At 39.4% G+C, this 144,179-nt stretch overlaps 2 protein-coding genes across 2 annotated transcripts in view; one reads left to right on the forward strand and one right to left on the reverse strand.

Moving 5' to 3' along the window:
• Positions 1 to 6,246: 6,246 nt before the first annotated feature.
• Nulp1 (Nuclear localized protein 1) lies at positions 6,247 to 99,005 on the forward strand (the record flags this gene model as incomplete). The annotated part of the gene is given in 8 exon segments (XM_070095227.1): positions 6,247 to 6,440; positions 18,863 to 19,082; positions 29,893 to 30,000; positions 44,409 to 44,578; positions 53,868 to 53,959; positions 61,512 to 61,669; positions 91,104 to 91,276; positions 96,795 to 99,005. Coding segments are annotated over 8 exon segments (1,305 nt in total), but the record flags the coding sequence as incomplete, so codon positions are not given.
• Positions 99,006 to 139,721: 40,716 nt separating this feature from the next.
• The window catches only part of LOC138854111 (uncharacterized), a 423,710-nt gene continuing 419,252 nt past the window's right edge, over positions 139,722 to 144,179 (reverse strand). The window contains exons 4-5 of the transcript XR_011393317.1: positions 142,992 to 143,175; positions 139,722 to 141,460 (exon numbers count right to left, since the gene is read on the reverse strand). The gene's annotated coding sequence lies outside the window, so the exon portion shown is untranslated. The remainder of the gene's footprint in view (positions 141,461 to 142,991; positions 143,176 to 144,179) is intronic.

Below are 144,179 nucleotides of genomic sequence, written 5' to 3' on the forward strand. Positions count from 1 at the left end.
TGGCCTGGTATGGTAGCCCGGCTGACTACCATACGTACCACACTTGATTTCTTAAAATTAATACTACTTGTCTCACCCTAGATTAAGACTTTAAATATTTTAAGGTAAGTAATGAGTGCACTGTGTGTGTATTGTACTTTTTTATTGTTTTTTGATGCCTAGTTCTATTGCTAACTTAATACAGTGGACCCCCGCATAACGATGGCATCGCATAGCGATTTTTCCGCATAACGATTACTTTTATCGCAAAATTTTTGCCCCGCATACCGATTAAAAACCCGCATACCGATTTTCGTCCGAGACGCGTCCAATGTGCCCTCAGCCAGCCTCACATGTGCCGCTCCGTCCCATTGTTTACCAGCCAGCCTCCGCGGTAACATCCAAGCATACACTCGGAATATTTCGTATTATTACAGTATTTTCGGTGCTGTTTCTGGAAAATAAGTGACCATGGGCCCCAAGAAAGCTTCTAGTGCCAACCCTGTGGTAAAAAGGGTGAGAATTAGTATGGAAATTAAGAAAGATTTTGAAGGGTTTGGGGCTAACCCTGAGAAGCCTATGCCAGTTGTGGAATCCATTGTGCCTACTTCAAAGATTAAGGAAATGTGTGCACAGTGGGTTGAACTGCAAACCTTTATAGATGAAAATCACCCTGACACAGCTGTTGCAAGCCGTGCTGGTGACTATTTCAATGACAATGTTGTGGCCCATTTTAGACAAATCGTAAAGGAACGGGAGGTACAGAGCTCTATGGACAGATTTGTTGTGCGACAGAGGTCCAGTGACTCTGAAGCTGGTCCTAGTGGCATTAAAAGAAGAAGGGAAGTAACCCCGGAAAAGGACTTGCTACCTCAAGTCGTAATGGAAGGGGATTCCCCTTCTTAACAGTAAGAAGATAATGCTCTCCCCTCCTCCCATCCCATCAATCATCACCAGATCTTCAATAAAAGTAAGTGTCATTTAATTGTGCATGCCTTTTTCAGTTTGTGTGTATTAAAATTAACATTTCATGTGGTAAAAAAAATTTTTTTTCATACTTTTGGGCGTCTTGCACGGATTAATTTGATTTCCATTATTTCTTATGGGGAAAATTCATTCGCATAACGATTATTTCGCATAACGATGAGCCCTCTTGCACGGATTAAAATCGTTAACCGGGGGTCCACTGTATATGTTAGTGTAAGCTTGTTATATAGTATTTGTATGCATTTATAAGGGGAAAAAAGGGTGTTCCACTTTACGGCGATTTCCGCTTTACGGCGGTAGCCTGGAACCTAACCTGCCATATAAGTGGGGCCCTACTATACTGTGTTTGACGTATATATACTCATAAATTCTAGAGGCTTCAAATAAAGCAGGAGAAAGCTGGTAGGCCCGGTGTGAGAGAATGGGTCTGGAGAAAAAAAAAAACTCCAACTGTTTTTTTTTTTTAATTAAAATGCCGAGTTTGTGGTGTATTTTCGTATAGTATTTTTTTTTTTTTTTCAACTAGTCGGCCGTCTCCCACCGAGGCAGGGTGACCCAAAAAAGAAAGAAAATCCCCAAAAAGAAAATACTTTCATCATCATTCAACACTTTCACCACACTCACACATTATCACTGTTTTTGCAGAGGTGCTCAGAATACAACAGTTTAGAAGCATATACATATAAAGATACACAACATACCCCTCCAAACTGCCAATATCTCAGACCCCTCCTTTAAAGTGCAGGCATTGTACTTCCCATTTCCAGGACTCAAGTCCGATTACATGAAAATAACCGGTTTCCCTGAATCCCTTCACTAAATATTACCCTGCTCACACTCCAACAGATTGTCAGGTCCCAAGTACCATTCATCTCCATTCACTCCTATCTAACACGCTCACGCACGCTTCCTGGAAGTCCAAGCCCCTTGCCCACAGAACCTCCTTTACCCCCTCTCTCCAACCCTTTTGAGGACGACCCCTACCCCGCCTTCCTTCCCCTATAGATTTATATGCTTTCCATGTCATTCTACTTTGATCCATTCTCTCTAAATGACCAAACCACCTCAACAACCCCTCTTCTGCCCTCTGACTAATACTTTTATTAACTCCACACCTTTTCCTAATTTCCACACTCCGAATTTTCTGCATAATATTTACACCACACACTGCCCTTAAACAGGACATCTCCACTGCCTCCAACCGTCTCCTCGCTGCTGCATTTACCACCCAAGCTTCACACCCATATAAGAGTGTTGGTACTACTATACTTTCATACATTCCCTTCTCTGCCTCCATAGATAACGTTTTTTGACTCCACATATACCTCAACGCACCACTCATCTTTTTTCCCTCATCAATTCTATGATTAACCTCATCCTTCATAAATCCATCCGCCGACACGTCAACTCCCAAGTATCTGAAAACATTCACTTCTTCCATACTACTCCTCCCTAATTTGATATCCAATTTTTCTTTATCTAAATCATTTGATACCTTCATCACCTTACTCTTTTCTATGTTCACTTTCAACTTTCTACCTTTACACACATTCCCAAACTCATCCACTAACCTTTGCAGTTTTTCTTTAGAATCTCCCATAAGCACAGTATCATCAGCAAAAAGTAACTGTGTCAATTCCCATTTTGAATTTGATTCCCCAAAATGTAATCCCACCCCTCTCCCGAACATCCTAGCATTTACTTCCTTTACAACTCCATCTATGAATATATTAAACAACCGTGGTGACATTACACATCCCTGTCTAAGACCTACTTTTACCGGGAAGTAGTCTCCCTCTCTTCTTCACACCCTAACCTGAGCCTCACTATCCTTATAAAAACTCTTTACAGCATTTAATAACTTACCACCAATTCTATATACTTGCAACATCTGCCACATTGCTCCTCTATCCACTCTATCATATGCCTTTTCTAAATCCATAAATGCAATAAAAACTTCCCTACCTTTATCTAAACACTGTTCACATATATGCTTCAATGTAAACACTTGATCTACACATCCCCTACCCACTCTGAAGCCTCCTTGCTCATCCGCAATCCTACATTCTGTCTTACCTCTAATTCTTTCAATTATAACCCTACCGTACACTTTTCCTGGTATACTCAGTAAACTTATTCCTCTATAATTTTTGCAATCTCTTTTGTCCCCTCTCCCTTTATATAAAGGGACTATACATGCTCTCCGCCAATCCCTAGGTACCTTCCCCTCTTTTATACATTTATTAAACAAAAAAATACCAACCACTCCAACACTATATCACCCCCTGCTTTTAACATTTCTGTCATGATCCCATCAGTTCCAGCTGCTTTACCCCCTTTCATTCTTCATAATGCCTCACATACCTCCCCCACACTTAAATTCTGCTCTTCTTCACTCCTAAAAGATGGTATACCTCCCTGACCAGTGCATGAAATTACCGCCTCTCTTTCTTCCTTAACATTTAAAAGTTCCTCAAAATATTCTCGCCATCTCCCCAAAACCTCCATCTCCCCATCTACTAACTCCCCTACTCTGTTTTTAACTGATAAATCCATACTTTCCCTAGGTTTTCTTAACTTGTTTAACTCACTCTAAAAATTTTTCTTGTTTTCATTAAAATTTCTTGACAGTGCCTCTCCCACTCTATCATCTGCTCTCCTTTTGCACTCTCTCACCACTCTCTTCACCTTTCTTTTACTCTCCATATACTCTGCTCTTCTTATAACACTTCTGCTTTGTAAAAACCTCTCATAAGCTACCTTTTTCTCTTTTATCACACCCTTCATCATTCCACCAATCACTCCTCTTTCCTCCTGCCCCCACCCTCCTATAACCACAAACTTCTGCCCCACATTCTAATCCTGCATTTTTAAAACTATTCCAACCCTCTTCAACCCCCCCACTACTCATCTTTGCTCTAACCCATCTTTCTGCCAATAGTCGCTTATATCTCACCCGAAACTTCCTCCTCCCTTAGTTTATACACTTTCACCTCCCTCTTACTTGTTGTTGCCACCTTCCTCTTTTCCCATCTACCTCTTACTCTAACTGTAGCTACAACTAAATAATGATCCGATATATCAGTTGCCCCTCTATAAACATGTACATCCTGGAGCCTACCCATCAACCTTTTATCCACCAATATATAATCTAATAAACTACTTTCATTACGTGCTACATCATACCTTGTATATTTATTTATATGTATTTATGGTTGTATTTCCGTTTTCTTGGTCTCATTTCATAGAATGGAAAACATCTATAGAAATAGAGGTGATTTTGATTGGTTTTACTATAAAAAGAACCTGGAAATGGAGCTCAAATTAGGGGAAATGTTTGATTTTTGCCAATGTTCAACAGTAAACAAATGATGTCATTGTCCAATAAATGTCCAACTAGCCATTCTAATATGCAGTCATGAATGAGTTGACATTATTTGTACAATTATTATAGTATTGCAGTAGTCTCCATAACAGTAAATCCTCTATTTTTTGTTTGAATAAAAATTCAAAATAGAAAGCAAGAGTAATATCAGAGGGGCCTGGAGACGTGACTGATGAACAAAGAAAATGTTATTTTAGAGCCAGGAATGTCTGCATTGTTCATTCTGAACCTTATTTTGAAATTGTCATATTTTTTAATTTTCGTGAAATTGGCCAAATTGCAAATTTCTGACCATGTTATTGGGTAGTTGAAATCGGTAAATGGGCAGTTTCTTGTACTCAATCGATAGAAAAAACGGAGTTGTAAAGAAATAGCTACGAGTTTGGTCGACTGGAACAATGGAATTAGCTGAAAATAGGGCTCAAAGTGGACAAAATCGCCAATTTGTAAATATGGCCGAGGTCGCTAACTTTGCGAGAGCGTAATTCCGTCAGTTTTTCATCAAATTTCGTTTTTTTGGTGTCATTACAATCGGGAAAAGACTCTCTATCATTTCATAAGAAAAAATTATTATTTTTTTTTTTAAATTTTACGACTCCAGGAGTGTACACCTCAGGATTGGGGGTTGCGACAGTCAAGGGGTTAAGAGTGTGGCATTAAGAGTACCATTAAGAGTGTAGCAATTAAGCCTTTAACCCATAAACGGTCCAAACATATATATACGTTTTTTCAACATTTGAAAGTAGTATGTAAAAAAAGTAGATCTTTTTGTGTTTTTACATTTGAAAACATGTAAAAAAAACTTTCATCTACTTTTTTTTTTTGTTATATTTAAAAATATGTAAAAAAAAGTAGATCTACTTTTGTAGCACTACACATGTGAACGTAGATCTGCTTGGACCGTTTACGGGTTAAGCGATAGAAAAAGGACGAAACGAAACGAATTCCTGACAGCATACACAGCTGTGCCCAGCATCTCCTCTCCCTCATCAACCTTCACCAGCATCTCTTCTCCACCATCAACCACCAACATGTCTTCTCCAAGGTAGATTATTATTATTATTATTATTCTTGTTTTCCTTATGAAACTACATAATCTAATGCAGTTTTCCTTACAAACACTCCGTTTTCTGTTATAAAAGCATGGGACAGTATGTAGTCAGCAAGAATGGCCACTGTGGTGGCCCTATACACCCCAACAACAGTGGCTGCCGCATCTGCCTCCACTACCACTACTCACATATGTAATAATGTATTTTATTCATTCTAGTGTATATATCACATTTCTATGTTATTAATATTGTTTATTATGTAATATTAGATGAATTTTGATAGACAAATATGCCATAGAGTTGATACTAGGGAAATACTGAAGTATTTTGTCGTGCCTTGAATTCCACTGGAATGAATTAATTCCATTTCATTTAATTTAAATGAGGAAAATTGACTCTACAAACGAGCAAATCCAGATGTGAGCAAGGTCATGGACCGGATTAAACTTGTAAGTAGAGGTTCCATTGCATTCGGAGCGCTGCGCAAGTGAACATAGATCTACGTTTGGACAGTTTATGGGGTTAATAAATGTCTTGATGAGTACATGTGTCTTTTACCTACAACTTGTCAGTGTCACCTTACCACTTTCATCACCTGTCTATAATATTTAATGCTGTTTGTAAGTGAAAAGGAATACAAAATATTGCTTAAATATTCATAGTTGAAAAAATAAATATGATAAATACTGTGTCTCAGGAGGACGTCTCCAATTATAACACCAGTTCTGAACAATCAACTCATGAAGAGTTTTTAGGAAAATGGAAGTGTTTATTGGATGCCTGTATAAATACTGTAGAATGCCAATTTAATTTTATTCTTTTATTTGTTTTGCATGTCTTCAGACTCTTCTTAACCATGAACCCTTCCATGTGGATACTCTTCTTCAAGTCTCTGAAATATTTCGGCTTGGTGATGATTCTGCCATGGCTGCTCAGCTAATAGAGAGAGCACTCTATGTATTGGAGTCTGCAAGTCACCCATTGTTTAATATTGCTACTGGGGTCTGTAGGCTGCAGTACCGTCAACAGGAAAATAGGTAAAGTATGAAGGATTTAGTTTATTCTTCTCTCTCTCCTTTTAGTACAGTAGATTGAAATGTCTATCGTTATTTATTTAATTCTATATTATTACTATTATAATCATAAGAAGGGCTAAATCCCTTGGGGTAATATAGAACCTGGGGAATGAATGGTAGTCAGGTTTGATGCCAGTAAAGGGACTGTAGTTCCAGGACTTTGAATTGAGAGGCCTTCACTGGCATCAAGGCATCACCTTGAACAGTTTAGTTTTTAAATACAGGAGGACGGCACTACTTATACAGGGGGTTAGGTTCCATGCTACTGCTGAAAAGCAAAAATTAACATAAAGCAAATCATTCTTTTTTTTTTTTTCACTTTTAAATGCATGCAAGTGCCTGATAACATATTTACACTATCATATAATAAGTTAGCAATAGAACTAGACATATTAAATAAAAAATGTGAAATGCACATTAAGTACACTCATTACTTTAAAATATTTGTAGTGTTAATGTAGGAAGTGAGGTGTGGCAGCCCGCCCAGCTATCACACCTCAGTTATATTTGTTTTCCTATGATTGTATAGATTTTCTTTGTGATATGTAGTGTAATTCTTATATAATTTTGAAAAAAAAAAATGAGTGCCCCAGATCAATTATTATTATTTTCTTTCAACACACTGGCCGCATCCCACCGAGACAGGGTGGCCCAAAAAGAAAAACGAAAGTTTCTCTTTTTAACTTAAGTAATGTATACAGGAGAAGGGGTTACTAGCCCCTTGTTCCCAGCATGTTAGTCACCTGTTACGACATGCATGGCTTACGGAGGAAGAATTCTGTTCCATTTCCCCATGGAGAATAATTAATGATAATAATAAATAGTAATCGCTCCGGAGCACTTTAAATGTCATACGTATTTCGTATAGCTTTGGTAGCTAACATTTAACCCCATGACTGTCGCAACGCCCAATCCTGAGGTGTCTCCTGGTATCACAAAATTTAAAAAAAAAAAAAAATTTCTTATGAAATGATAGAGAATCTTTTCCCGATTGTAATGACACCAAAAAAAACGAAAATTGATGGAAAACCGATGGAATTATGCTCTCGCGAAGTTAGCAACCTCGGCGATGTTTACAAATCGGCGATTTTGCCCACTTTGAGCCCTATTTTCGGCTAATTCCGTTGTTCCAGTCGACCAAACTCATAGCTATTTCTTTAGAATTCCATTTTTTCTATCGATTGAGTACAAGAAACTGCCCATTTACCGATTTCAACTACCCAATAATGTGGTCAGAAATTTGCAATTTGGCCAATTTCACGAAAATTAAAAAATATAACAATTTCAAAATAAGGTCCAGAATGAACAATGCAGACATTCCTGGCTCTAAAATAACATTTTCTTTGTTCATCAGTCATGTCTCCAGGCCCCTCTGATATTACTCTTGCTCTCTATTTTGAATTTTTATTCAAACAAAAAATAGAAGATTTACTAGTGTGCAGACTACTGCAATACTGTAATAATTGTATAAATAACATCAACCCATTCATGACTGCATATTAGAATGGCTAGTTGGACATTTATTGGATAATGACATCATTTGTTTACTTTTGAACATTGGCAAAAATCAAACATTTCCCGCACTTTGAGCTCCATTTTCAGGTTCTTTTTATAGTAAAATCAATCAAAATCACCTCTATTTCTATAATATGTTTTCCATTCTATCAAATGAGACCAAGAAAACGAGAATACAACCATAAATACTATACGAAAATAGACCACAAATTTGGCATTTTAATTAAAAAAAACGGTCGTTTTTTTTCTCATTATGCACTGCGTGCTCCAGGATTTTTTTATATGGTGCACACTGACCACACAGACCTATTCTCTCACATGTGGGCCTACCAGCTTTCTCCTGCTTGATTTGAAGCCGCTAGAATTTATGAGTATATATACATCAGACACGGTACCTTGTAAGATGTATATATACGGCCGCGACAGTCAAAGGGTTAAAGCACTCCAGAGTGATTATTATTATTTATTATTATTATTCTTACAGTAGTCCCCATAAATTCGCAGGGGTTACGTACCAAGACCACCTGCGAATTTGGAGGAAAACCCGAATTCTGGACGTGGTTAAAAAAATGCCTATACGTAAATGCCTATTTTTATAGTTTAACCCGTAAACAGTCCAAATGTATATACGTTTTTTCAACATTTGAAAGTATGTAAAAAAAGTAGATATTCTTTTTTCTTTTTTACATTTGAAAACGTGTAAAAAAAACTTTGATCTACCTTTTTTTTTTTTTTTTTTTTTTTGAAAATATGTAAAAAAACGTAGATCTACTTTTGGAGCACTAAGCATGTGAACTTAGATCTGCTTGGACCGTTTACGGGTTAAACCCAAAATATGCCCCCAAACACTTTAATTTAGTTTCAAACTCAGCTTCATATATCACACTTAAAAAAAAAAAAAAAGAATGTAAAGATAAACCCATATATACAGTACTGTACTGCTATGTATCCTGCAGTGCTAGAATGTTAAGTACTGATGTTACCCCCCATCTGTACTGTAATTCATGCAAGATCGTTTTCTTTGGTATTCTGTAATTCATGCAACCCCATTTTCTTTGGTATACATACAGTAAATACAGTGTACCCCTGAGTTTCATGATTAATCCGTTCCAGAGAGTCTATCAAAATTCGGAATTCATGAATATCAAAACCATTTTCCCCGTAAAAAAATAATGTAAATCCAATTAATCCCAATATTGGAGACGCCCAAAAGTATTAACAAAAATGATTTTTTAATAGATTAAATATAGATTTACATACAGAAAAGAATGAGAAATCAAGTATGAAACAATAATACCACACTTACCTTCATTGAAGACTTGTTGGTTTATGGAAGACCAGAGGAGAGGAGAGGATGGAGAAGTTACACTATTGTTTGGAAGGGAAATCCCCTTCCGTAAGGACTTTAGGTACCAAGTCCTCATCTGGGGTTACTTCCCTTCTTTGTTTTTTAATACCACTAGGACCAGCTCGAGAGTCACTGGACCTCTGTCACTTAAAAAATTGTTCAAGAGAGCTCTGTTTCTAGCATCTCTTTAAAATTTGCCTAAAATGGGACAAAGCATTGTCATTGTACATGTTGCCGACATGGCTTGCAACAGCTTTGTTAGGGTAATGTTTCTGTAAACATGTTTGCACCCTACTCCACATTGCACAAATCTCCTTAATCTCTGAAGGCACCTTCTTCCATCTCTCTTCCTCCTCCTCTGAAGCAATTTCCTCAGCTGTGGTCTGTTGCTGTTGCAGATGAAACTCTTGCAGCTCTTCAGTGGTTAGCTCTTCATTGTGGTCCTCCACCAACTCTTCCACATCCTGGCCACTCACATCCAACCCCATGGAATTCCCCAATGCCACAGTAGGTTGGACAACAATTGTAGGGTTGACAAGGTCAGCCTCAAACCCTTCAAAATCTTGTTGAGGACACATTCTGGCCACAATTTTCTCCAAGCAGAGCTCAAAGTCCTGGAAGTCACTCCCTGCCAAGCCTTATCTATAAAGATTATGCAGTTGAGGATATTAAAGTGATCCATCCAGAACTCTTTTAGGATCAATTGAGTGTCTGAGGTCACATCAAAGCACCTTTGAAACATTGATTTGGTGTAGTTTTCTGAAGTTTGAAACGATCTGCTGGTCCATGTACTGGATGAAAGGAGTGGTATTAGGGGACAAAAACTTTACTGTGATGAGACTAAGGTCCTCCACCATTTGGTCATCCAAGTCTGGAGGATGAGCAGGAGCATTGTCCATTACCAGGAGGCACTTGAGTGGCAATTTTTTACCAGGAAATATTCCTACACACTCAGGCCAAACACTTCATTGAATCAATCAAGGAAAATTTCCCTTGTGACCCATGCCTTACTGTTTGCCTTCCACATCACACAATTTACTCTTGGTGACACTGTTTTTGTTGAACACCCTGGGATTTTCAGAGTGATACACCTGTAAAGGCTTCACTTTGAAATTCCCACTAGCATTACCGCAGAGCAAGAGAGTTAGCCTGTCTTTCATAGGCTTGTGTCCTGGCAGTGCTTTTTCCTCCTGCATGATGTAGGTCCTCTTTGGCATTTTCTTCCAAAAGAGGCCTGTTTCATCACAGTTGAACACTTGTTGGAGAGTAATCCTTCATCCTCTATATACACCTTGAATTCCTGCACAAATTTTTCAGCCGCACATTTGTCAGAACTGGCAGCCTCGCCATGCCTTACCACACTGTGTATGCCACTATGCTTCTTAAATCTCTCAAACCAGCCTTTGCTGGCCTTAAATTCACTAACATCAGCACTCGTTCCAGGCATTTTCTTTACGAGATCGGTATGCAACTGCTTTGCCTTGTCACAAATTATTGACTGCATAACTCTATCTCCTGCTAATTGTTTTTCATTGATCCACACTAACAACAAATTCTCAACATCGACTATTTGCGATCTGTTTTTGGTGAGCATATCTACCCCTTTCGCAACAACAATTATTAATTAGGTTCTAAGGAAAAATCCGTGAATTACTGAAGCCACGAATTCATGGTTCTGAATTCACGGGGGCCCGCTGCATTATTATTATTATTATTATTATTATTATTTATTATTATTATTATTATTATTATTATTATTATTAATTATTATTATTACCATCATCATACCTTGTTCACTGAGTTTAATCATTTCTTAAGCTGCCACAAGAGATACTGAAAATGTAAACATACAGACAAATGAACCAGCTAACCCCTTTGCTGTGAACTTTTTGTACTTCTTCCATTTTTCTCTTCCAACTGCTGCTGCACTTCTATATCTTGTACTCTAGGGTGCACAATAAAGTAGAAATTTGTACAAATATGTAGTCTTGGGGACTTTAAATGCTAGTGTACTGAGTGGCTGTGGGAAGGAGATTGAGATGCTTGCCACTGAGTTGCTCTGCTGCCCATTTCCATGACTCGTGTTCTCGTAAAGCATACAATACCGACTCGGCAGGGAGAGCCGGTCGTAACTCTGTAAACGAGTACGTTGGTAAGTGAGGAGAGGTTGTATAATATTTGGGAGAGTTTCTTATAGCTGATTAGAAGTCATTTTGATTGCTTTGGTTATTGTTGAGAAATTAGATGATTTTTAAGCATAGTCCTAAATTTTTATTTAATCAGGGAATCCTTTACTGGTTCAGGTAGTGAATTCCAGATCTTCAGGCCCTTTATGTCCATTGCATTTTTGCAGTGTGAGACTGACACGAGGAATGTCTAAGAGTGCCTTGTGCCTTGTGTTGTGATTGTGTTCTGTTGTAGCTATCAAGGGAAAGTTTAAGTGGAAGGTTTATATTGGAATTTAATGTTTTGTATGTGTAGTAGGCACAATAATGTGTGTATGTCTCGTATATTTAGTACGTTCAGGCTTTTGAAAAGTGGTGGGGTGTGCTGTCTGGCACAGGAGTTAGTAATCATCTGCACAGCAGCATTTTGTTGGGTAATTAAAGGTTTAAGGTAGTTGGCTGTGGTTGATCCCCATGCACAAATACCATGGGTGAGGTAGGGATATATTTAACCCTTTGAGGGTCAGTTACGTACATGTACATCTCAACAGCCAGTGTCGGTCACATAATTATATGCCAAAATTTTAGCGACTTTAAATCTGATGGAAGAAAGCTGGTAGGCCTACATATGAAAGAATGGGTCTGTGTGGTCAGTGTATGCAGTATAAAAAAATATCCTGGAGTACGCAGTGCATGATGAGAAAAAAACTCTGACTGCTGTTTTTGGTTTAAAACAGTGACTTTGCAGTGTATTTTCATAGGGTATTTATGGTTGTATTCTCGTTTTCTTGACCTCATTTGATAGAATGGAAGATACGTTATAGAAATAGAGATGATTTTGATTGGTTTCATGATGAAAAGTACCCTGAAATTGAGCTCAAATTAGCGGAAATGTTCGATTTTTGCCGATGTTCAGTAGTAAACACATCATGCCACGCGTCTAATACACGTCAACTGGTGAGTCTAATATTCTTTCACAAGTGTGTTGATATTTTTTATATCATTTTTACAATAATGCAGTAGTCTTCAAAACAGTATATCTTCTAATTTTTGTGAGAATAAAAATTCAAAATAGAAAGCAAGAGTAATATAAGAGGGGCCTGGAGACATCATTAATGAACAGAGAAAATGTTATTTTAGTGCCAGGAATGTCTGTTGTTTATTCTGGACCCTGTTTTGAAACTGGCTTCTTTTGAAATTTGTGTGAAATTGGCCAAATTGCCAATTTCTGACCACTTTATTGGGTAGTTGAAATCGGTCAATTGGCAGTTTCTTGTACTCAGTCGATGGAACAGATGGAGTTCTAGTGAAATAGCTATGATTTTAGTAGACCGGAACATTGGAATTGGCTGAAAATAGGGTTCAAAGTGGGCGAAATTGCCAATGCGTAATTGTCGTTGAGACCTCTAACTTTGCGAGAGCATAATTCCATAAGTTTCCTATCAAATTTCATTCTTTTGGCATCATTACCATAGGGAGAAAAGATTCTCATATATTTTGTGCCCCAGGACACACCTAAGATCACATTCTGACTACATGACAAGTCATCTGTTAATAACTATTTCAGCATTTAGTGAGAATCACTGGCAAAACAAGCTAGCAGACAACTTCAGTTTTGATGAATGTGTTAATATTGTTTTACAAAAAAAAAAAAAAAAACACTATAACATGCATTGCCCAATATAAACTAAGCAGATTACAGCAGAGAGACTAAACAGCCCCTGGTTTCCAAACAGCATTCTCAAATCTGTTGATAGAGTCTGTATGAAAAACAGTACTGAATAGGTTTTATAACAAACGATCTCACAAAACATTGCTCATCAATATTAACCAGTCTAAGGAGGTCAAAAAAAAACTGTGTTATGAAAACAGATTTCATGACATAAAAGGTGACATGAAAAAGACTGGAAAACCTTATCTGAAATTCTAGGATCAAAAAAGCTGTCACAAAACAGGATGCTTAACTTAACTAAACGAGATGAACCTCTCCAACAACCAACCGATACTGCCAACAAACTTAACGTCTTTTTCTCTACCATAGGAACAAAACTAGCAAGTAAAATCCCAAGCTCAAACATTCAGCCAAAAGACTACCTCACTGGCAACTACCCTAATACTCTACTTTTAGCCCCAACAAACCCTACTGAAATCTTGCTCGTCTTCAAAACACTAAAGAACAAGTCAGGGAACCTAAATAACTTACCACTAATCATGTATAAAAAAGCTTCCATTTTTTTTTTTTTTTTTTACAAGTCGGCCATCTCCCACTGAGGCATGGTGACCCAAAAAGAAATAAAATCCCCAAAAAGAAAATACTTTCATCATTCAACACTTTCACCTCACTCACACATAATCACTATTTTTGCAGAGGTGGTCAGAAATACAACAGTTTAGAAGCACATATGTATGAAGATACACAACATATCCCTCCAAACTGCCAATATCCCAAACCTCTCCTTCAAAGTGCAGGCATTGTACTTCCCGTTTCCAGAACTCAAGTCCGACTATATAAAAATAACCGGTTTCCCTGAATCCCTTCACTAAATATTACCCTGCTCACACTCCAACAGCTCGTCAGGTCCCAAAAACCATTAGTCTCCATTCACTCCTATCTAACATGCTCACACATGTTAGATAGGAGTGACGACCCCTACCTGGCCTTCCTTCCCCTATAGATTTATACGCTTTCCATGTCATTCTACTTTGATCCATTCTCTCTAAATGACCAAACCACCTCAGCAACCCCTCTTCAGCCCTCTGACTAATACTTTTATTAACTCCACACCTTCTAATTTCCACACCCCAAATTTTCTGTATAATATTTACACCACACATTTCCCTTAGACAGGACATCTCTACTGCCTCCAACCGTCCCCTTGCTGCTGCATTTACAACCCAAGCTGCACACCCATATAAGAGTGTTGGTACCACTATACTTTCATACATTCCCTTCTTTGCCTCCATGCATAACGTTATTTGTCTCCACATATACCTCAACACACCACTCGCCTTTTTCCTTCATTAATTCTGTGATTAACCTCATCCTTCATAAATCCATCCGCTGACACGTCAACTCCCAAATATCTGAAAACATTTACTTCTTCCATATTCATCCTCTCCAATATGATATCTAATTTTTTTTTTATCTAAATCATTTAATACCCTCATCATCATACTCTTTTCTATGTTCACTTTCAACTTTCTACCTTTGCACACACTCCCAAACTCGTCCACTAATCTTAGCAATTTTTCTTTAGATTCTCCCATAAGCACAGTATCATCAGCAAAAAGTAACTGTGTCAATTCCCATTTTGTATTTGATTCCCCATAATTTAATCCCACCCCTCTCCCGAACACCCTAGCATTTACTTCTTTTACAACCCCACGTGTTGTCACCAATTATTGCAACTCTCTCTAACAAATCCATTGAATCTTCGACCTTTCCATCCATATTCAAGACAGCAAGAGTCACTCTGATCCTCAAAGGAGGTGATCAAACTGAATTGAACAATTGTAGGCCAATATCAAACCTGCCCCTTTCTCTCCAAAATCTTCAAAAAACTAATACAGTGGACCCCCGGTTCGCGATACTAATCCGTTCCTGAGAGCTCATCGTAAACCAGAAATATCGGAAAGCGAATCAATTTTTCCCATAAGAAATAATGGAATTCAAATTAATCCGTGCAAGACACCCAAAAGTATGAAAAAAAAACTTTTACCACATGAAATATTAAGTTTAATGCAATAGAATAGTAATTACAATAACAATAAATAACGAAAGAATAATTGACACTTACCTTTAATGAAGATCTGGTGACGATTGATGGGATGGGAGGAGGGGAGAGTGTGGATGGTGTTAGCATTTAGAATGGGAATCCCCCTCCATTAGGACTTGAGGTAGCAAGTCCTTTTCCGGGGTTACTTCCCTTCTTCTTTTAATGCCACTAGGACCAGCTTGAGAGTCACTGGACTTCTGTCGCACAACATAACTGGCAGCCTAACCATGCCTAATCATACTATGTATACCACTACGATTCTTAAATCTTTCAAACCAACCTTTGCTGGCCTTAACTTCACTCACATCACCACTAGTTGCAGGCAATTTCTTTACCAAATCATCATGCACTCCGACACACACACTCCACTTTCGTACTTTGCAATTATCTCTTTCTTCATCGCAATAGTCATTAGCACCCTTGGTCTCAATGGGTTGGCACTGGGAGCTTTCTTGGGGCCCATGGTGACTTATTTTGCAAAAACAGGCACCAAAAACAGTGATAATATGGAATGTACCGAATGTATCCTTAGATGCACGCACACTTGCTGGCTTGTAAACACTGGCACACACGGGGCAGTTCAGGCCACACATGGATACGTCTCGTACGAACCACATCGCATACTGGGTTTTGTATCGGGAAGCGAGGCAAATTTTCTGCGATATAATGCATCGGTTAACGGATTTATCGGATACCGATAGCATCGCGAACTGGGGGTCCACTGTACAAGTGAGAGGTAGTAAGGTGGAGTAGGGTTCGGTAAAATCTACCTTACAAGTAATGGTGCAGGTGGTAATATTTTATGGAATGGCAGAATTAAAAGCCAGGCCACATAATAAAACTAATTAGCAGATGTTTTGGCCGAGTTGGTTAATATTGAGAAATAAGATGATTTTATGGATTGGCAGAATTTAGAACCTAGAGGTCTCATAATAAAACTAGTTAGCAGATGTTTTGGTTGATTTGGTTAATATTGTGAGATAAGATGATTTTTTAGCAAAGTCCTAAATTTATAAGCTATCAGGGGATCCTTGCCTGTTCCGGTAACGAGTTCCAGATCTTCGGGCCTTTTATGTGCATAGCGTTCTTGCATAGTGAGAGACTGACTCGAGGGATGTTGAAAAGTGCCTTATGCCTTGTATTGTGGCTGTGCATTCTGTTGTAACTGTCAAGGAATAGTTTTAGGGGAGGGTTTACAGTGGAGTTTAATGTTCTGTATATGTAGTAGGCACAATAAAATGACTGTATGTCTTGTATATTTAGCAAGTTGAGTCTTTTGAAAAGTGGTGGGGTGTGCTGTCTAGCCCAGGAGCTGGTTATCATCTGCACAGCAGCTTTTTGTTGGATTATTGAGGGTCTAAGGTGAATGGCTGTGGTTGAACCCCAGGCACAAATACCATAGGTGAGGTAAGGGTATATTAGAGAGTGGTACAGGGTAAGGAGAGTTGTTTGTGGTATATAGTATCATATCTTGGAAAGGATTCCTACTGATTTGGAAATTTTCTTGGCTATGTGATGGGTATGGGACTGAAATTTAAGATTACAGTCAAGGAGAAGACCTAGAAATTTGCCCTCTGTGTGTCTTGATATAGAGGAACCATTTAACAATATGTTAAGTTGGATATTTGAGGTTCTGTTGCCAAACAGCATGAAGTATGTTTTGTCCGTGTTAAGAGTGAGTTTATTGGTCATCATCCAAGTATATATCTTTAGCATTTCATTGTTTACAGTGTTTCTAAGTACAGCTGGGTCTGAATGGGGGTAGACATATGTAGTGTCATCTGCAAATAGAACTGGTTTAAGGATTTGGGATGCATTGGGGAGATCATTGATGTAGATGAGAAAGAGGAGTGGGGCTAGGACACTACCTTGGGGTAGTGTCCTACAGCTACAGGTTGGATAGCGGAGTTGACTCCATTTGCATGTATATACTGGTTTCTGTTGTTATGATAGGATTTTAGGTAGTCAAGAGAATGTTCTCTGATGCCGTATTGATTCAGTTTGAGGTGCAAGAGATTGTGGTTGACTGTATCAAACGCTTTTCATAGGTCGATAAAGAGCCCCAGAGGATATTCATTTTTATTGAGTGCTGTGTATATTAGTTCAAGCATTTGTATATTAGCATCATTCGTACTTTTTGTTGGTCTAAACCCAAACTGGCATGGGTTAAGTATGTTGTTGGATGTTAGGTAGGAATCAAGTTGCTAGTGTATTATTTTTTCAAATATCTTGGAAAGTAAGGGCAAGTTTGATATGGGTCTATAATTGTTCAAATCAGTTGGATCACTTCCTTTGTGGATCGGGGTGACCCTTGCTGTCTTGAGTATAAATGGGAAGGTTGAGGATGCTACAGATTTGTTAAACATGGTTGCAATAATGGGTGACAGTTCATGTGCAGCTTTTTTATATATGAATGGTGGCAAGTTATCTAGATCACCTGCTTTGTACTTTAATGATTTAATGACAAGTGAGACTTCAGTGGAATTAGTTGGAGCTTGAAATAGAGTATTTGGGTGGTTGCCAGTGAGGTACTCATTCGACTGGGTATTTAAGCTAGGAATTTGACTTGCTAGCTTTGATCCTACAGTAGAGAAGAAGACATTAAATTTGTTGGCTGTGTCTATAGGTTGTATGTGAGGTTCATCTGGTTTAGTTAAGTTTATCTCTCTATTTCCAGATGGTTTCCTAGAGCCCAAAATTTTGGAGGGTGTTAGATAGGAGTGGAGACAAGCGGTTTTTATGATTTAATGTGTTGTTGGAGTATGAGCAAGGTAATATTTATGAAGGGAGTCAGGAAAAGTGGTTAGTTGGACTTGAGTCCTAGGGGGTGGGAGGTACAATGCCTGCACTTTGAAGGAGGGGTGGGCATGTTGCAGTTCGGAGAGTCTTGAACTGTGATGTCGGCTCTTCATGCAAGACAGGAATTAAATGAGTGACAGTTAAAGTGTTTTCTTTGTCGGGTCATGCTACCTTGGTGGAAAATGGCTGGTGGGTTAATAATAATAATAACTCCATGGGGGAAGTGGAGAAGAATCCTTCCTCCGGAAGCCATGCGTGTCATAAGAGGTGACTAAAATGCCAGAATCTAGGGGCTAGTAACACTTTCTCCTGTATAAATTACTAAATGTAAAAAGAAGGGAAAGTTTCTGAAAGCATTTCTTGTTTTTGGGTCACCGTGCCTCAATGGGAGATGGCCAGTATGTTAAAAGAACATTAGGAATGGAAAGATGCCAAAATTTTTACCACTGCTGATTCTCAGATTTAAGCCAATACTGATACAGTAGCATCTGCCAATACCTACTGATAATGATACTTTAACCCTTAAACGGTCCAAACAGATCAACGTTCAAATCCGTAGTGCTCCAAACGTAGATCTACGTTTTTTTTTTACATATTTTCGAACATAACCAAAAAACAAATGTAGATAAAAGTTTTTTTTACACATTTTCAAATGAAAAAAAAAAAAAGATGATCTACATTTTTTTTACATACTTTCAAATGTTGAAAAAACGTATATATACGTTTGGACCATTTAAGGGTTAACACACCCCTGATAATAAAATATATTTTTTTTTGCAGGAGCTTATTTATTGCGCTGTTCCGGCACATCCTGAATGTAGGACAAAAAGGATGTTATCGCACAGCTCTGGAATTGTGTAAACTGCTGCTGAACCTCTCTCCTGATGATGATCCTCTGGCTGTCTCTCTTATGATAGACTTTTATGCCCTCCGTGCCCAGGAATATGAATGGCTTGTTGCACTCTTCGACTTGTATGAACCTTCTAAAAATCTTTCAATGGTATGTAGAAGTCATTGGCATGCATACCTAGTTTAGAATGTATATACAGTGGAACCCTGGTTTTCATCTGGTCCGGATATCATACAATTCGAATTTCAACCACTTTTTTTGGTAAATTTTTACCCCGGGTTTCGTACATCCGCTCAGAAATTGTCCGTATCAGACGCGTCCACCCATCCGGGATCCTGCTGCTCACACGTACCTGACTCAGTCTGCCTCTGTCACTCGTTCAGTGAACAATACTTCGCTCTTTCATCTGTTGTTTTTGGTGCTTGTTTATTGTGTGCAACTGTGAAATAAGCCACCATGGGGCCAAAGAATGTTCGTAATGACAGCCGTTTGGTAAAGAAGGTGAGAAACATGATAGAATTCAAGAAAGAGCATGTATCAAAATACGAAAGTGGCGTACATGTGGCCAAGCTTGCCAGGATGTATGGGAAGTCCAAATCAACAATCAGTTTCATCATGGCGAAGAAAGTAAAAATCAAGGATGCTGATGTTGTGAAAGGGGTAAATATGGTAACGAAGCAGAGATCACAAACAATCGAAGATGTGGAGAAGTTGTTAATGTGGATCAACGAAAATCAGTTAGCGGGACATAGTGTTGTAGAGGGCATAATTTACAAAAAGACAGGGCAGTTACATGCGGATCTTGTAAAGAAAATGCTTGGAACGAGTACTGCTGTTAGTGAATTTAAAGCCAGCAAAGGCTGGTTCAACAGATTCAAGAAGTGAAATGGCATACACAGTGTGGTAAGGCATGGTGAAGCTGCAGGTTTGGGCAAACGTGCGGCCGAAGAATTCATTGATGAAATCAAGGAGTACGTAGAGGCTGAAGGATTCCTCTCTGAACAAGTGTTCAGTTGTGATGAAACAGGCCTCTTTTGGAAGAAAATACCAAAGAGGACCTACATCACGTGGAAGAAAAAGGCAATGCCAGGGCACAAGCCTATGAAGGATAGGCTAACTCTTTTGTTATCTGGCAATGTTAGTGGAGATTTCGAAGTGATGCCTTTACAGGTGTATCACTCTGAAGATCCCTGAGTGTTCAAGAAAAACAGTGTCATGAAGAGTAAATTGTGTATGATGTGGAAGGTTAACAATAAGGCATGGGTCACGAGGCTAATTTTCATTGAGTGGGTCAATGAAGTGTTTAGCCCTAGTGTGAAGAAATACCTCCTGGAAAATAAATTGTCACTTAAGTGCCTCCTGGTAGTGGACAATGCTCCTGCTCATCTTCCAGACTTGGAAGACCAATTGTTGGAGGAGTTTAGTTTCATCACAGTGAAGTTCTTGTCCCCTAATACCACTCCTCTCATCCAGCCCATGGACCAGCAGGTCATTTCAAACTTAAAAAAACTCTGCACCACTGAATTGACCCCAAGAGAGTTCTGGAGGAATCACTTTAGTTTCCTCAGTTGCATAAGCCTTCTAGATAAGGCTGGGCAGGAAGTGACTTCCAGGATGTTGAAGTCTGCTTGGAGAAAATTGTGGCCAAAATGTGACCTCAAGAAGGATTTTGAAGGCTTTGAGGCTGACACTGACGACCCTATGCCTATTATGGAATGTATTGTGTCTTTGGGGAAGTCCATGGGGTTGGATGTGAGTGGCCAGGATGTGAAAGAGTTGGTGGAGGACCACAGGGAAGAGCTAACCATTGAAGAGCTGCAAGACCTACTGGAACAGCAACAGATTGCAGCTGAGAAAATTGCTTCAGAGGAGGAGGAAGAGAGGGGGAGGTGCCTTCTTCAGTGATTAAGGATATTTGTGCAAAGTGCAGTGAATTGCAAAGTTTTGTGGAGAATTATCACCTTAACAAAACTGTTGCAAGCCGTGTCTGCAACATGTTCAGTGACAATGCCTTGTCCCATTTTAGGCAAATCTTAGAGATGCCAGAAACAGAGCTCTCTGGACAGATTTTTTTTTGTGGCAGGGGTACAGTGACTCTGAAGCTGGTCCTAGTGCCAGTAAAAGAGAAAGAAGGCAAGTAACCCCAGAGAGGGCTTTGATACCTGAAGTCCTTATGGAGGGGGGATTCTCCTTCCAAACACTAAACTTTCCTCTCTCTCCCCTCCTCGCCTTCTTTCATATGCCAACAAGAGTCATCAATAAAGGTATGTAATAGTGATTTAAGTGTTCATTTATCTATTAAAATTAGTGCTTTATATTTATTTCTCATTGTTTTCTGTATATAAAACTATAGTTATTCTCTTTATAATGTATTTTTGTATATATTTTTGGGTGTCTGGAACGGATTAATTGGATTTACATTATTTCTTGTGGGAAATATTACTTCGATTTTCATCCATATTGGATTTCGACCGACCTTCTGGAACGGATTAAGGATGAAAACCGGGGTTCCACTGTAATTCTTTTCTTGTCACCTTTGTCTTTCATATTTTTTGCCACTCAGTATTTTTACAATATCACATACGGTGGACCCTCATTTTTCGTAATTAATCCATTCCAAGGTGTGTGACTATTATCGAAATTGGCGATTTGTGAATCCATTTTCCCCATAAGAAATAATATATAAATCCAATTATTCGTTCCAGACACCCAAAAGTATCAACAAAAAAAAAATTTTTTACCTTAAAGACAGATTTACATGCACAAAAGAATGAACATTCAACATGACAGTTACCTTTATTGAAGACTGTTATTGATGAATGGAAGACAGGGAGGAGGAGAGCAGGAAGAGAGGGTATTGTTTGGAAGGGGAATCCCCCTCCATGAGGACTCTAGGTCACTTCAGGGGTCACTTCCCTAGCTTAAATATAGATTTACATGCAGAAAAGAATGCCAAATAAATGTAAAGCACTAATAATATATAAATGAACATTTAACATCACACTTACATTTATTGAAGAATCATGTTGGTGTATGGCAAACAGGGCAGAGGAAGGGGAGACGAGTTTATTGTTGGAGAATATGACACTAATATCAACTGTATGGCTTATTTATCTATCACAATTTAACTAATATGACATAATAAACAATATTAATAACATAGAAACATGGAATATACTCTAGAATTATGCTTGTAACGACAGGTGTTGTGTTGTTGTTGGGTGTATAAGGGCCACTGAGAGAATAAGCCGTACATAATGTTGGTGAAGCTGCAGCTGAGGCGGCGGTGTTTTCTGTAGCCCTGTATAACTCCAGCAGTATTGGAGGAGTTAGTAGAATCACTGAAGAAGGCACCCTCTACCACCATCACAACCACTACCACCTTCTACCACTATCACTACCACCATTACAACCACTACCACCCTCTACCACCATCACTACCACCCTCTATCACTGTCACAACTGCTACCACCCTCTACCACCATCACTACCACCCTCTACCACTATCACAACTGCTACAACTCTACCAACCTCTACCACCACCACTTTTGTATTTTTCTTAAATTATGTGTGTTTCTCACATTCTTTACCAAAGGGCTGGCACTAGAAGCTTTCTTTGCAGCCATGGTGGCTTATTTAGCAGTTGCAAGCACTAAAATGAAATATGAAATGTATCATATGAACTCGTGGGATCATCCTCACTCGCTGATAAAAATGGCACATTGGCTGGGAATGGAGTGTGATGCAGCTGGGAGCCGTGCGTGCACGTCCGAGACGAACAACTATTTGCGAGTCAAACGACGATTCGCGAGTCAATGTTTTCACGAAAAAATGTTACGATTTTCGAAAATTACGGCTTTCGATCCTTAGGAAAAACGAGGGACCACTGTAGTCATATGATAATGTTAATTTAAAAATTGCAGCCTTTAATATTACCCTTACTATTTTAATGCATTTTCCCCTTATAATTAAGGAGGTGTGGTGTTACTAAAAGTATTAGTCGAAGGGCTGAAGAGGGGTTGTTGAGGTGCTTTGGTCATTTAGAGAGAATGGAACAAAGTAGAATGACTTGGAGAACGTATAAATCTGTAGGGCAAGGAAGGCGGGGGGTAGGGGTTGTCCTCGAAAAGGTTGGAGGGAAGGGGTAAAGGAGGTTTTGTGGGCGAGGGGCTTGGGCTTCCAGCAAGCATGCATGAGTGTGTGGAGTGGAGAAGAATCCTCCATAGGCCATGCATGTTGTAAATGGGACTGTAAGAGAAATGAATGCTCGGGTGTTGGCAAAAGGTGTAGGATTAAGAGATAAAGAATCTAACATGAAGTAGGAGTTGTCACAGTTGTTTTTAGTTGATATCACTGCATTTGGGAGATTCTGAAGGGAAATTTCAGGGGTTGGTGAATGAGTTTAGTAGGGTATGTAATAGAGGGAAATTAAAATGAACATAGGAAAGAGCAAGGTGATGAGAATAGCAAAAAATTTAGGCAATGAAAGATTGGATATCATATTGAAGGGAGTATGGAAGAAGTGAATGTATTCAGATGAGTTGAATCATAGAATTGATGGGAGGAAAGAAGTGAGTGGTGTACTGAGAAGTCTGTGGAGACAAAGAACTTTGTCCATGGAAACAAAGGGGAGAATGTATGAGAGTATAGTTATACCAATACTCTTATATGGGTGGTGAATGTTGCAAAAAGGAGAAGGCTGGAGGCAGTGTAAATGTTGTGTCTGAGGTCAATGTGTGGTGTGAATATAATGCAGAGAATATGTTCCTTGGAGATTAGAAGGTGTGAGATTTCTAAAAGTATTATCCAGAGGGCTGAGGAAGGGTTGTTGAGGTGGTGTGGGCATTTAGAGAGGATGGAACAAAATAGAATAATTTGGAGGGAATATAAATTTGTAGTGGAAGGAAGGCAGGGTAGGTGTCATCCCAGGAAATGTGGGAGGGAGGGGGTAAAGGAGGTTTTGTATGCGAGGGGCTTGGACTTCCGGCAAGAGTGCGTGAGCATGTTAGATAGGAGCGAGTGGAGACGAGTGGTTTTTATGACTTAGGCATGCTGTTGGAATGTGATCAGAGTAACATTTTTGAAGGGTTTCAAGGAAACCGGTTAGCTGGATTTGAGTCCTAGCGGTGGGAAGTATAGTCCATGCACTGAAGGAGGGGTGTTGATATCTTGCAGTTTTTTAAGTGTAGTGTAGGTACACTACAGTGATGGAGTGAATGATAATGATGAAAGTTTTTTTTTTTCTTTTTTGGATCACCACTCCTCGGTGGGAAATGGCCGATGTGATAATAAATAAAAAATAAAAACTTTCGTTTCTTCTTTTTTGGATCATCCTTCTTTGGCGAGAAATGGCTGTTTTGTTAACCCGTAAACGGTCCAAACGTGTATATACGTTCACTACCCCAGTGCCCCGAATATTTTGAAAAATAAAAAAAAAAATTTTTTTATTGAAAAAAAGAGCACATTTTTCTAAGTGTTATAGGATAAGAAAAAAAATTTAATCAGTACTTACCGAGATATGAGGCTGCAAAGTTGGCTCTTGGGAATCACCTGATGGCAACATGGAGTGCTGCTGCTTGCAAAAGTGTTGCCGATATACCTTTTTTTCTACTTTTCATATTTTATATAATTTTCATGTTCTGATAATTACAATTTATAGTAGTTCTTGTCATTTCATAACCAATCTTTGTTCTGACACTAGTATTAGGTACTGAAACTGTACTCACGTTGTCACAAACACGCTGACAGGTGGACATTTACACCTGCCTTAGCCATTTACTATTGTCATGGAATATATATACAAAGTGTTTATATGTCCCAGCAATGTTTTCGATATGTGGAAGTATATAATAAGGAGGAGGAGGAGAAGAAGACGAAGAAGGCAGAGGAGGAGGAGCAGCAGAAGAAAAGAAGAAAAAAAAGAAGAAAAAAAAAAGAAAAAAGAAGAAGAAAACAAGAAGAAGAAGAAGAAAGTAATAAGTTCCCTTGAAGCATGAAAAACAAAGTCCACCCCTGACAGTGCCATGATAAGATGAGATAACATCTGAAAAGAGCTGTTGTTTGATGAGCATACACGAGGGTGGGGGAGGGTGCAGCAGATAAGAAACGATTAGAGGTGACGTTTGATGAGCATCGCCCTCCTTTGTTTTCACTGGTACACAAACATGTCTGTCTATTTGTCTGTCTGTCAAGCTCCCTGTCTATCTGTCTATCCGTCTAGCTCTCTGTCTCAGAGAGAGCCGCAAAACTGCGTCATCACCTTTACTCGCATCTTCAAGCAGAGTATAGCACTTTGTCTGGATTTTTTGGGTTATCCTAGGTAATTTACACTATGCATACATGTATTTATGTGTACCTGTGAGACAGAGATAGACAGATAGAGACAGACAAAGACAGATAGAGATAGACAGAGACAAAGATACACAAAGACAGACAGAGATAGACATAGATACAGACAGACAAACAGAGATAGAGCCAGGCCTCCAGCAGCTGGCCAGCCACATAGATGGCCACCATGCAGCTAGCCAGCCAGCTAGCCAGCCAATCAATCAGCCAGGCAGCCAGCCAGCCAGAATTGTTTCTCTTGACTTAGGGCATAGATTATAAGATATTCTGAAAAGGTGTTGCACAAATATTGCACATGGGTTATTATCGAGGTTTTTTGATATTTCCTCTACCACTTGTGGCAACATCCACCTCAGAGCCACTAAACTCAGGGTCAGAATCACTTTCCTCTTAAAATGGGATTGTTAATACTACATGACATCAGTGAATCCCAGGTGTTTGCTGCGCTGTTTGCTCTATCTGGCGCTCATTTGAACTGGTGCTCCCACAAGGTACTAAGTGGTCCCAGATTTTTTTAATACTGCGCACACTGAGTGTTAGGACCCATTCTATGCTGGCAAGGCATCTCAGGCCAATCGTGCCAAATTTGAAGGCAGGAAAAATAAAACGTATATATACGTTTGGGGCACTAGCGGTAAAAACGTATACAGTGGACCCCCGCATAACGATTACCTCCGAATGCGACCAATTATGTAAGTGTATTTATGTAAGTGCGTTTGTACGTGTATGTTTGGGGGTCTGAAATGGACTAATCTACTTCACAATATTTCTTATGGGAACAAATTCGGTCAGTACTGGCACCTGAACATACTTCTGGAGTGAAAAAATATCGTTAACCGGGGGTCCACTGTATATACGTTTGGACCATTTAGGGGTTAAAAAAAAGAATCCCTCTTCACATTTAAGAAATTAAGGCAGTTGAATTTGTAGACCTAGATAATGTTCAGAGAACTTCTGCTGCCTGTTTAAATTATGTTAAACACCTAAATTTTGAAGAATGCCTAAAGTCACTTAAATCATATTCACTGAATACAAGTGAGAAAGAAATCATAATTTACACTTGGAAAATACTGGATAGACTTAAAAATCTACTTACCAGAATTAGTTTATATGAGAGCTGAATGCATGGTAAATAGTGCAGTATACATGTACTCCCATTGAAAAGAGAAGGTAATAACTACACTTAACCCTTTCACTGACCATGCTGTAGTACTGTGATGAGCTCAGCTCACACAGATAATAAGCTGTGAGTGGTAAATTTGGGCCTAGATATGAGAGAATGGGCCAGTGGAGTAAGTGTGCACTACATAAAAATAATCCTGCAGCACACAATGCATAATGAGAAGAAACTCCGACCGTGTTTTTGGTTTAAAACAGTAACTTTGTAGAGTATCTTTGTATGGTCTTTGTGGTTGTATTCTCGATTTCTTGGTCTCATCTGATAGAATGAAAGATATATTATAAAAATTGAGATAATTTTGATTAGTTTTAGGACTGAAAATAGCTACTTTGAGTAGTAAACAAATCATGTCTTGCATCTAATACACATCAACTGGTGGGTCTAACATGCTTTCACAAATATGCTGACATTATTTATATATTATTTATATATTTATTTTTTTTTATATATTTATTTATATATTTATTATTTATATATATTATTTATATCAAAGGTAGCTTACGAGAGGTTTTTACAAAGCAGAAGTGTTATAAGAAGAGTAGAGTATATGGAGAGTAAAAGAAAGGTGAAGAGAGTGGTGAGAGAGTGCAAAAGGAGAGCAGATGAAAGAGTGGGAGAGGCACTGTCAAGAAATTTTAATGAAAATAAGAAAAAATTTTGGAGTGAGTTAAACAAGTTAAGAAAGCCTAGGGAAAGTATGGATTTGTCAGTTAAAAACAGAGTAGGGGAGATAGTAGATGGGGAGAGGGAGGTATTAGGTAGATGGCAAGAATATTTTGAGGAACTTTTAAATGTTGAGGAAGAAAGGGAGGCGGTAATTTCATGCACTGGCCAGGGAGGTATACCATCTTTTAGGAGTGAAGAAGAGCAGAATGTAAGTGTGGTGGAGGTACGTGAGGCATTACGTAGAATGAAAGGGGGTAAAGCAGCTGGAACTGATGGGATCATGACAGAAATGTTAAAAGCAGGGGGGGATATAGTGTTGGAGTGGTTGGTACTTTTGTTTAATAAATGTATGAAAGAGGGGAAGGTACCTAGGGATTGGCGGAGAGCATGTATAGTCCCTTTATATAAAGGGAAAGGGGACAAAAGATATTGTAAAAATTATAGAGGAATAAGTTTACTGAGTATACCAGGAAAAGTATACGGTAGGGTTATAATTCAAAGAATTAGAGGTAAGACAGAATGTAGAATTGCGGATGAGCAAGGAGGCTTCAGAGTGGGTAGGGGATGTGTAGATCAAGTGTTTACATTGAAACATATATGTGAACAGTATTTAGATAAAGGTAGGGAAGTTTTTATTGCATTTATGGATTTAGAAAAGGCATATGATAGAGTGGATAGAGGAGCAATGTGGCAGATGTTGCAAGTTTATGGAATAGGTGGTAAGTTACTAAATGCTGTAAAGAGCTTTTATGAGGATAGTGAGGCTCAGGTTAGGGTGTGTAGAAGAGAGGGAGAATACTTCCCGGTAAAAGTAGGTCTTAGACAGGGATGTGTAATGTCACCATGGTTGTTTAATATATTTATAGATGGGGTTGTAAAAGAAGTAAATGCTAGGGTGTTCGGGAGAGGGGTGGGATTAAATTATGGGGAATCAAATTCAAAATGGGAATTGACACAGTTACTTTTTGCTGATGATACTGTGCTTATGGGAGATTCTAAAGAAAAATTGCAAAGGTTAGTGGATGAGTTTGAGAATGTGTGTAAAGGTAGAAAGTTGAAAGTGAACACAGAAAAGAGTAAGGTGATGAGGGTATCAAATGATTTAGATAAAGAAAAATTGGATATCAAATTGGGGAGGAGGAGTATGGAAGAAGTGAATGTTTTCAGATACTTGGGAGTTGACGTGTCGGCGGATGGATTTATGAAGGATGAGGTTAATCATAGAATTGATGAGGGAAAAAAGGTGAGTGGTGCATTGAGGTATATGTGGAGTCAAAAAACGTTATCTATGGAGGCAAAGAAGGGAATGTATGAAAGTATAGTAGTACCAACACTCTTATATGGATGTGAAGCTTGGGTGGTAAATGCAGCAGCGAGGAGACGGTTGGAGGCAGTGGAGATGTCCTGTCTAAGGGCAATGTGTGGTGTAAATATTATGCAGAAAATTCGGAGTGTGGAAATTAGGAGAAGGTGTGGAGTTAATAAAAGCATTAGTCAGAGGGCAGAAGAGGGGTTGTTGAGGTGGTTTGGTCATTTAGAGAGAATGGATCAAAGTAGAATGACATGGAAAGCATATAAATCTATAGGGGAAGGAAAGAGGGGTAGGGGTCATCCTCGAAAGGGTTGGAAAGAGGGGGTAAAGGAGGTTTTGTGGGCGAGGGGCTTGGACTTCCAGCAAGCGTGCATGAGCGTGTTAGATAGGAGTGAATGGAGACGAATGATACTTGGGACCTGACGATCTGTTGGAGTGTGAGCAGGGTAATATTTAGTGAAGGGATTCAGGGAAACCGGTTATTTTCATATAGTCGGACTTGAGTCCTGGAAATGGGAAGTACAATGCCTGCACTTTAAAGGAGTGGTTTGGGATATTGGCAGTTTGGAGGGATATGTTGTGTATCTTTATACGTATATGCTTCTAAACTGTTGTATTCTGAGCACCTCTGCAAAAGCAGTGATAATGTGTGAGTTTGGTGAAAGTGTTGAATGATGATGAAAGTATTTTCTTTTTGGGGATTTTCTTTCTTTTTTGGGTCACCCTGCCTCGGTGGGAGACGACCGACTTGTTGAAAAAGAAAAAAAAAATTATATCATTATTACAATATTGCATAACAGTAAATCTGTTTTTTTATGTGAATAAAAAATCAAAATGGAATTCATATGTAAAGCCTGAACAGAGGAAATGTTATTTTAGTGCCAGGAATGCCTGCATTGTTTGTTTTGAAATTGGAATGTTTTAAAATTTGTGTGAAATTTGCCAAATTACCAATTTCTGATCACTTAATTAGGTAGTTGAAATAGTTGACTGGGCCATTTCTTGTGCCCAGTGATAAAATGGAAGACATACTAGTGAAATAGCTAAGAATTTGGTCAACTGAAACAATGTAATTGACCTAAAATAGGACTCAAGTGCGCAAAATCACCAATACGTAAATGTTGCTGCCACAGCAAAATTCGTGAAAGCATAATTTCATCATTTTTTTTTTTTTTAATTTCATACTTTTTGTTTTATTACCTTCAGAAAAAGATTCTCTACCATTTCATAAGAAAAAATAGCAAAAAAATTTTTTGAAAATTCTTGGACACTGTGGGCAAGTTTCAGATCAGGGGTCTGAACAGTGAAAGGGTTAATTGGCCTCTGTCTTCCAGAAGAAGCTTGACCCATTCCTCTAGACAGGTGTTGATCTGGGCTGTGGTATTTACATGGGACTGCATGCACTAGCTATTGCAGGATCATTAACAAATATAACATGAAAGTGGTGTATTTTTCAGCTGCCAAGTTTTGCCTTCTCTGTTCCTCTGGCACTGTTCCATCTAAGTGTTGGTGTGGATCAGTCATCAGCACGGGACAAACGAGAATTAGTGAAGGCAGCAGCATTGGTAAGCTCAGAATCTAATCTAATTGCAAAAGTTTTTACATTGGGAATTACTATATATGAATGAACTAATCAAATATTGCAACAAATGAATTTGCTTTGTATTTGTCAGAAAGTTTAAAATGTATTATAACTGGGAAATAATCATGTAACATTATTTAGATAAAGTAAAACTTTTGATTGTTGGTAGTTAAGGTTATTCAAAGATGATTACTTTTACTACTGACTGTATCAGCTCTTTTTTCTCCATAATCTAGTTTCAGTACTTAAGTTTACAAGCTTTCAGGCAGTATACACATACCACTCCTAGTTAAAAAATTATTTTATGAAATAAAGGTAGATTATTTGGTCTTCATCATAGTGTGGAAGAAATTTCTTCTCATAGTTACTCCTTAAGGTGCTATTATTACTCTCCTCTAACTTTTACACATTCTCACTGTAAATATTTTTAACTAAATAATATTTAGTATTAACATGTTCATAGGGTTAATTCTACAGCAGTTTCATTTTCACCTAAAACCAATGTTATATATGGGTAATGTGTGTCAATACAGATTCAATGTATGTTTATATAGGTGTGACACCAAATTCACCACACCTACAGTGCTCGTCACGGCATTATGCTGGGTGAGTGCCCCGGCATAATGCTGTGATGAAAATCAAAGACCTAACATACAGGGGGGTCTCTCTTCGTCAGTGCATTCTGCTGGGTAGCAGCCGTTAGTGTGATGTCACAGCCTGCTGCCACACTTCACAGTGACTTATCATTGCTCACTTGGCTGCCGTGGCGAGAGGAAGTGTTGTACTGTTTTCTCTCATCCGCCCCATGTTTTGTCCAGTGTTCCCTTTGGTTTTGGGGCTATACATTTATTTTATTTATTTATTTATTTATTTATTTGAACATGATACAGTGATTACAAAGGAATACAGTTATTACAGTGCAACATGCCAAAGCCCCTTGTATGCAGAGCATTATGGGCAGGCTTAAAATTAACTTAAGATTAACTAAGCAATGATATATTCAGTGGTTAAAACATTATTGTAAACAGATAACAATTTAGCACAAATGAGTATTACAAAGACAGGTCATATGGTCATTTACTGTGTTGCTGTGCATTCAGTAGAATGGAGTTTTCTGTTACGTAATGTATTTAAAAAAAAAAAGTTTGATTGGGTCACAGGTTAGACATTTATGAGATACAATAATGAGAAACATGAGATAAAATTTATGAGATACAATTATTCAGTATTTATTTAGTTGTGGGTGAGTAAGTGATTTTTAAGAAGAGACTTGAATTTATAAACAGACAGTGTTTCTTTTATATTCACAGGTAGTGAATTCCAGATTTTAGGGCCTTTTATGTGCATTGAGTTTTTGCATAGCGTGAGATGGACACGAGGAACATCAAAGAGTGATCTGTGCCTTGTGTTATGGTCATGTGTTCTGTTGAGGTTGGTAAGAAGTTTGAGGGGAGGGTTTACATCCGAGTTAATTGTTCTATGTAAGTAGTAGGTGCAGTAATAAGTATGGAAGTTTTGTATGGTGAGTAGGTTTAGAGTTTTGAATATTGGTGGAGTGTGCTGCCTGTAGTGGGAATTTGTTATCATTCTGACTGCAGCCTTTTGTTGGGTAATTAATGATCTGAGATGGTTTATTGTTGTTGAGCCCCATGCACAAATTCCATAGGTGAGATAGGGGTAAATAAGTAAGTGATATAGGGCCAGGAGAGCTGACTGTGGAACATAGTACCATATCTTCGATAGTATGCCTACGGTCTTGGAAATTTTTTTGGAAATTTGTTGTATATGTGTTTGAAATTTGAGTCTATTATCAAGGTGCATTCCTAAGAATTTTCCCTCTGTGAGTTTTGTGATAGGTGATCCGTTTATCATTATGTTAAGAGGGACGTCTGTAGCTCTGTTACCAAACTGAATGAAGTAGGTTTTATCAATGTTTAGAGTAAGTTTGTTAGTACTCATCCAGGTAGATCTTTTCTGTAATTCGGTATTTACAGTATTGGCTAGCGTGACTGGGCTCGGATGAGAGAAGACATATGTAGTGTCATCTGCAAATAGTGTGGGTTTGAGTAGTTGAGATGCATTTGGTAGGTCATTTATGTATATGAGAAAGAGAAGAGGGCCTAGGACACTTCCCTGTAGGATACCAACTGTAATTGGTTGTGTGGAAGAGTTTGCCCCGTTTGTGTGCTCATTGGCTTCTGTTGCTGAGGTAAGACTTTAGGTAGTTGAGGGAGTGCCCTGTTATACCATAGTGTGACAATTTTATATGGAGCAAGTCATGGTCAACTGTATCAAAAGCTTTACGCAAGTCAATGAAGATCCCCAGTGGGACTTCTTTTTTCTCTATTGCAGTGTATATGTGTTCTAGCATGTGTATAATAGCATCATTAGTATTTTTATTAGGCCTGAACCCAAATTGACAGGGGCTGAGTATGTTGTGGGAGATGAGGTAGGAATAGATTCGCTTATGAATTAATTTTTCAAAGATTTTAGAGAGAGGGTGTAAGTTGGATATTGGCCTATAGTTATTCAAGTCTGTTTGGTCTCCTCCCTTATGGATCGGGGTGACCCTTGCTATTTTGAGAACTGTAGGGAAGGTAGAGGATTCTATGGATTTGTTAAAGAGTGTTGCAATGATTGGTGATAGTACTTGTGATGCTTTTTTGTATATAAAGAGTGGTAAGGTATTTAAATCTCCTGTCTTGTTTTTTAGTGTGTTGATAATAAGGGAGACTTTAGTAGGGTTAGTCGGAGCTAGGAACAGTGTGTTCGGGTAGTTGCCAGTGAGGTAGTCATTGGGTGGGGTATCTGAGCTTGAGATTTTATTGGCAATGTTTTTTCCTATAGTGGAGAAGAAATTATTGAGTCTGTTTGCTGTTTCAGTTGGCGGGAGTTGGGGTTCATCTGGTTTTGTTAATTCAATTTCGCTATTTCGTGATATCTTTTTTGTTCCTAGAATTCTGATGGGGTTTTCCAGGTCTTTTTTATATCACTTCGTAAGTTGGATAATCTGTTCTCATAATACAGTTTTTTAGCCCTTCTTATCAGGCTGGTTAGGATTGACGAGTAACGTTTTGTTTGGTCTCTGGTTATGTGACCCATTCTGTACTGTTTTTTGTATAGGTGCTTTGTATTTATGGATTTGAGGATGCTGGGTGATAGCCAGGGACTGTTCAGTCTCTTAGCTGTCATCTGTTTAGTTTTTTGGGGGCAGTGCTTGTTATAGAGGTATTGGGTCTTTTTTAGAAAATTATTAATACATTCGTCAATATAGATATATGTATAGATTTCTAGCTCAGTGTGCCAGTCAATGTTTGTCACTGCTGCTGTGAAGTTATTAATGGCTGCCTCATTGTGAATTCTGAAAGTGACTTTAGTAGTGTCTTGGGGTAATTTGCCAAGATTTGTGATGAAGGTAGGGTAGTGATCTATGGTATTATCTGTGATTATGCCTGATTTTAAAAGGGATGTGGTGTTGGTCCAGATGTGGTCTAGTAGGGAAACACTAGTCTCTGTAACTCTTGTAAGTTTTGTTACTGCTGGTAGCAACATGCAGTTACTCATAATGTTTGTGAATTCAGTAACGTGTGGGTCCTGGTCTTGTAGGAGATTTATATTGAAGTCATCTAAGAGTAGTAAGTGATCTTTGTTAATGCGTGCATCAGTTATCATACTTCCTAGGTTTTCACTAAAATGGCTAATGTTTGACTGTGGTACTCTGTAGATGTTTATCACTGTGAGAGGTTTTTGTAGGTATTTGGATTTGAATTTAGCTATTATATATTCTCTATGTTCATCACTTGTGCAAGTATTAGTGATACATTCTAGTTGGTTTGAGTAGTATATAGCTGTGTAACCAGGAATGGCATAGACATCTGTAGTATCAGGCTTTAGCCAGGTTTCGGTGAGAGTAATGATGGATATACTGGCATGCAGGGAATTTAGTAATGCTATGAGGTCATCGTAATGTTTACTTAAAGATCTGATATTGTAGTTAAAGACGGTTATGTTTTTGTTGGCTCTGAGAAGTGCCTTTGATTGTTCTGCTGTGTAGTAATTACAGTTACTGTTTGATTCATTTAAGTCATTCAATAAGAGGTTGGTATCAGGATCAATGCTTGTTATCATAAGATTTATAGTGATTCTATCGTTAGAATTAAGTATAAGACAAAGTAAATATTCTAAAGCTATAAAATAGCACCTGAGTTATTTTAATAAATGTAAAAATTTGAGCTAAGGTAGTTCTTTAAAGCTAAAATAAAGGAGACAATATAAAAGGGACTAAAAAAAAACTTTGTGGTGAACAAATAAAGTGGTAATCAAATAAATGAGCTAGGGAATATAATGGCAAAATAGTGAACTTATTACACTTTAGCACCTGAGAATAGCACCTTGATTATTTTAACAATTGTGAAATATATGAACTAAGGTTGTTATGTAAAGATAATATAAAGGAGAAAATATATAGGGACTAAATTAAATAATGGTAAACAAAGTTAAATTGGCAGATAGTCACTAAGATATGATATTGATTTGTGAGTAAGATCTGGTTTGTTATATATAAGAAGTTGAGCAATTTATTGTACTATAAAAAGTAAAATATAATATGAGGTAGTTGGTAGTAGCAGCAAAAGATAGTTTTGGGCCTTGAACAATAATGTAATTGAAATATACACTAATTGCACACACAATATAGTCACTAAGATATGAAAATAATCTGAGAGTAGGAATTGCCTTATAGCATAAAGTTTGAGCAATTAATATCACTATAGGAATATTATTTGAGGTAGTTGATACTAGCTAGTGAGGGATGGTTCAAGGTATTGCACAGTAGTGTAGTAGGAACATACACTAGTTTGTTATTTGTAGTTTGGGAGAAAAGGGAAAATTAGGTATGATTATAAGAGAATTTTAACAGTGTTTAAGTAGGAAAGAAAAAGGTAATACAGATATTATTAAAGAGTAAGTATCCTATTAACAAAAAATAAATTGTGAAGCGGGAATCTGGGAAGATAACACAAATTGGGTCACACAAAGAACTGTGGGACACCTGGGATAATGAGGTAGTAAATACTATCTAGGAGGTGATAGTACAGGGATTAGTTCTATAATGACATAGTAACATACACTAACGTTGTAAGGATTTGGTCACTAATATCAGTCAGACTAATGTTTGCATCATGAAGGAAGTTTGCTAGTTCATTTTCATTTGTAATGTAGTACACACGGCCTACATTAGTTTTTCCACTAGAATTTGTCCATCACGTACAAAGCACTGGTGAATTTTATCATTATTCTCACATTTTAGTTTTCTCACTCTGTACAGGAGGTTCTGTCGTTTTCTTGTGAGACTCATTTATGTATATATCTTTTTTTGCTTTAATAGATGAAATTACTAGATCTTTTTTCCTGTCTTGTGTGTGAAATCTGAGCATAACACTTTTTCTACTTTGGTTCCCTAGTAACCGCGATCCTTTTATTTCCGACACTGGTACATTAACATGTAGGTGGTCACGTATGATCTGGAGAGTTGTATCTTTGCAGTTGGAATGGTTTAATTCGCTGGGAAAGAGGGGAGTGTTAATTACTACTGCATCAGATAACTTGTCTTGCTCTGCCTTATCATCTTGGTTAGCAAAATAATTGTTCAATTGGGTATCCATGTTTGTTTTCCAGTCCTTGACGGCATTATCAATCTTCGTGTTTAGGGAAGTTATTTGATCTGTGTGGCTGGCTATGACTGATTGGAAGGTCTTGCCAAAATCAGTCATGCCAGATGATGTTAGCTGTTGTTCAAGGTTGTTGATCTTGTTCTCAAGGCGAAGTAACTTAGATTCATGGTTTGTTATTGTTGCATGAAGAGACATATTTTCAGCATGAAGATTCAAGTTATCCGCCGTTAGGGTGGTGATGTAGTGCTTTAGTGTGTCAGGATCATTAGTCGTACCTGGGAGCATATCAACTGGGTTAAATCCTTTGAAGGCAGTAGAGATAGAGAGGGAGTCAGTCACGGTTGGTGGTGGTGTTGTCGAGTCGCCTGGGTTGGTGGGTGAGGGTGAGTCGTCCATGTTTGTTGTTGGTGATGCGTCGCTCTGGGCAAGAGGAAGTTTTTAACACCTGAAATTATAGCTTGAATCATAGAGCTTCACAAAGCTGGTCACCAGTCAAAAGAAATAGTGGAGAACGTTAGTGTGCGTGAGCATTCAGTGAGGAACTGGGTGGAGCGTTTCAAGGCTGATGGAGGTGTCAAGTTACCATCTACCAAACCTCGGCCTGGCCCTTCGAAGAAGACATCTGTTCATACCTTAACTGTGTTAAAGAAGCAGTTACTCTCTAACTGCTTCTTTAACACAGTTAAGGTACGAACAGATGTTTTCTTTGAGGGGTCAGGCCGAGGTTTGGCAGACGGTAACTCGACACTGCCACCAGCCTTGAAATGCTGCACCCAGTTCCTCACTGAATGTTCACACACACTAACATTCTCTACTATTTCTTTCATCTGGTGACCAGCTTTTTGAAGCTCTATGATTTGAGCTATAGTTTCAGGTGTTAAAGACTTTCTTTTACCCATAATCAAAGATGTATACCCCCAAAACCAAAAGGAACACTGGATAAATGATGGGGCAGATGAGAGACAACAGTGCAACACTTCCTCTCACCCTGGCAGCCACGTGAGCAATGAGAAGTCACTGTGAAGTATGGCAGCAGGCCATGACATCATGCTAACAGCTGATACCCAGCAGAATGCACTGACGAAAAAAGACCTCTCTGTATGGTAGGCCTCTGATTTTCATCACAGCATTATGCCGGGGCGCTCACCGGGCATAATGCCGTGACGAGCTCTACTCTCACTGAACCTACATCCACGCCAGTCCCTACTGAACCATCTAACCCTACCTCTTCCACTATTGTTGTGCTTCCCTCAGTGTGGGCTTGCAACAACCTATCTCAGTCTCTTCTACATGCTATTCCACTAGAAGTAAAGACAACAGCCCTAAGAACACATATGCATTAACACAAGACAAGAGCGGGAAAGCATTGATAAATCAATTAAACCCCAGAAAACTGCTCGTTCCTCTTCTTCAGACACACAAAACAGATGCAGAGATTTATGCACAAAACAAATTACTGCAGATGGTAAACTTCACATGGGCCCAAAACAGGATTTGGCATGCCACCTTCACTCTGCTCCCACCAGCAACACAGAACATGGCTCTTAAGGTCACACTATTTAATATATGCAGCTACAGCATAAACACGTCTTGGCTGAATTCATTGAGGCCGAACGTCCAGATGTGCTGCTATTAAACAGCAAATGTGTGCAAGGCACTCGACAAATCAGACACTGGGGCTACACTACTCGCCAATCTAGTGCTGAACCCAATAATGGCATTGCCATTATAGTGAACAGCTCTATACGGCATAAATTTCTAAACATTCCTTTCACCTACTTTACAGCATGGCTAAAAAACTTTTCGCCCTTCACAGACCTATAGTTATTTACTCTACCTATTCATGGCCAAATTCCAGCATAAACATTCCTGATGTAACTCCTCTCTTTAAGCACACCAGCATACCTATTTATCTTCTTGCTGATCTAAATGCAAAACAGCATTCCATGATACACTAACCTACACAGACACAGACAGACAGTTACACCAACTAGTCACATAAAAATGCCTAATACGCCTTGGCCGACACGTCAGTACCAACTTTAGCTCCATAGGCCAGGGTAAACCTGACATAATCATCACAAACTGAGCCATCCTCTACCTTCATCATCACATTACACCAGGATCACATACACTCTCACCACATACCCATCACCCTTCACATCTCGTCAGACCCCATTCTTATCCCCACCAGACCACTTCCTTCATACTCATGGGCAAACTGGGGCACATTTAAAGACCTTGATAACACCGACCTCTCACACAACTAGGATAAATACATCTCAGACATAAACACACAGATACCACACATACAGCAGTCTATCACACAAGCTGCTGAAAAGGCAGGCCCTAAAAACAATACTCTGTCAAATATTCTGTCTAAAAGGACGAAGTGCCTCCTCCTCCTCTGCTACTGTCACGACTTTGCCTCCAACTTGCACAGACATACACACATCATGTGAGATCTCACCTTTTTGAGAAATAACATCATCCACGGCTTGGATGAGGACCATGCCAGACACTGGCAATCCATCACACACACTGCTGAGACACACTGCATACGAGACCCCAGGAAATTTTGGAATTTTATTCAAAAGATCACTGGTATCCCAAAACCAACATTCTTACAGTATATAATACATAACATAAACATTGCTGACCCAGCACAGGCTGCACGTGCTTTCAAAATCACCTGGGAAAATACTTTTCACCCACACCCTCCAGACTCAGCCACATTCCAACACACACAAAATATTGAACACTGGGTTGCTACACACAGACACAACACCAATCCTGACCCTATCACCCATCTTGCCTCTCTCACCGCACCCACTTCCTCAACACACCTTTCTCTCAACTACTTGTAAAATCCTTAATTTCATGTCTTCCCCCAAAAGCACCTGGTGTTGCTGGCCTTTCACACCATATTCTCCGTCACCTTCCTGACTGTTATTTTTGCCAGTACTGACGTCTGTAATGCTTGCTTTGCTTCTAGCTACTTCCCTCCCTTATTCTAATCTGCAACTGCCACTCTTATCCCCAAACCTCACATAGATCCAACTGACCCGAGGAACTATAGACCTATCAGTCTCCTGGAAATCACTCAGAAAGACATTTGAAAGATTAAACACAAGACTTTGGACTCACCTTGAAACATACCACCTTACTGACTTTACAGTTTGACTTCTGTCAACACCACTCGATGCAAGCAACCCTCAACATCATTCTGAACTGCATTCATATCAATAAGGCTCAGGTATGTCCAACAGTCCTGAGTGCTGAAGATGTGAACATAAGAACATAAGAATGTAGGAACACTGCAGAAGACCTACTGGCCCATACGAGGCAGGTCCTTATCAAAACGACATCTACCTAAAGCTACTCAAGAAACAACTCCCGCACCCCCCAACACCAATCAAACCCAGCCCCTCCCGCTCATATATTTGTCCAGTCTCTTCTTAAAGCTACCCAAGGTCCTAGCCTCTATCACCCCACTGGGAAGACTGTTCCACGCAGAAAGCTTTTGATATGGTCTGGCATGCGGAACTCAGGTACAAGCTATGTAACCTTTTGAACCTTCCTCCGAACATCAAAAAATTTCTCCGCAACTTCCTCAATGACTATATGATGAGAATTAAGTTCAAAAATTGTTTCTCCTACTCCTTCACCCTCCATGTGGTGTACCACAAGGATCTGTGCTCTCTCCTACTCTGTACACACTACACACAAACAACATACCAAGCCCTGAATACCCAAACTCACCCACACTAACTTATGCAGATGACAATTATGCAACTCACCACATACAAAACCAACAGATACTTATCATTCAAAACACAACATGAGGTCAACAGAATTAGTACTTCGGAAATCCTATGACATATTAAAACTAATGCCAACAACTCAAAACTAACCTATTTCTTCTCAAAAGGACACCCACCTCTTCCTGTCAAACTCAGAAACACCACTACAAGAACACCCATTCCACGAACAAAATATACTACTGTACTTGGAGTTAACCTTAACTCCAATCTCAGGAACCCCTCCCCCCCACACACACACGTACGGAATGAGCTTATTAGCGACAGCCAGCACGGTTTCAGGGCTGGGAAATCCTGTGTCACAAACCTACTGAAGTTTTATGACAGGGTGACAGCAGTAAGACATGAGAGAGAGGTGGGTTGATTGCATTTTCTTGGATTGCAAGAAGACTTTTGACACAGTTCCTCTCAAGAGATTAGTGCAGAAGCTAGAGGATCAGGCATGTGTAACAGGAAGGGCACTGCAATGGATCAGAGAATACCTGACAGGGAGGCAACAACGAGTCATGGTACGTGATGAGGTATCACAGTGGGTGACTGTGACGAAAGGGGTCCCACAGGGGTCAGTCCTCGGACCAGTGCTATTTTTGATATGTGTGAATGACATAATGGAAGGGATAGGCTCAGAAATGTCCCTGTTTGCAGATGATGTGAATCTAATGAGGAGAATTAAATCAGATGAGGATCAGGCAGGACTACAGAGAGACCTGGACAGGCTGGACGCATGGTACAGCAACTGGCTCATCAAATTTAACCCCGCCAAATGCAAAGTCATGAAGATCAGGGAAGGGCAAAGAAGACTGCAGACAGAGAATAGGCTAGGCGGCCAAAGACTGCAAACCTTGCTCAAGGAGAAAGATCTTGGGGCGAGTGTAATACTGAGGACGTCTCCGGAAGCACACATCAACCAGATACTTGCTGCAGCATATGGGTGCCTGGCAAACCTGAGAATAGCACTCAGATACCTCAGTAAGGAATTGTTCAAGACTCTGTACAACATGTACGCCAGGCCCATACTGGAATATGCAGCACCAGTTTGGAACCCACACCTGGTCAAGCACGTCAAGAAATTAGAGAAAGTGCAACAGTTTGCAACAAGACCAATCCCAGAGCTAAGGGGATTGTCCAATGAACAAAGGTTAAGGGAAATCGGCCTAATGACACTGGAGGGCAGGAGGGCTAGGGGAGATGTGATAACGACATACAAAATACTGCTAGGAATAGATGAAGTGGACAGAGACAGGATATTCCAGAGATGGGACACAGAAACAATGGTTCACAATTGGAAGTTGAAGACTCAGATGAGTCAAAGGGATGTAAGGAAGTATTTCTTCAGTCATAGAGTTGTCAGGAATTGGAATAGTCTGGCAAGTGATGTAGTCGAGGCAGGAACCATACATAGTTTTAAGAAGAGGTATGATAAAGCTCATGGAGCAGGGAGAGAGGACCTAGTAGCAACCAGTGAAGAGGCAGGGCCAGGAGCTGAGTATCAACCCCTGCAACCACAATTAAGTGAGTACATACATCCATATACATATACTATATTAATGCCAAGAGTCCTATGGCTAGTATAGCCCTTGGATTGGTATATAGAATCAAAGGCTCACATCCACAGACTAAATTACACCTATACAAGGCCCTTATATGGCTGCTCATCACATTCTCACCTCTTGTTCTTTTACTAGCTGCTAAGACTAATGTCCTGAGACTAGTGAATTCAGAACCATGCACTGCGCTTGTTGATGGGCATAGTGTGGCATAACTGCAACAAGTAAGTCTCTGTACACCAGGACAGGCACCCTGGCCCTGAATGTCTTCTGGAAAGAGCTTAGTGACAGACAGACTGACTGGAAACCCACCAAGACCTCATGGACAACATATTTTGGCGAAATCATAAGACGGCCACATAGCACTCAAAATTTTTTTCAGTCTCTTATATTCCTGCTGCTGCTCCTCTCTATGCCTAATCTCTGACTAATCTTTCTGCCCTGCTCTCTGCAGGGATGGACCATGAAAGATGTCCTTTCTTCTAGCCAGCAATTCCATATTCCTCTCCATCTGTCGATAGTTTTCGAGAAACAGCAAACAGTAACCTCACATATGATACACTGGTGCTGCCTGTTGCTGGTCCTTTGTCACCCGAATCTGGATCACGCTTTGCAGTAGTAAGCTCACACTCAGCACAACAAGCCGCTTTTTTTCCTTTCTACTGTGGCCAACCAACACCATGCAGCTGGGTCTAGCCCCCAGCTCTTTTCCTCAATCTCTCAACCATTCCTCTCCCTCACTTCTCTTCCACTACTCAAATCTTCCTTTCATCCTCATGGGTCTTACCTGGGAGTATCCTGTCCTGTCCTAGAAATAAAACAACAGAGTATAAAATCTGACACCATTTTGATATACATGTATATTAAAAGCTTTCACTGAAAATTTGGAAACTTAATTATTTATATAACATTGTTTATGTATATTTCATAATGAAATACAGGGGAAAATATCAATAGTAAAAATACAGAAAGCATTTAAACCTTTCTCTGCCAAACTTTGGGATTTTATTTCCAAATTCCAATGTAGCTGGCTATGACATTTATATATATATTTTTTTTTTTCAACAAGTCGGCCGTCTCCCACCGAGGCAGGGTGACCCAAAAAAGAAAGAAAATTCCCAAAAAGAAAATACTTTCATCATCATTCAACACTTTCACCACACTCACACATTATCACTGCTTTTGCAGAGGTGCTCAGAATACAACAGTTTAGAAGCATATATGTATAAAGATACACAACATATCCCTCCAAACTGCCAATATCCCAAACCCCTCCTTTAAAGTGCAGGCATTGTACTTCCCATTTCCAGGACTCAAGTCCGACTATATGAAAATAACCAGTTTCCCTGAATCCCTTCACTAAATATTACCCTGCTCACACTCCAACAGATCGTCATGTCCCAAGTACCATTCGTCTCCATTCACTCCTATCTAACACGCTCACGCACGCTTGCTGGAAGTCCAAGCCCCTTGCCCACAAAACCTCCTTTACCCCCTCTCTCCAACCCTTTCGAGGACGACCCCTACCCCGCCTTCCTTCCCCTATAGATTTATATGCTTTCCATGTCATTCTACTTTGATCCATTCTCTCTAAATGACCAAACCACCTCAACAACCCCTCTTCTGCCCTCTGACTAATACTTTTATTAACTCCACACCTCTTCCTAATTTCCACACTCCGAATTTTCTGCATAATATTTTCACCACACATTGCCCTTAAACAGGACATCTCCACTGCCTCCAACCGTCTCCTCGCTGCTGCATTTACCACCCAAGCTTCACACCCATATAAGAGTGTTGGTACTACTATACTTTCATACATTCCCTTCTTTGCCTCCATAGATAACATTTTTTGACTCCACATATACCTCAACGCACCACTCACCTTTTTTCCCTCATCAATTCTATGATTAACCTCATCCTTCATAAATCCATCCGCCGGCACGTCAACTCCCAAGTATCTGAAAACATTCACTTCTTCCATACTCCTCCTCCCCAATTTGATATCCAATTTTTCTTTATCTAAATCATTTGACACCCTCATCACCTTACTCTTTTCTATGTTCACTTTCAACTTTCTACCTTTACACACATTCCTAAACTCATCCACTAACCTTTGCAATTTTTCTTTAGAACTTCCCATAAGCACAGTATCATCAGCAAAAAGTAACTGTGTCAATTCCCATTTTGAATTTGATTCCCCAAAATTTAATCCCACCCCTCTCCCGAACACCCTAGCATTTACTTCCTTTACAACCCCATCTATGAATATATTAAACAACCATGGTGACATTACACATCCCTGTCTAAGACCTACTTTTACCGGGAAGTAGTCTCCCTCTCTTCTACACACCCTAACCTGAGCCTCACTATCCTCATAAAAACTCTTTACAGCATTTAATAACTTTCCACCTATTCCATATACAGTGGACCCCCGGTTAACGAACTTTTTTCATTCCAGTAGTATGTTCAGGTGCCAGTACTGACCGAATTTGTTCCCATAAGAAATATTGTGAAGTAGATTAGTCCATTTCAGACCCCCAAACATACACGTACAAACGCACTTACATAAATACACTTACATAATTGGTCGCATTTGGAGGTGATCGTTATGCGGGGGTCCACTGTACTTGCAACATCTGCCACATTGCTCCTCTATCCACTCTATCATATGCCTTTTCTAAATCCATAAATGCAATAAAAACTTCCCTACCTTTATCTAAATACTGTTCACATATATGCTTCAATGTAAACACCTGATCTACACATCCCCTACCCACTCTGAAACCTCCTTGCTCATCCGCAATCCTACATTCTGTCTTACCTCTAATTCTTTCAATTATAACCCTACCGTACACTTTTCCTGGTATACTCAGTAAACTTATTCCTCTATAATTTTTACAGTCTCTTTTGTCCCCTTTCCCTTTATATAAAGGGACTATACATGCTCTCCACCAATCCCTAGGTACCTTCCCCTCTTTCATACATTTATTAAACAAAAGTACCAACCACTCCAACACTATATCCCCCCCTGCTTTTAACATTTCTGTCATGATGCCATCAGTTCCAGCTGCTTTATGTTTATATATTTAGCATTATTTTCATTATTTAATATGATTTTTAGTCTTAAAATATTAATATTATATTGCAGGCTGAAGAATTGGGTACCCCAGAAGAGATGCGGAAACGGGCTGACACGATGATACAGAAGGCTCTGATTATGTTTCCTGGTGTACTGGTTCCTCTACTTGATAAATGTAACATTCAGCCAGATCCTGTCGTTGCTAGTCTTGAAGTATTTTCATTATTTAATATGATTTTTAGTCTTAAAATATTAATATTATATTGCAGGCTGAAGAATTGGGTACCCCAGAAGAGATGCGGAAACGGGCTGACACGATGATACAGAAGGCTCTGATTATGTTTCCTGGTGTACTGGTTCCTCTACTTGATAAATGTAACATTCAGCCAGATCCTGTCGTTGCTAGTCACGCATTCTTTGGTCCAAGAGCACAAATAGAGTATGTTCTTTTTCATTTACTATGCATACATGTTAATACTTATTGCATTGTTAATACTTATTGCATTCTTCTTTAACCTTAGCAACTCTTGTTTAGCACATCACTTGTTTCCCCAGCAAGATGGTGATGCTGTTATCCCAGAACACCTTCATAAGATGAAAACTACAGTATGCCCTCAATTTCACTGACTTTAGAATTATAGGACCAAAAAATTGCCGAGTCATTTGAACTGGAAACAAATGATAGTCCATTGTTTATAGAATTATCTGATAGTTGTTTTTTTCACAACTGCCATCTTGGCTAAGAGAGGGTGATGATGACAGCAAAACAGTGTCATCTCTCTCCACCACAGTCACCATTACTGGCCACCTGTAATGCTGGGTTTACCGTATTTATACTTTGTAGACTTCGTGCAAATTATGGCTATTTTTCAGAACTAAGATGACCCAACTCTATATGATTGCTTCAACCTATAGTTACTGTAGCATCTACATTACATTTATTCATAAATCTCAATAATTCATGAATTATCACTATTTTTCACCCTCCAAGGAAGGGGTTACTTGATACTAGTAAAGGGCTCTTGACTCAAGGAATTAGAGCTTCCTTCCTTTTCCTTGGATCATACCTGATTACTTTCCATTTCCCAGTACTGTATAAGCCGAAAGGCTTTAGCACTTACTCTCTAATATAATTACTATTATATTTATTTTGTTATTTCTTATTAACACATCAGCCTTTCCCACCAAGGCAAGGTGACCCAAAAAAAGAAGAAACACTTTCATCATCATTCAGTCCATCACTGTCTTGTCAGAAGCTCTTCTACACTACCATTAAAACGCCCCTTTCTTTCAGAACACAGGCACTGTACTTCACACCGCCAGGACTCAAGTCCAGCTTGCTGGTTTCCCTGAATCCCTTCATAAATATTACTTTGCTCATACTCCAACAGCACGTCAAGTCATGAAAACCATTTGTCTCCACTCGCTCCTATTTAACACATTCACTCATGGTTGCTGGATGTCCAAGCCTTGTGCACACAAAACCTCCTTTACGTTCCCCTCCTTCCATTCTTAACTAGGACTATAGATTTATACACTATAGATTTTTACTATAGATTTATGCACTCTCCAAGTCATTCTATTTCGTTTCATCCTCTCTAAATGTTCGAACCACCTCATCAACCCCTCTTTAGCCCTCTGGCTAATACTTTTAGTAACCCCACACCTAATTTCCAAACTGCAGATTCTCTGCATTATATTTACACCACACATTGCCCTCAGACATGACATCTCCACTGCCTCCAGCCTTCTCCTTGTTGCAACATTCACCACACATGCTTCACACCCATGTAAGACCATTGGAATGACTGTACTTTAATACATTCCCCTCTTTGCTTCCATGAGTAACATTGTCTCTACAGACTCTTCAGTGCACCACTCACATTTTTCCCCTCATCATTTCTATGATTCACCTCGTCTTTCGTATGTAGTCTCATCTGCTAACAAGTTCACTCCCAAATATCTGAATACATTCACTTCCTCCATACTCCCTTCAATCAAATATCCTATCTTTCATTACCTAAATTTTTTGCTATCCTCATCATCATACTCTTTCCTGTGGCTCGTACGTTGGTTTGCGTGCAGCCAGCAGTAACAGCGTGGTTGATCAGGCTCTGATCCACCAGGAGGCCTGGTCACAGACTGGGCCGCGGGGGCTTTGACCCCCGGAACTCTCTCCAGGTAAACCTACCAAACTCGTCCACCAGCCTCTGCACCTTCTCTTCAGAATCTCCCAAAAGCACGGTGTCATCAGCGAAAAGAAACTATGACAACTCCCACTTCGTGTTAGATTTTTTATCTTTTAATCCCATGCCTCTTGCCAACACCCGAGCATTCACTTTTACAACCCCATCTATAAATATATTGACCAACCATGGTGACATCACACATCCCTGTCTAAGGCCTACTTTTACTAGGAAATGATCTCCCTGTCTCCTACATACTCTCACCTGAACCTCACTGTCCTTGTAACAACTCTTCACTGCTTTCAGTAACCTACTTCCTAATCCATACATTTGCAACATCTACTACATTGCCCCTCTATTTGCCCTATCATATGCCTTTTCCAAATCCATCAATGCAATAAAAACCTCTTTACCCTTATCTAAATACTGTTCACCTATATGTTTCACTGTAAACACTTGGTCTCCACCCCCCATCCCCCACCCTTCCTAAAGCTTCCTTGTTTATCTGCGATCCTGCTCTCGATCTTACTCATAATTCTTTCAATAATAAGTCTACCATGCACTTTACCAGGTATATCCCGGCATGTTAGTCACCTCTTACGACACGCATGATTTATGGAGGAAGAATTCTCTTCCACTTTCTCATTGAGATAAGAGAAAATAAACAAGAACAACAACTAGTAAGAAAGAAGAAAACCCATAGGGGTTGTATATATATGCTTGTACATGTATGTGTAGTGTGGGCTTAATGTAAGTAGAAGTAGCAAGATGTACCTGAAATCATGCATGTTTGAGACAGAAAAAAAGACACCAGCAATCCTACAATAAAACAATTACAGGCTTTTGTTTTACACACACTTGGCAGGATGGTAGTACAGTGGACCCCCGGTATTCGATGGCATCGGTATCCGATAAATCCTGTATTTGATACATTTTAACGCAAAAATTTTGCCTCTCCACTCGTTAAAAAACCTGCCACACGCGATTCGCCCGAGACGTGTCCACGTGTGGCCTGAACTGCCCCGTGTGTGCCAGTGTTTACAAGCCAGCCAGTGTGCTCGCATCTAAGCATACATTCTGTACATTCCATATTATCACAGTGATTTTGGTGCTTGTTTCTGCAAAATAAGTCACCATGGGCCCCAAGAAAACTTCTAGTGCCAACCCTGTGGTAAAAAGGGTGAGAATTAGTATGGAAATTAAGAAAGATTTTGAAGGGTTTGGGGCTAACCCTGAGAAGCCTATGCCAGTTGTGGAATCCATTGTGCCTATTTAAAAAATTAAGGAAATGTGTGCAAAGTGGGTTGAACTGCAAACCTTTATGGATGAAAATCACCCTAACACGGCTGTTGCAAGCTGTGCTGGTGACTATTACAATGACAATGTTATGGTCCATTTTAGACAAATCTTAAAGGAACGGAAGGTACAGAGCTCTATGGACAGATTTGTTGTGCGACAGAGGTCCAGTGACTCTCAAGCTGGTCCTAGTGGCATTAAAAGAAGAAAGGAAGTAACCCCGGGAAAGGACTTGCTACCTCAAGTCCTAATGGAAGGGGATTTCCCTTCTAAACATTAACAACTTCAACACACTCCACTTCTCCCATCCCATCAATCATCACCAGATCTTCATTAAAGGTAAGTGTCATGTATTCTATTGTTAGTAGAGTACTACAAACTGTGCATGTCTTCTTCAGTTTGTGTGCATTAAACTTAATATTTCATGTGGTAAAAATTTTTTTTTTTCATACTTTTGGGTGTCTTGCATGGATTAATTTGATTTCCATTATTTCTTATGGGGAAAATTAATTCGCCTTTCGATAATTTTGGCATATGATGAGCTCTCAGGAACAGATTAATATCGAATACCGGGGGTCCACTGTACCTCCCTGGGTGGTTGCTGTCTATCAACCTGCTTCCCAGGAAGTTTGTGGCTATAGGAGGGTTTGTGGCAGAAGTTTGTGGCTATAGGAGGGAGGGTGCAGGAGGAAAGAGGAGGGATTCGTGGAATGATAAAGTAAAGGGTGTGATAAAAGAGGTTTTTACAAAGCAGAAGTGTTATAAGAAGAGCAGAGTATATGGAAACCAAAAGAAAGGTGAAGAGAGTGCAAAAGGAGAGCAGATGATAGAGTGGGAAAAGCACTGTCAAGAAATTTTGATGAAAATAAGAAAAAAATTGGAGTGAGATGAACAAGAAAGCCTAGGGAATAAATGGATTTGTCAGTTAAAAACAGAGTAGGGGAGTTAGTAGATGGGGAGCTGGAGGTATTGGGTAGATGGCGGGAATATTTTGAGGAACTTTTAAATGTTGATGAAGAAAGGGAGGCGGTAATTTCATGCATTGGCCAGGGAGGTATACCATCTTTTAGGAGTGAAGAAGAGCAGGATGTGAGTGTGGGGGAGGTGCGTGAGGTATTACATAGAATGAAAGGGGGTAAAGCAGCTGGAACTGACGGGATCATGACAGAATGGTTGGTATTTTTGTTTATATAAAGGGAAGGGGACAAAAGAGATTGTAAAAATTATAGAGGAATTAGTTTACTGAGTATACCAGGAAAAGTGTATGGTACGGTTATTATTGAAAGAATTAGAGGTAAGACAGAATGTAGGATTGCATTGAAGCATATATGTGAACAGTATTTAGATAAAAGTAGGGAAGTTTTCATTGCATTTATGGATTTAGAAAAGGCATATGATAGAGTGGATAGGGAAGCAATGTGGCAGATGTTACAAGTATATTGAATAGGTGGTAAGTTACTAAATGCTGTAAAGAGTTTTTATGAGGATAGTGAGGCTCAGGTTAGGGTGTGTAGAAGAGAGGGAGACTACTTCCCAGTAAAAGTAGGTCTTAGACAGGGATGTGTAATGCCACCATGGTTGTTTAACCCTTTCAGGGTCCAAGGCCCAAATCTGGAGTCATGCACCAGTGTCCAAGAATTTTCCAAAAAAAAATTTGTTATTTTTTCTTATGAAATCATAGAGAATCTTTTTGTGAAGGTAATAAAACAAAAAGTACGAAATTTGGTGGAAAATTGACGAAATTATGCTCTCACGAATTTTGATGTGTCAGCGATATTTACGAATCGGCGATTTTGCCGACTTTGACTCCCATTTTAGGCCAATTACATTATTCCAATCAACCAAATTCTTAGCTATTTCACTAGTATTACTTCTATTCTATCGATTGAGCACAAGAAATCGCCAAGTCAACTGTTTCAACTACAAAATAAAGTGATCGGAAATTGTTAATTTGGCCAATTTAACACAAAGATCAAAATATTCCAATTTCAAAATAGGGTCCAGAATAAACAATGTAGGCATTCCTGGCACTAAACTAACATTTCCTCTGTTCATTAGTTATGTTTTGAGGCTTTACAAATAAATTCCATTTTGATTTTTTATTCACATAATGAATTTTTATTCACACCAAAAAATAGGAGATTTACTGTTATGCAATACTGTAATAATTGTATAAATATCATCACCATATTTGTGAATGTATATTAGACCCACCAGCTGACGTGTATTAGATGTGTGAGGTCGTTTGTTTACTCTTGAATATCGGCAAAAATTTAACATTTCCGCTACTTTGAGCTCAGTTTCAAGCCATTTCCAGTGCTAAAACCAATCAAAATCATCTCTATTTCTGTAATATGTCTTCCATTCTATCAAATGAGACCAAGAAATCGCAAATACAACTATAAAAAACATACGAAAAAACACTGCAAAGTTGCTGTTTTAATCGAAAAATCATGATTTCAGTTTTTTTCTCTCATTATACACAGTGTGCTGCAGGATCTGTTTTATGTGGTGCACACATACCACATAGATGTATTCTCTCATATCTAGGCCCAAATGTACCACTCACAGTTTATCAGAGTGAGCTGAGCTAATGGCGTAGATCTACGGTTTGGACACTCACCGTAAAGCCGTAGATCTACAGGACGGACCCTGAAAGGGTTAATATATTTATAGATGGGGTTGTAAAAGAAGTAAATGCTAGGGTGTTTGGGAGAGGGGTGGGATTAAATTATGGGGAATCAAATACAAAATGGGAATTGACACAGTTACTTTTTGCTGATGATACTGTGCTTATGGGAGATTCTAAAGAAAAATTGCAAAGTTTAGTGGGCAAGTTTGGGAGTGTGTGTAAAGGTAGAAAGTTGAAAGTGAACATAGAAAAGAGTAAGGTGATGAGGGTATCAAATTATTTAGATAAAAATTGAATATCAAATTGGAGAGGAGAAGTATGGAAGAAGTGAATGTTTTCAGATATTTGGGAGTTGACGTGTCAGCGGATGGGTTTATGAAGGATGAGGTTAATCATAGCATTGATGAAGGAAAAAAGTTGAGTGGTGCGTTGAGGTATATGTGGAGACAAAAAACGTTATCTATGGAGGCAAAGAAGGGAATGTACAAGAGTATAGTGGTACCAATACTCTTATATGGGTGTGAAGCTTGGGTTGTAAATGGTTCAGTGAGGAGACGGTTGGAGGCAGTGGAGATGTCCTGTCTAAGGGCAATGTGTGGTGTAAATAATATGCAGAAAATTCAGAGTGTGGAAATTAGGAGAAGGTGTGGAGTTAATAAAAGTATTAGTCAGAGGGCTGAAGAGGGGTTGTTGAGGTGGTTTGGTCATTTAGAGAGAATGGATCAAAGTAGAATGACATGGAGAGCTTATAAATCTGTAGGAGAAGGAAGGCGGGGTAGGGGTCGTCCTCGAGAAGGTTGGAGGGAGGGGGTAAAGGAGGTTTTGTGGGCGAGGGGCTTGGACTTCCAGCAAGTGTGTATGAGCGTGTTAGATAGGAGTGAATGGAGACAAATGGTATTTGGGACCTGATGAGCTGTTGGAGTGTGAGCAGGGTAATATTTAGTAAAGGGATTCAGGGAGACTGGTTATTTTTATATATAGCTGGGCTTGTGTCCTGGAAATCAGAAGTACAGTGCCTGCACTTTAACCCTTAAACTGTCCAAACATAGATCTACGTTCACATGTGTAGTGCTCCAAAAGTAGATCTACTTTTTTTACATATTTTCAAATATAAAAAAAAACGTAGCTCAAAGTTTTTTTTTACACGCTTTAAAATTGCATACTTTGAAATGTTGAAAAAATGTAGATCTACGTTTGGACAGTTTAACCCGTAAACAGTCCAAATGTATACTATATACGTTTTGACCGCTAGTGCCCCAAACGTATATATGTGTTTTATTTTTCCTGCCTTCAAATTTGGCACGATTGGCCTGAGATGCCTTGTCAGCATAGAATGGGTCCTAACACTGTGTGCACGGTATGAAAAAAATCTGGGACCACTTAGTACCTTGTGGGAGCACCAGTTCAAATGAACGCCAGCTAGAGCAAAAAGCTCAGCAAACACCTGGGATTCACTGATGTCATATAGTATTAACACTCCCATTTTAAGAGGAAGTGATTTTGACCCTGAGTTTGGTGGGTCTGAGGTGGATGTTGCCACAAGTGGTCGAGGAAATATAAAAAAACCTCAATAATAACCCATGTGCAATATTTGTGCAACACCCTTTCAGAATGTCTTATAATCTATGCCTTAAGTCAACAGAAACAATTCTGGCTGGCTGGCAGGCTGGCTGGCTACCTGCCTGGATGACTGGCTGACTGATTGGCTGGTTAGCTGGCTGGCCAGCTATGTGGCTGGTCGGCTGCTGGCAGCCTGGCTCTATCTCCGTTTGTCTATCTGTATCTTTGTTTATCTCTGTCTCTATCTCTGTCTGTCTTTGTCTATCATTGTTTCTATCTATCTGTCTCTGTCTATCCCTGTCTATCTCTGTCTATCTCTTTCTATCTGTTTATCTCTGTCTCACAGGTACACATAAATACACGTATACATAGTGTAAATTACCTAGGATAACCCAAAAAATCCAGACAAAGTGCTGTACTCTGCTTGAAGATGTGAGTAAACATGATGATGCAGTCTTGTGGCTCTCTCTGAGACAGAGAGCTAGACAGATAGACAGACAGATAGATAGGGAGCTTGACAGACAGACAAATACAGACATGTTTGTGTACCAGTGAAAACAAAGGAGGGCGATGCTCATCAAACGTCACCTCTAATCTTTTCTTATCTGCTGCACCCTCCCCCACCCTCGTGTATGCTCATCAAACATCAGCTCTTTTCAGATGTTATCTCATCTCATCACGTCACTGTCAGGGGTGGACTTTGTTTTTCATGCTTCAAGGCAACTTATTATTTTATTATTATTATGTATTTTTTTTCCTCCTCCCTCCCTCCTGCCCTCCCTCCCTCTCTCTCTCTCTCTCTCTCCTTGTTTTTATATACTTCCACATATCCAAAACATTGCTGGGACATATAAATACTTTGTATATATTCCAAGACAATAGTAAATGGCCAAGGCAGGTGTAAATGTCCACCTGTCAGTGTTTTTGTGACAATTTGAGTACAATTTCAGTACCTAATACTAGTGTCAGAACAAAGATTGGTTATGAAGTGACAAGAACTACTATAAATTGTAATTATCAGAACATGAAAATTATATAAAATAATATGAAAAATAGAAAAAAAGGTATATCGGCAACACTTTTGCATGCGGCAGCACTCCATGTTGCTGCCAGGTGATCCCCAAGTGCCAACTTTGCAGCCTCATATGTCGATAAATACTGACTCTAAATTTTTTTTTTCATATAACACTTAGAAAAATGTGCTCTTTTTTTCAATAAAAAAAAACTATTTTTTTATTTTTCAAAATATTCAGGGCACTGGGGTAGTGAATGTATATATACGTTTGGATCATTTACAGGTTAAGGGTTAAAGGACGGGTTTGGGATATTGGCTGTTTGGAGGGATATGTTGTGTATCTTTATACGTATATGCTTCTAAACTGTTATATTCTGAGCACCTCTGCAAAAACAGTAATTATGTGTGAGTGAGGTGAAAGTGTTGAATGATGAAAGTATTTTCTTTTTGGAGATTTTCTTTCTTTTTTGGGTCACCCTGCCTCGGAGAAAATTCAGATTAGTGTGTATACATGTATCTTTCTTTCAACAAATTGGCCTTTTCCCACCGAAGCAGGGTGGCCCAAAAAGAAAAACAAAAGTTTCTCTTTTTAATTTTAGTAACGTATACAGGAGAAGGGGTTACCAGCCTCTTGCTCCCGGCATTTTAGTCGCCTTTTACAACATGCATGGCTTACGGAGGAAGAATTCTGTTCCACTTCCCCATGGAGATAAGAGGAAATAAACAAGAACTAGTAAGAAAATAGAAGAAAACCCAGAGGGGTGTGTGTATATATATTCTTGTACATGCATGTGTAGTGTGACCTATGTGTAAGTAAAGTAGCAAGATGTACCTGTCTTCTTGCATGCTTATGAGACGGAAGGAAAAAGACAGGTTAAAATCGTGCTAATCATTTTACTGTATACTTTTATTCAGCTGCAATACAAAATTTAAGTACTTTTTATAACATTTCTCTAAAAAAAAAAAATATTTAGAGGTCTATGTAGTCATATTTCTGTTAGTTAATATCAAGAATATAACTGTTATATTTCTCTTTTAGACAGAGTAAAGGCCTGAGTCAGATTGTCAGCCTTTATGTGGGCCGCTGTTTTCATGTTTGGAAAGAGGCTGGCGTCATGACCTGGCTAGAAGGTGAGAGGTTACATTTTAAATTGATCTTGTCACATTAATTGTGATATTGTTGCACTTCACAACCAAGTGCTTTTTTTTTTTTTTTTTTTTTTTTTTTTTTTTTTTGCTGTCTTGTATATGAATGTGAGTACAGTATTGCCTTTTATATACCCAGATTTGTAAATTAGGTGGCTAATGGCTGAGAAGTGAGCTCCCTTATTTATCGTCCATCTTTTTTATTTTTGGTGTATGTTAAGAAGCATCTTTCCATCATACATTGCCCAAGTTTCAATGAGATAGCCCAACAAACAACTGAGAAAAAAAATATTTACCAAAAATCATGTATGGCAAGCACAAGCCAGGTACTGGAAATAAGTCACTTTCACTTTTTTGGGTTATCCTAGGTTCTCTATACATACACTGCTATGTATGATAATCTGTGTAACTGTATTTGTGTATACCTGAATAAACTTATTTATTTACTTCTAGTCTGTCAACTGAGTACAAGAAACTGCCCATTCACCTATTTCAACTACCCAATAAAGTGGTCAGAAATTGGCAATTTGGCCAATTTCACACAAGTTTCAACATATGCTAATTTCAAAATAGGGTCCAGAATAAACAATGCAGATATTCCTGGCACTAAAATAGCATTTTCTCTGTTCATTAGTCATGGCTCCAGGCCCCTCTTATATTACTCTTGCTTACCATTTGGAATTTTTATTCACACAAAAAGTAGAAGATTTACTGTTATGCAGACCACTGCATAACGGTATATGAAGAGGACATGGGATACAAGTACCATTCTCGTATCCCTGTCTTGGGGCTTATATTAGAGAAAACGGAGTGTAGCACATGGCTAACTGTGATATACACTCGTACTGCACCGTAAAACTGAAACAAAAAAGCTATTTCCTCTTCATACATTATCACACATAGCAGCATGTGCGTAGAGAATCTAGGATAACCCAAAAAATTCAGACAAAGTGGCTTATTTCTAGTACCTGACTTGGGTTAGCCATATATGATTTTTGGTAAATACAGTGGTCCCTCGTTTTTCATAGTTAATCCGTTCCTGGAGTTGCTACTATTAACGAAATCTACGATTTGCGAATCAATTTTCCCCATAAGAAATAATGTAAATACAATTAATCCATTCCTGACACCCAGAAGTATTAAAACAAAAAAATTTTTTACATGAAATATCCATGTAGTACATAAACAATACAGTGGGAAATGATGAATGAAACATTAACAGCATAACACTTACCTTTATTGGAGATTCTTCTTAGTGTATGGGAGACTGGAGGAGGAGAGAGATTGGAATGTTTATAGTTTGGAAGGGGAATCCTCTTCCAGCAACACCTCAGGTACCAATTGCTTTTCTGGGGTTGCTTCTCTTCTCTGTTTCTTAATGCCACTAGGACCACCTTGAGAGTCACTGGAGTCCTGTCTCGCAAAATAACTGTGGAGAGAGCTCTGTTTCTGGCATCTCTTTAACACTTCCCTAAAATGGCCCAAGACTTTGTCACTGTACATGATGCCAACATGGCTTGCAACAACCTTGTCAGGGTGATGTTTCCCCATAAAGCTTTCCATCTTACCCCACATAGCAAAAATCTCTTAAATTTCTGAAGAAGGCACCCTCTTCCATCTCTCTTCCTCCTCTGCAGCAAGATTCTGAGCTGCGATCTGTTGCTGTTCCTGCTGAAGCTCTTGCAGCTCCTCAGTGGTGAGCTCTTCGTTGTGGTCTTCCACCAATTCTTCCACATCCTCCAAACTCACATCCAACCCCATGGAACTCCCCAGTGCCACAATTGATTTAACAACAGACAAAGGCTCATCAGGGTCAGTCCCAAACCCTTCAAAATCCCTCTTGTCGACACAATCTGGCCACAATTTTCTCCAGGTAGAGTTCAAAGTCCTGGTAGTCACTCTCTCCCAAGCCATACCTATAAGGGTTATGCAATGGAGGATGCTGAAGTGTTCTCTCCAAAATTCCCTTAGGGTCAAGTGAGTGTCTGTGGTCACAGTCAAGCACCTGTGAAACATTGCTTTTGTGTAGAGTTTTTTAAAGTTTGCACTGACCTGCTGGTCCATGGGCTGGAGGAGAGAAGTGGTATTCAGGGGCAAGAACTTTACTGTGATGAACCCAAACTCCTCGAAAATTAGGTCATCCAAGTTTGGAGGATGAGCAGGTGCATTGTCCATTACTAGCAGGCACTTGAGATCCAATTTTTTTTCCAGGAGGTAATTCTTCACACTAGGGCCAAACACTTCATTGAACCACTCGACGAAAATTTCCCTAGTGACCCATGCCTTACTATTAGATTTCCAAAACACACACAATTTACTCTTCATAACATTGTTTTTCCTGAACACACTGGGATTTTCAGAATGGTACACTAGTAATGGCTTCACTTTGAAATCCCCACTAGCATTAACACAGAACATTAGCGTCAGCCTGTCTTTCATAGGCTTGTGTCTTGGCATTGCCTTTACCTCCTGTGTAATGAAGGTCCTCTTTGGCATTTTCTTCCAGAAGAGGCCTGTTTCGTCACAATTGAACACTTGTTCAGGTTTCAGTCCTTCAGCCTCTATGTACTCCTGGAATTCATGCACATATCAATGATGTTTTTCTTAAATTCAATTGTATTTCTCACCTTCTTTACCACAGGCTTGGCACTAGGAGCTTTCGTTGGAGCCATGGTAGCTTATTTAGTACTTGCAAGCACTAAAATAAATGGAATATAATGAAATATTTCGCTGGAGCACGTGAGGGGACCTTCGCTCACTGGTAAACAATGCCAGACTGGCTGCCGCCCCGGCTCACGCCGTGGGTACGCGTCCCGGATGAACTACTACTCACGAGTCAACCTATGAAAAGCGAGCCCATGTTTATACAAAAATATCCCTATGATTTCCGAAATCTATGATTGCCGAGAACTACGAAAAGCGAGGGACCACTGTATTCGATTCCCAGCCAGGGTAGAAACATTGGGTGTGTTTCTTCACACCTGTTGTCTATGTTCACCCATCAGTAAATAATAAATAAATAATGTCAACCCATCAATGTCAGCCCATTCTTGACTGCGTATTGGAATTTGGACTGGCAGGCGGACAGGTATTGGACGGTGACGTCATATGTTTACTCTTGAGTATTGCTAAAAAATAGAACATTTCCGCTACTGTGAGTGCAATTTCAAGGTACTTTTCGTCATGAAAGCAATCAAAATCATATCTGTTGATGTAATATATCTTCCATTCTATCAATGAGACCGAAAAAACGAGAATATAACCATAAAAAACATACAAAAATATACCGCTAAGCAGCCGCTAATGGCTGAGAAGTGAACTCCGCTATTTATGGTCTGATTTCTTTCATTTTTGGTGTACGTTAAGAAGTATCTTTCCATCATACATTGCCCAAGTTTCAATAAGATAACCCAACAAACAACTGAGAAAATAATAATAGTAGTAATAATAATAATATCTTTATTTACTACAAGTACATGTAATGAAAGTAGTTTGTTAGATTATGTATTGGTGGATAAAAGGTTGATGGGTAGGCTCCAGGATGTACATGTTTATAGAGGGGCAACTGATATATCGGATCATTATTTAGTTGTAGCTACAGTTAGAGTAAGTGGTAGATGGGAAAAGAGGAAGGTGGCAACAACAAGTAAGAGGGAGGTGAAAGTGTATAAACTAAGGGAGGAGGAAGTTCGGGCGAGATATAAGCGACTATTGGCAGAAAGGTGGGCTAGTGCAAAGATGAGTAGTGGGGGGGTTGAAGAGGGTTGGAATAGTTTTAAAAATGCAGTATTAGAATGTGGGGCAGAAATTTTTTTTTATAGGAGGGTGGGGGCAGGAGGAAAGAGGAGTGATTGGTGGAATGATGAAGTAAAGGGTGTGATAAAAGAGAAAAAGGTAGCTTACGAGAGGTTTTTACAAAGCAGAAGTGTTATAAGAAGAGCAGAGTATATGGAGAGTAAAAGAAAGGTGAAGAGAGGGGTGAGAGAGTGCAAAAGGAGAGCAGATGAAAGAGTGGGAGAGGCACTGTCAAGAAATTTTAGTGAAAATAAGAAAAAATTTTGGAGTGAGTTAAACAAGTTAAGAAAGCCTAGGGAAAGTATGGATTTGTCAGTTAAAAACAGAGTAGGGGAGTTAGTAGATGGGGAGAGGGAGGTATTAGGTAGATGGCGAGAATATTTTGAGGAACTTTTAAATGTTAAGGAAGAAAGGGAGGCGGTAATTTCATGCACTGGCCAGGGAGGTATACCATCTTTTAGGAGTGAAGAAGAGCAGAATGTAAGTGTGGTGGAGGTACGTGAGGCATTACGTAGAATGAAAGGGGGTAAAGCAGCTGGAACTGATGGGATCATGACAGAAATGTTAAAAGCAGGGGGGAATATAGTGTTGGAGTGGTTGGTACTTTTGTTTAATAAATGTATGAAAGAGGGGAAGGTACCTAGGGATTGACGGAGAGCATGTATAGTCCCTTTATATAAAGGGAAAGGGGACAAAAGAGATTGTAAAAATTATAGAGGAATAAGTTTACTGAGTATACCAGGAAAAGTATACGGTAGGGTTATAATTGAAAGAATTAGAGGTAAGACAGAATGTAGAATTGCGGACGAGCAAGGAGGCTTCAGAGTGGGTAGGGGATGTGTAGATCAAGTGTTTACATTGAAGCATATATGTGAACAGTATTTAGATAAAGGTAGGGAAGTTTTTATTGCATTTATGGATTTAGAAAAGGCATATGATAGAGTGGATAGAGGAGCAATGTGGCAGATGTTGCAAGTATATGGAATAGGTGGTAAGTTACTAAATGCTGTAAAGAGCTTTTATGAGGATAGTGAGGCTCAGGTTAGGGTGTGTAGAAGAGAGGGAGAATACTTCCTGGTAAAAGTAGGTCTTAGACAGGGATGTGTAATGTCACCATGGTTGTTCAATATATTTATAGATGGGGTTGTAAAAGAAGTAAATGCTAGGGTGTTCGGGAGAGGGGTGGGATTAAATTATGGGGAATCAAATTCAAAATGGGAATTGACACAGTTACTTTTTGCTGATGATACTGTGCTTATGGGAGATTCTAAAGAAAAATTGCAAAGGTTAGTGGATGAGTTTGAGAATGTGTGTAAAGGTAGAAAGTTGAAAGTGAACATAGAAAAGAGTAAGGTGATGAGGGTATCAAATGATTTAGATAAAGAAAAATTGGATATCAAATTGGGGAGGAGGAGTATGGAAGAAGTGAATGTTTTCAGATACTTGGGAGTTGACGTGTCGGCGGATGGATTTATGAAGGATGAGGTTAATCATAGAATTGATGAGGGAAAAAAGGTGAGTGGTGCGTTGAGGTATATGTGGAGTCAAAAAACTTTATCTATGGAGGCAAAGTAGGGAATGTATGAAAGTATAGTAGTACCAACACTCTTATGTGGATGTGAAGCTTGGGTGGTAAATGCAGCAGCGAGGAGATGGTTGGAGGCAGTGGAGATGTCCTGTCTAAGGGCAATGTGTGGTGTAAATATTATGCAGAAAATTCGGAGTGTGGAAATTAGGAGAAGGTGTGGAGTTAATAAAAGCATTAGTCAGAGGGCAAAAGAGGGGTTGTTGAGGTGGTTTGGTCATTTAGAGAGAATGGATCAAAGTAGAATGACATGGAAAGCATATAAATCTATAGGGGAAGGAAAGAGGGGTAGGGGTCGTCCTCGAAAGGGTTGGAAAGAGGGGGTAAAGGAGGTTTTGTGGGCTAGGGGCTTGGATTTCCAGCAAGCGTGCATGAGCGTGTTAGATAGGAGTGAATGGAGACGAATGATACTTGGGACGTGACGATCTGTTGGAGTGTGAGCAGGGTAATATTTAGTGAAGGGATTCAGGGAAACCGGTTATTTTCATATAGTCGGACTTGAGTCCTGGAAATGGGAAGTACAATGCCTGCACTTTAAAGGAGGGGTTTGGGATATTGGCAGTTTGGAGGGATATGTTGTGTATCTCTCTACATATATGCTTCTAAACTGTTATATTCTGAGCACCTCTGCAAAAGCAGTGATAATGTGTGAGTGTGGTGAAAGTGTTGAATGATGATGAAAGTATTTTCTTTTTGGGGATTTTCTTTCTTTTTTTTTTTGGGTCACCCTGCCTCGGTGGGAGACGACCGACTTGTTAAAAAAAAAAAAAAAAAAAAAACATGTACAAGGTATACAGGCCTAGCTGACATCAGTGATGTATTACTGTATAGAAAGGCACTTGTTATGCTGAGTATTTCAAGAAAATTAGGTCAGTGTCCCAGGATAACACCCACACCAGTCAACTAACACCCAGGTACCCATTTACTGATGGGTGAACATAGACAACAGGTGTGAAGAAGCAAACCCAATGTTTCTACCCTGGCTGGGAATCGAATATTTACCAAAAACCATATATGGCTAACCCAAGCCAGGTACTAGAAATAAGCCACTTCATCTGACTTTTTTGGGTTATCCTAGGTTCTCTACACACATGCTGCTATGTGTGATAATCTATGAAGAGGAAATAGCTTTTTTGTTTCAGGTTTATGGTGCAGTACGAGTGTATATCACAGTTAGCCATGTGCTACTCTCTGTTTTCTCTAATATAAGCCCCAAGACAGGGATGGGAGAATGGTACTTGTATACTATGTCCTCTTCATACCTCCATCGAACTGCTCGGTATTATGCCAAATATTATTCATTCTGGAGTATTTAACATGTTTATGTTATTTATATTGTTTATTATGTCATATTAGATCAATTGTGATAGACAATAAGCTGTAGTGTTGATATTAGCATAATGATAAAGCATATTCCCCTGCACCACGAGACTGAGCTCATGGCAACTGGCTTCAAAGCCACCTTATCTTTAATGGACAATGTACTGTGAAAGTGCTTTACACAACGAAAAGCATTTTTTATTCATTGGAACCGTGGCTAGGGCTAAAAGTAAGCAGGTTATAACAATAAATGGAGAAAAAGAAATTAGAATGACTTATGCAGTAAGTAGCGCCACCAAACAGTACCAGCAGGTTGGTGTGGCAACCCAGGAAATTTGAAATTATGCTAGCCGAAATTAGTGCCGAATAACTGAAGGAACCGAATAACTGATTGCCAGATTTGTGATGGCGGACCTGTATAAGTTTGCTAGCAAGAGGTATGGTATTAAAAGTTAGTGAATCTCATATAAAATAAACCTTTTACTGTTACAGTTTTTAGATGACAGTGCTGATTGAGCAATTCAGAAGAAAAACTTCAGGAATTTATGGGAAAGATTGGAAATGTGTGTATAAGAAGTTGAAAGTGAATTCATAAAAGAACAAGGTGATGAAAGTAAGAAATATATTGGTGATAAAGTATCTGAAATTGGATTGTAAGGAATCATTATGGAGGGAAGTGAAATAGTGTATTAAAGAAATGATAAATCACAAATGTCTTGAATCTTCTTCACCTGACTAGTTTTGCTTAAATTTTCTTATTTTACCAGTGCAGTAAATTAATTATAAATTGAAAATTTATTCCTCTGTACTAATACCTTTTCTTTAATTTTGTTACAGAGAATGTGCAGATTGTCCTAGCTCGTATAGACAGTGGTGACCCGATGGTGAAGGAAGGAGAAGAGATACGTAAAACAAGATACCAGGGCACACCTATGGCAATTTACCGCCACATCCTTATGGCAGAAATCAAACATGCTACTGCAACTCTACCTGCAGTTCGTTCTGATCCTTAGTTTTTCTATTTGCCCTTCAAAAAAACATTAATTTTTAACCCTTTCAGGGTCCGTGCTGTAGATCTACGGCTTTACGTTGAGGGTCCAAAGCGTAGATCTACGCCATGAGCTCAGCTCACTCTGATAAGCTGTGAGCGGTAAATTTGGGCCTTGATATGAGAGAATACATCTATGTGGTATGTGTGCACCACATAAAACAAATCCTGCAGCACACAGTGCATAATGAGAGAAAAAACTGAGATTAAAACAGTGAATTTGCAGTGTTTTTTCGTATGTTTTTTATAGTTGTATTTGCGATTTCTTGGTCTCATTTGATAGAATGGAAGATATATTACAGAAATAGAGATGATTTTAATTAGTTTTAGTACTGAAAATGGCTGAAACTGAGCTCAAAGTAGCGGAAATGTTAAATTTTTGCCGATGTTCAAGAGTAAACAAATGACCTCACGTCTAATACACACCAGCTGGTGGGTCTAATATACGTTCACAAATGTGGTGATATTATTTATACAATTATTACAATACTGCATGACAGTAAATCTTCTATTTTTTGGTTTTAATAAAAATTCATTATGTGAATTAAAAATCAAAATGGAGTTCATTTGTAAAGCTTGAAAACATAACTAATGAAGAGAGGAAATATTAGTTTAGTGCCAGGAATGCCTGCATTGTTTATTCTGGGCCTTATTTTGAAATTGGATTATTTTGAACTTTGCATTAAATTGACCAATTTACTAATTTCCGATCACTTTATTTTGTAGCTGAAACAGTTGACTTGGCGATTTCTTGTGCTCGGTCGATGGAATAGAAGTAATACTAGTGAAATAGCTAAGAATTTGGTCGACTAGAATAACGTAATTGGCCTAAAATGGGAGTCAAAATCGGCAAAATCGCCGATGTGTAAATATCGCTGACACATCAAAATTTGCGAGAGCATAATTTCATCAATTTTCCATCAAATTTCGTACTTTTTGTTTTATTACCTTCAGAAAAAGATTCTCTGCCATTTCATAAGAAAAATAACAAAATTATTTTTTGAAAATTCTTGGACCCTGGTGCACACTTCAAAATTTGGCCTCTGGACCCTGAAATGGTTAACCCTTTGACTGTTTTGGTCGTATATATACATCTTACGACCCACCGTTTTTTGACATATATGTATATATGTAGTAGGTTGGTAGACAGCAACCACCCAGGGAGGTACTACCGTCCTGCCAAGTGAGTGTAAAACAAAAGCCTGTAATTGTTTTACATGATGGTAGGATTGCTGGTGTCTTTTGTCTGTCTCATAAATATGCAAGATTACAGGTACGTCTTGCTACTTCTACTTACACTTAGGTCACACTACACATACATGTACACGTTTATTTATACACACTCATCTGAGTTTTCTTTGATTTTATCTTAATAGTTCTTGGTCTTATTACTTTTCCTTTTATATCCATGGGGAAGTGGAATAAGAATCTTTCCTCCGTAAGCCATGCGTGTTGTAAAAGTCAACTAAAATGCCGGGAACAATGGGCTAGTAACCCCTTTTCCTGTAAAGATTACTAAAAAGAATAAGAAGAAGAAAATTGTCAAAGTGGGAAGTCTGAATGTGCGTGGATGTTGTGCAAATGATAAGAAAGAGAAGATTGTGGATGTTATGAATGAGAAGAAACTGGATGTCCTGGCTTTAAGTGAAACAAAGCTGAAGGGGGTGGGAGAGTTTCAATGGAGAGGAATAAATGGGATTAGGTCAGGGGTTTCAAATAGAGTTAGAGCTAAAGAAGGAGTAGCAATAATGTTGAAGGATAAGCTATGGCAGGAAAAGAGGGACTACAAATACATAAATTCAAGGATTATGTGGAGTAAAATAAAGATTGGATGTGAAAAGTGGGCTATAGTAAGCGTGTATGCACCTGGAGAAGAAAGAAGTGTAGAGGAGAGAGAGAGATTCTGGGAAATGTTGAGTGAATGCGTGGGGAGTTTTGAATCAAGTGTGAGAGTAATGGTGGTTGGGGATTTCAATGCTAAAGTGGGTAAAAATGTTATGGAGGGAGTAGTAGGTAAATTTGGGGTGCCAGGGGTAAATGTAAATGGGGAGCCTTTAATTGAGCTATGTGTAGAAAGAAATTTGGTAATAAGTAATACATATTTTATGAAAAAGAGGATAAATAAATATACAAGGTATGATGTAGCACGTAATGAAAGTAGTTTGTTAGATTATGTATTGGTGGATAAAAGGTTGATGGGTAGGCTCCAGGATGTACATGTTTATAGAGGGGCAACTGATATGTCAGATCATTATTTAGTTGTAGCTACAGTTAGAGTAAGAGGTAGATGGGAAAAGAGGAAGGTGGCAACAACAAGTAAGAGGGAGGTGAAAGTGTATAAACTAAGGGAGGAGGAAGTTCAGACGAGATATAAGCGACTAGTGGCAGAAAGGTGGACTAGTGCAAAGATGAGTAGTGGGGGGGTTGAAGAGGGTTGGAATAGTTTTAAAAATGCAGTATTAGAATGTGGGGCAGAAGTTTGTGGTTATAGGAGGGTGGGGGCAGGAGGAAAGAGAAGTGATTGGTGGAATAATGAAGTAAAGGGTGTGATAAAAGAGAAAAAGGTAGCTTATGAGAGGTTTTTACAAAGCAGAAGTGTTATAAGAAGAGCAGAGTATATGGAGAGTAAAAGAAAGGTGAAGAGAGTGCAAAAGGAGAGCAGATGAAAGAGTGGGAGAGGCACTGTCAAGAAATTTTAATGAAAATAAGAAAAAATTTTCGAGTGAGTTAAACAAGTTAAGAAAGCCTAGGGAAAGTATGGATTTGTCAGTTAAAAACAGAGGAGGGGAGTTAGTAGATGGGGAGAGGGAGGTATTAGGTAGATGGCGAGAATATTTTGAGGAACTTTTAAATGTTGAGGAAGAAAGGGAGGCGGTAATTTCATGCACTGGCCAGGGAGGTATACCATCTTTTAGGAGTGAAGAAGAGCGAAATGTAAGTGTGGTGGAGGTACGTGAGGCATTACGTAGAATGAAAGGGGGTAAAGCAGCTGGAACTGATGGGATCATGACAGAAATGTTAAAAGCAGGGGGGGATATAGTGTTGGAGTGGTTGGTACTTTTGTTTAATAAATGTATGAAAGAGGGGAAGGTACCTAGGGATTGGCAGAGAGCATGTATAGTCCCTTTATATAAAGGGAAAGGGGACAAAAGAGATTGTAAAAATTATAGAGGAATAAGTTTACTGAGTATACCAGGAAAAGTATATGGTAGAGTTATAATTGAAAGAATTAGAGGTAAGACAGAATGTAGAATTGCGGATGAGCAAGGAGGCTTCAGAGTGGGTAGGGGATGTGTAGATCAAGTGTTTACATTGAAGCATATATGTGAACAGTATTTAGATAAAGGTAGGGAAGTTTTTATTTCATTTATGGATTTAGAAAAGGCATATGATAGAGTGGATAGAGGAGCAATGTGGCAGATGTTGCAAGTTTATGGAATAGGTGGTAAGTTACTAAATGCTGTAAAGAGCTTTTATGAGGATAGTGAGGCTCAGGTTAGGGTGTGTAGAAGAGAGGGAGAATACTTCCTGGTAAAAGTAGGTCTTAGACAGGGATGTGTAATGTCACCATGGTTGTTTAATATATTTATAGATGGGGTTGTAAAAGAAGTAAATGCTAGGGTGTTCGGGAGAGAGGTGGGATTAAATTATGGGGAATCAAATTCAAAATGGGAATTGACACAGTTACTTTTTGCAGATGATACTGTGCTTATGGGAGATTCTAAAGAAAAATTGCAAAGGTTAGTGGATGAGTTTGAGAATGTTTGTAAAGGTAGAAAGTTGAAAGTGAACATAGAAAAGAGTAAGGTGATGAGGGTATCAAATGATTTAGATAAAGAAAAATTGGATATCAAATTGGGGAGGAGGAGTATGGAAGAAGTGAATGTTTTCAGATACTTGGGAGTTGACGTGTCGGCGGATGGATTTATGAAGGATGAGGTTAATCATAGAATTGATGAGGGAAAAAAGGTGAGTGGTGCGTTGAGGTATATGTGGAGTCAAAAAAGGTTATCTATGGAGGCAAAGAAGGGAATGTATGAAAGTATAGTAGTACCAACACTCTTATATGGATGTGAAGCTTGGGTGGTAAATGCAGCAGCGAGGAGACGGTTGGAGGCAGTGGAGATGTCCTGTTTAAGGGCAATGTGTGGTGTAAATATTATGCAGAAAATTCGGAGTGTGGAAATTAGGAGAAGGTGTGGAGTTAATAAAAGCATTAGTCAGAGAGCAGAAGAGGGGTTGTTGAGGTGGTTTGGTCAATTAGAGAGAATGGATCAAAGTAGAATGACATGGAAAGCATATAAATCTATAGGGGAAGGAAAGAGGGGTAGGGGTCGTCCTCGAAAGGGTTGGAAAGAGGGGGTAAAGGAGGTTTTGTGGGCGAGGGGCTTGGACTTCCAGCAAGCGTGCATGAGCGTGTTAGATAGGAGTGAATGGAGACGAATGATACTTGGGACCTGACGATCTTATTGGAGTGTGAGCAGGGTAATATTTAGTGAAGGGATTCAGGGAAACCGGTTATTTTCATATAGTCGGACTTGAGTCCTGGAAATGGGAAGTACAATGCCTGCACTTTAAAGGAGGGGTTTGGGATATTGGCAGTTTGAAGGGATATGTTGTGTATCTTTATTCGTATATGCTTCTAAACTGTTGTATTCTGGGCACCTCTGCAAAAGCAGTGATAATGTGTGAGTGTGGTGAAAGTGTTGAATGATGATGAAAGTATTTTCTTTTTGGGGATTTTCTTTCTTTTTTTGGGTCACCCTGCCTCGGTGGGAGACGGCCGACTTGTTGAAAAAAAAAAAAAATGTATATACTGATAAATTCTAGTGGCTTCAAATCAAGCAGGAGAAAGCTGGTAGGCCCACATGTGGGAGAATAGGTCTGTGTGGTCAGTGTGCATCATATAAAAAATCCTGCAGCACACAGTGCATAATGAGAAAAAAACTGACCATTTTTTTAATTAAAATGCCGAATTTGTGGTCTATTTTCATATAGTATTTATGGTTGTATACTCGTTTTCTTGGTCTCATTTCATAGAATGGAAAACGTATTATAGAAATATAGGTGATTTTGATTGGTTTTACTATGAAAAGAACCTTGAAATGAAGCTCAAATTAGAGGAAATGTTTGATTTTTGCCGATGTTCAAAAATAACCAAATGATGTCATTTTCCAATATATGTCCAATTAGCCATTCTAATATGCAGTCATGAATGGGTTGACATTATTTATACAATTATTACAATATTGCAGTAGTCTGCATAACAGTAAATCTTCTATTTTTTGAATAAAAATTCAAAATAGATAGCAAGAGTAATATCAGAGGGGCCTGGAGACATGGCTTATGAACAAAGAAAATGTTATTTTAGAACCAGGAATGTCTGCATTGTTCATTCTGGACCCTATTTTGAAATTCATATTTTTTTCATTTTTGTGAAATTGGCCAAATTGTAAATTTCTAACCACGTTATTGGGTAGTTGAAATTGGTAAATGGGAAGTTTCTTGTACTCAGTCGATAGAAAAAAATGGAGTTGTAAAGAAATAGCTATGAGTTTGGTCGACTGGAACAATGGAATTAGCCGAAAATAGGGCTCAAAGTGGGCGAAGTCGCTGATTCGTAAATGTCACCAAGGCCGCTAACTTCGCGAGAGTGTAATTCCGTCAGTTTTCCATCAAATTTCGTTCTTTTGGTGTCATCACAATCGGGAAAAGATTCTCTATCATTTCATAAGATTTTTTTTTTTTTTTTTTTTTTTTATTTGCGACATCAGGAGACACCTCAGGATTTGGGGTTGCAACAATCAAGGGGTTAATATGCAGAGCATTTTGGGCAAACTTAAGACTAACGTAAGGTTAATAAGGCAGTGACAAAATGAGCGTTTTTTTTATACAGTATCTTGGTTGATTGTAAATATAAATTTGAGAGTTACAATGAATACAAAAGAATTGAATATCCTATTACTACATGCTATATGGCTTCTGTTAAGTTTAATTGTTTAAAAACTTGCAGGTTTGGTTATGATTATAGGTTTACATGGAGATGGTTTCGGGGGTCAACACCCTCGTGGCCCGGTCTGAGACCAGGCCTCATGGTGGATCAGGGTCTGATCATCAAGGCTGTTACTGCTGGCCGCACGCAAGCGGACGTACGAACCACAGCCCGATTGGTCAGGTATTGACTTTAGGTGCCTGTTCAGTGCCTTCTTGAAGACAGCCAGGGGTCTATCGGTAATCCCCCTCATGTATGCTGGGAGGCAATTGAACAGTCTTGGGCCCTGGACACTTGTTGTGTTTTCTCTCAGTGTACTCGTGGCACCCCTGCTTTTCATTGGGGGAATGTTGCATCTCCTGCTGAGTCTTTTTTCTTTCATAGGGAGTGATTTTCATGTGCAGGTTTGGTACCAATCCCTCCAGGACCTTCCAAGTGTATATCATCATGTATCTCTCTCACCTGCGTTCGAGGGAATACAGATCAAGGTCCTTCAACTGTTCCCATTAGTTTAGGTGCCTTATCGCACTTATTTAGTGAAGGGATTCAGGGAAACCGGTTATTTTCATATAGTCGGACTTGAGTCCTGGAAATGGGAAGTACAATGCCTGCACTTTAAAGGAGGGGTTTGGGATATTGGCAGTTTGGAGGGATATGTTGTGTATCTTTATACGTATATGCTTCTAAACTGTTGTATTCTGAGCACCTCTGCGAAAACAGTGATAATGTGTGAGTGTGGTGAAAGTGTTGAATGATGATGAAAGTATTTTCTTTTTGGGGATTTTCTTTCTTTTTTGGGTCACCCTGCCTCGGTGGGAGACGGCCGACTTGTTGAAAAAAAAAAAATCGCACATGTGTGCAGTGAAAGTTCTTTGTACACTCTCCAGGTCTGCAATGTCGCCAGCCTTGAAGGGGGCTGTTAGTGTACAGCAGTATTCCAGCCTAGAGAGCACAAGTGATTTGAAGAGAATCATGGGCCTAAAGTCCCTAGTTTTGAAGGTTCTCATCCATTCTATCATTTTCCTAGCGGATGAGGTAGATACATTGTTGTGGTCTTTGAAGGCGAGATCCTCTGACATTATCACTCTCAGGTCCTTCACATTACTTTTCCGCTCTGTTGTATGGTTACAGTATCACAGTATCTGAGTAGCTGAAATTTCTCTTCATTGAACTTCATATTATTTTGAGTGGCCCATTCGAAGATTTGGTTGATGTCCGCATGGAGTCTTGCAGTGTCTTCGATGGAGGTCACTGTTGTGATAATTCTAGCATATTAACATAATATGGACACCATCAGTTTTGTGATGGTTGTGTGGATTACAGATATTAAGAATAAGATTACATGTATATTGTTTTCCATATGTTTGTGACATTGAGAATACAGATACAGTGGATCCTCAACCAACGGCATTAATCTGTTTCAGAGTCCTTGCCGTTGATCGAGTTAATTTTCCTCATAAGAAATAATGGAAAAGAATTAATCTATTCCTGACACCCCAAAGTCTGAAAAAAAAAAAAAATTTTTTTTACATGAAATATACATTTTCTTATATGGAAAGGAATGGGACATGCAAAATAAACAATAATTAAATGCCACTTACCTTTATTGTGGAGTTGTTGATGAGTGATGTGCCAGCAATTCTCGGTAATTCTCACCCTTTTTGGCACAGGCTTGGCACTAGAAGCTCTCAGGACCCATGGTGGCTTATTTAGCAGTTACAAGGACTAGAAATAGTGGAATAATCCAAAATATGTGGGAGGCACACGTGGAAACCGACTGCAAAATCTTGTAAACAATGGCACACCTACTCTTGGAGTGGCTGGCCCCACTCAGGCCGTGCTCCGGGCGTATCGTCACGTTCCAGACAAATGTCGTTGGTTAAGTTTTTCACCATTGGTCAAGGTATTTTTCCTACGGCAAAATGTGCCGTTAGACGAAATTGCTGTTACTTAATGCCGCCGTTAGTTGAGGGTCGACTGTATAGTTTTCACATATTTAGCTGATGTTGGGATATGCTAAGGAGAGAAGACTTTTTTTACAATAGTTTTGAAGATGCTGGCTGAGACAGTGGCTCTTGAGATTTCCGAAAGAGAGTCTAGATTTTAAGCCTTTTTATGTACATTGAAAATGAAAATGTTTATTTCCTTGCAAAGCTTACAATGTGTGGTTTACACATTATAAAATATTAATTACAAAGAGGGCCACTAGCATGCCTAGGTATTTTAGGCAGACTAATCCTAATTCTTACTATATTGACACAGGTTAAGGAGCAGTACATTTTAATATACGTACATTATTGCATATTGATATAAAAGTTAGGTAACTGGAGTGGTTAACATTAATTAGATTGATAATAATGAGGTAGTACAAAACATAACAATATTACAATTACATAGTTAATTTAGTAATGGGAATGGTTTTAACTAGGCATGAACTTTTACAGAGATTTAACCGGATACGGAGTATGTCAAAAAGATTTTTGTGCCTAGTATTATGTCTATGGGTCCTGTTGCAACTATCAAGAATGTTTTTCAGGCAGGATTAATATTAGAATATACTGTTCTGTACAATAGTAAAAGTAAATGTTTTGTATAGGGAGTAGGTCTTTGAAGAGTGGGGGGTGTTGTCAAGATGCACACCCAGAAATTTTCCCTCATTATGTCTAGCAATGAGCGTATTGTTAATCATGATGTTTAGTTGGACATTACTTGCGCTGCTCCCAAACATAATGTAGGTTTTGTCAGTGTTAAGTGTAAGTTTATCGGTACTCATCCAGGTTGATATTTTTAAGAGCTCTTCATTAACCCCTTCGGTGTCGGTCCCTTAAAATTACGGTTTTGAAGCCAGTATCGGTCCAGTAATCCAACGCCAAAATTCTAGCGACTTCAGATCTTATGGTAGAAAGCCGGTAGGCCTACATATGACGGAATGGGTCTGCATGGTCAGTGTGTGCAGTATAAAAAAATCCTGCAGCAAACAATGCATGAGAAAAAAAACTGTGGCCATGTTTTTTTCATTTAAAACAGTGACTTTGCAGTGTAGTGCCATATGGTATTTACGGCTGTATTCTCATTTCCTTGGTCTCATTTGATAGAATGGAAGATTTGTGATTTTGAATGGTTTATTAACTATAAGTAGCTTGAAATTGAGCTCAGAGTAGCGGAAATGTTAGATTTTTTACGATGTTCAAGAGTAAATGAATCACGTCACGTGTCCAATACACATCAACTGGTGGATCTAATATGCATTCACAAATGTGCTGATATTATTTATACAACTATTACAATTACGCAGTGGCCTGAATAACAGTAAATTATCTATTTTTTTGTATAAATAAAAATTCAAAATGGAAAACAAGCGTAATATAAGAGGGGCTTAGAGACACGACTAATGAACAGAGAAAATGTTATATTAGTGCCGGGAATGTCTGCATTGTTTATTCTGGCCCCTATTTTGAAATTGGCCTTTCTTGAATTTTGTTTGAAATTGACCAAATTAGTAATTTCTTATCACTTCTTTGTGTACTTGAAATAGTAAAGTAAAAGGACACAAGTGCAACTAATGTGACATTTTATTGTGGCAACGTTTGACTCACCAGAAGCTTTGTCAGGCTGTTACAAACAATACATGGACAGAGAGAGTATTTATAGGCTTAGAGTGAAGTGTAATACTTAGGGTAGTAGTAGTAGTAGTGATATAAGTTGTAGTAGTAATACAACTACCCAAGTACTAATAGCTTTTATATCCTTTTATTCGTGTGCAAATTAATTGTATTACTACTACTAGTACTACTAGTACTAGTACTACTAGTACTAGTACTACTAGTACTAGTACTAGTACTACTACTACCACCACCACTACCACTACCATTACACCTCACTCTAAGCCTATATATACCCTCTGTGTCCATGTATTGTTTGTAACGGCTTGACAAAGCTCCTGGTGAGTGAAACGTTGCCACAATAAAATGTCACATTAGTTGCATTTGTGTCCTTTTACTTTGCATATCGTCAGTGATCCTACCAAAATACAGTGGAACCTCTACTTGCGAGTGCATCCACATGTGAGTTTTTCCAAATACGAGCAGTCGATGGGTTGAATTTTTGCTTCCATACACGAGCAAAATTTCCATAAGCGAGCAGACCTCAAGGCAGGTTCCTTGACGCTGGTGAGGGGCTCTTGCTCTTGATCTAGGGAATTGTATCTCATTTGTTTATTGGACTATCTTATTGAAGCTTGGGCAACGTATGATGGAAAGATGCTTCTTAATGTACACCAAAAATGAAAGAAATCGGAGCATAAATAATGGAGTTCACTTCTCGGCAATTAGCCACCCCTTAGCGATATTTTTGTATGGTTTTTATGGTTGTATTCTCATTTTTTTGGTCTCATTTGATAGAATGGAAGATATATTACAGAAATAGATATGATTTTGATTGCTTTCATGATGAAAAGTACCTTGAATTTGAGCTGAACGAGGGAGAAATGCTCGTTTGCTTGACTATGTTCAAGAGTAAACAAATGATGTCACTGTCCATTCCAGTATGCAGTCGTGAATGGGTTGACATTATTTATACAATTATTGCAGTAAATCTTATAAGTAAATCTTATATTTTTTGTGTGATAAAAATTACTAATTATTTATATTGTAACAATAATAATAATATGTATAATAATAATAATATGTATCTGAGAGAGTTAGAGCAAAGGAAGGGGTAGCAGTAATGTTAAATGATCAGTTATGGAAGGAGAAAAGAGAATATGAATGTGTAAATTCAAGAATTATGTGGATTAAAGTAAAGGTTGGATGCGAGAAGTGGGTCATAATAAGCATGTATGCACCTGGAGAAGAGAGGAATGCAGAGGAGAGAGAGAGATTTTGGGAGATGTTAAGTGAATGTATAGGAGCCTTTGAACCAAGTGAGAGAGTAATTGTGGTAGGGGACCTGAATGCTAAAGTAGGAGAAACTTTTAGAGAGGGTGTGGTAGGTAAGTTTGGGGTGCCAGGTGTAAATGATAATGGGAGCCCTTTGATTGAACTTTGTATAGAAAGGGGTTTAGTTATAGGTAATACATATTTTAAGAAAAAGAGGATAAATAAGTATACAAGATATGATGTAGGGCGAAATGACAGTAGTTTGTTGGATTATGTATTGGTAGATAAAAGACTGTTGAGTAGACTTCAGGATGTACATGTTTATAGAGGGGCCACAGATATATCAGATCACTTTCTAGTTGTAGCTACACTGAGAGTAAAAGGTAGATGGGATACAAGGAGAATAGAAGCATCAGGGAAGAGAGAGGTGAAGGTTTATAAACTAAAAGAGGAGGCAGTTAGGGTAAGATATAAACAGCTATTGGAGGATAGATGGGCTAATGAGAGCATAGGCAATGGGGTCGAAGAGGTATGGGGTAGGTTTAAAAATGTAGTGTTAGAGTGTTCAGCAGAAGTTTGTGGTTACAGGAAAGTGGGTGCAGGAGGGAAGAGGAGCGATTGGTGGAATGATGATGTAAAGAGAGTAGTAAGGGAGAAAAAGTTAGCATATGAGAAGTTTTTACAAAGTAGAAGTGATGCAAGGAGGGAAGAGTATATGGAGAAAAAGAGAGAGGTTAAGAGAGTGGTGAAGCAATGTAAAAAGAGAGCAAATGAGAGAATGGGTGAGATGTTATCAACAAATTTTGTTGAAAATAAGAAAAAGTTTTGGAGTGAGATTAACAAGTTAAGAAAGCCTAGAGAACAAATGGATTTGTCAGTTAAAAATAGGAGAGGAGAGTTATTAAATGGAGAGTTAGAGGTATTGGGAAGATGGAGGGAATATTTTGAGGAATTGTTAAATGTTGATGAAGATAGGGAAGCTGTGATTTCGTGTATAGGGCAAGGAGGAATAACATCTTGTAGGAGTGAGGAAGAGCCAGTTGTGAGTGTGGGGGAAGTTCGTGAGGCAGTAGGTAAAATGAAATGGGGTAAGGCAGCCGGGATTGATGGGATAAAGATAGAAATGTTAAAAGCAGGTGGGGATATAGTTTTGGAGTGGTTGGTGCAATTATTTAATAAATGTATGGAAGAGGGTAAGGTACCTAGGGATTGGCAGAGAGCATGCATAGTTCCTTTGTATAAAGGCAAAGGGGATAAAAGAGAGTGCAAAAATTATAGGGGGATAAGTCTGTTGAGTGTACCTGGTAAAGTGTATGGTAGAGTTATAATTGAAAGAATTAAGAGTAAGACGGAGAATAGGATAGCAGATGAACAAGGAGGCTTTAGGAAAGGTAGGGGGTGTGTGGACCAGGTGTTTACAGTGAAACATATAAGTGAACAGTATTTAGATAAGGCTAAAGAGGTCTTTGTGGCATTTATGGATTTGGAAAAGGCGTATGACAGGGTGGATAGGGGGGCAATGTGGCAGATGTTGCAAGTGTATGGTGTAGGAGGTAGGTTACTGAAAGCAGTGAAGAGTTTTTACGAGGATAGTGAGGCTCAAGTTAGAGTATGTAGGAAAGAGGGAAATTTTTTCCCAGTAAAAGTAGGCCTTAGACAAGGATGTGTGATGTCACCGTGGTTGTTTAATATATTTATAGATGGGGTTGTAAGAGAAGTAAATGCGAGGGTCTTGGCAAGAGGCGTGGAGTTAAAAGATAAAGAATCACACACAAAGTGGGAGTTGTCACAGCTGCTCTTTGCTGATGACACTGTGCTCTTGGGAGATTCTGAAGAGAAGTTGCAGAGATTGGTGGATGAATTTGGTAGGGTGTGCAAAAGAAGAAAATTAAAGGTGAATACAGGAAAGAGTAAGGTTATGAGGATAACAAAAAGATTAGGTGATGAAAGATTGAATATCAGATTGGAGGGAGAGAGTATGGAGGAGGTGAACGTATTCAGATATTTGGGAGTGGACGTGTCAGCGGATGGGTCTATGAAAGATGAGGTGAATCATAGAATTGATGAGGGAAAAAGAGTGAGTGGTGCACTTAGGAGTCTGTGGAGACAAAGAACTTTGTCCTTGGAGGCAAAGAGGGGAATGTATGAGAGTATAGTTTTACCAATGCTCTTATATGGGTGTGAAGCGTGGGTGATGAATGTTGCAGCGAGGAGAAGGCTGGAGGCAGTGGAGATGTCATGTCTGAGGGCAATGTGTGGTGTGAATATAATGCAGAGAATTCGTAGTTTGGAAGTTAGGAGGAGGTGCGGGATTACCAAAACTTTTGTCCAGAGGGCTGAGGAAGGGTTGTTGAGGTGGTTCGGACATGTAGAGAGAATGGAGCGAAACAGAATGACTTCAAGAGTGTATGAGTCTGTAGTGGAAGGAAGGCGGGGTAGGGGTCGGCCTAGGAAGGGTTGGAGGGAGGGGGTAAAGGAGGTTTAGTGTGCGAGGGGCTTGGACTTCCAGCAGGCATGCGTGAGCGTGTTTGATAGGAGTGAATGGAGACAAATGGTTTTTAATACTTGACGTGCTGTTGGAGTGTGAGCAAAGTAACATTTATGAAGGGATTCAGGGAAACCAGCAGGCCGGACTTGAGTCCTGGAGATGGGAAGTACAGTGCCTGCACTCTGAAGGAGGGGTGTTAATGTTGCAGTTTAAAAACTGTAGTGTAAAGCACCCTTCTGGCAAGACAGTGATGGAGTGAATGATGGTGAAAGTTTTTCTTTTTCGGGCCACCCTGCCTTGGTGGGAATCGGCCAGTGTGATAATAAAAAAAAATAATAATAATATGTATAATAATAATAGTATAATAATATAATACAATAATAATAATAATAATAATAGTATAATAATATAATAAATAATAATAATATAATATTATTATTAATTATTAACACACTGGCCGATTCCCACCAAGGCAGGGTGGCCTGAAAAAGAAAAACTTTCACCATCATTCACTCCATCACTGTCTTGCCAGAAGAGTATTTTACACTACAGTTTTTAAACTGCAACATTAACACCCCTCCTTCAGAGTGCAGGCACTGTACTTCCCATCTCCAGGACTCAAGTCCGGCCTGCCGGTTTCCCTGAATCCCTTCATAAATGTTACTTTGCTCACACTCCAACAGCACGTCAAGTATTAAAAACGATTTGTTTCCATTCACTCCTATCAAGCAAGCTCACGCATGCCCGCATGTATAATAATAATACATATATAATAATAATGTACTACATAATAATAATTATAATAATATATGGCTTCATAAGGTCGTTACTAGTTGGCAGTGTTTACCTCAACAAAGTGAGAGCGGTTGTGGCCGCCTCCACCTGTTACATAATGACATATTTTATTCATTCTAGAGTATATATCAGATTTCTGTTATTTATATTGTTTGTTATGTCATATTAGATGAACTGTGATAGATAAATAAGCTGTAGAGTTGATGATAGCGAAATATTCAAGGAATATTTTGTCCTGTCTCCAGACAAACTCTCGTCGGCCGCCGCCACCGCCACCATACATATAATGACATATTTTATTCATTCTAGAGTATATATCAAGTTTCTATGTTATTTATATTGTTTGTTATGTCATATTAGATGAACTGTGATAAATAAATAAGCCGTAGAGTTGATGATAGCGAAATATTCAAGGAGTATTTTGTCCTGTCTCCAAACACTCGTCGGCCGCCGCTGCCGCCACATATATAATGACATATTTTATTCATTCTAGAGTATATATCAGGTTTCTGTGTTATTTATATTGTTTGTTATGTCATATTAAATTGTGATAGATAAATAAGCCATATAGATGATATTAGCAAAATTATTCAAGAAGTATTTTGTCCGGTCTCCAGACAAACTGTTGTCCATCACCGACACCACTACATGAATTACATATTTTATTCATTTTAGAGTATGTATCAGGTTTCTGTGTTATTTATATTGTTTATTATGTCATATTAGATCAAATGAGATAGATAAGCCGTAAAGTTGACATTAGCGAAATTATTGAAGTACAGAATTCCACTGGAATGGATTAATTGCATTTCAGTGAATTTAAGTGATAAAAATTGACTCTGCAAACGAGCAAATCCAGTTGCGAGCAAGGTCATGGAACGGATTAAACTTGCAAGTAGAGGTTGCACTGTATATACAATCTGTTGGACACCGCAACATAGTTAAAGTAGGTAAATGGGCATTTTCTCGTACTCATTCAATAGAATAAAAGGAGTTCTAGCAAAATAGCTGTGAGTTTGGTCGAGTGGAACAAAGGAATTGGCCCAAAATAGGGCTCAAAGTGGGCAAAATTGCTGATGCGTAAATATCACTGAGACCACTAACTTCACGAGTGTAATGTTGTAAGTTTTCATTACCTTCAGAAAAGGTTCTCTATTATTTCATAAGAAAATTTTTTTTTTTTTTAAATTCTTTGACACCATAAGCAAGTTTGCAACACTCAGAGGGTTAACAATGTTGTTGAGTGATGCTTGATTTGGGTGGGACATGACTAAAGTTGTTTTGTCAGCAAAGAGAATAGGTCTAAGTTGTTGCAGTATATTTGGAAGGGCATTGATGTATAAAAGGAAAAGTAAGGGGTCAAGGACACTTCCCTGTGAAACACCAATGTCCAGAGGTCTTGTTGAGAAGGTTGTATCCCAAAAGGAGATGTATTGCCATTTGTTAGTAAGGTAAGACTTTATATATGCAAGTGCATGACCTCTGATACTGTAATGATCTGGTTTGTGAAGTAGGATATTGTGGTTTATTTTATCAAACGCTTTCCTTAGGTCAAAAAAGTCCTAGTGGCTATTCATTTTTTCATGTGCTATGTAAAGTAGGTCTAACATTTTTATAATTGCATCATTTCTGCTTTTGTTTCTCATGAAGCCAAACTGGCAGAGGTTGAGTATGCATTGTGATATTATAAAGGAGTATAATTTTGTGTACGAGTTTCTCAAAGATTTTGGATAGCTAAGGCAAGTTTGATATTGGCCTATAGCTGTTTGCATCTTTTGAGTCTCCACCTTTGTGTATTGGTGTAACCTTTGCTATATTGAGTAATGTTGGTTTGTACTTTGTTAAAGAGTAATGTAATGGTGGGTGAGAGGACGAGCTGCTTGTTTAACCCTTAAATGGTCCAAACGTATATATACGTTTTTTCAACATCTGAAAGTATGTAAAAAAATGTAGATCTTCTTTTTGTTTTACATTTGAAAATGTGTAAAAAAACTTTTATCTACATTTTTTTTTTTTTTGTTATATTTGAAAATGTGTAAAAAAAAAGTAGATCTACTTTTGTAGCGCTACGAATTTGAACGTCGATCTGTTTGGACCGTTTAAGGGTTAAACAATAGTGGTGGGACAAGAGTTAGATTTCCTGATTTATTTTTTAGTGAATTAATAATTTGGTGACTTCAGTGGATTTGGAGCAAGATAGAGGGATATTGGGAAGTTTCCATCAAAGTGATCACTCGCTCAGGTATTAGTGATTGGAATTTTACTAGTGAGTCTTGATCATATGGCTGAGAATAAGTCATTTATCTTGTTAGCTGTTTCAATACCTGGAGTTTACCTGGAGAGAGTTCCGGGGGTCATCGCCCCTGCGGCCCGGTCTGTGACCGGGAGTTGTGGTTTATTTTTTTTAGTTAGGACAATATCACTAGTTTTGTTCAGCTTTTGGGTGCCCAAGATCTGAGAGGGTGTCTTTTAGGTCTTTTTTTATTATCTCCTTTCATTTCAGTGAATATTAGAATACTACAGTTGCTTGGACTTTCTTATTAGTTTCTGTCAACAAGTTTTGTAAACAATATAATGATAATATTAGTGTGGTTATTGTGTTGCAAATAAGTGGATATATCTATACAGTGGACCCCCGATTATCGTAATTAATCTGTTCCAGAAAGTGTGACTGAAGCTGAATTTGATGATATCCGAATTTATTTTCTCCAGAAGAAATACAGTGGACCCTCAGTTATTGGCCATAATCCGTTCCGGAAGGTCGGCCGATAACCAAAATGGCCGAAAACCGAATAGGAGTGAATGGAGACAAATGGTTTTTAATACTTGACGTGCTGTTGGAGTGTGAGCAAAGTAACATTTATGAAGGGATTCAGGGAAACCGGCAGGCCGGACTTGAGTCCTGGAGATGGGAAGTACAGTGCCTGCACTCTGAAGGAGGGGTGTTAATGTTGCAGTTTAAAAACTGTAGTGTAAAGCACCCTTCTGGCAAGACAGTGATGGAGTGAATGATGGTGAAAGTTTTTCTTTTTCGGGCCACCCTGCCTTGGTGGGACTCGGCCGGTGTGATAATAAAAAAAAAAAAAAAAAAAATTAATCCGTTCCAGACAAAAATATTCACAAAAAATTTTTTTTTTAACAATTATGTAAGTTTTACATACCTTTATTGAAGGCTAATGCTGGCTTCTGGAAGATAGGGAAGAGGAAAGAGGGAAGAGTTAGTGTTTGGAAGGGGAATCCCCCTCCATGAAGACTTTAGGTAGCAAAGCCTTCTCTGGGGTTACTTTCCTTTTTTGTCTTTTAATGCTACAATGACCAGCTTGAGAGTCACTGGACCACTGTCTCACAACAAATCTGTCCATAGAGGTCTGTTTCTGGCATCTCTTTAAGATTTCCCTGAAGTGGGACAGGGTTTTGTCACTGAACATGTTGCAGATATGGCTTGTTTCAGCTTGGTCAGGGTGGTGTTTCTCTACAAAAGCTTGCATCCTAGTCCACATTGCACACACCTCTTTAATCTGTCATTTACCGCTACAGTACATTCATTACCAACCTTAAAATACATATTTGTAGTCTTAATGTAGGGAAAGAGGTGAGTAGTATTTATTTGTAGGAAGTCAGTGTAGGTAGCAGTAGATGTAGGTATAGTACACATATGTAGCCTTCCCCCTCCCTGGGCTACACTACACAGCTATATTGCAATACACAGCCATGTTATTACCATGTTCACTGAGTTTAATCATTTCTAACAACTACCTTTAGTTGCCATCATAAACAAAGGGAGAAGTAATGAATAATTCATGCCAAGAATTGTAAACAAATGCATATGAAGGGCAGTTACTGCACCAGTCACCAGATTCACAGTTTTCTCTAACGCTTCATCAGAAAACGTAATGTTTACTCTCCACCATCCCATTCTCCACTCGATAACACATAAACATTGCATATTTATATGCTACATGACATTTAATGTACCAGTGATAATTATTAAAAATACATCGTATATAAACATTGCATGTTTTCATATACAGTGGACCCCCGCATAGCGAACTTAATCCGTGCAAGAGGGCTGGTCGTTATGCGAAATGTTCGCTATGCGAATTAATTTTCCCCATAAGAAATAATGGAAATAAAATTAATCCGTGCAAGACACCCAAAAGTATGAAAAAAAAAATTTTTTACCACAAAAAAATGTTAATTTTAGTACACACAAACTGAAAAAGGCATGCACAATTACATGACACTTACTTTTATTGAAGATCTGGTGATGATTGATGGGATGGGAGGAGGGGAGAGAGAGTGTTAGTGTTTAGAAGGGGAATCCCCTTCCATTAACACTTGAGGAGGCAAGTCCTTTTCCGGGGTTACTTCCCTTCTTCTTTTAATGCCACTAGGACCAGCTTCAGAGTCACTGGACTTCTTTCTGTCCATAGAGCTCTGTACCTCCCGTTCCTTTACGATTTGTCTAAAATGGGCCATAACATTGTCATTGAAATAGTCACCAGCACGCCTTGCAACAGCTGTGTCAGGGTGATTTTCATCCATAAAGGTTTGCAGTTCAACCCACTGTGCACACATTTCCTTAATTTTTGAAGTAGGCACAATGGATTCCACAACTGGCATAGGCTTCTCAGGGTTAGCCCCAAACCCTTCAAAATCTTTCTTAATTTCCATACTAATTCTCACCCTTTTTACCACAGGGTTGGCACTAGAAGCTTTCTTGGGGCCCATGGTCACTTATTTTCAACAAACAGAACCGAAAACACTGTAATAATACGAAATATTCCGAGTGTATGCTTGAATGTTACCGCGGAGGCTAGCTGGTAAACAATGGGACAGGCGGCACATGTGAGGCTGGCTGAGGCCGCACATTGGACGCGTCTCGGACGAAGTTCGCTGAGCGGGTTTTTGTCTACTATGCGGGGCAAAATTTTAGCGATCAAAGCGTTCGCTATGCGGAATGTTCGCTATGCAAGGCGTTCGCTATGCGGGGGTCCACTGTACTATGTAACGTGTTTCTTTGGGCCCATGGTTGCTTATTTTGCAGTTGTACTCAATCAATAACTACAAAAAACAATGGATTATAGCAAAATGCTTGGATGAATGAGCAGAAGCTTCCTCACTCGCCCAGAGACAAAGCCAAACTGACTCGCAAGCGGCCCCAGCCGGCGGATGGATGCCTCCCAAATGGCCGATAACCGAATTAACGGCCGATAACCGAGTTGGCCAATAACTGAACCGGCCAATAACCGGGGGTCCACTGTAATGTAAATCCAATTAATCTGTTCCAGACACCCAAAAGTATTAAAAAAAATTATTTTTTTACGTGAAATATATATTTACCTACACTGAAAACAATGAGACATAAAGAATAAAACAATAATAATAACATGACACTTACCATTATTGAAGACTTGTTGATATATGGAAGACAGGAGGAGGGGAGAGGATGGAGGAGTTACTATTGTTTGGAGGGAGAATCCCTTCAGGTACCAAGTCCTTTTCCGTGATTACCTCCCTTCTTTGTTTTTTAATGCCACTAGGACCAGCTTGAGTCACTGGACCCCTGTAGCTCAAAAAATTGTTCCAGAGAGCTCTGTTTCTGGCATTTCTTTAAATTTTCTTTAAAATGGGACACGATATTGTCATTGTACATGTTGCCAACACGGCCTGCAACAGCTTTGTCAGGGTGATGTTCATCCATAAATGTTTGCACCTCACTCCACTTTGCACGTATGTCCTTAATCTTTGAAAAGGCACCTTCTTCCATCTCTCTTCCTCCTCCTCTGAAGCAATTTCCTGAGCTGTGGTCTGTTGCTGTTGCAGATGAAGGCCTTGCAGCTCTTCAGTGGTTAGCTCTTCATTGTGGTCCTCCACTAACTTCTACATCCTCACCACTCACATCCAACCCCATGGAATTCCCCAATGCCACAATACTTTCCACAACTGCCATAGGCTCGTCAGGGTCAGCCCCCAAACCCTTCAAAATCCCTCTCTTAGACACATTCTTGCCACAGTTTTCTCAAAGCAGGGTTCAAAGTCCTGGAAGTCACTCCCTCCCAAGCCTTACCTATAAGGTTTATGCAATGGAGGATACTGAAGTGATATTTCCAGAACTCTCTTGGGGTCAGTTCAGTGTCCGAGATTATGTCAAAGCACCTTTGAAAGACTGGTTTGGTGTAGTTTTTTTTGAAGTTTGAAATGACCTGCTGGTCCATGTACTGGATAAGAGGAGTTGTATTAGGGGGCAAGAACTTCACTGATGAAACGAAACTCCTCCACAATTTGGTCATCCAAGTGTGGAGGATGAGCAGGAGCATTGTCCAGTACCAGGAGGCACTTGAGTTCCAATTTATTTTCCAGGAGGTATTTCTTCACTCTCAGGCCAAACACTTCATTGAACCAATCAAGGAAAATTTCCCTCGTGACCCATGTCTTACTGTTAGCCTTCCACATCACACACAATTTACTCTTGACAACATTGTTTTTCTTGAACACTCTGGGACTTTCAGAGTGATACACCAGTAAAGGCTTCACTATGAAATCCCCACTAGCATTACTACAGAACATGAGAGTTAGCCTGTCTTTCATAGGCTTGTGTCCTGGGAGTGCCGTTTCCTCCTGCGTGATGTAGGTCCTCTTTGGCATTTTCTTCCAAAAGAGGCCTGTTTCATCACAATTGAACACTTGTTGGGGTTTGAATTGTTCAGCCTCTCTGTACCCCTTGAATTCCTGAACATTTTTTCAGCTGCATATTTGTCTGAACTTGCAGCCTTACCATGCCTTACCACACTGTGTATGCCACTGAGCTTCTTAACCCTTTCAGGGTCCAAAGGCCAAATTTCAAAGTGCGCACCAGTGTCCAAGAATTTTCGAAAAATAATTTTGTTACTTTTTCTTACGAAATGGTAGAGAATCTTTTCCTGAAGGTAATAAAACAAAAAGTATGAAATTTGATGGAAAATTGACGAAACTATGCTCTCGCGAATTTTGATGTGTCAGTGATATTCAGGCATTGGCGATTTTGCCGAATTTGACTCCCATTTTAGACCAATTATATTACTCCAGTTGATCAAATTCTTAGCTATTTCACTAGTATTACTTCTATTCTATCGATTGAGCACAAGAAATCGCCAAGTCAACTGTTTCACTACAAAATAAAGTGATTGGAAATTGGTAATTTGGCCAATTTAAATTAACACAAAGTTCAAAATATTCTAATTTCAAAATAGGGTACAGAATAAACAATGCAGACATTCCTGGCACTAAACTAACATTTCCTCTGTTCATTAGTTACGTTTTCAGGCTTTACAAGTGAATTCCATTTTTATTTTTTTATTCACATAATGAATTTTTATTCAAACCAAAAAATAGAAGATTTACTGTTATGCAATACTGTAATAATTGTATAAATAATATCACCACATTTGTGAACGTATATTAGACCCACTAGCTGGTGTGTATTAGACTTGTGGGATCATTTGTTTACTCTTGAACATCGGCAAAAATTTAACATTTCTGCTGTTTTGAGCTCGGTTTCAACCCATTTTCATTATTAAAACCAATCAAAATTATCTCTATTTCTGTAATATATCTTCCATTCTATCAAATGAGTCCAAGAAATCGCAAATACAACTATAAAAAACATAGGAAAGAACACTGCAAATTCACTGTTTTAATCGAAAATTACAGTCTCAGTTTTTTCTCTCATTATGCACTGTGTGCTGCAGGATTTGTTTTATGTGGTGCGCGCACACCACATAGATGTATTCTCTCCTATTTAGGCCCAAATTTACCACTCACAGTTTATCAGAGTGAGCTGAGTTCATGGCGTAGATCTACGGTTTGGACCCTCAACGTATAGCCATAGATTTACGGCACAGACCCTCAAAGGGTTAAATTTCTCAAACCAGCCTTTGCTGGCCATAAATCCACTAACATTAGCACTAGTTCCAGGCATTTACTTTACGAGATCATCATGCCTTGCCTTTTCACAAATTATCGACTGCATAACACTATCTCCTGCTAACTGTTTTTTGTTGATCCACACCAACAACAAAGTCTCCACATCTTCGAGTATTTGCGATCTCTGTTTTGTGAGCATATTTACACCTTTCGCAACAACATCTTCGTTGATTTCCTTTTTCTTGGCCATGATGGAAGCAATGATTGTATGGGGCCGCTCATACATGTTTTGGACGAACGACTATTACCGAGGTAAATGACAATCACCGAGCCAATATTTTGACAAAAAACTTTACGATTACTGAATACTATTATGAAATCTGATGGCTACAATATCCGGGGGTCAACTGTATGTATATGTATATATTTTTTTTCAACAAACCAGCCACATTCCACTGAGGCAGGGTGACCCAAAAGGAAAAACAAAAGTTTCTCTTTTTATATTTAGTAATATATATAGGAGGAGGAGTTACTAGCCCCATGCTTCCAGCATTTTAGTTGCCTCTTATGACACGCATGGCTTACAGAGGAAGAATTATGTTCCACTTTCCCACGAAGATAAGAGGAAATAAACAAGAATAAGAACTAGTAAGAAAATAGGAGAAAACCCAGAAGTACAAAACATCAGTTGTTCACAAAGAGCAAAGCACAACTCTATTGTAAACTGACTGGTAAAAATGTGCAAATTCCCTGAAGCCACTGCTGGTGCCTGGCACCTCAAGATCAAACAAGTATCAGACATGCACACTTATGAAACGACTCCTGTACAAAAGTCCCTCATTGTGCAATGTCCCTGATAGGGACTGAGAACTATGTGCAGTGAAAATATAGCAACTTATAAACATGGTGAGGGTGTTCACTGCAGATTGTTCCTAGTCTTACTCAGTGAATATTTTTTTAATTGAAAACGTATTAATAAGAAAGATGACATTTGTGATGAATGGTTTGAAAAACCGACAAGTTGAAGATTGAGACACTTATGCAACATATGGGAATCTTTATTCAGGAAACGATTTGCCACACGTTTCCTGAATAAAGATTCCCATATGTTGCGTAAGTGTCTCAATCTTCAACTTGTCGGTTTTTCAAACCATTCATCACAACTGTCAGACACTGCAGCATCATGGGATCTTGTTACAAAGAATTCTTCAACACTTGTCCGACCTTTGGACGAAGACCTACTTCAAGTAGTGGATGGTACCACTATGACCTCACCTCCTCCTGCTTCGCCTCACCTCACTACAGTATATAAGCCACGTCTACGGCCCTATGCTGTACATTCTACAAGATTGATGGACTGAACACATCGACTCAAGGCTGAGGGACTGATTACCTCAAACTCCTCCTCTCCTTACGCCTTTCTACTTTGTATCAGACTGATGAAGCCACTGTGTGGCGAAACGTTTCCTGAATAAAGATTCCCATATGTTGCATAAGTGTCTCAATCTTCAAGATGACATTTACTGAAAGATGTGTATGAAATAAAATCACTGAATATAATTGCTAAGTTTTAGATTTATTCTCAGCAAAACTCATTGCTAGCTATAAGTTACTTGAATTTCTGTAATGAAATTTTTTTACAAATTGGTTACAGGTTGACCATCACTAACCTGGCATCATTGGGACCTGTAGGGTGCCAGATTAGTGATTTTGCTGGATTGCAGAGTGGTTATGTTAGAATACACTTAACCCAACGTCGATATTTATGCATCGGTGATTTCACCCAATTTATGCCCTATTTTTGGCCCATTCCATTGTTCTAGTCTACCAAACTCATAACTATTTCACTATTATTTCTCCGATTCTGTCAATTGAGTACAAGAAACTACCCATTTACCTATTTCAACTACTCAGTAAATTGGTGAGAAATCAGTAATTTGGCCAATTTCACACAAATTTCAGGACATGCCAATTTCAAAATGGGGCCCAGAATAAACAATGCAGGCATTCCTGGCACTAAAATAACATTTTCTCTGTTCATTAGTCACATCTCCAGGCCCCTCTTATATTAAGCTTGCTTTCCATCTAATGATGTTCAAGAGTAAACAAATGATGTCTTCCAATACGTGTCCAGTTGGCTGGTCTAATACGCAGTCATGAATGGGTTGACATTATTTATACAATTACAGTGGACCCTCGGTTATCGGCCATAATCTGTTCCAGAAGGTCGGCTGAAAACCGAAATAATATTTCCTGTAAGAATTACTGTAAATACAATTAATGTTCCAGACAAAAATATTCACAAAAAAAATAATTTTTTTAACAATTATATAAATATTACATACCTTTATTGAAGGCTGCTGGCTTCTGGAAGATAGGGAGGAGGAAAGAGGGAAGACTTTAGGTAGTAATGCCTTTTCTGGGGTTACTTCCCTTCTTTGTCTTTTAATGCTGCTAGGACCAGCTTGAGTCACTGCACCCGTCTCACAAAATAACTGTCCAGAGGGCTCTGTTTCTGGCATCTCTCTAAGATTTCCCTGAAGTGGGACAGGGTTTTGTCACTAAACATGCTGCAGATATGGCTTGTTTCATCTTTGTCAGGGTGGTACTTCTCAACAAATCTTTGCACATCATTCCACTTTGTACAAATGTTCCTAATCAATGAAGATGGCACTTCCTTCACTCCCTCTTCCTCCTCTGAAGCAAGTTCCTCAGCTGCAGTCTGTTGCTGTTTGAGTTGAAGCTCTTGCAGCTCTTCAGTGGTTAGCTCTTCCCTGTGGTCCTCCACCAACTCTTCCACATCCTCACCACTCACCTCTAACCCCAGGGACTTCCCCAGTGCCACAATAGAGTCCACGGGGTCGGCAGGGTCAGGGTCAGCCTCAAAATCTTCAAAATCCCTCTCTTGGACACAATCTAGCCACAGTTTTCTCCAAGCAGAGTTCAAAGTCCTGGAAGTCACTCCCTCCCATGCCTTACCTATACGGCTTATGCAATGGAGGATAGTGAAGTGATTCCTCCAGAACTCTCTTAGGGTCAACTGAGTGTCTGAGGTCACTTCAAAGCACTTTTGAAACTGCTTTTGTGTAGAGTTTTTTGAAGTTAGAAATGATTTGCTGGTCCATGGGCTGGAGAAGAAGAGTGGTGTTAGGAGGGAAGAACTTCACTTTTATAAAATTGAAGTCCCTAAACACTTGGTCTTCCAAGTCTGGAGGATGTGCAGGAGCATTGTCCAGTACCAGGAGGCTTTTGAGTGGCAATTTCTTTTCCAGGAGGTATTTTTTCACACTTGGGCCAAACACATCATTAACCCACACTTTGAAAATTTGCCTTGTGACCCATGCCTAATGATTAGCTTTCCACATCACACACAATCTATTCTTCACGACATTGTTTTTCTTGAACACTCTGGGATTTTCTGAGTGATACACGAGTAAAAGCTTCACTTTGAATTCCCCACTAGCATTACCCACTAGCATAGGCTTGTGTCCTGGCAGTGCCTGTTCCTCCTGGGTAATGTAGGTGCTGTTTGGCATTATTTTTCCAAAACATGCCTGTTTTGTCACAATTGAACACGTGTTGGGGTTTGAATCCTTCAGCCTCTATGTACCCCTGGAATTCCTGCACGAATTTTTCAGCCGCACATTTGTCAGAACTTGCAGCCTCACCATGCCTTACAACACTGTGTATGCTACTTCGCTTCTTAAATCTATCAAACCAGCCTTTGCTGGTCATAAATTCACAAACTGCAGCACTTGTTCCAGGCATTTTTTTTGCAAGATCCTCATGCAACTGCCTTGCCTTCTCACAAATAATCGACTCCACAACACTGTCTCCCACCAATTCTTTTTCCATAAGCCACAATAATAATAACTTTTCCATTTCTTCCATTATTGGTGGCCTTTGTTTAGTTAGAAAACTTACTCCTTTTGCAACATTAGCATCCTTGATTTGTTGTTTCTTTGACAGGATGGATGTAATTGTTGATTTATTCTTGTTGTACATCCTGGCAAGTTCCAGTACCCTCATACCACTCTTAAACTTTTCTATTACTTCACGCTTAAATCCCATGATGTTTCTCACTTTCTTTACCACAGGAACTTTCTTTGGAGCCATAGTTACTTATTTCACAGTTGCACTGCAAAAATAACACAAACTGCAATAGGAAATAAGCAAAATGTTTGGATGTATAAGCAGAAGCTTCCTCAGCCACCGAGAGACACAGCCAAACTGACGCGCAAGGGGCCCCAGCCAAACCGCCGATCACTGAATTAACTGCCGATAACCGGCCACCGAAAAACCTACCCATCACCGAGTTGGCCGATAACAGAACCGGCCGATAACCGGGGGTCCACTGTATTACAATAATGCAGTAGTCTGCATGACAGTAAATCTTCTATTTTTTGTGTATACCTGGAGAGGGTTTCAGGGATCTGGTCTGTGACCAGGCCTAATGGTGGATCAGGGCCTGATCAACCAACAGTAACAGCCTGGTTGATCAGGCCCTGATCCACCATGAGGCCTGGTCACAGACTGAGCCACGGGGGACATTGACCCCCGAAACCCTCTCCAGGTATACACAAAAAATAGAGGATTTACTGTTACACCTACCATCCGACTTACGACCGAGTTCGGTTCCGAGAAACCGGTCGTAAGTCGAAATGGTCGTAAGTCGAACTTTACTACTGAATATCAACAAAACATTTTTGTAATGATTTTATTTTATTGTTTTATTTTGGTTATGTTGTTAGTACTGTATTTTATACTGTAAGGTTTATCTGGAGTTTATCTGGAGAGAGTTCCGGGGGTCAACGCCCCCGCGGCCCGGTCTGTGACCAGGCCTCCTTAGGTCAGTGTCCCAGGATGCGACCCACACCAGTCGACTAACACCCAGGTACCCATTTTACTGATGGGGAACATAGACAACAGGTGGAAAGAAACACGTCCAATGTTTCTACTCTGGCTGGGAATCGAACCCAGGCCCTCACCGTGTGAAGCGAGAGCATTAACCACCAGGCCACAAATAGTTGTTTATTTCCCAGAAATTTGGCATAAAAAACACGGTCGTAAGTCGAGTGGTCGTAGGTTGAGCAGGTCGTAAGTTGGATGGTAGGTGTATTCAGGACTACTACATTATTGTAATAATTGTATAAATAATGTCAACTCATTCATGACTGCATATTAGACTTGCCAGTTGGACACATATTGGATGGTGACATCATTTGTTTACTCTCAAATATCGGCAAAAATTGAACATTTCCACTACTTTGAGCCGTTGTGAAGCCAATCAGAATCATATCTATTTCTGTAATATATCTTCCATTCTATCAAATGAAACCAAAAAATCAAGAATACAACCAAAAAACCGTATGAAAATACACCGCAAAATCCGTTTTACACCAAAAACACGGTCACCGTTTTTTTCTCATTATGCACTGCGTGCTGTAGGATTTTTTTTATATAATACACACTTACCACATAGACCTATTCTCTCATATGGAGGCCCAAATTTACCAGTCATAGCTTATGTGAGTGAGCTAAACTCATGGAGACTGACAGTGGCTTCAAAGTCACCTTATCTTTTATGTACAGTGTTCGGTGTATGTGCTTTACACAATGTGAAACACTTCTCTTATTTGTTGGAACCTTAGCTAGTGCTAAAAGTGAGCAGGTTATAACAAATGGAGAAAAAGAAATTGGAATGGCTTATGGAGCAAATAGTTGCACCAAATAGTAACAGCAGGTTGATGTGGTGACCCCAGAAATTTGAAATTATGCTAAGCAAAATTAGTGCCGGATTACTGATGGAACCGGGTTACTGATTGCCGGCCCCTCAAGGAAGGTTCCTTGATGTTGGTGAGGGGCTCTTGATTTAGGGAATTGGATCTGTGCTCCAGTTCCCCAAATTAAGCCTGAATGCCTTCCACATTCCCCCCCCCCCCCCCAGGCGCTGTATAATCCTCCGGGTTTAGCGCTTCCCCCTTGATTATAATAATAATACTGATTGCCGGATTAGTGATGGCCGACCTGTATTAGTTAATACCTTTTGTTTGAGTAGGCATACATTTTTATTATCGTCATGGGTGCAATGTTCCACTTTTGGTTCATGCACCATAGGTTGGCCACCCCTGGGTTAAGATATGGTAGTGTGAACATGTTATCAGGTTTTTTATGCATTTGAAAGCGAACAAAGGCTTTACATCAGTACCCTAACCTGCTGTATAAGTGAGGCTCACCTGTTATATGAAAGACCATGACTGCTTCCCTTATGGCACATTGGTACACTCATAGTTATCAACTTGTTTTTCATGTACAGTAGACCGTCATTTAACCCCTTGACTGTTGCAACCCCAAATCCTGAGGTGTCTCCTGGTGTCACAAAATTTCCAAAAAAAAAAAATTTTTTTGTTTTTCTTATGAAATGATAGAGAATCTTTTCCTGATTGTAATGACACCAAAAGAACAAAATTTGATGGAAAACTGACGGAATTACGCTCTTGCGAAGTTAGTGGCCTCGGCAATATTTACGAAATGGCGATTTCGCCCAATTTGAGCCCTATTTTCGGCTAATTCCATTGTTCCAGTTGACCAAACTCATAGCTGTTTCTTTAGGACTACACGCTCACAAGTAGAGGTTCCACTGTATTACTAAATGTAAAAGGAACTTTTGTTTTTCCTTTTGGGCCACCCTGCCTCAGTGGGATATGGCCAGTGTGTTGAAAGTATTAGTATTTTTTGTTTGTGTGCATATAGTATATCTTTTTACTGATAAGAATACTGAATAACCTGACAGGTCAAAATGCTTTCTAATATTACAGTGTCTGTTTAATCCAGCTAGATCCAGTACAAGGTAATCCTCATCTTCATGCTGGGATTTGGTTTGTAATAAAAATAGAACGAATTTGTCAACTTATCACCAAATAGAAAACAGTTGGCTTTTGAGAAATTTTCGGTATACAGTAATGAATAGTTCCTGAAGTTGTGTTAAAGACTCCCATACACATCTGCCATGAAATATGGTATAAGTCTAGGTGAGTACAAATAGGAAGGGCATCTGTCTTGAGCTCAGCAGATGGAGGATCAATCCTCCAATACATCCTGTGCTGAATGGCCCACATGAGTTTGATGCTTAACATGAATTATTTTATTATTGCCATGAAATACAGTGCAGTCTGTATAAAGCTTCATTTGTGCAAAGTAGAAAATGTTCTCTTTTGCATTAACTTAGATGCAATTCATTAGTTCTTCAAACATTTAGCTCATTCCACAAATAATTTGTGTTCTGTAGCCCATATCTAAAAGAGTAAACTTTATTTGCTTCCAGGCCCTTGCTAATACTCCAGTAATGAGTTACGACCCTTTGCCACCCCCTGACTCTATCTGTGGCTATAATAGACCTCCGTCATCCAACCAGCCAGTGAATAATTCATCAAGTATTTTGGCTTCGTTCTTCCGTTCACTTCTACCCAACTACGATCCAAATGCTCCAGAGGTTGGGTGAGTACAGCTGCTGGTACAGTATTCATTTGACTTTAGTACAGTGGACCCTCAGTTAACGACGTCATTGGATAACATAAAAATCGGATAACGACACATTTTTGCATCAAAATATTGACTCAGTTAACGACAAAGAACTTGGTTCAAGTCTTTCGTCCCGAACGTGCCCGCTCAGTCTGAGTGGCCCAGCCACTCCATGTGCAGCCAGTGTACCATTGTTTACAAGCAATGAGGATAATTCAACATGTGATACATTTTGAATTATTCCATTGTTTTTATTGCTTGTAACTGCTAAATAAGCCACCATGGGCCCCAAGAAAGCTTCTAGTGCCAGCCCTTTGGTAAAGAGGGTGAGAAATACTATAGAATTCAAGAAAAAGCTGGTAGAAAGATACGAAAGTGGTGGTGGTAGAGGGTAATGATGGTGGTACACCAGCCAGGGTACTTCCCCACACACCAGCCAGGGTACTTCCCCACACACCAGCCAGGGTACTTCCCCACACACCAGCCAGGGTACCTCCCCACATACCAGTCAGGGTACCTCCCCACATACCAGTCAAGGTACTTCCCCACATACCAGCCAGGGTACTTCCCCACATACCAGCCAGGGTACTTCCCCACATACCAGCCAGGGTACTTCTCCACACACCAGCCAGGGTAATTCCCCACATACCAGCCAGGGTAATTCCCCACATACCTGCCAGGGTACTTCCCCACATATCAGCCAGGGTACTTCCCCACATACCAGCCAGGGTACTTCCCCCACACACCAGCCAGGGTACTTGCCCACATACCAGCCAGGGTACTTGCCCACATACCAGCCAGGGTACTTCCCCACACACATGATTTGATTTGAGTGGGACTTGCACATGAGTGAATAGAATTATCAAAGCTTATTGCTTGGGAAGCATTGAAAATTGGGTTGGGCAAATACTATTCTGTTAGTGGGATTGTTTGTGAAGGACCTGCCTAGCATGGGCCAACAGGCCTGCTGCAGCATTCCTGCTTTCTTATGTGCAAACATTTATGGATGAGCATCACCCTGACACAGCTGTTGCAGGCCGTGCTGGCAACATCTACAATGACAATGTTGTGTCCCATTTTAGGGAAATTTTGAAGAGATGCCAGAAACAGAGCTCTCTGGACAGATAAGTAGTGCCACAGGTGTGCAGTGACTCTCAAGCTTGTCCTGGTGGCATTAAAAAACAAAGAAGGGAAGTAACCCCAGAAAAGGACTTGGTACCTGAAGTCTTTATGGAAGAGGATTTCCCTTCCAAGCAATAGTACATCTCCATCCTCTCCCCTCCTCCCGTCTCATCACTCATTAATAAGTCTTCAATAAAGGTAAGTGTCATTTTAGTATTGTTTATTCTGCATGTCTCATTGTTTTCTGTGTAGGGAAATGTATATTTCATGTAAAAAATTATTTTGTTTAATACTTTTGGGTGTCTGGAACGGATTAATTGGATTTCCATTATTTCTTATGGGGAAAATTCATTCGGATAACAACAGAATTGGTTGAAGACAAGCTCTCTGGAATGGATTAATGTTGTTAACTGAGGGTTCACTGTAAGAGTTTACAGTTAGAATCAGAGAATGAGTGGGGGCTTGAACCCATGACAAGCAGCTCCTGAAACTCCCAAGCCAGTGTGTTAACGACTGGAAAATACCAGCCTAATAAGATTCATCCAATTGAGTACAGTAGGGCCCTGCTGTACGGCATTCCACTAATAAGGATTTTTAAAATTATGACCAAAACTCGCTATACGGTTCCCCCCCTACCCCACCTGACTTGCTAATACAATCTGTGTGTGCCACCCAGTTTCTTTACATTCTCCTTAAGCTCCACTTCTCTCCATTATGTCAGGAAACTTTCCAAAATTTTAAGTGTTTTAACCCCTTGACTGTCGCAACCCCAAATCCTGAGGTGTCTCCTGGTGTTGCAAAATTTCCAAAAAAAAAAAATTCTTATGAAATGATAGAGAATCTTTTCCTGATTGTAATGACACCAAAAGAATGAAATTTGATGGAAAACTGACGGAATTACACTCACGAAGTTAGCGACCTCAGCGATATTCACGAATCGGCGATTTCTCCCACTTTGAGCCTTAATTTCGGCTAATTCCATTGTTCCAGTCCACGAAACTCATAGCTATTTCTTTAGAACTCCATTTTTTCTATCGATTGAGTACACGAAACTGCCCATTTACCAATTTCAGCTACCCAATAACGTGGTCAGAAATTTGCAATTTGGCCACTTTCACGAAAATTTAAAAATATGACAATTTCAAAGTAGGGTCCAGAATGAACAATGCAGACATTCCTGGCTCTAAAATAACATTTTCTTTGTTCATCAGTCACATCTCCAGGCCCCTCTGATATTACTCTTGCTTTCTGTTTTGAATTTTTATTTAAACAAAAAATTGAAGATTTACTGTTATGCAGACTACTGCAATATTGTAATAATTGTATAAATAATGTCAACCCATTCATGACTGCATATTAGAATGGCTACTTGGACACATATTGGAAAATGACATCATTTGTTTACCTTTGAACATCGGCAAAAATCAAACATTTCCCCTATTTTGAGCTCCATTTCAAGGTTCTTTTCATAGTAAAACCAATCAAAATCACCTCTATTTCTATAATACGTTTTCCATTCTATCAAATGAGACCAAGAAAATGAGAATACAACCATAAATACTATACGAAAATAGACCACAAAGTCGGCATTTTAATTAAAAAAAACGGTTGGATTTTTTTTTCTCATTATGCATTGCATGCTGTAGGATTTTTTTATATGGTGCAGACTGACCACACAGACCCATTCTCTCACATGTGGGGCTATCAGCTTTCTCCTGCTTGATTTGAAGCAGCTAGAATTTGAGTATATATACGTCAAAAACGGTGGCTTGTAAGACGTATATATACAACCAAAACAGTCGAAGGGTTGAAGTTATTGCATATTTTATATATATTCTGATAATTATACTTATGTATATTTGTACCTAAATACACTTACACACTGTGCTGGTGTGCAGGTACACATTGAAACCACTAAGAGTGTCCCTCTAGTCTTGATGTCATATTAATACTAATACTGTACATAATAATAATCATTCTGGGGCACATTAAATGTTGCATTTTACATTAATATAGACATTTTCATTAATCCATCTATGATATTTTCTTCAAAATTATATAAGAAACACGTTACATAACATATAAACATGATACTTACACCCACAGTGGAATAAATTTCACATAAATATGAGATGTGGTAGCCGGGCGGATTTGAACAAGTGACTTACCTTACGCCTTCAGGTTTGTTTACAATTCTCAGCATGGCTTCTCATTAATTCTCTCTCGATTATGATGGCATCTAGGGGTAATTTTTAGAAACGATTAAACTCAATAAACGAGGTATGTCTGGGATAAACTCAATGAACAAGGTATGTCTGGGACACTTTAAATATTGTATATTACGTTTAGGTGTGGGAGCCAGGTTGGTTACCTACACCTGACTTCTACGAATATGACTCTATGACCGCGGGTTCAATCCCGGCTGGGGGTATGGTTTTTTCTACGAATATGACTCACCTCTCACTCTACATTAAGACTACAAGTATTTTAAGGTAAGTAATAAATCTACCATGTGTGTCTTTTACTTTTTATTGTTGTTTAACCCTTTGACTGTCACAGCCCCTTTCTGAAACTGTCAATCTATGTCGATAAATTTTTGGGGGAAAAAATAAATTATTTTTTCTTATGAAATGATAGAGAATCTTTACCCGATGGTAATGACACCAAAAGTATGAAATTTGGTCGAAAACTCACAGAATTACGCTCCCGTGGAGTTAGTGGTCTCGGCGTCATTTACGCATCGGCGATATTGCTGACTTTGAGCCCTGTTTTTGGCCAGTTCTGTTGTTCCAGTTGACCAAACTCATAGCTATTTCTTTAGAACTCCATTTTTTCTATCTGTTGAGTACAAGAAATCACCCATTTACCGATTTGAACTACCCAATAAAGTGGTCAGAAATTGGCAATTTGGCCAATTTCATGCAAAATAAAAAAGATGCCAATTTCAAAATAGGGTCCAGAATAAACAATGTAGACATCTTGGCACTAAAATAACATATCCTCTGTTCATTAGTCATGTCTCAAGGCCCCTCTTATATTACTATTGCTTTTTATTTTTATTTTTTATTCATACAAAAAATACAAAATTTACTGTTATGCAGACTACTGCATTATTGTAAAAATGGTATAAATAATATCAGTGCACTAGTGAAAGATTATTAGACTCCCCAGTTGAAGTGTATTGGACGTGTGGTGTGATTTGCTTACCCCTGAACATTGATAAAAATTGAACATTTCCACTACTTGGAGCTCAATTTCAAGGTCGTTTTCATCGTGAAAGTAATGAAAATCATCTCTAATTCTGTAATATGTTTTCCATTTTATCACCCGAGACCATGAAAACGAGAATACAACGATAAATACTATACAAAAATACACCTCAAAGTCGGAGTTTTAATCCAAAAAAACGGCCATTTTTTTTTTTTCTCATTACGCACTGCGTTCTGCAGGATTTTTTTATGTGGTGCACACTGACCACACAGACCCATTCTCTCACATGTGGGCCTACCAGCTTTCTCCCGCTTGATTTAAAGCTACTAGAATTTACGCGTATAAATACGTCAGAAACAGTGGTGCATAAGACGTATATATACGACCGAAAGTCAAAGGGTTAATGCCTAGTTCTACTGTTAGCTTAATATGTTAGTGTAAACTTATCTGGCATATATAAGTGGAAAAAATAGTGTTCTACTTACGGCGATTTCCACTTTAAGGTGGTAGCCTGGACCCTAACCTACCGTATAAGTGGGGCTCTTCTGTATATTTCTATACACTATAGGGAGAGTAGTATGGGCCTCACTATGTATGGCTGCTGTGAGATATATTTGCAGTTGTGTTAATTATGATTTTGTGAATCTAAAGGTAGATTTTGTGTTTTTTACTGAATGTTGTGTATCTGTCACACTGGTAATTTAATTGTACATTTATAAAATTAAATCATGTTTGAAAGCGTATGCCGTGTAAATATTATGCAGAGGGTTTGGAATGTAGAAATTGCAAGACAGTATAGGGTCACCAAGGGCATAATTCAGAGGGCTAAGAAAGGGTTGCTGAGGTGGTTTGGGTATTTAGAGAGGATGGAGAAGAATGGGATGATGGTGTATTAAGTCTGTAGTGGAGGAAGGAAGATGGGGTAAAAGAGGTTTTGAGTTCCAGGGGCTTAAGCATCCAGCAGGTTTGTGCAAGCATGATAGATAAGAGTTAATGGTGACAATTGTTTTTTATGGCCTGACGTTATGTTGGAGTGTGAACAGTAACATTCATGAAGGGATTCAGGGAAATGAGTTATTTATATATTTTACTAATATATACAGTACATACTGGCATATATTTTATTTGTTTTTACTAATATATTTTCATTCACTTATTTTAGGACTGAGGAAGGCGCAGCAGCATTAGAGGAAGCAGGAGCAGAGGAAGAGGTACGAGCTGTTGGAGACCTCAGAGCTTCAGTCAACACACTTCTAGATGCTATGCGTGATCTTCTATCAAATATACACCTCCCTGAACCACCAGGAAATGAGGCTGACATGTCAGAGGAAGAAAATAATGAATGGGACTGAATTGTAGAAAAATTTATAAATTTACTACTGTATATCTGGAAAAAGGAAAAATAAGAGATACGGGTTGATTCACAAATACCCTGGGACTTGACATTAGATTGCAATGTAGATTGTCTCGTATAGATTGTCTCGTACAGTATAGTGTCACTTAACCCTTTGACTGTTTTCAGCCAATGTTTCTGACGTATATATACTCAATAATTCTAGCGGCTTCAAATCAAGCGGGAGAAAGCTGGTAGGTCCACATGTGAGAGAATGGGTCTGTGGTCAGTGTGCACCACATAAAAAAAATCCTGCAGCACACATTGCGTAATGAGAAAAAAAAACTGATCGTTTTTTTGGAATAAAACGCCGACTTTGAGGTGTATTTTCGTATAGTATTTATCGTTGTATTCGTGTTTTCATGGTCTTAGGTGATAAAATGGAAAACATATTACAGAAATAGAGATGATTTTCATTACTTTGACGATGAAAACGACCTTGAAACTGAGCTCAAAGTAGCGGAAATGTTCGATTTTTACCAATGTTCAGGAGTAAATAAATCACACCACACATCCAATACACATCAACTGGGGAGTCTAATATTCTTTCACTAGTGCACTGATATTATTTATACCATTTTTACAATAATGCAGTAGTCTGCATAACAGTAAATTTTGTATTTTTTTGTATGAATAAAAAATCAAAATAGAAAGCAATAATAATATAAGAGGGGCCTAGAGATGTGACTAATGAACAGAGCATATGTTATTTTAGTGCCACGAATGTCTACCTTGTTTATTCTGGACCCTATTTTAAAATTGGCATCTTTTTTAGTTTGCGTGAAATTGGCCAAATTGCCAATTTCTGACCACCATATTGGGTAGTCCAAATTAGTAAATGGGAGGTTTCTTGTACTCATCTGATAGATAAAATGGAGTTCTAAAGAAATAGCTATGAGTTTGGTCAACTGGAACAATGGAATTGGCTGAAAATAGGGCTCAAAGTCGGCGAAATCGCCGATACACATGTCGCCGAGACCGCTAACTTCGCGGGAGCATAATTCCATGAGTTTTTGACCAAATTTCGAACTTTTGGTGTCATGACCATCGGGAAAAGATTCTCTATCATTTCATAAGAAAAAAATAATTTTTTTTTTTTTTTCAAAAATTGAGCGACATAGAATGACAGTTTCAGAAAGGGGCCTGAAACAGTCAAAGGGTTAATATGGAATTTAAATTGTTTATACTGTATTTTTTTTTTTTTTTTTTTTTTTTTTTACTTTTTTGAAAGTAGTGTAGCTAGTAAGTATATATTGATTCACATATTTATTATCACACATGTACAGTACTTAGAATGAAATCTTGACATTGTTTTTCTACACATTTTATATCTAATTTTTTAACACGTTTACAGTTTTAATGTCCCTATATGAATGGACTCTTTCAAGGGCAAAACTAACCACATTTGACTTTGTCCATAATAAAACAATAATTGCTACATATTATTATTATTATAATCAAGGGGGAAGCGCTAAACCCGGAGGATTATACAGCGCCTGGGGGGGGATGTGGAAGGCATTCAGGCTTAATTCAGGGAACTGGAGCACAGATCCAATTCCCTAAATCAAGAGCTCCTAATTGCTACATAGCCTTGTCATGTCATGTACAGATAATCACTGTTAAAGATGTTTAAGATTAAATGATGGTTTCATTTTGACTTTAAGACTCCTGGTATGTTTATAGCAGAATTAATGATCTCGATGGTTACAAGTGGGTAGTTAGAGTTTATTGCCAGCAAATATAAGAGAAGCCCAGGATGAGACCACCAGTGCCTAACAACCTATCTTCAAATATTTTCAAATTTGGTATAGAAGGTTATCTTCTATTATCTAAATTTTAGCTCAGTTTGACCTATAAGTCATTTTGAAGGTGACAGGACAATAAGCATTTCTTTGGAAAAATCATAACTTGTGTAATAATCATCATTTCCCTATGAAACCTTACATATTTTAAATTGGTAGATTATACAGACTCCATTACTGAAGGTTTTGATTCTCCTTGCTCAAAAATTTACTTTTTATTTTTTTTTTTTTAATTTTAATACATTAGCTGTCTCCCACCAAAGTAGGGCGACCTGAAAAAGAAGAAACTTTCATCATCACTTACTCCATCACTGTCTTGCCAGAGACATGCCAGTAATACAGTTCAAATACCCCTCCAAACTGCCATATCCCCACCCCTCCTTCAGAGTGCAGACACCTGGACTCAAGACTGGCTAACTGTTCGTTTTTTTAATCTCTCCATAAATATTACCTTGCTCACACTTCAGCAGCACGTCAAGTCATAAAAACCTGTTGGATATCCAAGCCTCTCGTATATAAAACCTTTACCCCCCTCCAAGAATGAAGAACTCAAAAGGAGCACTATATACAAAACTCAAGAGGGTCACCAAATAGAACGTAAGGAAAACGTAAAAGACCTGGGAATAATTGTGTCAGCGGACCTTTCTTTTAAAGACCATAACAAGACAAAGATCACGACAGCCAGGAAGATGACTGGGTGGGTATTGAGAACTTTCAAAACAAAGGAAACAATGCCGATAGTGACACTCTTCAAATCGCTAGTGCTCCCTCACTTAGAATATTGCTCAGTGCTGACGGCCCTGTTCAGGGCAGGAGAAATATCGGAGCTGGAACAAATACAGAGATCGTTTACGGCTCACATTGAGCCAGTAAAGCACCTAAACTACTGGGAACGCCTGCAAGTCTTGAACATGTACTCATTGGAGCGGAGGAGAGAGAGGTACGTGATAATATATACCTGGAAGGTACTCGAGGGCTTGGTCCCAAATCTTCACACTGCCATAACATGCTGGAGTGAGAGATATGGGAGGAAGTGTAAAATAAACCCAGTGAGGAACAGGGGTGCAGTGGGGACAAGGGAACACTGTATCAACATCCGGGGTCCCAGACTTTTCAACATCTTACCAGAAGATATCAGAAACACTGCTGGAACAAGTGTTGAAGCCTTCAAGAGGAAACTAGACAAGTATCTTCATCAGGTGCCAGATCAACCAGGCTGTGATGGATATGTGGGGCAGCGGGCCTCCAGCAGTAACAGCCTGGTTGACCAGGCGAGCACTAGACGAACCTGGCCCATGGCCAGGCTCAGAGAGTAGATATACTCTCGAAATTCTTCAAAGGTATATCAAACGTAAAGGTAACCTTTCCTAGGATGACCCCTACCCCGTCTTTCCTTCACTACAGATTTATACACACTCCAACTAGTCCAATTTTGCTCTGTCCAAACCACCTAACAAGCCTTCCTCAGCCCTCTGGATAATATCTTTAGTAACTCCACACCTAATCCCCAAACTATGAATTCTATGCCTAATATTCACCCCACACATCGCCCTCAGACATGACATCTTCACTGCCTCCATCCTCCTCCTTGCTGCCACATTCATAACCCATGCTTCACACCCATATAAGAGTGTTAGTATCACTATATTCTCATACATTCTCTCTTTTGTCTCCAGAGATAATGTTCTTTGTCTCCACAGATGCCTCAATGCACCACTGCTAGCAACTCAGGAAATTAAAACTAATCTGGAGGTTACTTTGAGGAAATGACATCGTTTAAAAGCATCACACCTCTTCAAGGGGGGGCTCCTTGGCATGGTGAAGAGGCTCTTGGTCTGAGGAATTAGACCTGTCGATCTCCTTCCTCAGACCGAACCTAATTACCCCCCAATCCCCCCTTCCCTATCCCATCCTCCCCTTTTTCCTTTCTTCCTCCTCCTCCCCACCCCTCCCTTTTGCCCATCCTTTTTTGGCCTTTGGGATTTTTTTCCCACAGGCGTGCTAGTTCCTGGGTAGGGGAAAGGGTACCAGGGTCCATCCCATTCCGTTGAGGTTCTAGGCGGTGGCGTAGTTTGCTGTGGAATCTGGATCGCCTGGGGATGTTCCGATCCCTCTCCGGTATCCCGGAGGGTGGCTTTGGGTGTCTTTCGGGCGACGGGTGTATCTCTGGAAGCCACCTTTTGGATTCCGGGGATGGTGGCCGAAGGAGGTATGCTTTGTGGCAGATATCCGGCCGCCCTCTCTTTTGTCCACTGAGGTAGCTCGGCAGATGTGAGGTTGCTATCCCGGATTGCTGGTTTACTGGCATGATGGGTAGGGTATGGCACGGGTTCCATGCTGCATCCGCGCTACTTGCGGTGCTGAGGTCCTCTTGGGCGCGGAGGGAGATTTCTAGCCCTTTTATTCCTCCTAGGAACTATCCCTCCCCGGTCCCCCCTTTTTTTATTCTTTTTTTTATTTTTATTTTCTTTCTTTTTTTTTTCTTAAAAACAAAAAGAAAGAAGTAACCTAACCATGGAGTACCCGATCCATGACCCCGCTACCCCCGGGCCCCTTATTGTTACCGCACCCCGTTCTGACCTCACCTCATCTTTTGGCCACTCTTCGGACATTCCTAAGGCCCCTGTACCTCTTGCTGGTGCTGTTTCCTCACCCGCTTCAGGTACCGGGGCTTCCACTGACTCCTTCGATTTGTCTGACCTCCGCTCTCCTTTGACTATGCTTCCGGCTTCTCCCTCTACGGTGCGGCGATTTTTGAATCGCCAGCCCATCCCACGTCGAACCGACTCTGGTCCCACTTCTAAATGTCAACGACAATCTCCTAATGATGTTACTTCGTTACCTTCCCTTTCTACTCGGAAAAGACCGACACGTCGTGCACTCCCTCTCCACACTCGGTTTCAGACCACACAACGGACTAAATTCTTTACATTAAGACCGACTTCTTCTTCTGCCTATCTTTCCGACCATAGTATTGGCAAAGCGCTCCTACGCCACGTTGGTAGAGATATTTCCTTTCATGCTCTTAAGAGGGGTACGCGCATCATCACAGTCCAGAATTCTACTCAAGCTCATGATCTTTCTCTTCTTTCACATATCGATACTATTCCTATCACTATCGAAAAACATCATTACCTCAATTCTTGTAGTGGTACTGTTATTCTGCCCCATACCATAGTCCAACAGAATTTCCAGACATGTGGCACTGACATTCTCGAACAGCTGGAACTCCAAGATCTCCCAATTCTCAAGGTAGACACTTATGTTCTTCCTGCCCGCGGGCGAAGACGATACCCTTGCAATGTGGCTCGTTTAACTTTTGACAGCCATGAACTCCCATCCTCTGTTTATGTAGCAGGACATCGGTTACAAGTTCGGAAGGTGACCCCTACACCGCAACAGTGTAGGAATTGCTGGCGATTTGGCCACCCAGCAAAATATTGCAGATCTATAGCCGAATGCCCAGTCTGTGGTGCCGATGACCATTCTAATACGTCTTGCAGTCGAACTCCCTCTTGCCTCAATTGTCATGAGGCTCACCCTTCGTACTCTCGCCGTTGCCAAGCCTACTTAAATGAGCGGGAATTTCGTTGCCTCAAAGAGGCAGGTCTCCCTTATGCTATGGCGGTTTCTCATCTCCGCCTCCAAGGGAGACTGCCCCGTGTTTCTTATTCTCGTGTTTCAAAGCGTCCCCCCACTTCTGGGGTCACAGCTTCTGCAGCCTCCTCTGCAGTTGCCAGTCCCATAGTCACTCCTGTATATAATTCTTTTGCTGTCCTGGGCTCAGACGTCCCTACTTCAACTCCTCAGTCTGTCCTCACTTCTTCGTGTCCTCCCTCACAAACCCCGGTATTGACAAGACCTCGTACGACACCTCCTCCCAATCGTCCCTCTACTTCTCAGAGGCCCAAAAAATCTCCTTTAACCCCTCCTTCTCTTCATCCACCTCCACATTTTACCTTCCCGGTCTCTGTACCTGAGTCTTCCCCTTTCACTGGCTCTGTTACAAGTGTGGGGTTCATCATCCTCCTCGTACTGTGCCTTCCTCCTCTGTCCCCTCCCACATTTCTTCCTCTTCTGCCACCTCCCAGGTTTCTGCCTCTTCTGTCCCCTCCCACACTTCTCCAGTTCCCTCCACCCTTTTGCCCCCCCCCCTACCTTGGTGCAATCCATTACAGCTCCAATCTTTACTCAAACTCTTCCTCCTTCCATCTCCAATATTGTCTCCCATACGTCTCTGAACTCCGAAACACTTGAAGCAATCTCTGAATATATTGCAGAGACCAAACCATCAATGGACACTAATCCACCCTCTGTTCCTTCTCTTTCCTCTTCTCCATCTGCGCAACTCCTTTCTTCACAACGCACTGTTCCTTCGCCACTTGAACGTTTTCCTTTGCCACTGCGTGTGGACTTTTCTAACCCCTCTAGTCCGTAGGTACCCTTACCTGCGGATTTCTAGTATCTTTATCGTTGCCAATCATGGCCTATTTACAGTGGAACATTCACGGCCTTGGGTAATCGGGGTGAGCTTCAGATGTTGCTCTCCCAGTTTTCCCCTGTTGGTGTTTGCTTACAGGAACCAAAATTACACTCTGCCATTATCTATCCTATCTCAGGCTATAATTTATTGTATTCTTCAGATCCTTTTCCTGATGGGACCTTTAATGAAAGTGCCCTTCTTCTACGCACTGATATTCCATACCATCAACTATTTGTTCGTACTGCATTACACAGCAGCCCATATCCACTTGCATAGGTGGTATACACTCTGTTCTTTGTATCTCTCTCCTTCTTGGGCATTATCTATCCCAGATATTGCCTGTCTTGTTTCGTCATTACCGCCACGACTTCTGTTACTTGGCGATTTTAATGTCCGTTTCCTCTGGGGGGGAGTCTCACTGTGATTCCCGTGGCATTCAATTAGAGGCTTTTCTTGCTACCCACCCCCTCCATGTTTTAAATACAGGTACTCGCACCCATTTTGATCCTCGGACTCATACTCTCTCTTGCATCGATCTCTCAGTCTGCTCTTCCTCCGCCGCATTAGACTTCACCTGGTCTGTTCTCCTGGATTTACATGACAGCGATCATTTCCCAATCATTCTTACTTCCCCTTCATATTCACCACCTCTTCCTAACCCACGCTGGCAATTTGATCGGGCAAAATAGGAACCTTTATTCACAACTAACTGTTTATAGTGAGGTTCCTTCTTCGTCCTCCATTGATGAGCTTTTACACCTCTTCTTGTCCTCCGTTTTAACCACAGCTTCTCATTCTATACCCCAAACTTCAGGCAGGCATTCTCAGAAATGCGTGCCTTGGTGGTCTCCTGCTTGTGCTCGTGCAGTACGTTTGAAACGCGCTGCACGGGGCAGGTACCGGTACAATAGAGCCACGGAGAGACTTCTTGATTTTAAGCAGAAGCGTGCAATCGCTCGCCGTGTCACCCGTGACGCTAAATGCACTTGCTGGTGAGATTGTCTCCACCATCACCTCTGCTTCCTCTATGAGTGCAGTCTGGAAAAAAGTACAAAAACTGAGTGGTAAATATTCTCCTGACCCGGCTCCTGTTCTGCGGGTTGCCGGTGTTGATATAGCAAACCCACTAGATGTTGCCAATGAAATTGGCAATCATCTGGTCCATATTTCTCAGGGGCTCCATCTATGCACCTCATTTCTTTCCTCAAAGTCTGCCAGAGAGTTAGCACCCTTGGACTTTTCTTCTCTCAGAGAAGAACAGTATAATGTGCCTTTTACACTTTTACACTCTCAGCTTGCCGATCATCGGCAGCTGGGCCCGACGACATTCATATTCGTATGCTACAACATTTACATCAGTCAGCCCTTGCAGTCCTATTATGCCTTTTCAGTCTTATTTGGTCACAGGGAGTTCTTCCACAGCTGTGGAAATCTGCCATTGTTCTCCCTTTCCGCAAACCGGGTACTACGGGACATGAAGTCTCCCACTATCGTCCCATTACTCTTACCAGTGCAGTTTGCAGAGTGATGGAACGCCTGGTAAATAGACGTTTAGTGTGGTATTTAGAGACACACAACAGTCTCTCCAATCGTCAATATGGCTTTCGTAAAGGCCGTTCTACCATAGACCCCTTACTACGCTTGGATACATATGTTCATAATGCCTTTGCAAATAACCACTCAGTTATTGCCATATTTTTTGACCTTGAGAAGGCATATGACAACTTGGAAGTATAATATTTTGGCCCAAGCCCACTCCTTAGGCCTTCGAGGCAATCTACCATCCTTCCTTAAGAACTTTTTAACTGACAGACATTTCCGTGTTCGAATTAATAATGTGCTCTCCCTGGACTTTATCCAAGCTGAAGGTGTACCCCAGGGATGTGTTCTGAGCACAACCCTTTTTCTCCTTGCTATAAATGATTTGGCCTCTATTCTTCCATCCAATATTTGGTCATCACTCTATGTTGATGACTTTGCTATTGCATGTGCAGGCGCTGACTGTCACCTCATTACAGTTTCTCTCCAGCATGCGGTCGACCGTGTTTCCAATTGGGCCACCACACATGGGTTTAAATTTTCCAGTACCAAAACTCACCAAATTACTTTCACTAGATGCTCTGTCATCTCCGATCATCCGTTGTACCTCTATGGATCCCGTATCCCTGAACGTGATAGTCAGGTTTCTAGGCCTCTTTGAACGTAGGTTATCCTGGAAACCTCACATTACCTCTCTGAAGGCAACTTGTCACAGCCGGCTGAACCTTAAAACCCTTGCTCATCTTTCATGGGGAGCTGATCGTCGAACTCTCCTTCGCCTACATTCCGCCCTCATTTTATCGAAACTTGATTATGGTGACCAGATCTATTCAGCGGCCTCTCCTGCTACTCTTTCTAGCCTTAACCCCATTCATCACCAAGGATTACGTTTATGCCTTGGTGCTTTTCGCTCTTCCCCTGTTGAGAGCCTCTATGCAGAAGTGAACGTTCCATCCTTATCCGATCACCGTGATGCCCATTGCCTTCGCTACTGTGTACGCTCTCATGATGTCCGCGATTCTTCCATTTATAGAATGGTCACTGATATTAGTAGGCATTCTTTATTTGTTCGCCACCCCTGTTTGCTCCATCCCTTCTCTCTTCGCCTACATTCGCTCTTGTCTTCTCTTCAATTACCACCTCTCTATGTTCATGTAGCATCTCCCTTTTCCCTACCCCCCTGGGAAGTTCCAGCTGTTTGAGTCTGTTCTTTCTCGCTCCCTTGCTCGAAAGCCCAACTGTCTACGGTAGCTTCCCGCTCTCTTTTTCTTGACCACTTCCACTCTCATTCTCATGCCATTGCATTGTACACAGATGGCTCTAAGTCTTCTGACGGCATAGGATTCGCAGCAGTGTTTCCGGACAGCATTGTACGAGGGCATTTACTATCTTCGGCTAATATCTTTACTGCTGAATTGTATGCCATTCTTGCAGCACTTATCCGTATTGCATCTATGCCTGTGTCATTTGTGGTTGTCTCAGACTCCCTTAGTGCTTTACAGGCTATACAGAAATTTCATACACCTCACCCCTTAGTCCCCGTATCCAACAGCACGTCAAGTATTAAAAACCATTTGTCTCCATTCACTCCTATCAAACATGCTCACTCATGCCCGCTGGAAGCCCAAGCCCCTCGCACACAAAACCACCTTTATCCCCTCCCTCCAACCTTTCCTAGGCCGACCCCTACCCCCCTTTCCTTCCACTACAGACTGATACACTCTTGAAGTCATTCTGTTTAGCTCCATTCTCTCTACATGTCTGAACCACCTCAACAACCCTTCCTCAGCCCTCTGGACAACAGTTTTGGCAATCCCGCACCCCCTCCTAACTTCCAAACTACGAATTCTCTGCATTATATCCACACCACACATTGCCCTCAGACATGACATCTCCACTGCCTTCCAGCCTTCTCCTCGCTGCAACATTCATCACCCATGCTTCACACCCATATAAGAGCGTTGGTAAAACTATACTCTCATACATTCCCCTCTTTGCCTCCAAGGACAAAGTTCTTTGTCTCCACAGACTCCTAAGTGCACTTCTCACCCTTTTCCCCTCATCAATTCTATGATTCACCTCATCTTTCATAGACCCATCTGCTGATGGGCATTATCTACAAGAAATGGCAATAATAAACTGCATATACATGTTTCTCTTACTAATAACTCCCAAATTGTTATTTCAGCATCTTAATAATATACGTGAATTTTTATCTTTAGTTAAAAATTTTGAGGTACCCCAGAAATCATACATTGACCTCTAGACTAGGTCATTAAGTCAAACATATAATTTATCACCTAGAGATAGAAACCTTACATCAGTGAAATCCTTTTAGTCTGCTGATTCCAGCTGTGTATAGTTTAACCTTTTCACTGTCGAAACCCCTGCTCACAAACTTGCTCGCAGTGTCAAAAAATATTTGAAAAAAAAAAAATTCTTACCAAAATCTTAAGAATACTTTTCTGAGTGTTTTAAAAGAAAAAAAAATGTAGTCAGTACTTACTGAGATATAGAGGCATGAAGCTGACAGAAAATGAACCCCTTATGGCAACATCAGCGACTGCCACTCACTCAGTAATATTATTTTTACTTTTCTATTTTTTCTTTTATTTTTTAACATTTTATTTTTTCAAGTAACTTTTGTGGCCTGTGAGACCAATATAATGTGTAATGTATATATATCCACTTGTATGCAACACAATAACTGCACAAATATTATCATCATTACATTGTTTACAAAACCTGTTTATACAAACCAACAGTAAAAAAGTTGTTTATTACTATTCTATAATATATATACACACAGTCACTGACACATTCCTAGAACTGCTACAGCTTGTGGGAGGTTGTGTGTGAGTGGCTGAAAGTAGCCTTTGTTGTGGATATGCTGAGAGTGGCGTGATTGGTGTCACATAACGCATTACGCAACCGCCACCACCCATTACCCATAACATCTTCCCCAACAACCATGCTGTCTTCACCTCCCATATGGAAATAAGTCACTTTGACTTTTTTGGGTTATCTTAAGTTGATGGTTGTCTGGATTTTCAGTACTATTTCTGGTATCCTGGGCATTGCTTTCGATCACCAACTCCTCTGAACCATTAAATTAATCTTCACTGACACTTCCATCTGTGTTAGATCTATCACTTGGGAATAGAAGAGTCCCAGTTCACTGGAGAGTGAGGTATTTCTTACCACAAAGCATGGTAAACAAGGCCTACTGAAATGGGACTCCCACAATACACCACTGGCTCCCCGATTTTTTTATACTGTGCACACTGACCACACAGACCCATTCTCTCTCACATAGGTCTACCAGCTTTCTCTCTCTAGATATGAAGCCACTAGAATTTTGGCATACTAATACGCCACCAACACTGGCTTCTAAGCCATACCTATATGGCACCGACAGTGAAAGGGTTAAGAGGTTTATAATGGTTATCAAAGGGGTTTGGAATATTGGCTGTTTGGAGTGACATCTAAACTTGTATCTGGGCACCTCTGCAAAGACAGTGATTATGTGTAACTGATGGTAAAAGCATTGAATGATGGTGAAAATGTTTCTTTTTTGGGTCACCTGCTTCGGTGGGAGATGGCTGGCATGTTGAAAAAAAAAATGGTTATTGAACTGTAGTATCAGCATGCTTCTGGCAAGACTGATCAGTGATGGCATGAGTGATGGAAGTGTTTCTTCTTTTTCAGGTCACGCTGCCTTGGTGGGAGTGGGCCAATGTGTTAAAAAAAAAAAGAGTCATTACTCAAGTTTTGATGTTTCAAGGTGTTTATTATCATGTGACCTCAAAATGACCACAATCATAACTGTTGATTCATAAGGTCAGACTAATAATAGTGAATATCAAATCTGATAAGATTTGTCTTTTTTTTTTTTTAACAAGTTAGCCGTCTCCTACCGAGGCAGGGTGACCCAAAAAGAAAAAAGTCCCCAATAAGAAAATACTTTCATCATCACTTGTTGAGAGTAAAGGATTTAGAGGAATTTTTATTCCTTGGAAGTTTATAAAGAACTTCAGAATTTGTCCTATTTCAAATATTACCCCTCTCAGGCAACAAGGTATTGGATCAAAAGCTAGTTTAATATATTTTTTGAGTCTAGGGGTTATTTCTACTAGGAAACAATCGCATTATTTTTTCTTTTTCTTCTTTTACACGTCAGCCGTCTCCCACCGAGGCAGGGTGACCCAAAAAGAAAGAAAATCCCCAAAAAGAAAATACTTTCATCATTCAAAACTTTCATCACTGTTTTTGCAGAGGTGCTCAGAACACAACAGTTTAGAAGCATATACGTAAAAAGATACACAGCATATCCCTCCAAACTGCTAATATTATTATTATTAATTGTTAATTATTATTAATCTTATTATGTTTAATTTTAAAGTATCTGAATACAATACATTGTCTTCTCTTCGTACATAATATTATAGCTTAATATTGTATGTATAATAGTTTTGTGAATTTACAAAACATATACATATAAAGTTGAATCACATGGAAATATCACATTAACAATGAAGACTAATCTTTAACACTTAACAATTTAAGTCTTCACCAACATCGAAGTCTTTATCTCAACTAGACTGTCTTAAAACCAACTGCATAAATGTACAAAATTTAACAAACACCTTTGAATCTTGTCATAAGGAAGACAGACAGCAAGAATTTGTCTGAAAGACATATATCTAAAGATTGTTCGAACGCCCAAGAATATAAATAAATGAATCTTCGGAACAATACTGAATGAACTGTGAGCCAACTCTTAAGTCTAATTCTCAAGAAAATTCAAACTGAGTGAATCTAAGGGAGAACAAATATATGATCAGTAGTCAGGGCTAGGTGCCAGTCTGTTGACCCGTCATCAGGTTGGATCACGTGACCCAAACCTCAGTAAGCTAGGCTTGAACAAGTGAACAATTTACCTGATGGTTTCCTGACATTTTTGTTCTATATGCATGTGAGAAATCCTACCTAACAATAATAATAAATAAAATCATCGATATCGATAATAACAATAAAAGTAATAATAATACAGTGGACCCCCGGTTAACGATATTTTTTCACTCCAGAAGTATGTTCAGGTGCCAGTACTGACCGAATTTGTTCCCATAAGAAATATTGTGAAGTAGATTAGTCCATTTCAGACCCCCAAACATACACGTACAAACGCACTTACATAAATACACTTACATAATTGGTCACATTCGGAGGTAATCGTTATGCGGGGGTCCACTGTAATTATATCATGGTATATTTTGTATATTGACAGATAATAATATAACGCTGAAAATCTCTATTTTAGCTATAAATGGAGACTCGCGCTATAATATTAAGTGATGATCACATTCTCAGACAGCAGTTAACCCTTTGACTGTTTTCGACGTATAAATACGTCTTACGAGCCAATGTTTCTGACGTATATATACTCAATAATTCTAGCGGCTTCAAATCAAGTGGGAGAAAGCTGGTAGGCCCACATGTGAGAGAATGGGTCTGTGTGGTCAGTGTGCACCACATAAAAAAAATCCTGCAGCACACATTGCGTAATGAGAAAAAAAAAAACATTGTTTTTTTGGAATAAAACGCCGACTTTGAGGTGTATTTTCGTATAGTATTTATCGTTGTATTCGCGTTTTCATGGTCTTAGGTGATAAAATGGAAAACATATTACAGAAATAGAGATGATTTTCATTACTTTGACGATGAAAACGACCTTGAAACTGAGCTCAAAGTAGCGGAAATGTTCGATTTTTACCAATGTTCAGGAGTAAATAAATCACACCACACGTCCAATACACGTCAACTGGGGAGTCTAATATTCTTTCACTAGTGCACTGATATTATTTATACCATTTTTACAATAATGCAGTAGTCTGCATAACAGTAAATTTTGTATTTTTTTGTATGAATAAAAAATCAAAATAGAAAGCAATAATAATATAAGAGGGCCCTAGAGATGTGACTAATGAACAGAGCATATGTTATTTTAGTGCCACGAATGTCTACCTTGTTTATTCTGGACCCTATTTTGAAATTGGCATCTTTTTTATTTTGCGTGAAATTGGCCAAATTGCCAATTTCTGACCACCATATTGGGTAGTCCAAATTAGTAAATGGGAGGTTTCTTGTACTCAGCTGATAGATAAAATGGAGTTCTAAAGAAATAGCTATGAGTTTGGTCAACTGGAACAATGGAATTGGCAGAAAATAGGGCTCAAAGTCAGCGAAATCGCCGATACGTATATGTTGCCGAGACCGCTAACTTCGTGGGAGCATAATTCCATGAGTTTTCGACCAAATTTCGAACTTTTGGTGTCATTACCATCGGGAAAAGATTCTCTATCATTTCATAAGAAAAAATTTTTTTTTTTTTTTTTTTCAAAAATTGAGCGACATAGAATGACAGTTTCAGAGAGGGGCCTGAAACAGTCAAAGGGTTAAATATTACAGGATGACCTATCTCCAAGGTACAACACCCCCCCCACCCATACGACAATAGGTCGCAGTAGGGAGTTTGCAAGGGTATTCAGTAATATTTTCTTTACAGTATGCCTCCTCTTGGTTAATAAGGCATGTAGGACGACAGAAGAATGGAGACCAAAGAAGTCGATCAGCATGGTAATTTGCCGGAAGATGAACTCCTGGGACAATGGCCGAAAGAACTATATCAGGTGTGGCATCCATCACAAATCGAGAGTAGGAGTTTCCGTAATATGAAGTAACAGAGGGTGACGTAAGACTATCAAGTTGCAACCCATGTCAGACCTTAACTCAACACTCCATCTTATCAATGAAATGGTTCTCATTACAATCACATACTGCCAATATAAAAGAACATTATTAAAGAAAAATATATAAATTAGGTTCTGAGAGAACTCATTATTTTAACTTTACATTCTTAAAGTACTTTTCAAGGACGACAAAGGGCGTCAGCAATTACATTAAGGGTTCCACTTATGTGTTGAATACTAATCAAATAAGGTTGGATCCTCAGAGCCCACCTGAGAATCCGGGTGTTCTTTGATTTCGTAGAATTAATATAAATTAATGGGTTATGATCAGAAAATACCATAATCTTATGGGAGGAAGCTCCTAAGTAAATGTCAAAATGTTTCAAAGATATTACTAGGGCAAGAGCTTCTTTCTCCACTGTGGCGTAATTCTTTTGGTGACATTTTAACTTTGAAGAAAAATAAGATATAGGATGTAAAATATCAGTAGAGGGGGATTTCTGGAGTAACACCGCCCCCACAGCATAACCGCTAGCATCAATGTGTAAGTAAAAGGGTTGATTAAAGTCAGGACTTTTCAATATAGGTGATGAAGAAAGCAACCGCTTCAACCGATTAAATGCTATCTCTCAATCGTTCGACCAATGAAATTTCACCTTACTACTTGTTAGCTCAGTAAGAGGAGATGCAACATGAGAAAAATTTGGACAGAAATGTCGATAATAGCCATTCCAAGGAACCTCTGTACAGATTTTCTATCTTGAGGGACAGGAAACTCAGTAATGGCTCTAACTTTTACATCAACAGGCAGTACCTCGCCCTGGCCAATACAAAAACCGAGATATTTAATCTTTGCTTGTCCAAACTGACATTTGGCCAAATTTTCCGTAAAGTTGCATTTTTCTAACTTTTAAATAAAGTTTCAAGGCGAATTAAGTGTTGCTCCCAGTCATTGCTATATATGACAAGATCATCTAGATATGCTTCTGCTCCTTCTAGATCATTGGTCAATATGTTTATCAGGCGCTGAAAGGTGGAGGCCGCATTACACAACCCGAAGGGCATAACGCGATAATTGAATAATCCGCCTTGTATGGTAAATGCAGATATTTCTTGGGCTTGCTTGGTAAGTGGCACTTGGTAATAACCCCTTAATAAATCAAGGCGGGTAACGTACGTGGCTCCTGATACTCTATTAGATCATCAATACGAGGTAGTGGGTATCCATCCGGTACCGTGAAAGCGTTAACGATAATCAGTACACATCCTGTAAGTTCCATTGGGCTTTGGAACTAAGATACAGGGTGAGGACCACAGGCTTTTACTCCGCTCTGTGAGTCCATGGGACAACATAAATTCTACTTCTTTGTTTAATGCTTACATCTGTCATGAATCCCTAATGTGCAACACTTTGGGACATCATCAAATAAAACCTTATAACGCAATATCGAGTCCTTAATTTCTGAAGAAGGCAATTTCTTCCATCTCTCTTCCTCCTCCACTGCAGCAAGATTCTGAGCTGCGATCTGTTACTCTTTCTGCTGAAGCTCTTGCAGCTCCTCAGTGGTTAGCTCTTCGTTGCGGTCCTCCACCAACTCTTCCACATCCTCCAAACTCACATTCAACCCCATGGAACTCCCCAATGCCTCAATAGATTTCACAACTGACATAGGCTCATCAGGGGTCAGCTACAAACCATTCAAAATCCCTCATGTGGATACAATCTGGCCACAATTTTCTCCAAGCAACAACAGCTTCCTTGATTTCCTTTTTCTTTGCCACGATGGAAGATATGGTTGTATGGGGTTTGTTATACATCCTGGCCAGTTTGCCCACACGTACACCACTTTCATATTGTTCAGTGATTTTTTCTTAAATTCAGTCGTATTTCTCAACTTCTTTACCAAAGGCTTGGCACTAGGAGCTTTCTTTGGAGCCATGGTAGCTTATTTAGCACTTGCAAGCACTAAAATGAATGGAATATTATGAAATATTTCGTATGAACAAGTGAGGGGACCATCGCTTACTGGTAAACAATGGTACACTGGCTGGGAAGGGAGGCCGAGGCAGCTCAGAGCCATGAGTACGCGTCCAGGACGAAAGACAATTAGCGAGTTAACAGACCATTTGCGAGCCAATTATTTTTTTTTATCACACTGGCCGATTCCCACCAAGGCAGGGTGGCCCGAAAAAGAAAAACTTTCACCATCATTCACTCCATCACTGTCTTGCCAGAAGGGTGCTTTACACTACAGTTTTTAAACTGCAACATTAACACCCCTCCTTCAGAGTGCAGGCACTGTACTTCCCATCTCCAGGACTCAAGTCCGGCCTGCCGGTTTCCCTGAACCCCTTCATAAATGTTACTTTGCTCACACTCCAACAGCACGTCAAGTATTAAAAACCATTTGTCTCCATTCACTCCTATCAAACACGCTCACGCATACCTGCTGGAAGTCCAAGCCCCTCGCACACAAAACCTCCTTTACCCCCTCCAACCTTTCCTAGGCCGACCCCTACCCCGCCTTCCTTCCACTACAGACTGATACACTCTTGAAGTCATTCTGTTTCGCTCCATTCTCTCTACATGTCCGAACCACCTCAACAACCCTTCCTCAGCCCTCTGGACAACAGTTTTGGTAATCCCGCACCTCCTCCTAACTTCCAAACTACGAATTCTCTGCATTATATTCACACCACACATTGCCCTCAGGCATGACATCTCCACTGCCTCCAGCCTTCTCCTCGCTGCAACATTCATCACCCATGCTTCACACCCATATAAGAGCGTTGGTAAAACTATACTCTTATACATTCCCCTCTTTGCCTCCAAGGACAAAGTTCTTTGTCTCCACAGACTCCTAAGTGCACCACGCACTCTTTTTCCCTCATCAATTCTATGATTCGCCTCATCTTTCATAGACCCATCCGCTGACACGTCCACTCCCAAATATCTGAATACATTCACCTCCTCCATACTCTCTCCCTCCAATCTGATATTCAATCTTTCATCACCTAATCTTTTTGTTATCCTCATAACCTTACTCTTTCCTGTATTCACCTTTAATTTTCTTCTTTTGCACACCCTACCAAATTCATCCACCAATCTCTGCAACTTCTCTTCAGAATCTCCCAAGAGCACAGTGTCATCAGCAAAGAGCAGCTGTGACAACTCCCACTTTGTGTGTGATTCTTTATCTTTTAACTCCACGCCTCTTGTCAAGACCCTCGCATTTACTTGTCTTACAACCCCATCTATAAATATATTAAACAACCACGGTGACATCACACATCCTTGTCTAAGGCCTACTTTTACTGGGAAATAATTTCCCTCTTTCCTACATACTCTAACTTGAGCCTCACTATCCTCGTAAAAACTCTTCACTGCTTTCAGTAACCTACCTCCTACACCATACACTTGCAACATCTGCCACATTGCCCCCCTATCCACCCTGTCATACGCCTTTTCCAAATCCATAAATGCCACAAAGACCTCTTTAACCTTATCTAAATACTGTTCACTTATATGTTTCACTGTAAACACCTGGTCCACACACCCCCTACCTTTCCTAAAGCCTCCTTGTTCATCTGCTATCCTATTCTCCGTCTTACTCTTAATTCTTTCAATAATAACTCTACCATACACTTTACCAGGTATACTCAGCAGACTTATCCCCCTATAATTTTTGCACTCTCTTTTATCCCCTTTGCCTTTATACAAAGGAACTATGCATGCTCTCTGCCAATCCCTAGGTACCTTACCCTCTTCCATACATTTATTAAATAATTGCACCAACCACTCCAAAACTGTATCCCCACCTGCTTTTAACATTTCTATCTTTATCCCATCAATCCCGGCTGCCTTACCCCCTTTCATTTTACCTACTGCCTCACGAACTTCCCCCACACTCACAACTGGCTCTTCCTCACTCCTACAAGATGTTATTCCTCCTTGTCCTATACACGAAATCACAGCTTCCCTATCTTCATCAACATTTAACAATTCCTCAAAATATTCCCTCCATCTTCCCAATACCTCTAACTCTCCATTTAATAACTCTCCTCTCCTATTTTTAACTGACAAATCCATTTGTTCTCTAGGCTTTCTTAACTTGTTAATCTCACTCCAAAACTTTTTCTTATTTTCAACAAAATTTGTTGATAACATCTCACCCACTCTCTCATTTGCTCTCTTTTTACATTGCTTCACCACTCTCTTAACCTCTCTCTTTTTCTCCATATACTCTTCCCTCCTTGCATCACTTCTACTTTGTAAAAACTTCTCATATGCTAACTTTTTCTCCCTTACTACTCTCTTTACATCATCATTCCACCAATCGCTCCTCTTCCCTCCCGCACCCACTTTCCTGTAACCACAAACTTCTGCTGAACACTCTAACACTACATTTTTAAACCTACCCCATACCTCTTCGACCCCATTGCCTATGCTCTCATTAGCCCATCTATCCTCCAATAGCTGTTTATATCTTACCCTAACTGCCTCCTCTTTTAGTTTATAAACCTTCACCTCTCTCTTCCCTGATGCTTCTATTCTCCTTGTATCCCATCTACCTTTTACTCTCAGTGTAGCTACAACTAGAAAGTGATCTGATATATCTGTGGCCCCTCTATAAACATGTACATCCTGAAGTCTACTCAACAGTCTTTTATCTACCAATACATAATCCAACAAACTACTGTCATTTCACCCTACATCATATCTTGTATACTTATTTATCCTCTTTTTCTTAAAATATGTATTACCTATAACTAAACCCCTTTCTATACAAAGTTCAATCAAAGGGCTCCCATTATCATTTACACCTGGCACCCCAAACTTACCTACCACACCCTCTCTAAAAGTTTCTCCTACTTTAGCGAGCCAATGTTTAGACGAAATAACGGGACTATTTCCAAAATGGATGACTTTCAGGCTGGACGATTACTGGGACCACTGTATAATGACATGGAGAGCTTATAAATCTGTAGGGGAAGGAAGGTGGGGTAGGGTTCATCCTCAAAAAGGTTGAAGGGAGGGGGTAAAGGAGGTTTTGTGGGCAAGGGGCTTGGACTTCAAGCAAGCATGTGTGAGTGTGTTAGATAGGAGTGAATGGAGATGAATGTTATTTGGGACCTGACGAGCTGTTGGAGCGTGAGCAGGGTAATATTTGGTGAAGGGATTCAGGGAAACCGGTTACAGTGGACCCTCGACCAACGCTGGCATCGTATAACATTAAATCCGACTAGCGATACATTTTAACGCAAAAATTTTGCCTCGACTAGCACTAAAAAACTCGACCAACGCTGAGCACGCCTCACTTGTCCCGTGGGTGCCAGTGTTTACAAGCCAGCCACCGCGGTCGCATCCAAACATACAATCGGAACATTTCATATTATCACAGCGTTTTTAGTGATTGCACCTGCAAAATAAGTCACCATGGGCCCCAAGAAAGCTTCTAGTGCCAACCCTGTGATAAAAAGGGTGAGAATTAGTATGGAAATTACAAAACATAGAGAAAAAAGAAGTCCCACTGGGGATCTTCATTGACTTACGTAAAGCTTTTGATACAGTTGACCATGACTTGCTCCACGTAAAATTGTCACACTATGGTATAAGAGGGCACTCCCTCAACTACCTCAAGTCATACCTCAGCAACAGAAGCCAATATGTGTATGCAAATGGGGCAAACTCTTCTGCACAACCAATTACAGTTGGTGTCCCACAGGGAAGTGTCCTTGGCCCTCTTCTCTTTGTCCTATACATAAATGACCTACCAAATGCTTCGCAATTACTCAAACCCACACTATTTGCAGATGACACTACATACGTCTTCTCCCACCCGAGCCCAGTCACGCTAGCCAATACTGTAAATACCGAATTACAGAAAATATCTACCTGGATGAGGACTAACAAACTTACACTAAACATTGACAAAACCTACTTCATTCAGTTTGGTAACAGAGCTACAGATGTCCCTCTTAACATAATGATAAACAGATCACCTATCACAAAGCTAACAGAGGGAAAATTCTTAGGAATCCACCTTGATAATAGACTCAAATTTCATACACATATACAACAAATTTCTAAGAAAATTTCCAAGACTGTAGGCATACTATCGAAGATACGGTACTATGCTCCACAGTCAGCCCTTCTGGCCCTATATCACTCTCTTATTTACCCCTATCTCACCTATGGAATTTGTGCATGGGGCTCAACAACAATTAACCATCTCAGACCACTAATTACCCAACAAAAGGCTGCAGTTAGAATGATAACAAATTCTCACTACAGGCAGCACACTCCACCAATATTCAATACACTAAACCTACTCACCATACAAAACATCCATACTTATTACTGCACGTATTACATACATAGAACACTTAACTCTGATATTAACCCTTTGACTGTTTCAGGCCCCTCTCTGAAACTGTCATTCTATGTCGCTCAATTTTTGAAAAAAAAAAATTATTTTTTCTTGTGAAATGATAGAGAATCTTTTCCCGATGGTAATGACACCAAAAGTTCGAAATTTGGTCGAAAACTCGTGGAATTATGGTCCCGCGAAGTTAGCGGTCTCGGCGACATATGCGTATCGGCGATTTCGCCGACTTTGAGCCCAATTTTCAGCCAATTCCATTGTTCCAGTTGACCAAACTCATAGCTATTTCTTTAGAACTCCATTTTATCTATCAGCTGAGTACAAGAAACCTCCCATTTACTAATTTGGACTACCCAATATGGTGGTCAGAAATTGGCAATTTGGCCAATTTCACGCAAAATAAAAAAGATGCCAATTTCAAAATAGGGTCCAGAATAAACAAGGTAGACATTCGTGGCACTAAAATAACATATGCTCTGTTCATTAGTCACATCTCTAGGCCCCTCTTATATTATTATTGCTTTCTATTTTGATTTTTTATTCATACAAAAAAATACAAAATTTACTGTTATGCAGACGACTGCATTATTGTAAAAATGGTATAAATAATATCAGTGCACTAGTGAAAGAATATTAGACTCCCTAGTTGACGTGTATTGGACGTGTGGTGTGATTTATTTACTCTTCAACATTGGTAAAAATCGAACATTTTCGCTACTTTGAGCTTAGTTTCAAGGTCGTTTTCATCGTAAAAGTAATGAAAATCATCTCTATTTCTGTAATATGTTTTCCATTTTATCACCTAAGACCATGAAAACGCGAATACAATGATAAATACTATACGAAAATACACCTCAAAGTCGGCGTTTTATTCCAAAAAAACGATCAGTTTTTTTTTTCTCATTACGCAATGTGTGCTGCAGGATTTTTTTTATGTGGTGCACACTGACCACACAGACCCATTCTCTCACATGTGGGCCTACCAGCTTTCTCCCACTTGATTTGAAGCCGCTAGAATTATTGAGTATATACACGTCAGAAACATTGGCTCGTAAGACGTATTTATACGTCGAAAACAGTCAAAGGGTTAACCCTCCCCTCAAACATCTCCTTGCCAACCTCAACAGAACACATGACCATAACACAAGGCACAGATCACTCTTTGATGTTCCTCGTGTCCATCTCACACTATGCAAAAACTCAATGCACATAAAAGGCCCTAAAATCTGGAATTCATTACCTGTAAATATAAAAGAAACACTACCTGTTTATAAATTCAAGTCTCTTCTCAAAGATCATTTACTCACCCAAAACCAAATAAATACTGAATAACTGAACCTTATAAATTGTATATCTTAAATGTTTCTCACAATTATATCACATAAATGTTAAACCTAAAACCCAATCTAACTTTATTATTTTTTAAATACACTACCTAACAGAATACTCCATACGACTGAATGTACAACAATGCATGCAACCATATGACCTGTCTTTGTAATACTCACTTGTGCTTTATAGTAATCTGTTTACATTAATGTTTTATCACTGATTTCATCATTGCTTAGTTAATCTTAAGTTAATTTTAAGCCAGCCCGTAATGCTATGCATAGTATAAGTGGCTTTGGCATGCTGCTCTTATCTGTATTTTTTTGTACCTCTGTATGTGTGCTCAAATTGTTAATATATAAATAAATAAATAAATAAAAGGGTTCGGGGCTAACCCTGAGATGCCTATGCCAGTTGTGGAATCCATTGTGCCTACTTCAGAGATTAATGAAATGTGTGCAATGTGGCTTAAAGTGCAAACCTGTTTTGATGAAAATCACCCTCACACAGCTATTGCAAGCCGTGCTGGTGACTATTACACCGACAATGTTGTGAAACGCTTCAGGAATGTCATAAAGGAACGGGAGGTACAGGCCTCTATGGACAGATATGTTATGCAACAGAGGTCCAGTGACTCTCAAGCTGGTCCTAGTGGTATTAAAGGAAGAAAGGAAGTAACCCCAGAAAAGCACTTGACACCTCAAGTCCTAATGGAAGGGGATTCCCCTTCTAAACACTAACACCATCCACACTCTCCCCTCCTCCCATCCCATCAATCATCACCAGATCTTCAATAAAGGTAAGTGTCATGTAACTGTACATGTCTTCTTCAGTTTGTGTGTATTAAAATTAATATTTCATATGGTAAAAATTTTTTTTTTCAATACTTTGGGGTGTCAGGAATGGATTAATTTGATTTCCATTATTTCTTATGGGGAAAATTAACTCGACTAACGATTATTTCGATTAACGATGAGCTCTCAGGAACGGATTAATAGTGTTGGTCGAGGGTCCACTGCATTTTTATGTAGCTGGACTTGAGTACTGGAAATGTGAAGTACAGTGCCTGCACTTTAAAGGAGGGGTTTGGGATAGTGGGAGTTTGGAGGGATATGTTGTATATCTTTATACGTATATGCTTCTAAACTGTTGTGTTCTGGGCACCTCTGCAAAAACAGTTATTATGTATGAGTGAGGTGAAAGTGTTGAATGATGATGAAAGTATTTTTGGGGGGGAAGATTTTATTTCTTTTTGGGTCACCCTGCCTTGATGGGAGAGAGCTGACTTGTTAAAAAAAAAATACACGTATGACATTTAACCCTTTCAGGGTCGGCAGGCCCTCTCCTAAATTTGTTCTCACGGTTGGAAATTTTTCGAAAAAAAAAAAAAATTCTTATGAAATGATAGAGAATCTTTTCCCGATCATAATGACACCAAAAGTATGAAATTTGATGGAAAACTTAAGGAATTATGCTCTCGCGAAGTTAGCGGTCTCGACGATGTTTACGCATCGGCGATTTTGCCCACTTTGAGCCCTATTATCTGTCAATTCCAATGTGCCAGTTGACAAAAATCATACCTATTTTACTAGAACTCCGTTTTGTCTATCGAATGAGTACAAGAAACCACCCATTTACCAATTTCAACTAACCAATAATGTGGTCAGAAATTGGCAACTTTGCTAATTTCACACAAATTTCAAAAGATGCCAATTTCCAAATAGGGTCCAGAATAAACAAGACAAACATTCCTGGCACAAAATAACATTTCCTCTGTTGATTACTCATGTCCCCAGGCCTCTGCTACATTTCTTTTGCTTTCCACTTTGAGATTTTATTCTCACAAAGAATAGAAGATTTATGTTATGCAGACTACAGCATTTGTGTAGAAATGGTATAAATAATATCAGTGCACTTGTGAAAGAATATTAAACTCACCAGTTGTCGTGTATTGGACGCGTGTCATGATTTGTTTACTTTTGAACTTTGGCAAAAATCAAACATTTCTGCTACTTTGAGCTCAATTTCAAGGTACAGTGGACCCTTGCTTCGCGATATTAATCCGTTCCTGAGAGCTCATCGTAAAGCAAAATTATCGGAAAGTGAATCAATTTTCCCCCTAAGAAATACGTAATGGAAATCAAATTAATCCGTGCAAGACACCCAAAAGTATGAAAAAAAAAAACTTTTACCACATGAAATATTAAGTTTAATGCAATAGAATAATTGCAATAACAGCAATATCAATAGAATAATAACAATAGAATAATTGACACTTACCTTTAATGAAGATTTGGTGATGATTGATGGGATGGGAGGAGGGGAGTGTGTTGAACCTGTTGTTTAGAAGGGGAATCCCCATCCATTAGGACTTGAGGTACCATGTCCCTTTCTGGGGTTACTTCCCTTCTTCTTTTAATGCCACTAGGACCAGCTTGAGAGTCACTGGACTTCTGTCACACAACATATCTGTCCATAGAGGCCTGTACCTCTCGTTCCTTTATGACTTTCCTAAAGTGGTTCACAACAGTGTCATTGTACAGGTTGTCAACACGGCTTGCAGTAGCTGTCTGAGGGTGATTTTCATCAAAAAAGCTTTGCACTTCAAGCCAAAATAACAAAAAAGGCACAATACCGTGACTGGAACGATACACAAATAACCCGCACATAAAAGAGAGAAGCTTACGACGACGTTTCGGTCCGACTTGGACCATTGACAAAGTCACACTAACCAGAGGTGGAGCAGGACAGCTATATATAGGCAGGAAGAGGAAATTAGGACACATGTGCGGCGTCTGGTTGTCTTTGTTGTGGACGTTTCGCCATCCAGTGGCTGGCTGGATGGCGAAACGTCTACGATGGGGATGCCCAGGTGTTGTGCATGTGTCTTAATTTCATCTTGTCGGTATTATATACAATTCTTGTTCTACTACTACTACTACTACCACCACCTCTTCCTGCCTATATATAGCCGTCCTGCTCCACCTCTAGTTAGTGTGACTTTGTCAATGGTCCAAGTCGGACCGAAACGTCGTCGTAAGCTTCTCTCTTTTATGTGCGGGTTATTTGTGTAAACTTCAAGCCACTTTGCACACATTTCCCTAATCTTTGAAGTAGGCAACTTCTTCACTTTATCCATCCCCTCCTCCGAAGCAGTTTCCTCAGGTCTGGCCTCTTGTTGTTGAAGATGATCTAGCAGCTCATCAGTGGTTAGTTCATCATTGTCCTCCTCCATCAACTCTTCCACATCCTCCCCACTAACCTCCAACCCCAAGGACTTCCCCAATGCCACAATGGATTCCTCAACTGGCATAGGCTTCTCAGGGTTAGCCTCAAACCCTTCGAAATCCCTTTTGTCTACACATTCTGGCCACAGTTTTTTCCTCGTAGTCACTCCCTCCCAAGCCTTACCTATAAGGTTTACACAACTGAGAATATTAAAGTGATCCTTCCAAAACTCCTTTAGAGTCAATAAAGTTTCTGTGGTCACTTCAAAGCACCTTTCAAACATAGCTTTTGTGTACAGTTTCTTGAAGTTGGAAATGACCTGCTGGTCCATGGGCTGCAGGAGAGGAGTGGTATTAGGAGGCAAAAACTTGACCTTAATGAAGCTCATGTCCCCAGAAAGTCGCTCTGCCAAGTCTGTAGGATGACCAGGGCCATTGTCTAATACCAGGAGGCACTTAAGGTCTAATTTCTTTTCAATTAGGTAATTTTTAACATTGGGGGCAAATGCATGGTATAACCAGTCATAGAAAGAGTCCCTAGTGACCCATGCCTTACTGTTTGCCCTCCACAGCACACACCAATTAGCCTTGAGGATATTCTTTTGCCTGAATGCTCTGGGAGTTTCTGAGTGATACACCAATAAAGGCTTCACTTTGCAATCACCACTAGCATTGGCACACATCAACAGAGTAAGCCTGTCTTTCATAGGCTTATGTCCTGGGAGTGCCTTTTCCTCCTGAGTAATGTAGGTCTTGCTTGGCAATTTCTTCCAAAACAGGCCTGTTTCGTCGCAATTAAACACTTGTTCAGGTTTCAAGTCTTCACTGTCTATGTAATCCTTGAATTCTTTCACATATTTTTCAGCTGCTTTTTGGTCTGAACTGGCAGCCTCACCATGCCTTATCACACTGTGTATGCCACTACGATTCTTAAATCTTTCAAACCAACCTTTGCTGGCCTTAAATTCACTCACATCACCACTAGTTGCAGGCAATTTCTTTACCAAATCGTCATGCAACTGCCTAGCCTTTTCACAAATGATCGCTTGAGAGATGCTATCTCCTGCTATCTGTTTTTCATTTATCCACATCAATAACAGTCTCTCAACATTTTCTAACACTTGCGGTCGCTGTTTCCTAATCACAGTTGCACCTTTTGCAAGAACAGCTTCCTTGATTTCCACTTTCCTGCTCACTATAGTAGAGATGGTTGATTGGGGTTTACTATACAACCTGACCAGCTCCGACACACGCACTCCACTTTCGTACTTTGCAATTATCTCTTTCTTCATTTCAATAGTCATTAAGCACCCTTGGTCTGGAAGGGTTGGCACTAGAAGCTTTCTTGGGGCCCATGGTGACTTATTTTGTAGAAACAAGCACCAAAAACAGTGATAATATGGAATGTACCGAATATATCCTTAGATGCGTGCACACTGGCTGGCTTGTAAACACTGGCACACACGGGGCAGTTCAGGCCACACATGGACACGTCTCGTACGAATTGTATCACATACCGGGTTTTGTAACGGGAAGCAAGGCAAATTTTTTTCGATCAAATGCATCGGCTACTGGATTTATCGGATACCGATAGCATCGCGAACCTGGGGTCCACTGTACTTTTCATTGTGAAACCAATCAAAATCATCTCAATTTCCATAATATGTCTTCCATTCTATAAAATGAGACCAGGAAAACTAGAATACAACCATAAATAGCATACGAAAATACACTGCAAAGTCGCTGTTTTAAACCAAAAATCTGGTCGGAGTTTTTTTTTTTCTCATTATGCACAGTTTGCTGCAGGATTTTTTTTATACTGTGCACACTGACCACATAGACCCATTCTTTCATATGTAGAGGTCTACCAGCTTTCTCTTGCTAGATTTGAAGGCACTAGAATTTATGTGTACTAGTACGGCACCAACCCTGGCGTGCAAGCCGTACTAGTACGGCACCAACCCTGGCGTGCAAGCCGTACTAGTATGGCACCAACCCTGAAAGAGTTAATGCACCTCAGAGTGATTATTATTGCGGATTATTATTATCATTATTAATATGGCGTCCTGAAGATTAATAAGACACTCTTTGTGATTTTAATGATTTTCATATTGTGTCGAATTTCAGCCATTTTGTATTTAGGCTGACCTTCTGGAAGAGATTACGGCCGAAAGACGAGGTTCCACTGTATATACAGTGGACCCCCGGTTAACGATTTTAATCCGTGCATGAGGGGTAATTGTTATGCGAAATAATCGTTATGTGAATGAATTTTCCCCATAAGAAATAATGGAAATAAAATTAATCCGTGCAAGACACCCAAAAGTATGAAAAAAAATTTTTTTTACCACATGAAATGTTAATTTTAATACACACAAACTGAAAAAGGCATGCACACTTACATGACACTTACTTTTATTGAAGATCTGGTGATGATTGATGGGATGGGAGGAGGGGAGAGCATTATCTTCTTACTGTTTAGAAGGGGAATCCCCTTCCATTAGGACTTGAGGTAGCAAGTCCTTTTCTGGGGTTACTTCCCTTCTTCTTTTAATGCCACTAGGGCCAGCTTCAGAGTCACTGGACTTCTTTCGCACAAGATATCTGTCCATAGTGGCCTGTACCTCTCGTTCCTTTATGACTTGCCTAAAGTGTTTCACAACATTGTCAGTGTAATAATCACCAGCACGGCTTGCAATAGCTGTGTGAGGGTGATTTTCATCCATGAAGGTTTGCACTTCAAGCCACTTTGCACAGATTTCCTTAATCTTTGTAGTAGGCAACTTCTTCAATTTCTCTCTCCCCTCCTCTGAACCAGTTTCCCCAGGTCTGGCCTCTTGCTCTTGAAGTTGATCTATCAGCTCATCAGTGGTTAGTTCTTCATTGTCCTCCTCCACCAACTCTTCCACATCCTCCCCACTAACCTCCAACCCCAAGGACTTTCCCAATGCCACAATGGATTCCTCAACTGGCATAATCATCTCAGGGTTAGCCTCAAACCCTTCAAAATCCCTTTTGTCTACACATTCTGGCCACAGTTTCTTCCAAGCAGAGTTCAAGGTCCTCTTAGTCACTTCCTCCCAAGCCTTACCTATAAGGTTTACACAATTGAGGATATTAAAGTGATCTCTCCAAAACTCTCTTAGAGTCAGTTGAGTTTCTGAGGTCATTACAAAGCACCTTTCAAACAGAGCTTTTGTGTACAGTTTCTTGAAGTTGGAAATAACCTGCTGGTCCATGGGCTGCAGGAGAGGAGTGGTATTAGGAGGCAAAAACTTCACCTTAATGAAGCTCATGTCCCCATAAAGTCGCTCTGCCACGTCTGTAGGATGACCAGGGGCATTGTCTAACACCAGGAGGCACTTAAGTTCTAATTTCTTTTCAGTTAGGTAATCTTTCACATTGGGGGCAAATGCATGGTGTAACCAGTTATAGAAAAATTCCCTAGTGACCCATGCCTTACTGTTTGCCCTCCACAGCACACACAAATTATCCTTGAGGACATTCTTTTGCCTGAATGCTCTGGGAGTTTCAGAGTGATACATACACTAATAAAGGCTTCACTTTGCAATCACCAGTAGCATTGGCACACATGAGAAGAGTAAGCCTGTCTTTCATAGGCTTATGTCCTGGGAGTGCCTTTTCCTCCTGAGTAATGTAGGTCCTGCTTGGCATTTTCTTCCAGAACAGGCCTGTTTCATCACAATTAAACACTTGTTCAGGTTTCAGTCCTTCAGTTTCTATGTACTCCTTGAATTCCTGCACATATTTTTCAGCCGCTTTGTGGTCCGAACTGGCAGCCTCACCATGCCTTATCACACTATGGATGCCACTACGCTTCTTAAATCTCTCAAACCAACCTTTGCTGGCCTTAAATTCACTCACATCATCACTAGTTGCAGGCATTTTTTTAATTAAATCCTCATGCAACTTCCTAGCCTTTTCACATATGATCGCTTGAGAGACGCTATCTCCTGCTATCTGTTTTTCATTTATCCACACCAATAAGAGTCTCTCAACATCTTCCATCACTTGCAATCTTTGTTTCGAAAACACAGTTAAACCTTTGGCAAGAACAGCTTCCTTGATTGTCTTTCTGGTGCCCACAATAGTAGCGATGGTTGATTGGGGTTTCTTGTACAGCTTGACTAGGTCGGCTATACGCACTCCACTTTCATACTTATCAATGATCTCTTTCTTCATTTCTATAGTAATTCTCACCCTTATTGGTGTAGGGTTGGCACTAGAAGCTTTCTTGGGGCCCATGGTCACTTATTTTCCAGAAACAGCACCGAAAACACTGTAATAATACGAAATATTCCGAGTGTATGCTTGGATGTTACCGCGGAGGCTGGCTGGTAAACAATGGCACGGGCGGCACATGTGAGGCTGGCTGAGGGCGCACATTGGACGCGTCTTGGACGAAAATCGGTGAGCGGGTTTTTAATCGGTATGCGCGGCAAAAATTTTGCGATTAAAGTAAGCGGTATGCGAAATAATCGCTATGTGATGCCATCGTTATGCGGGGGTCCACTGTATACACACACCCCTCTGGGGTGTGTATATATATATACCCAGAAGGGTTTTCTTCTATTTTCTTACTATTTCTTGTTCTTGTTTATTTCTTATCTCCATGGAAAAATTGAACAGAATTCTTCCTCCATCAGCCATGTTTGTCGTAAGAGACGACTAAAAGCCAGAAGCAAGGGGCTAGTAATCCATTCTGTATACATTACTAATTTTAAAAAAGAGAAACTGCTTTTTTCTTTTTAGGTCACCCTGCCTCGGTGGGATATGGCCGGTTTGTTGAAAAAAAAATAAAAGCAGGCGAGGATATAGCTTTGGAGTGGTTGGTTCTTTTGTTCAGTAAATGTATTAAAGGGGAAAAGGTACCTAGGGACTGGCAGAGAGCATGCATAGTTCCTTTACATTAAGGGAAGGAGGACAAAAGAGAGAGTAAAAATTATATGGGAATAAGCCTACTGAGTATTCCAGGTAAAATGTATGGTAGGGTTATTAACCCTTTGACTGTTTTGGTTGTACGTATATATACGTCTTACGAGCCACCATTTTTGATGTATATATACTCATAAATTCTAGCGGCTTCAAATCAAGCAGGAGAAAGCTGGTAGGCCCACATGTGAGAGAATGGGTCTGTGTGGTCATTGCACACCATATAAAATAAATCCTGCAGCACGCAGTGCAAAATAAAAAAAAACGGTCAGTTTTTTTCTAATTAATATGCCGACTTTGTGGTCTATTTTCGTATAGTATTTATGGTTGTATTGTCGTTTTCTTGGTCTCCTTTGATAGAATGGAAACCATATTATAGAAATAGAGGTGATTTTAATTGGTTTTACTATGAAAAGAACCTTGAAATGGAGCTTAAAGTAGGGGAAATGTTTGATTTTTGCCGATGTTCAGAAGTAAACAAATGATGTCATTTTCCAATAAATGTCCAACTAGCCATTCTAATATGTAGTCATGAATGGGTTGACATTATTTATACAATTATTACAATATTGCAGTAGTCTGCATAACAGTAAATCTTCTATTTTTTGTTTGAATAAAAATTCAATATAGAAAGCAAGAGTAATATCAGAGGGGCCTGGAGACATGGCTTATGAACAAAAAAAATGTTATTTTAGAGCCAGGAATGTCTGCATTGTTCATTCTGGACCCTATTTTGAAATTGTCATAATTTTTAATTTTCGTGAAATTGGCAAAATTGCAAATTTCTGACCACGTTATTGGGTAGTTGAAATTAGTAAATGGGCAGTTTCTTATACTCAGTTGATAGAAAAAATGTAGTTCTAAAGAAATAGCTATGAACAATGGAATTAGCCGAAAATAGGGCTCAAAGTGGGTGAAATTGCCGATTTGTAAATATCGCCGAGGTCCCTAATTTCGCGAGAGTGTAATTCCGTCAGTTTTTCATCAAATTTCGTTCTTCTGGTGTCATTACAATCAGGAAAAGATTATCATTTCCTAAAAAATTTTTTTTTTTTTTTTTTTAAATTTTGCGACACCAGGAGACACCTCAGGATTTGGGGTTGCGAGTCAAGGGGGCTAATGAAAGAATTAAGGGCAAGACAGAGAGGAGGATTGCAGATGAACAGGGAGGCTTTAAAAAAGACAGAGAATGTGTAGACCAAATGTTTACATTAACCCTTTCAGGGTCAAGAGGCCAAATTTCAAAGTGTGCACCAGGGTCCAAGAATTTTCAAAAAATAATTTTGTTATTTTTTCTTATGAAATGGATGAGAATCTTTCTCTGAAGGTAATAAAACAAAAAGTATGAAATTTGATGGAAAATTGACGAAATTATGTTCTCGCGAATTTTGATGTGTCAGCGATATTTACACTTCGGCGATTTTGCCAACTTTGACTCCCATTTTAGGCCAATTACATTATTCCAGTTGACCAAATTCTTAGCTGTTTCACTAGTATTACTTCTATTCTATTGACTGAGCACAAGAAATCGCCAAGTCAATTGTTTCAACTACAAAATAAAGTGATTGGAAATTGGTAATTTGGCCAATTTAATGCAAAGTTCAAAATATTCCAATTTCAATATAGGGTCCAGAATAAACAAAGCAAGCATTCCTGGCACTAAACTAACATTTCCTCTGTTCAAATTCAAATTCAAAAGTTTATTCTCTATAAGGATTACAATGCTGAGTTTACAGAATTTGGCTATTGTGTGGTTTACATGTAGTAAAATAATAATTACAGAGCTTTACAAATGAATTCCATTTTGATTTTTTATTCACAATGAATTTTTATTCAAACCAAAAAATAGAAGATTTAACATTTCTACTACTTTGAGCTCAGTTTCAAACCATTTTCAGTACTAAAAACCAATCAAAATCATCTATACTTCTGTAATATATCTTCCATTCTATCAAATGAGACCAAGAAATCGCAAATACAACTATAAAAAATATACGAGAAAACACTGCAAAGTCGCTGTTTTAATTGAAAATTACGGTCTCGTTTTTTTCTCTCATTATGAACTGTGTGCTGGAGGATTTGTTTTATGTGGTGCACACATACCACATAGATGAATTCTCTCATATCTAGGCCCAAATTTACCACTCACAGCTTATCAGAGCGAGCTGAGCTCATGGCGTAGATCTACGGTTTTGACCCGCAACGTAAAGCCGTAGATCTACAGCACGGACCCTGAAAGGGTTAACACACACAAGCAAACAGTATTTAGACAGAGGTAGGGAAGTTATCATTGCTTTTATTGTTTTAAAAAAGGCATATGATAGGGTGGATAGGGGGAGCAATGTCTTAGATGTTGGAAGTGTATGGAATAGATGGTAAGTTAGTAAATGTTTTAAAGAGTTTTTATGAGGACAGTGAGGCTCAGAGAGAGGGAGATTACTTTCCAGTAAAAGTAGGTCTTAGACAGGGATGCATGATATCACCATGGTTATTTAATATATTTATAGATGGGATTTTAAAAATAGTGTGTGCTCGGGTGTTGGAGAGAGGGACGGGATTAAAATATATGGAGTCTAATACAAAATGGGAGTTGACATAGTTACTTTTTGCTGATGATACTATGATTTTGGGAGATTCTGAAGAGAAGTTGGAAAGGTTAGTGGATGAGTTTGGGAGGGTGTGTAAAGGAAGGAAATTGAAAGTGAACATAGATAAGAGTAAACTGATAAGGGTATCAAACTGTCGAATGGTTCTATGAGAGATGAAATGAACAAAGATAAAAAAGTGGGTGATGCATTGAGGAATCTGCTGGGACAAAGAACTTTATGGAAGCAAGAAAGGTAAATGAATTAGAGAATAGCGGTACCAACATTGTTTTTATGGGTGTGAAGCACAGGCTTTGAAAGTTGCAGCGAGGAAGCAGTTGGAGGCAGTAGAGATATTGTGTTTGAGGGCAGTAAGTGGTGTAAATATTATTCAGAGAATTCAGAATTTGAAGATTAGGAAGAGGTGTGGAGGGCCGAGGAGGGGTTATCAGGGTGGTTTGAACATTTAGAGAGGATAAAGAAAAGCAGGATGACTAGAAGAGTAAATCTTGGGTGGAGAGAAGGGGTAAGAGTCATCCTAGGGAAGATTGGAGAAGAGGGGGTAAAGGAGGTCTTGAATATTAAGGAGATGTACATGCAGCAAGCTTATATGAGTGTGTTAGACAGGAGAAACTGGAGGCAAGTGGTTTTTATGACTGACATGCTGTTGGAGTGTGAGCAAGGTAATATTTATGGAGGGATTCAGGAAAACCATTAGCTAGACTTGAATCCTGGAGGTAGGAAATACAGTGCCTGCACTCTGAAGGTGTGGTGGGGATGTTGTGGTTTCGAGGGCTATCTGAACTGTGATGCTGGAGCACTTCTAGCAAGACAGAGATTGACTGAGTGTCAGTGAAAGTGTTTTCTTCTTTATTGGGTCACCCTTCCTTGATGGGAGAGAGTTGGAGTGTTAAAAAAATTATTTGTATTAATCCAGCTCCTAGAAATGTTGTCATGAATGTTACAAAATATTTTGCTATCAATACTGACATTACTTTCTAAACAGGAATACAAGAATAAATATGATTTTGGACCATCAGAGAATTGTACTCTTTCTTAGTTTAACCCATGACAGGTAAGTTTTTTTTTGTGTTATGAGTTTTCTCAATTTTTATCAGTTTTATGCCAGTAATGTCCTTACCATTTACCTCCTGTAAGTTAGAGCATATTTACTTTCATCCTAGGTAGTAGGTTGATAGCAACCACCCAGGGAGGTACTACTATCCTACCAAGTGAGTGTAAAACAGAAGCCTGTAACTGTTTTACATGATGGTAGGATTGCTGGTGTCTTTTTTCTGTCTCATAAACAAGCAAGATTTCAGATTTCAGGTACGTCTTGCTACTTCTACTTACACTTAGGTCACACTACACATGCATTTTTTCTATTTTCTTACTATTTCTCGTTCTTGTTTATTTCCTCTTATCTCCATGAGGAAGAGGAACAGAATTCTTCCTCTTTAAGTCATGCATGTCATAAGAGGCAACTAACATGCCAGAAGCAAGGGGCTAGTAACTCCTTTTCCTGTATACATTACTAAAGTTAAAAAGAGAAACTTTTGTTTTTCTTTTAAGCCACCCTGCCTCGGTGGGATATGGCCGGTTTGTTGAAAGATGATGATGATTTACTTTCATTTGCAATATGCATCACAAGTATGTGAGAGACAACTCATTTAGACTGAATCAAGTTACTGTATGAATGTTTCACTAAGTGTGGCACAATGGCACATTCTGAGGCCCTTGTGCTTTATCTGTCTACTAGTGGTTACATCAGTGATTATATATACAGTGACAGTGACTTGTTGTTCTCTAGGTCCTATAAATGTTGCAGTGGACATCAAGCAGTAACCTGTGCCAATAATTAAAATTTTACTTTTGGCTTTAATAAATTATATATTTTGGCAAAACAGTAGTCACCAAGTGGTGTTGATTCTAATCAGTATTACTATTATATAACTTAATATTTGTATAATTGTGTAGTTTTTCTCTTTACCATTCAAGCAGAGGATGGAGACACATTCTTCTTCTATCCTGGCACTTACCTGATGGAAATGGATTAACTTGGCCCAATGCTATCATCACTGCTGCAAGTCACGACAAAGCTGCATGACAGACACCTTATTTGTTCTTTTTAATTAGACTGTTAATTATTACATATATCTTTTAGCCACAAGACTTTCGTACATTCCAGGAACCAATGCCAGTATTTTTACCAGAAGACTGTCTTACATTTCCAGAAAATGGTGCTGTATTTATCATTGTATAGCATCTGCTTTAATCAATTTCTTCCAATTACATACAGAGAAAACAAAGCTTCCTATGTTTGTTTTTTTTAATCAGATTTCACTAGTGAACTTCTAGAAATAATTATTGATGCATTAATTTTATAAATGATGAAAGAGAAGAGGTAGCGACATACAGTAACACAGATACATGCTGAGAGAATGGAGCCCCCTCGTGGCAGATGTTCCTTGATGCTAGTAAAGGGCTCTTGATCCAAGGAATTGAACCTGACCTTCCTTCCTCAGATTGAGCCTTATTGCTGCCCATTCCCTCAGACAGACACTGACTCCCTTTAGGTTAATTGTTTCCCCATGAGTGTAATAATAATGAGATTATTATTACCATCATAACTAAGCACTAAACCCACTATGGTCATACAGCACTGTAGGGTAGGGTATGCTAAAGGTGTATATTCCTGATCAGACACACACACAATAACAATGAGAGAATAGCTATAAATTAACCCTTTGACTGTCGCAGGCCCCTTTCTGAAACTGTCATTGTATGTCGCAAAATTTTTGAAAAAAAAAAAAAAAAATCTTATGTAATGATAGAGAATCTTTTCCCAGTGGTAATGACACCAAAAGTACAAAATTTGGTCGAAAACTTCTGGAATTATGCTCCCGCGAAGTTAGCGGTCTCGGCAATATATACGCATCAGCGATTTCGCCGACTTTGAGCCCTGTTTTTGGCCAATTCCTTTGTTCCAGTTGACCAAACTCATAGCTATTTCTTTAGAACTCCATTTTTTCTATCAATTCAGTACAAGAAACTGCTCATTTACCAATTTGAACTACCCAATAAAGTGGTCAGAAATTGGCAATTTGGCCAATATCATGCAAATTAAAAAAGATGCCAATTTCAAAATAGGGTCCAGAATAAACAATGTAGACATTCTTGGCACTAAAATAACATATCCTCTGTTTATTAGTCATGTCTCTAGGCCCCTCTTATATTACTATTGCTTTCTATTTTGATTTTTTATTCATACAAAAAATACAAAATTTACTGTTATGCAGACTACTGCATTATTGTAAAAATGGTATAAATAATATCAGTGCACTAGTGAAAGAATATTAGACTCCCCAGTTGACGTGTATTGGACGTGTGGTGTGATTTGCTTACTCTTGAACATTGGTAAAAATCGAACATTGCTGCTACTTTGAGCTGAATTTCAAGGCCGTTTTCATCGTGAAAGTAATCAAAAAATCATCACTATTTCTGCAATATGTTTTACATTTTATCACTTGAGACCATGAAAATGAGAATACAACAATATATACGAAAATACACCTCAAAGTTGGCGTTTTAATCCATAAAAAGTCAGTTTCTTTTCTCATTATGCACTGCGTGGTGCAGGATTTTTTTATGTGGTGCACACAGACCCATTCTCTCACATGTGGGCCTGCTAGCTTTCTCCTGCTTGATTTGAAGCAGCTAGAATTTTTTCTTATTTATTATCACACTGGCCGATTCCCACCAAGGCAGGGTGGCCCGAAAAAGAAAAACTTTCACCATCATTCACTCCATCACTGTCTTGCCAGAAGGGTGCTTTACACTAGTTTTTAAACTGCAACATTAACACCCCTCCTTCAGAGTGCAGGCACTGTACTTCCCATCTCCAGGACTCAAGTCCGGCCTGCTGGTTTCCCTGAACCCCTTCATAAATGTTACTTTGCTCACACTCCAACAGCACGTCAAGTATTAAAAAGCATTTGTCTCCATTCACTCCTATCAAACACGCTCACGCATGCCTGCTGGAAGTCCAAGCCCCTCGCACACAAAACCTCCTTTACCCCCTCCCTCCAACCTTTCCTAGGCCGACCCCTACCCCGCCTTCCTTCCACTACAGACTGATACACTCTTGAAGTCATTCTCTTTCGCTCCATTCTCTCTACATGTCCGAACCACCTCAACAACCCTTCCTCAGCCCTCTGGACAACAGTTTTGGTAATCCCGCACCTCCTCCTAACTTCCAAACTACGAATTCTCTGCATTATATTCACACCACACATTGCCCTCAGACATGACATCTCCACTGCCTCCAGCCTTCTCCTTGCTGCAACATTCATCACCCATGCTTCACACCCATATAAGAGCATTGGTAAAACTATACTCTCATACATTCCCCTCTTTGCCTCCAAGGACAAAGTTCTTTGTCTCCACAGACTCCTAAGTGCACCACTCACCCTTTTCCCCTCATCAATTCTATGATTCACCTCATCTTTCATAGACCCATCCGCTGACACGTCCACTCCCAAATATCTGAATACATTCACCTCCTCCATACTTTCTCCCTCCAATCTGATATCCAATCTTTCATCACCTAATCTTTTTGTTATCCTCATAACCTTACTCTTTCCTGTATTCACTTTTAATTTTCTTCTTTTGCATACCCTACCAAATTCATCCACCAATCTCTGCAACTTCTCTTCAGAATCTCCCAAGAGCACAGTGTCATCAGCAAAAAGCAACTGTGACAACTCCCACTTTATGTGTGATTCTTTATCTTTTAACTCCATGCCTCTTGCCAAGAACCTCGCATTTACTTCTCTTACAACCCCATCTATAAATATATTAAACAACCATGTTGACATCACACATCCTTGTCTAAGGCCTACTTTTACTGGGAAATAATTTCCCTCTTTCCTACATACTCTAACTTGAGCCTCACTATCCTCGTAAAAACTCTTCACTGCTTTCAGTAACCTACCTCCTATACCATACACCTGCAACATCTGCCACATTGCCCCCCTATCCACCCTGTCATACGCCTTTTCCAAATCCATAAATGCCACAAAGACCTCTTTAGCCTTATCTAAATACTGTTCACTTATATGTTTCACTGTAAACACCTGGTCCACACACCCCCTACCTTTCCTAAAGCCTCCTTGTTCATCTGCTATCCTATTCTCCGTCTTACTCTTAATTCTTTCAATAATAACTCTACCATACACTTTACCAGGTATACTCAACAGACTTATCCCCCTATAATTTTGCACTCTCTTTTGTCCCCTTTGCCTTTATACAAAGGAACTATGCATGCTCTCTGCCAATCCCTAGGTACCTTACCCTCATCCATACATTTATTAAATAATTGCACCAAACACTCCAAAACTATATCCCCACCTGCTTTTAACACTTCTATCTTTATCCCATCAATCCCGGCTGCCTTACCCCCTTTCATTTTACCTACTGCCTCACGAATTTCCCCCACACTCACAACTGGCTCTTCCTCACTCCTACAAGATGTTATTCCTCCTTGCCCTATACACGAACTCACAGCTTCCCTATCTTCATCAACATTTAACAATTCCTCAAAATATTCCCTCCATCTTCCCAATACCTCTAACTCTCCATTTAATAACTCTCCTCTCCTATTTTTAACTGACAAATCCATTTGTTCTCTAGGCTTCCTTAACTTGTTAATCTCACTCCAAAACTTTTTCTTATTTTCAACAAAATTTGTTGATAACATCTCACCCACTCTCTCATTTGCTCTCTTTTTACATTGCTTCACCACTCTCTTAATCTCTCTCTTTTTCTCCATATACTCTTCCCTCCTTGCATCTCTTCTACTTTGTAAAAACTTCTCATATGCTAACTTTTTCTCCCTTACTACTCTCTTTACATCATCATTCCACCAATCGCTCCTCTTTCCTCCCGCACCCACTTTCCTGTAACCACAAACTTCTGCTGAACACTCTAACATTACATTTTTAAACCTACCCCATACCTCTTCGACCCCATTGCCTATGCTCTCACTAGCCCATCTATCCTCCAATAGCTGTTTATATCTTACCCTAACTGCCTCCTCTTTTAGTTTATAAACCTTCACCTCTCTCTTCCCTGATGCTTCTATTCTCCTTGTATCCCATCTACCTTTTACTCTCAGTGTAGCTACAACTAGAAAGTGATCTGATATATCTGTGGCCCCTCTATAAACATGTACATCCTAAAGTCTACTCAACAGTCTTTTATCTACCAATACATAATCCAACAAACTACTGTCATTTCACCCTACATCATATCTTGTATACTTATTTATCCTCTTTTTCTTAAAATATGTATTACCTATAACTAAACCCCTTTCTATACAAAGTTCAATCAAAGGGCTCCCATTATCATTTACACCTGGCACCCCAAACTTACCTACCACACCCTCTCTAAAAGTTTCTCCTACTTTAGCATTCAGGTCCCCTACCACAATTACTCTCTCACTTGGTTCAAAGGCTCCTATACATTCACTTAACATTTCCCAAAATCTCTCTCTCTCCTCTACATTCCTCTCTTCTCCAGGTGCATACACGCTTATTATGACCCACTTTTCTCATCCAACCTTTACTTTAATGCACATAATTCTTGAATTTACACATTCATATTCTCTTTTCTCCTTCCATAACTGATCCTTCAACATTACTGCTACCCCTTCCTTTGCTCTAACTCTCTCAGATACTCAGGATTTAATCCCATTTATTTCCCCCCACCGAAACTCCCCTACCCCCTTCAGCTTTGTTTCGCTTAGGGCCAGGACATCCAACTTCCTTTCATTCATAACATCAGCAATCATCTGTTTCTTGTCATCCGCACTACATCCACGCACATTCAAGCATCCCAGTTTTATAAAGTTTTTCTTCTTCTCTTTTTTAGTAAATGTCTACAGGAGAAGGGGTTACTAGCCCACTGCTCCCGGCATTTTAGTTGCCTCATACGACACTCATGGCTTACGGAGGAAAGATTCTTTTCCACTTCCCCATGGACAATAGAAGAAATAAAGAAGAACAAGAGCTATTTAGAAAAAGGAGAAAAACCTAGATGTATGTATATATATATGCATGTGCGTGTCTGTGAAGTGTGACCAAAGTGTAAGCAGGAGTAGCAAGATATCCCTGTTATCTAGCGTGTTTATGAGACAGAAAAAGAAACCAGCAATCCTACCATCATGCAAAACAGTTACAGGTTTCTGTTTCAGTCATCTGGCAGGACGGTAGTACTTCCCTGGGTGGTTGCTGTCTACCAACCTACTACCTACTACCTAGAATTATTGAGTATATATATGTCCGAAACACTGGCTCATAAGACATATATATACGACCAAAACAGTCAAAGGGTTAAGTAGGCAAGTACTTATGAGTTACAAATATATTACCATATAAAAACTATAAAATTATTCAGCTTTTCAAAAAATTTTATAATCTGAATCTGTAGAAACGGTTCAAGGTTCTTAGTTTAATTTCCTTGAGCTATCTTGCTATACACCAGGGTATCCCTCAAGGATGTAACAAGACATTTTAATAGTGTATATTTTTGTGGTGAAGCAATGTAAAAAGAGAGCAAATGAGAGAGTGGGTGAGATGTTATCAACAAATTTTGTTGAAAATAAGAAAAAGTTTTGGAGTGAGATTAACAAGTTAAGAAAGCCTAGAGAACAAATGGATTTGTCAGTTAAAAATAGGAGAGGAGAGTTATTAAATGGAGAGTTAGAGGTATTGGGAAGATGGAAGGAATATTTTGAGGAATTGTTAAATGTTGATGAAGATAGGGAAGCTGTGATTTCGTGTATAGGGCAAGGAGGAATAACATCTTGTAGGAGTGAGGAAGAGCCAGTTGTGAGTGTGGGGGAAGTTCGTGAGGCAGTAGGTAAAATGAAAGGGGGTAAGGCAGCCGGGATTGATGGGATAAAGATAGAAATGTTAAAAGCAGGTGGGGATATAGTTTTGGAGTGGTTGGTGCAATTATTTAATAAATGTATGGAAGAGGGTAAGGTACCTAGGGATTGGCAGAGAGCATGCATAGTTCCTTTGTATAAAGGCAAAGGGGATAAAAGAGAGTGCAAAAATTATAGGGGGATAAGTCTGTTGAGTGTACCTGGTAAAGTGTATGGTAGAGTTATAATTGAAAGAATTAAGAGTAAGACGGAGAATAGGATAGCAGATGAACAAGGAGGCTTTAGGAAAGGTAGGGGGTGTGTGGACCAGGTGTTTACAGTGAAACATATAAGTGAACAGTATTTAGATAAGGCTAAAGAGGTCTTTGTGGCATTTATGGATTTGGAAAAGGCGTATGACAGGGTGGATAGGGGGGCAATGTGGCAGATGTTGCAAGTGTATGGTGTAGGAGGTAGGTTACTGAAAGCAGTGAAGAGTTTTTACGAGGATAGTGAGGCTCAAGTTAGAGTATGTAGGAAAGAGGGAAATTTTTTCCCAGTAAAAGTAGGCCTTAGACAAGGATGTGTGATGTCACCGTGGTTGTTTAATATATTTATAGATGGGGTTGTAAGAGAAGTAAATGCGAGGGTTTTGGCAAGAGGCGTGGAGTTAAAAGATAAAGAATCACACACAAAGTGGGAGTTGTCACAGCTGCTCTTTGCTGATGACACTGTGCTCTTGGGAGATTCTGAAGAGAAGTTGCAGAGATTGGTGGATGAATTTGGTAGGGTGTGCAAAAGAAGAAAATTAAAGGTGAATACAGGAAAGAGTAAGGTTATGAGGATAACAAAAAGATTAGGTGATGAAAGATTGAATATCAGATTGGAGGGAGAGAGTATGGAGGAGGTGAACGTATTCAGATATTTGGGAGTGGACGTGTCAGCGGATGGGTCTATGAAAGATGAGGTGAATCATAGAATTGATGAGGGAAAAAGAGTGAGTGGTGCACTTAGGAGTCTGTGGAAACAAAGAACTTTGTCCTTGGAGGCAAAGAGGGGAATGTATGAGAGTATAGTTTTACCAACGCTCTTATATGGGTGTGAAGCGTGGGTGATGAATGTTGCAGCGAGGAGAAGGCTGGAGGCAGTGGAGATGTCATGTCTGAGGGCAATGTGTGGTGTGAATATAATGCAGAGAATTCGTAGTTTGGAAGTTAGGAGGAGGTGCGGGATTACCAAAACTGTTGTCCAGAGGGCTGAGGAAGGGTTGTTGAGGTGGTTCGGACATGTAGAGAGAATGGAGCGAAACAGAATGACTTCAAGAGTGTATCAGTCTGTAGTGGAAGGAAGGCGGGGTAGGGGTCGGCCTAGGAAGGGTTGGAGGGAGGGGGTAAAGGAGGTTTTGTGTGCGAGGGGCTTGGACTTCCAGCAGGCATGCGTGAGCGTGTTTGATAGGAGTGAATGGAGACAAATGGTTTTTAATACTTGACGTGCTGTTGGAGTGTGAGCAAAGTAACATTTATGAAGGGATTCAGGGAAACCGGCAGGCCGGACTTGAGTCCTGGAGATGGGAAGTACAGTGCCTGCACTCTGAAGGAGGGGTGTTAATGTTGCAGTTTAAAAACTGTAGTGTAAAGCACCCTTCTGGCAAGACAGTGATGGAGTGAATGATGGTGAAAGTTTTTCTTTTTCGGGCCACCCTGCCTTGGTGGGAATCGGCCGGTGTGATAATAAAAAAAAAAATAATAAAATATTTTTGTTTTAGTAAAGACACTGATGCAGTCAACTAGTCATTGTTTTTTAGAGGAACAAAACTTTTAGCAGACTATGCCACATTTAAAAGATTTTTATCATCTTGAGATAAGCAGAAATAATATATTAATACATATATACTTTGTAAGTTTATTCAGATTTTGTAAAATGTCGGTAATGAACTGGCACATTCACAAGTGCAAATTCTATATAGATCATGCAACAATGTTCATCATGCAGGTACTTCACTTTGTATTCAATAAATGTATGGCAGAATAAATATCTTATAATTGTAGGGTTTAGACATATTTAAGTAACATTGCATTACTCGTTGCTAACTAATGATGTAGTATTTTGAAACATTAGTCAGTGTGGAAATACGTAATTTTTATTGTACATGATTTTTTGTCTAGTCTCTTTTAGCAATGGGGTTATAACCTACACACAATGTGCATTAATTTATTAAGTTATAAATATTTAATATTTGCATGCAGGGAAATTTTAAAATCAAGTAAAAATTTCATATAAATCCAAATGGATTGATTTACACCTGATATATTAGGCATAACAAGGGGCTAGTAGCCCATTCACCTGTATAAAATACTAAATGTAAAAAGAAAAATTTTTGTTTTACTTTTTGGGCCACCCTGCTTTGGTGGGATATGGCCGGTTTGTTGAAAAAAAAAATATTAGGCATACAGTGAATGTTCTAAACTGGACTGAAACAAAATTTATTAGTGTAATACATGTAAAAGTGTTTCGGCTTAGGATGTATAACACAATACAGTGGACCCCGCTTTACAATCAGCTCCCAATGCGGCCAATTATGTAAGTGCGTTTGTACGTGTATGTTTGGGGGTCTGAAATGGACTAATCTAATTCACAATATTCCTTATGGGACCAAATTCGTTCAGTACTGGCACCCGAACATACTTCTGGAATGAAATACTATCGTAAACCGGGGGTCCACTGTATTTAGTTTACAAATTTTGTGCATGAGAGGAAGTTTGCCATTGTCTGAAGATACAGTATTTTAATGGAAGTCAACAGTGACTATTAGGTACAGTATTGACTCTACAATTGTACCTGTATTGATATAAAATGCTTGCTATTAGTGAAAATTGAAGACCAAAATATTTGAGTGTTTTTTAGAGTGTAGTATGCATATATACGCTGTGTTTTAGAAGATTTCAAGTAAGCTGGGTTTTAAATATGGGAGAAAAAATAAGTGTCTTGTGATGGGCTTTGAGATATTTTCTTCCCTAGTAACTGTGTGATTAGCCAGGTTATTGCTACCTGCAGCCTGCAGGGCTATTGAGTTTTCCATTTGCAGACTCCACAAAAATTTGATAATCTTGAATCGTAACCTGATGATGGCTGATGTTTGGTATGTGAAAAATGGTAGTTTGGGCAGAAAATATAATATTTAAGAATTACTTAATGTCTCTTTATAATGTACACAAAGAAGTGCCATGAACTAGTTTAAAAATAGAACACTTATCATTTTGCTCAATGTAAGGACCTTCCTTACTATGTCCATTTTGTACCTATAGAAAACATTTTAGAAATCCATTATTCAGTTGAAGTGAGAGCAAGGTAACATGAAGGGATTCAGGGAACCAGGTTATCCAGGAACCCACACTCTGGAGAGCTCAGGACATTGCAGTTTACACGCTCACTTGAATTGTGATGTCAGCACACTTCTGGCAAGACAGGTTTTGAATAAGTGAATAGTGAGAGATGGCCATGTGTTAAAAAAAAAAAATATCCAATTGTATATTTATTACTAATAGAAGCAATATTTTGCCATATTGTACTGTTTATGTACCTTTCAAAGCTGAATAATTTTTTTTTTTTTTTACTTCTGGTGGCTCACAATACCAAAGTTCTATTGTTTACTAGGTGTATGTAGTAAAATGATCTAGTCCTCTGTGTAACATTTTTAAATATTTTGTAATTTAATACTGTAATAAAAAATTGTATGAGTTTTGTGCTTTTACACACAATAACAATACACAGTAACACAATTCTCTATAACAATCATAAATTATCATTAGGGAAAGTGCTAAACTAAGATACAAAATAGTATCTTATGAATGCCATGAGGATGAATAAAAAATCTGAATTTTGAGAGCAAGTCTATGACAAACACTGAGGGAGGCATAGTAATAATCTGGATACCAACAGCAAGATTAGCATACAACTATGCTGTGAAGATACTAACTAAATCTGAGAGATGACTCTGAATCACGTTATTAGGAAAGACAGCGATGTACATTACTATAGTCATGGGAAGAGCGGTAAGCCCGTTGGAATTATACAGTACTTAGGGAAATGGGAGGCAATCAAGTTCAATCAAAGGGGAGATAAGGCCCAATTTGGGTAAAGCAGCCCTCACCACCATCAAGGAACTTTCCCTGAGAACAGCCATATAAAGTGTCCTATTCCTGAGGATCTGGTCCTGTAGTAGACCCATAATATTGTTTGATGCCAATAAGACAATTTTTTTTTTTTTTTTTTTTGGGGGGGGGGGACCATAAAATATATTCCATAAGTAGATGCCTCTACAATTTATCCATCAGAGAAGAGCTTGAACTTTATTAAACTGAAAAAATTGGCCAAAACTGTCCCTGCTCTACATCTTGTTAGTCACCTCATATGTTTAATTAACCCTTAAACGGTTCAAACATATATACGTTCTCTCGCGTAGCGCCCCAAACATATATATATGTTTCATTTGTCATTCATTCAACATTGGCATAGGCCTGAGTCACCTAGACTTAAGAGAATGGGTGTGCACACTCAGTGTGTGCCATATGAAAAAACTGGGGATGCCTGGGTACCACATGCTCTTTTTTCCTATAAAAAATAAAGATTTTTTTCTCTCAAAATATTCAGGGCGCTGCGCAGGTGAACTTATATATACGTTTGGACCGTTTAACCCTTAAACTGTCCAAACAGATCTATGTTCACATGCGCAGTGCTCCAAAAGTAGATCTACGTTTTTTACATATTTTCTAATATAACAAAAAAAACGTAGATCGAAGTTTTTTTTACACGTTTTCAAATGTAAAAAACAAAAAGATCTATTTTTTTTTTTTACATACTTTCAAATGTTGAAAAAAATGTAGATCTACATTTGGACAGTTTAAGGGTTAAGGATTAAGAAAAGAATATACTGTACAATATAAAAAAAATACGAATATATGAAAAGGAAATGTGTGATGAACTTACTGGCAAGGAAAATTTAAGGTGCCCTGTAGCCTGGTGGCTAAAGCTCTCACTTCACATGGCGAGGGTCTGGGTTCGATTCCCAGCAAGGGTAGAAACATTGGGCATGTTTCTTTACATCGGATGTCTATGTTCCCCAGCAGTAAAATGGGAACCTGGGAGTTAGTTGACTGGTGTGGGTCGCATCCTGGGACAAAACAGACCTAATTTGTTCAAAATGCTCTGCATAAAAAGCAGCTTTCTATATAGTAGTATGTCGCTGATGTCTGCTAGGCCTGTATACCTTGTATATGTAGAAATAAAGATATTATTATTATTATTATTATTATTATTATTATTAGACAATCTAGAAAGATATGAAGGCATGTGAAATATCAGCAGCTATTTATTATAAACTACAGCACTATATAATTTATTTTATCCATTGTCAAAAATTTCCTCAGTCATGTTAGTAAGGTTCTTTTAACCATGAGTATTTGACTTCAGTATTTTGCTGTCTTAATCCTGTGTTGGATTTAAATGGTATATTGCCAACAATACTGAAGAAAACACACATTGCAGAACCAATTTCTATTGGGACAACATTTTACTTTGTTAAAGATTTATCCTATCAACTAGTTAAAACTTTAACAAAGTGAAAGATTGTAGCAATAAGTGCTTGCTCTGAAACATGTTTTTTCTTTAAGTCTCTGTTATACATACAAACTACTGACTTATTAACATCCTTTACTACAACAATAAATGAAAATAATAATGGCTAGTCTTAAATACTGAAAAAATTATTATATTTAACGTAAGTACTGTACCGTCCTGCCAAGTGAGTGTAAAACGAAAGCCTGTAATTGTTTTACATGATGGTAGGATTGCTGGTGTCCTTTTTTCTGTCTCATGAACATGCAAGATTTCAGGTATGTCTTGCTACTTCTACTTACACTTAGGTCACACTACACATACATGTACAAGCACATATATACACACCCCTCTGGGTTTTCTTCCATTTTCTTTCTAGTTCTTATTCTTGTTTATTTCCTCTTATCTCCATGGGGAAGTGGAACAGAATTCTTCCTCCGTAAGCCATGCGTGTTGTAAGAGGCGACTAAAATGCCGGGAGCAAGGGGCTAGTAACCTCTTCTCCTGTATATATTACTAAATGTAAAAGGAGAAACTTTCGTTTTTCCTTTTGGGCCACCC

Source organism: Cherax quadricarinatus, chromosome 49, assembly GCF_038502225.1.
Source record: "Cherax quadricarinatus isolate ZL_2023a chromosome 49, ASM3850222v1, whole genome shotgun sequence".
NCBI classification, from domain to species: domain Eukaryota; kingdom Metazoa; phylum Arthropoda; class Malacostraca; order Decapoda; family Parastacidae; genus Cherax; species Cherax quadricarinatus.